Raw genomic sequence first — 128,703 nt, 5'->3', positions numbered from 1 at the left:
GGCCTGAAAGTCGGAGGATGCGCCCCAGCCAATCAGGCTGACATCTGATTTGATTATAAAATCTGGCGAGGAACCGAAAATGGCCCTGCCATTCAAGGCCTCCATATTGTGAAGCCACCAAGATATTTCTTGTTTGACCTCTAGGGACAGAGTTAACGGTTGGGCAAAGGAGGGATCCTTGTGAATATAAAAGTGTTTCAGTCTCTGCATGGCCCTGTAGTATAAGGGGCCTGGAAAAATTGCCTGAATGGAGGAGGATAGTAATCCTATAATCCTTGCAAGTTGTCGTAATGGCAATTGAGGTTTCCTCAGAGCTGATTTGAGTTCCTTCCGAATAGTGACCAGTTTGGACTGCGGAAGGGCCAGGGTAGCTTTCAGTAAATTCACAGTGAATCCTAGGAACTCTAGTGTTTGGGCAGGGCAGAGGAGAGTTTTGTCATGATTGATCATGAAACCTAGGCATTGGAGAAGGTTTGTTGTGCACTCTAAATGATTGAGCAACAGGTTCTTGTCCTGTGCTAGAATAAGAATATTGTCTAGATAAAGGATGAGTCTGATGCCCCTGGTTCAAAGGAAGGCTGCAACCGGTCTTATAATCTTGGTGAAGCACCAAGGAGCTGAGCTTAGGCCGAAGGCGAGACACGTGAATTGCCAAAGCTCTCCGCTCCAGAGGAACTGCAGATAATGGCGGAAAGCAGGGTCAAGTATGCATCCTTTAAATCTAGGCGAACCATCCAATCCTGCCCTTGGAGGGTGTCCCTGAGCAGGTGTATGCCTTCCATTTTGAAAATGACGATAGACGAGGAATAGGTTTAATGTTTTTAAGTTGATGACAGGGCGAAAGCCTCCGTCCTTCTTCTTGACTTAAAACATATTGCTTAGAAACCCTCGGACTGATGCCCATTCTATAGCCCTTTTTTGGAGAAGCTGTTGCATTTCCACATTTATAAGGTCCTACATAGCAGGAGCGAATGGAATAGGGTTGGGAGGTAGGGGTTGTGATGGGTGCTGAAAGAATTCTATCTGGAATCGTAAGACTGTTTGCAAAACCCACTGGTCTGAGGTTATGGTGTTCCACATTGGGAAATAGTGTGCAAGTCTGCCCGTTAACTCTATTGGAGAAGCATGATGGAGTGAAGGACTCACCTTGATTAGTGGGGGCTGGAGGTGCTTGAGGATGACCTCTGGCTTGGAAGGGCCGGCCTCTTGTGGGTAACAAGGGTCTAATTTGTGGAGCGTATTGTTGGCGGAAGGAGCCTCTGAACGTTGCTCGACTGGGTGAATGTCCCCTGAAACGCCCAGCCCTGGCAAAAACCCCTCTGTTATAGAGCACTCTGTGCATGTTGGACTGAGCTCTGTCCAAAGTAGTAAATGTGGAGACAAATCTATTCAAATCTCTAATGAAGGATTCTCCAAAGAGTAATCCTTTGGCTGAGGATCCGCCTTGTCTTTGCCATATCCACCAATTTAGGATCTAATCTGGCAATAGCTGCTACATTAGTGTTGTCCAGAAGGCAGATTGTACGTTGTGCCCATTCTCTGACCTGCTGAGGGTCTAAGGGTTGTGAGGTTATCATTGCCTGATCGGCGAGTTGTAGAATTTGGGTTATAGGGCCCAACATATATAGTAATTTATCTTGGGCCGATCTAAGTGATTTGTCTAGGCTCCTTCTAGGGTCTCTCCCACCCCGGGTGAGGAATGTCACCATAGTGGAGTCAAATTCAGGGGTGGAAGATTCCCTATCTTGGAGCACGGAACATGGGCATTCTGCCCTTAATTTATTCCTCGTGGGATTAGGAAGGGATTTTCTTAACCATGTTTGTAAGAATTGCATTATGTGTGGTTAAGGGGACCATTCAGATGACCGTGGGTGTCTTAGTTGGTCAGGGTCAAACATAGGCTGACCTAAGGAGTCTATAATATTTTGGCCGGGGTAGGTTTCCGTGTCCTCCTGGGGACAGGGGATTTTGTGAGGCTCCTCAGGCAATTCTTCCTCTGACTCATGATTAGATAGATACCCTTCTGGGTAGTACGTGGGGATATTTTCAGAGGTATCATTTTCATTGTCTTCCCTTATTATTACCCCAGGTGTAGGGATTATGGCATGCTTAATTTTCTTAGTAAGGGGGGGTTCCCCTTGGTGTTTGTATTTTGAGGTACGCTTTTTTGAGGTCTCTGGTTCAGAGGGGTTTGGTGTGGAGGCCGGAGGCTCAAGGGTCTCTTGTAAAATGTTTTTGACCATAGATGAAATATCTGCTAAAGCAGAGGGTAATGCTTGTGATACAGAGGTATTAACCAGTGACTGTATGTCAACAGGGGTTTGTTCATCATCATCAGACATGATATCTGATTAATAATTAAGGAAATAAATAATGCAAAACATATATAATATTATATTTATTAGAGACAATATATATATGTATTATGCCTGCTGCGGAGCTCAGGGAGTACAGCCAAATACCAGAAAGTCACTTCTGTTCATTTTATAAAAGGATACTTGTCTTTGCAATCGTTTTATTTTTTCACAGGAAAATTGTCATTTTAAATATTGGGTCCGTATCTGCAGATACAAATATATTAATTTAACTACCCCAAAAGTTTTTGTATTATACTTTATATGAAATGAGAATAATAATAAAAAATAATAATAAGCGTTTTGTTATATCTATATATTGCTTGCTAGAAGCGTTAATTGTTGGTGATATAGTGTAAAAATAAAAATCCAAGATGGCCGCGGTCACATGGTGTGATGTATGCAATCCTGATACAGAAAATAAAAAAATTTCCCAACCAAGATGGCCGCCGGGGCACCGCGAGGCGGTAAAAATTGCACCCGGAGGATGATCTAAGATTGAGTTACTTCTTTTTCACTATGCTACCAACGATATTTAGAATATAAGTAAGCGATATTTAAATAGTACAATTCAGCAAAGTTAACGATTACCGTTAAGGCTACATATTCAACAAACGTTATAATATAATAGAAATGTGGAAATTGCTAGAAATATATAGATAGATAAGAAAATAATCCACTCTCAATGAATGAGTGGTAAAGAAAAGATAGATATAGATCTCAAAAGAGAAAAGTTTTACAAATGCTGTAGAAAATATTCAGAACAAGTTTACAGCACCTTGCTGCTGGAGCAGTAAAGAAAGGAAGTGGATTGTCCAGAGCTTTATTACCGTGTACTGTGATCTGATTGGTTGTCCAGATATACTATGTTTCTTTTTTCTGTACTTGTATTACTGCTGGAGTTTAGAAAGTAAAGAAAGTAAAGCAAAATAGGAGCCTCCTGTCTTGTCATAAAATTGATTGCAGTTCCTCCTTTTTAATTCTTAAAGGGTTATTTTCATGTGCTTACAGTCTGCTAACCTTTGTAATGGAGCTTTAACCTGCTATGTTTTCTAATTTTAAGAATAGGAAGTTCACACTAAAAATTTCACAAGCCTTACCCTGCTAAATACTGTAGCTGTCCCTATTTGGCATCAGTAGTGATGTCGTGAATAGTTCGCCAGCAAATAGTTCCCGGGGAACATAGCATGTTCGCGTTCACGCAGATGGCGAACATATGCGATGTTCGGTCCGCCCCCTATTCGTCATCATTGAGTAAACTTTGACCCTGTACCTCACAGTCAGCAGGCACATTCCAGCCAATGAGCAGCAGACCCTCCCTCCCAGACCCTCCCACCTCCTGGACAGCATCCATTTTAGATTCATTCTGAAGCTGCATTCTTAGTGAGAGGAGGGACAGTGTAGCTGCTGCTGATTTAATAGGGAAATCAATAGCTAGGCTAGTGTATTCAGTGTCCACTACAGTCCTGAAGAACTCATCTGATCTCTGCTGTAAGGACAGCACCCCAAAAAGCCCTTTTTAGGGCTAGAACATCAGTCTGCTTTTTTTTTCCTGTGTAATCTAATTGCAGTTGCCTGCCTGCCTGCCTGCCAGAGTGTGTGTCAGGCTCACAGCGTATACTGTGCCCACTTGCCCAGTGCCACCACTCATATCTGGTGTAACAGTAGTGTACATTTAAAAAAAAAAACACTTTTTTGACTGTGAAATAATAGCAGACAGCTGCCAGTACCCAAGATGGCCGCCAATAAGGCAGATGGGGAGGGTTAGAGAGCTGTTTTGGGGGGGGATCAGGGAGGTTGGGGGCTAAGGGGGGATGCTACACCACAGCATATATAAATATGCTAAAAAATGTAAAAAAAAAAATTAAAACCTTTTATTTTAGTACTGGCAGACTTTCTGCCAGTACTTAAGATGGCGGGGACAATTGTGGGGTGGGGGAGGGAAGGGAGCTGTTTGGGAGGGGTCAGGGGGTCTGATGTGTCAGGTGGGAGGCTGATCTCTACACTAAAGCTAAAATTAACCCTGCAAGCTCCCTACAAACTACCTAATTAACCCCTTCACTGCTAGCCATAATACACGTGTGATGAGCAGCAGCATTTAGCGGCCTTCTAATTACCAGAATGCAACGCCAAAGTCATATATGTCTGCTATTTCTAAACAAAGGGGATCCCAGAGAAGCATTTACAACCATGTGTGCAATAATTGCACAAGCTGTTTGTAAATAATTTCAGTGAGAAACCTAAAGTTTGTGAAAAAGTGAACAATTTTTTTAAATTTGATCGCATTTGGCGGTGAAATGGTGGCATGAAATATACGAAAATGGGCCTAGATCAATACTTTGGGTTGTCTACTACACTACACTTAAGCTAAAATTAACTCTACAAGCTCCCTACATGCTCCCTAATTAACCCTTTTACTGCTGGGCATAAAACACGTGTGGTGCGCAGTGGCATTTAGCAGCCTTCTAATTACCAAAAAGCAATGTCAAAGCCATATAAGTCTGCTATTTCTGAACAAAGGGGATCCCAGATTTACAACCATTTATGCCATAATTGCATAAGTTGTTTGTAAATCATTTCTGTGAGAAACCTAAAGTTTGTGAAAAAGTGAACAATTTTTTTTTATTTGATCGCATTTGGCGGTGAAATGGTGGCATTAAATATACCAAAATGGGCCTAGATTAATACTTTGGGTTGTCTACTACACTACACTTAAGCTAAAATTAACTCTACAAGCTCCCTACATGCTACCTAATTAGCCCCTTCACTGCTGGGCATAAAACACGTGTGGTGCGCAGTGGCATTTAGCAGCCTTCTAATTACCAAAAAGCAACGCCAAAGCCATATAAGTCTGCTATAATGGCATGTCTGGCACACAGTGTTGGGGCAAGGGTCCATCTGACCACTGATACCTGGTCTGCAAAGCATGTTCAGGGCAGGTATATCACCTACACTGCGCACTGTGAAGCGGGCGTAACCCTTACACTACCTGATCGATACAACATCATACCTGATGTTTTAAAGCACGTTATTCCAAACAATTTAGGAATGTTAGGTGATTTATGCCCTTTATGGATTAAAATCAGACTCTGCATCAACTATGTAATTTTCCATGGGAGTTTTGCCATGGATCCCCCTCCGACATGCCACAGTCCAGGTGTTAGTCCCCTTGAAACAACTTTTCCATCACTATTATGGCCAGAAAGAGTCCCTGTGGGTTTTAAAATTCGCCTGCCTATTGAAGTCTATGGCGGTTCGCCCGGTTCGCCCGTTTGTGAACATTTGCGGAAGTTCGCGTTCGCCATTCGTGATCCCAAATTTTTAGGTTTGCGACATCACTATGCATCAGCAATTGCGACAAGATAAGGGTTGTGAACAAAATAACCATAAGAACCAAAACTAAGAGCTAACGTTGACTCTGAGGAATGTTTTTTCTAGCAGGACAATGCTCCATGCCACAAAGCAAGGTCAATCAAAGTGTGGAAGGAGGACCATCTGATCAATACCCTGTCATGGCCAGCTCAATCTCCAGACCTGAACCCCATTGAAAAACTCTGGAATGTGATCAAGAGGAAGATTGATGGTCACATCCAACAAAGCCGAGCTGTTGCAGTGAAAGACTGGTGCAGAGCATGCCAATATGCATGAAATCTGTGTTTGAAAATTAGAGTTATTCCACCAAATCTACTGCTAGATTACGAGTTTTGTGTTAGGCTTAAAAAGCAGCGTTGGACGGTCCCAACGCTGCTTTTTAACGCCCGCTGGTATTGCGAGTCTTGCAGGTACAGGCTCACCGCTCACTTTTTTGGCCAGACTTTGAAATACCGCAAATCCACTTACGTAAATTGCGTATCCTCTTTTTTCAATGGGACTTGCATAGCGCCGGTATTACGAGTCTGACAAAAAGTGAGTGGTAGACCCTCTCCTGTCAAGACTGATACCGCATTTTAAAGTCAGTTGTTAAGAGTTTTACACTACAACGCCGTTACATAAAACTCTTAACTAAAGTGCTAAAAAGTTCACTAACACCCATAAACTATCAGTCAATCAGAATTAAGGTAAAAAAAATCCTATTGGCTGATGCAATCAGCCAATAGGATTGAAGTTCATTCCTATTGGCTGATCCAATCAGCCAATAGGATTGAGCTGGTATTCTATTGGCTGATTGGAACAGCCAATAGAATGCCAGCTCAATCCTATTTGCTAATTGCATCAGCCAATAGGATTGAACTTCAATCCTATTGGCTTATTGCATCAGCCAATAGGATTTTTTCTACCTTAATTCTAATTGGCTGATAGAATTCTATCAGCCAATCAGAATTAAAGGGACGCCATCTTGGAGGAACCTTCATTCAGCAAGAAGCAGTCGGATGAAGAGGATGCTCCGCGTCGGATGTCTTGAAGATGGACCCGCTCCGTGCCGGATGAATGAAGATAGAAGATGCCGTCTGGATGAAGACTTCTGCCCGTCTGCCGGATTCGTTGAGGACTTCAGCCCGGTTGGGTGAAGACTTCTCCCGGTAAGCTGATCTTCAAGGGGTTAGTGTTAGGTTTTTTTAAGGGGGTATTGGGTGGGTTTTAGAGTAGGGTTGGTTGTGTGGGTTTTAATGTTGAAGGGGGATTTGTAATTTTTTTTACAGGTAAAAGAGCTGATTACTTTGGGGCAATGCCCCGCAAAAGACCCTTTTAAGGGCTATTTGTAATTTAGTGTAGGGTAGGGCTTTTTTTTATTTTTTTTGGGGGGGGGCTTTTTTATTTTGTTAGTGGGATTAGATTAGGTGTAATTAGTTTAAAATTCTTGTAATTTGTTTATTATTTTCTGTAATTTAGTGTTTTGGGTTTTTTTGTACTTTAGATCACTTTATTTATTTGTATTTAATTGTATTTAATTTGGGGAATTAATTTAACTGTATTGTAGTGTTAGGTGTAATTGTAACTTAGGTTAGGGTTTATTTTACAGGTAAATTTGTATTTATTTTAGCTAGGTGGTTATTAAATAGTTAATAACTATTTAATAACTATTCTACCTAGTTAAAATAAAAACAAACTTGCCTGTAAAATAAAAATAAACCCTAAGATAGATACAATGTAACTATTAGTTATATTGTAGCTATCTTAGGGTTTATTTTATAGGTAAGTATTTAGTTTTAAATAGGAATAATTTAGTTAATGATAGTTATTTTTATTTAGATGTATTTAAATTATATTTAAATTAGGGGGTGTTAGGGTTAGTCTTAGGTTTAGGGGTTAATAACTTCAATATAGTGGCGGCGACGTTGGGGGTGGCAGATTAGCGGTTAATAAGTGTAGGTAGGTGGCGGCGACATTGGGGGCGGCAGATTAGGGGTTAATAAATATAATGTAGGTGGCGGCGATGTTGGGGCAGCAGATTAGGGGTTAATAAGTATAATGTAGGTGGCGGCGGTGTCCGGAGTGGCAGATTAGGGGTTAATAATATAATGCAGGTGTCGGCGATGTCGGGGGCGGCGGATTAGGGGTTAATAAGTGTAAGATTAGGGGTGTTTAGACTCGGGGTTCATGTTAGGGTGTTAGGTGTAGACATAAATGTATTTTCCCCATAGGAATCAATGGGGCTGGTTAGGAGCTAAACGCTGCTTTTTTGCAGGTGTTAGGATTTTTTTCAGCCAGCTCTCCCCCATTAATTCCTATGGGGAAATCGTGCACGAGCACGTTACATCAGCTCACCGCTGACTTAAGCAGCGCTGGTATTGAGGTGAGATGTGGAGCAAAATTTTGCTCAACGCTCTCTTTTTTGCGGTTAACGCCGGGTTTGTAAAAACCCGTAATACCAGTGCTGTCTTTAAGTGAGCGGTGAGCATAAACTGCTCGTTAGCACCGCACCCCTGTTAACGCAAAACTCGTAATCTAGCCGATAGTTTTCTGAACTCTTGCTAAGGAAAAACATTAGTATTGTTTGTTTTTTGAAAATGAATATGAATTTGTTTTCTTTGAATTATCCGAGGTCTGAAAACACTGCAACTTTTTTGTTATTTTGATCAGTTTTAATTTTTTGCAAATTTGGGAGAAATGTCGTGAGTAGTTTTTTTTTGCAAAGCTGTATAAATATATATATAATTTATTTGAATAGAGCTTGGTACATCGATAAGGGTATACAATGAAAAAAAATTGTGATAAGATGTCAAATATATAACAGACTAAACAAATATAGTACATGAGGTGGTGGGCCCTGCTTACAGTCTACAAGTTGAAGCTACAGAGACATAAGTTTGGGGTAGTTTGTCACGTTAATTGTAGTTGCAGCAGTGAGGCAAGGCAGTTTTGAGTAGGATAAAAAATATACACACACGTATGTTCATTAGTCACATGCATAGCTATCATCAAAACAGTTATCATTTTAACCAGAGATATTCTTGCTAATATATGTGTGCTGGGAAAAAAATGCTTCTTTTAAAAGCTGGATGTGTATTTCAATTTTGAGCTGTATGTCCCTTTAATCAGTTACATATTTAAATGGACATTAAACTGCTGGGTACAACTACAGTAACACGATTACTACTAACCAGCTGTCTTTTAAGTAATTCTCTTATTTTAACTCATTACATAATCCAGCTGGTAATGCTCTTCATTTTATCTTCTTTATCTACAGCTGCAGAGATATCAACTTCACTCACAACACCAGCTGGAAATACAACAGCTGCAGATACAACAACTACAGCAACAACACCAGCTGGTTCCACAACAGCTTCAGATACAACAACTACAGCCACAACACCAGCTGGAACCACAACAGTTGCAGATACAACAACTACAGCCACAACACCAGCTGGAACCACAACAGTTGCAGATACAACAACTACAGCCACAACACCAGCAGTTGATACCACAACAGCTGCAGATACAACTACAGCCATAACACCAACTGTAACCACAACAGCTGCAGATACAAAAACTGCAGCCACAACACCAGCTGAAACCACAACAGCTGCAGATACAACTACAGCCACAACCCCAGCTGGAACCACAACATCTTCAGATACAACAACTACAGCTACAACACCAGCTGAAACCACAACAGTGGCAGATACAACAGTCACAGCCACAACACCAACTGGAACCACAACAGCTGCTGATACAACATCTACAGCCACAACACCAGCTGGAACCACAACAGCTGCAGATACAACAACTAGAGCCACAACACCAGCTGGAACCACAACAGCTTTGGATACAACAACTACAGCCACAACACCAGTTGGAACCACAACAGCTGCAGATACAACAACTACAGCCACAACACCAACTGGAACCACAACAGCTGCAGATACAACAACTACAGTCACAACACCAGCTGGAACCACAACAGCGGCAGATACAACAACTATAGCCACAACACCTGCTGGAACCACAACAGCTGCAGATACAACAACTACAGCCACAACACCAGCTGGAACCACAGCAGTTGCATATACAACAACTACAGCCACAACACCAGCTGGAACCACAACAGCTGCAGATACAACTACAGCCACAACCCCAGCTGGAACCACAACAGCTTCAGATAAAACAACTACATCTACAACACCAGCTGAAACCACAACAGCTGCAGATACAACAACTACAGCCACAACACCAACTGGAACCACAAAAGCTGTTGATACAACTACAGCCATAACACCAACTGTAACCACCACAGCTGCAGATACAATAACTGTAGCCACAACACCAGCTGAAACCACAACAGCTGCAGATACAACTACAGCCACAACCCCAGCTGGAACCACAACAGCTGCAGATACAACAACTACAGCTACAACACCAGCTGAAACCACAACAGCTGCAGATACAACAACTATAGCCACAACACCAACTGGAACCACAACAGTTGCTGATACAACAACTACAGCCACAACACCAGCTGGAACCACAACAGCTGCAGATACAACAACTAGAGCCACAACACCAGTTGGAACCACAACAGCTGCAGATACAACAACTACAGCCACAACACCAACTGGAACCACAACAGCTGCAGATACAACAACTACAGCTACAACACCAGCTGAAACCACAACAGCTGCAGATACAACAACTATAGCCACAACACCAACTGGAACCACAACAGCTGCAGATACAACAACTACAGCCACAACACCAACTGGAACCACAACAGTTCTATATACAACAACTACAGCCACAACACCAGCTGGAACCACAACAGCTGCAGATACAACTATAGCCATAACACCAACTGTAACCACAACAGCTGCAGATACAACTGCAGCCACAACACCAGCTGAAACCACAACAGCTGTAGATACAACTACAGCCACAACCCCAGCTGGAACCACAACAGCTTCAGATACAACAACTACAGCTACAACACCAGCTGAAACCACAACAGCTGCAGATACAACAACTACAGCCACAACACCGACTGGAACCACAACAGCTGCTGATACAACAACTACAGCCACAACACCAGCTGGAACCCCAACAGGTGCAGATACAACTACAGCCACAACACCAGCTGGAACCACAACAGCTGCAGATACAACAACTAGAGCCACAACACCAAGTGGAACCACAACAGCTTCAGATACAGCAACTACAGCCACAACACCAGCTGGAACCACAACAGCTGCAAATACAACAACTAGAGCAACAACACCAGTTGGAACCATAACAGCTGCAGATACAACATCTACAACCACAACACCAGCTGGAACTACAGCAGCTGTAGATACAACATCTTCACCCACAACACAAGCTGGAACCACAACAGCTGCAAATACAACAACTACAGCCACAACACCAGATGGAACCACAACAGCTGCAGATACAACAACTACAGCTACAACACCAGCTGGAACTACAGCAGCTGTAGATACAACATCTTCACCCACAACACAAGCTGGAACCACAACAGCTGCAGATACAACTACAGCCACAACACCAGCTGGAACCACGACATCTGTAGATTCAACAACTACAGCAACAACACCAGTTAGAACCACAACAGCTGCAGATACAACAACTACAGCCACAACACCAGCTGGAACCACAACAGCTGCAGTTACAACTACAGCCAAAACACCATCTGGAACCACAACAGCTGCAGATACAACTGCACTCACAACAACTGTTGCAGAGACAACTAATTCACCAACAAGACCAGCTGCAAAAACTAATTATATAGTAATCACTGAATTTAGAATAACAAACAGAGACTACCTTCCGGATCTTGCAAACCCAAATTCAGATGCTTTTAAAAAGTTGGCAAAGGATGTTCTTGATATTGTAAGTATATTTATTAATGTTTATAATCATTTCTACAGAACCGTTATGCTGTGACTAGTTATACAGAACGTATCACAGACAAATGATGATTAAGACATATATTATTGGTTTCTTCTTTCATTCGACTCATTAGACATATCAGCATTTCAAGGGTTTCAATATATAGGGATCGGTCGCAATCCTTTAGAAAATATATTTAATGATTTATCTGCAAAAATTCCCATAGACTTCAAGGGACAGTCAAGTCAAAATTAAACTTTCATGATTCAGATAGGGCATGCAATTTTAAACAATGTTCCAATTTACTTTGATGATCAAATTTGCTTTCTTCTTTTGGTATTCTTGGTTGAAAGCTAAATCTAGGTAGGTTTATATGCTAATTTCTAAGCCCTTGAAGGCCGCTTCTTATCTCAGTGTATTTTTACAGTTTTTTACAGTTAGACAGTGCTAGTTCATGTGTGTCATATTGATAATATTGTGCTTGCTCCAGTGGAGTTGTTTATGAGTCAGCAAAGATTGGCTAAAATGCATGTCTGTTAAAAGAACTGAGATAAGGGGGCAGTCTGCAGAGACTTAGATACAAGGTAATCACAGAGGTAAAAATTGTATTAATATAACAGTGTTGGTTATGCAAAATCACCACATAAAGTCCCACATAAATAGTCCAAAAAAACAAATGCTCCCTCTTTGGCTACCGTTGAGATTCGTAATGCACCAGGATCAGTTCTTCCTTAGGTCACTTGAAATACTGAAATACAAAGAACAAGAAGACGTTCAAATGGTACAGTATATCAGGAAGTCGTCTCACACACCAAGACCCAAGGGTTCTCCCACCGTAGAGATATACTCACAAGCGTAATGCAATAGTATTCAGTGCAATTCACAAAGGCTGGATATATAAGAGCCCCCAGCTGGCTCCTTCTGGTGTTCAGGATCACAGGTCCAGAGGGCGCAAACGATTGTGCTTCACTTATAATCGAGCCCTTAATGGGGAGAGGAGGTGGGATGGATTAAAAGCACTTGTGAGGGTCCTTGAAGCCCACGTTATGGACACCTATGGACTCTCATCATCTTACGAAAGAAAGTTTATTTGTGCATAGTTAAACAACTTTGCAGTATACTTTCATTACATATTTTGCACATTTTCCTGTAACTTTATTATGAGAATTGTGTTTTTTTCCAGTACTGAAAAGTGAAAGAACACATTGCAGCTTCACAGGCCTGACCTTGCTACATGTATCTCCCTAATTTGTGGTTTGTTATCTTACTATTTCTGCTGAAGCCAAACATTGGAGATTTGTTTAAGCAAATTACTTCAGCAAGCATTGTTATTTCCATTCTCAAGTCTAGACTGGCTTTTCCAAATAAGGAGAGTGGTTTTTGAACATTGAAAAACAATTGCAGAAAACAAGGTGTTAAATGGACCATCTACCCCAGAATTTTTATTGTTTAAAAAGATAGATTATCCCTTTATTACCTATTCCCCAGTTTTGCATAACCAGCACTGATATTAATACACTTTTTACCTCTGTGATTACTTTGTATCTAAGCCTCTGCATACTGCCCCCTTATCTCAGTTCTTTTGACAGACTTGCATTTTAGCCAATCAGTGCTGACTCCTAAGTAACTCCACATGTGTGAGCGCAATGTTATCTATATGGCACGCATGAACTAGCAGTGTCTAACTATGAAAAACTGTCAAAATGCAGTCAGATAAGAGGTGACCTTCAAGGACTTATAAATTAGCATATGATCCTACCTAGGTTTAGCTTTCAACAAAAGATAACCAACAGAACAAATACAATTTGATGATAAAAGTAAATTAGAAAGCTGTTTAAAATTGCATGACCTGTCTGAATCATGAAAGTTTAATTTTGACTAGACTGTCCTTTTAATCTGTTCTAATATAGTTTAGTCCAGCGGTCACCAACCAGTGGTCCACGAGAAGATGTTGGTGGTCCTTGACACCATCAAGCAGGAATTAATCTCCTTTGTTGGTGTCATCCCCATTGCACTGCAACTCCCTACAGTGACTGGCTGGACGTCAGTGAAAACTGATGGAGGAGGAGTTAAATTACAATCTCCCTATGCACGTTGCGTAGTACTGCGCAACTTGCGTAGCTAGATTGTGGCCTAGATTTGGAGTTTGGCGTTAGCCATGAAAACCAGCGTTAGAGGCTCCTAACGCTGGTTTTAGGCTACCGCCGGTATTTGGAGTCAGTGATTAAAGGGTCTAACGCTCACTTTTCAGCCGCGACTTTTCCATACCGCAGATCCCCTTACGTCAATTGCGTATCCTATCTTTTCAATGGGATCTTCCTAACGCCGGTATTTAGAGTCGTTTCTGAAGTGAGCGTTAGAGCTCTAACGACAAAACTCCAGCCGCCGAAAAAAAGTCAGTAGTTAAGAGCTTTCTGGGCTAACGCCGGTTCATAAAGCTCTTAACTACTGTACCCTAAAGTACACTAACACCCATAAACTACCTATGTACCCCTAAACCGAGGTCCCCCCACATCGCCGCCACTCGATTAAATTTTTTTAACCCCTAATCTGCCGACCGCCACCTACGTTATACTTATGTACCCCTAATCTGCTGCCCCTAACACCGCCGACCCCTGTATTATATTTATTAACCCCTAACCTGCCCCCCACAACGTCGCCGCCAGCTACCTACAATAATTAACCCCTAATCTGCGCGCCGCCACCTACGTTATCCTTATGTACCCCTAATCTGCTGCCCCTAACACCGCCGACCCCTATATTATATTTATTAACCCCTAACCTGCCCCCCACAACGTCGCCGACACCTGCCTACACTTATTAACCCCTAATCTGCCAAGCGGACCTGAGCGCTACTATAATAAAGTTATTAACCCCTAATCCGCCTCACTAACCCTATAATAAATAGTATTAACCCCTAATCTGCCCTCCCTAACATCGCCGACACCTAACTTCAATTATTAACCCCTAATCTGATGACCGGAGCTCACCGCTATTCTAATAAATGTATTAACCCCTAAAGCTAAGTCTAACCCTAACACTAACACCCCCCTAAATTAAATATAATTTTAATCTAACGAAATTAATTAACTCTTATTAAATAAATTATCCTATTTAAAGCTAAATACTTACCTGTAAAAAAAATCCTAATATAGCTACAATATAAATTATAATTACATTGTAGCTATTTTAGGATTAATATTTATTTTACAGGCAACTTGGTAATTATTTTAACTAGGTACAATAGCTATTAAATAGTTAAGAACTATTTAATAGTTACCTAGTTAAAATAATAACAAAATTACCTGTAAAATAAGTCCTAACCTAAGTTATAATTAAACCTAACACTACCCTATCAATAAATTAATTAAATAAAATACCTACAATTACCTACAATAAAACCTAACACTACACTATCAATAAATAAATTAAATACAATTTCTACAAATAACTACAATTACATAAACTAACTAAAGTACAAAAAATAAAAAAGAACTAAGTTACAAAAAATAAAAAAATATTTACAAACATAAGAAAAATATTACAACAATTTTAAACTAATTACACCTACTCTAAGCCCCCTAATAAAATAACAAAGACCCCCAAAATAAAAAAATGCCCTACCCTATTCTAAATTAATAAATTTAAAAGCTCTTTTACCTTACCAGCCCTGAACAGGGCCCTTTGCGGGGCATGCCCCAAGAAAATCAGCTCTTTTGCCTGTAAAAAAAAACATACAATACCCCCCCCAACATTACAACCCACCACCCACATACCCCTAATCTAACCCAAACCCCCCTTAAATAAACCTAACACTAAGCCCCTGAAGATCTTCCTACCTTGTCTTCACCTCACCGGGTATCACCGATCGGTCCTGGCTCCGATATCTTCATCCAACCCAAGCGGGGGCTAGACATCCACTGAAGAAGTCCAGAAGAGGGTCCAAAGTCTTCCTCCTATCCGGCAAGAAGAGGACATCCGGACCGGCAAACATCTTAATCCAAGCGGCATCTTCGATCTTCTTCCATCTGGTGCGGAGCGGGTCCATGTTGAAGCAGCCGACGCGGATCCATCCTCTTCTTCCGGCGTCTCCCGACGAATGACGGTTCCTTTAAGGGACGTCATCCAAGATGGCGTCCCTCGAATTCCGATTGGCTGATAGGATTCTATCAGCCAATCGGAATTAAGGTAGGAATATTCTGATTGGCTGATGGAATCAGCCAATCAGAATCAAGTTCAATCCGATTGGCTGATCCAATCAGCCAATCAGATTGAGCTTGCATTCTATTGGCTGTTCCGATCAGCCAATAGAATGCGAGCTCAATCTGATTGGCTGATTGGACCAGCCAATCGGATTGAACTTGATTCTGATTGGCTGATTCCATCAGCCAATCAGAATATTCCTACCTTAATTCCGATTGGCTGATAGAATCCTATCAGCCAATCGGAATTCGAGGGACGCCATCTTGGATGACGTCCCTTAAAGGAACCGTCATTTGTCGGGAGACGCCGGAAGAAGAGGATGGATCCGCGTCGGCTGCTTCAACATGGACCCGCTCCGCACCAGATGGAAGAAGATCGAAGATGCCGCTTGGATGAAGATGTTTGCCGGTCCGGATGTCCTCTTCTTGCCGGATAGGAGGAAGACTTTGGACCCTCTTCTGGACTTCTTCAGTGGATGTCTAGCCCCCGCTTGGGTTGGATGAAGATATCGGAGCCAGGACCGATCGGTGATACCCGGTGAGGTGAAGACAAGGTAGGAAGATCTTCAGGGGCTTAGTGTTAGGTTTATTTAAGGGGGGTTTGGGTTAGATTAGGGGTATGTGGGTGGTGGGTTGTAATGTTGGGGGGGGGTATTGTATGGTTTTTTTTACAGGCAAAAGAGCTGATTTTCTTGGGGCATACCCCGCAAAGGGCCCTGTTCAGGGCTGGTAAGGTAAAAGAGCTTTTAAATTTATTAATTTAGAATAGGGTAGGGCATTTTTTTATTTTGGGGGTCTTTGTTATTTTATTAGGGGGCTTAGAGTAGGTGTAATTAGTTTAAAATTGTTGTAATATTTTTCTTATGTTTGTAAATATTTTTTTATTTTTTGTAACTTAGTTCTTTTTTATTTTTGTACTTTAGTTAGTTTATGTAATTGTAGTTATTTGTAGAAATTGTATTTAATTTATTTATTGATAGTGTAGTGTTAGGTTTTATTGTAGGTAATTGTAGGTATTTTATTTAATTAATTTATTGATAGGGTAGTGTTAGGTTTAATTATAACTTAGGTTAGGACTTATTTTACAGGTAATTTTGTTATTATTTTAACTAGGTAACTATTAAATAGTTCTTAACTATTTAATAGCTATTGTACCTAGTTAAAATAATTACCAAGTTGACTGTAAAATAAATATTAATCCTAAAATAGCTACAATGTAATTATAATTTATATTGTAGCTATATTAGGATTTTTTTTTACAGGTAAGTATTTAGCTTTAAATAGGAATAATGTATTTAATAAGAGTTAATTAATTTCGTTAGATTAAAATTATATTTAACTTAAGGGGGTGTTAGTGTTAGGGTTAGACTTAGCTTTAGGGGTTAATACATTTATTAGAATAGCGGTGAGCTCCGGTCGTCAGATTAGGGGTTAATTATTGAAGTTAGGTGTCGGCGATGTTAGGGAGGGCAGATTAGGGGTTAATACTATTTATGATAGGGTTAGTGAGGCGGATTAGGGGTTAATAACTTTATTATAGTAGCGCTCAGGTCCGCTCGGCAGATTAGGGGTTAATAAGTGTAGGCAGGTGTCGGCGACGTTGAGGGGGGCAGATTAGGGGTTAATAAATATAATATAGGGGTCGGCGGTGTTAGGGGCAGCAGATTAGGGGTACATAAGGATAACGTAGGTGGCGGCGCTTTGCGGTCGGCAGATTAGGGGTTAATTATTGTAAGTAGCTGGCGGCGACGTTGTGGGGGGCAGGTTAGGGGTTAATAAATATAATATAGGGGTCAGCAGTGTTAGGGGCAGCAGATTAGGGGTACATAGGTATAATGTAGGTAGCGGCGGTTTACGGAGCGGAAGATTAGGGGTTAATAATATAATGCAGGGGTCAGCGATAGCGGGGGCGGCAGATTAGGGGTTAATAAGTGTAAGGTTAGGGGTGTTTAGACTCGGGGTACATGTTAGAGTGTTAGGTGCAGACGTAGGAAGTGTTTCCCCATAGGAAACAATGGGGCTGCGTTAGGAGCTGAACGCTGCTTTTTTGCAGGTGTTAGTTTTTTTTTCAGCTCAAACAGCCCCATTGTTTCCTATGGGAGAATCGTGCACGAGCACGTTTTTGAGGCTGGCCGCGTCCGTAAGCAACTCTGGTATCGAGAGTTGCATTTGCGGTAAAAATGCTCTACGCTCCTTTTTTGGAGCCTAACGCAGCATTTTTTTGAACTCTCGATACCAGAGTTAATTTTATGGTGCGGCCAGAAAAAAGCCCGCGTAGCGTTAACAGCCCATCTACCGCCAAACTCCAAATCTAGGCCTGTATTTTTAACTCCTCCCGCCCGGTGCGCAGCTCAGAGGAAGATGATTCCATTCTAAAGCCAGCAGAGGTTGGTATAGTCTTGGCTTGAAATAGTGGAATTAAAGTATATGAAAAAAGAAAATCTTAAAAAAAATGTCTCTCATATTTTATTTATTTTCTTCTCTTTACCTGTCTCTTTGTAAAAGTTTTCCTAATTCCTTCAGATGGACTTACATCACTATTAGTCTTCCTCCCCTCCATCTTCTTTTTTTTAAATTAAATATTAATTATTTTTCATACTAATAATATTCCCGCGCACAAAGACTGTACAATCATGTTGTAATTACACAGTGTTTATTTTGTCTTTAAATGACATTTACAGAATAAAGTTTATTAATATAGGCTCCTTTAGCATTTTGTATGAATGAGATCAACACCCTGATCTCATGCTTACCGTGCTCTATGCACTGTGCATGTGTTTACCTGTCAATCAAGCTCAGGCATAAATGTACCAGGAGGTCACATTTTTATGTAGGTTTAACAATGACCAAGTATGGGATTTAGTTATATTATCTCCAATTGTAAAAATAAACATATCCTCCTTTATACAGTAGATCAGTCAAAAGAGACTATACAATGACAATTAAAATTGAACTAAATAGAACATAGCTTATATGAGTTTATGAGACTGAATTGGCCTGTGTTTAATTTACAATGTAATTGACCGTGTAACAGCACATCACATTTGTAATTTATTTTTTGTAGTTTTCCGCTGTGATGAGGAAACTTTACACTGCATATATAAGATCCGTTGTGAAATCATTCAGGTGAGTTATATAAACTTTTCACTGATTACACAGTAACACAATTAAATGTAAGTGCATATGTTTCTGCTGAATCATAATTTCATATTTGATGTCACTGGTTAAAATAACATTTATAATGTGCCGATGTACTAAATCATGTTCATGAAAAACAATTTAAAAAGCAGTGACTTTGGTGAAGAGGAAAACCTATTTAAAATACAGTTTAGTATCTGTGAAATGGGAAAATGATCCCATAGAAATATCCCATTGTATGTACCTTAGAAGCAACATGAACACTGTTTAAATTACATTTGAGAGCACATACAACAAACAAAGTTACAGTATGCATACAGGGGGTGCTTGGTGAATAAGCACACACAGCACATCAGTAGTTAACTGATTTTATTCCTTTCTTGTAGGAGTGGTTCTGTTGTTGCTGAACTAGAAAATGAATTCCAGAATGACACGGTTAACCCTTCATCTGCTGAGATGGAAAGCAAAGTCTTGGAAGAGATACGAAGTAATAGTAGCAGGGCTGGAGATCTCGAAGTAGATACCATTAACACTACTACTGCTGGTGAGTTAGTGAATATATATATATTTATAATATGTAAAATATGTGTTTTATATATAGCCATATATATTATTGCCAAACATCTACTCTTAATTTTTCGAGACTCATTATCCTCAGGCATAGTACCCCAGGAATGGCGTAGAGCTGATTTGGTGCCACTTTTTATAAAGGGGAGCAAGGTTGATCAAGAAAGCTAAAGACCAGTTACATTTACATATATATATATATATATACAAAGGTGGAACTACCATAAGTGCAGCAGATGCGGTGGCACCAGGGCACAAGTGCTGCGGGGGCCCATAGCAGCCAGTCTATACATAATATTTGCAGAATATGACAATTCTAATGCAGGGGATACTTTTATTAGTGCAGGTTGCAGGTCCATCTATCTATCTATCTATCTATCTATCTATCTATCTATCTATCTATCTTTCTATCCTCATAATAATTTTACTGAGCAGCATGAATAGTGTTAGTATTTCTTACTACTGAAATATCTTTGGAGGGCCCAATACATTTTTTGCACCAGGGCCCTCTATTGAGTCTGTATATATATATATATATATATATATATCCATATTTAGACATGTATATGTGTGTATCTCTATGTTAAAACTCTTTGCCTACATTTTATTTCTAATACCTGAGACCTCATATCTTTGAGCCCTTGTAACTTTTTGTGCAATTTTATTTTGTAATAATTTTTATTATATGGTGTTATTATGAGTGTAAGTGTACTTTATAATGTATTTTTAATGTGTTTTGTGACATTTTTTTGTTTAGCAAAGTAGTTAACCAGAGCTCTGAGGATGCACTATATAGTATAAAGTTAACTTAAATTGCGCTCAAGCTATCGCGTTTACTTTCAATTTGTAATACAAGTGAAAAACCAGCTTGCGCGTAACTGTTAGCTCTCCACTCGTAATCTGCCGCAATGTGTTTAATTGTGTATGTAGAGTAAATATTTTACATTCCAATGTTCTTCACATAATAGAAAATGTTCTTTGTATTTTTAAATAGATATTCCTATATATATATATATATATATATATATATATATATATATATATCTGTATATCTATACCTATATATAATGATTATATATATATATATATATATATATATATATATATACTGTATATACAGTGTATATATATATATATATATATATATATATATATATATATATAAAGTTCCAGTATAGGATGTGCACTCCTTAGATCACCTTAAATGTCAGCCACCAGGGTGCTAGGTCAACCATTAGTTAAAGGGACAGTTTACTCAAAAAATGTATCTCCTTTAATTTGTTCCCAATGATCCACTGTATTAAATTATTTACAAGTATCTCCTTTACCCTTATATTGGCATTTAAAATAGTTGATTTAGCCTCTGATATCCCCACCTATTCTGAAAGTTGCTGGCCTTAGGTCCAGCTATAGATAAGCTGTGTAAACACAGACAGCAGAAGAAATTACACTCCCAGAGTGGTTTAGAGGAGATAAGGTAATACAATGTTAATTTTCCATTGTTTTCGCCAAGTTTTGGTCTTTGGTTAAGGACAGATATAAGATAATGAAGCAGGTATATGTACACAATGTGATAAAGTAATGAGATCTGATTATACCTACAGATATAAGATAAAGAAACAGGTATATGTACACAATTTGATAAAGTAATGAGATCTGATTATACCTACAAGCTCAACCCATTTTATTAGGTTGTGGCTTCAAAACACAAATGAACCTTAAAAAGGAAATTCTCATACATTTTATACTCTGCAGCTGGTAATAAATACATGGACTAACACCATTTGATAAAGATGCCAGTTAGGCATTGAAATGTCATGGACTCCTTTTAAAAAGAATTTTGACAATAAAAGTTACATTTTAGAAAAAACAATGAGTGCTGTCCTAATGGAATGCTATACATATAAAAAAATGTTTTTTGAAGTTTGACTATTTGCTGTATTATATTTCTTATCTACCTTCTTTTCTTATAACAAAACAGGATACAATGGCATCTATTTATCAAGCTGTCAACTGCAAATACGCTGGTATTCCGCAGCGTATTTGTGTCGAGCCTGATTCCCCTTAGTTATCAAACCCTACAGACCGGCAAAAGTAGAAATCTGTGACATAACATACGATCCGCCGGACTCAGTCCGACACAGATCGATGCTTACGTCACTCCAGATGTTCCGAATGCAAGTTCGGCACTATCTGACTACTTTTGCTAGCTATCAAATAACTAGCAGGTACACTCAGCACTATTCCGGCCCAGCGTACCTGGTTTTCAATCCGCCACCCTGGAGGCGGCGGATGCCAAAGGAATCAATGGGTGTCTGAAAGCAGCGAAAGCTTATGTTCGCTGCTGCCCGATATCCCATTGATTCCTATGGTAATGTTTACACCTAACACCCTAACATGTACCCCGAGTCTAAACACCCCTAATCTGCCACCCCTACACTGCCGCCACCTACATTATACTTATTAACCCCTAAACCGCCACTCCCGGAGCCCACCACCACTCTAATAAACTTATTAACCCCTAAAACGCCGCTCACGGACCCCACCGCAACGAAATAAAGTGTTTAACCCCTAAACCGCCGCTCCCGGAGCTCACCGCCACCTACATTATAGTTATTAACCCCTAATCTGCCCCCTACACCTCCGCCACTATATTACATTTATTAACCCCTAAACCTAATTCTAACCCTAACACCCCCTAACTTAAATATAATTTAAATAAATCTAAATAAATATTCCTATAATTAACTAAATTATTTCTATTTAAAACTAAATACTTATCTATAAAATAAACCCTAAAATAGCTACAATATAACTAATAGTTACATTGTATCTAGCTTAGGATTTATTTTCATTTTACAGGCAAGTTTGTATTTATTTTAACTAGGTACAATAGTTATTAAATAGTTATTAACTATTTAATAACTACCTAGTTAAAATAAATACAAAAGTACCTGTAAAATAAAACCTAACCTAAGTTACAATTACACCTAACACTATCATTAAATTAATTACCTACATTAACTACAGTTAAATAAAATTAAGTAAAATTATCTAAAGTACAAAAAACCCCCACTAAATTACAGAAAATAATAAAATAATTAGAAGATTTTTAAACTAATTACACCTAATCTAATCCCCCTAACAAAATAAAAAAGCCCCCCAAAATAAAAAAAGCCCTACCCTACACTAAATTACAAATAGCCCTTAAAAGGGCTTTTTGCGGGGCACTGCCCCAAAGTAATCAGCTCTTTTACCTGAAAAAATAAAGTACATTACCCCCCCAACATTAAAACCCACCACCCACACACCCAACCCTACTCTAAAACCCACCCAATCCCCCCTTAAAAAAAAACCTAACGCTAACCCCTTGAAGATCACCTTACCTTGAGAAGTCTTCACCTAACCGGGCCAAAGTCCTCAACGAAGCCGGGTGAAGTGGTCCTCCAGACGGGCAGAAGTCTTCATCCAAGCTGGGCAGAAGAGGTCCTCCAGACGGGCAGAAGTCTTCATACAGATGGCATCTTCTATCTTCATCCATCCGGAGCGGAGCGGCTCCATCTTCAAGACATCCGACGCAGAGCATCCTCTTCTTCCGATGCCTTCTTCAACAATGACGGGTCCTTTAAGTGATGTCATCCAAGATGGCGTCCCTTCAATTCCGATTAGCTGATAGAATTCTATCAGCCAATCGGAATTAAGGTAGGAAAAATCCTATTGGTTGATGATATCAGCCAATAGGATTGAAGTTCAATCCTATTGGCTGATCCAATCAGCCAATAGGATTGAGCTCACATTCTATTGGCTGTTCCAATCAGCCAATAGAATGCAAGCTCAATCCGTGTCATAATACAAGCGCAAAAATCCTCTGTCTACTAAATTGTGCTCCACTCGTAATATAGCCTGTAACGGTAAAGAGCTACTTAAAAAACATTTAGTACACTCCAGCAGGTAGAATGGATCATTGGGAATAAAATACAGGGGAGACAAATTTGGGGTAAACTCTTCCTTTAATAAAGTGACATTGCCAAGAGTAGATTGCTAGGATTTAAGCACGTACAACTATAATATTCATATTGTAGCCACATTCAGATGTAAAATGAGTGAAATAGACATTGCCAATATAAAAACTCCTTCATGCAGATTTTATACATTATAATTTGTTAGCAGGGGGTGTCAATCAACCCGATCTTATTCAATCGGGTTAATTTCCCTCCGCTGCCTCAGAGCAGGCGGACAAGTTATGGAGCAGCGGTGTTTAGACGGCTGCTTCATAACTCCTTCATAACTTCTGTTTCCGGCAAGCCTGAAGCAAGGGGCATCAAGCTCCGTACGGAGCTTGATAAATATGCCCCATAATGTCAAAATATTAAACTGACAGCAACATATTAGACATTGATATTTATTTAACTGTTTTATGTTGTAATATTTAACTTAAAACTGTATTTTTTGAATTAGCAACAACACTCCAAGTGACAACAACAGCTGCAATCACGACAATTGTAACAACAACTGCACCACTAATATCAGCAGGAACCACAACTGTACCTTCAACTGTTGCAGGGACACCAACTCTACCCACAACACCAGCTGGAACCACAACAGCTGCACTAACAACTGTTGCAGGGACAACAACTATACCCACAACACCAGCTGGAACCACAACAGCTGCACTAACAACTGTTGCAGTGACAACAACTCTACCCACAACACCAGCTGGAACCACAACTGTACCTACAACTGTTGCAGTGACAACAACTATACCCACAACACCAGCTGGAACCACAACTGTACCTACAACTGTTGCAGAGACAACAACTATACCCACAAAACCAGCTGGAACCACAACTGTACCTACAACTGTTGCAGTGACAACAACTATACCCACAACACCAGCTGGAACCACAACTGTACCTACAACTGTTGCAGTGACAACAACTATACCCACAACACCAGCTGGAACCACAACTGTACCTACAACTGTTGCAGAGACAACAACTATACCCACAACACCAGCTGGAACCACAACTGTACCTACAACTGTTGCAGTGACAACAACTATACCCACAACACCAGCTGGAACCACAACTGTACCTACAACTGTTGCAGTGACAACAACTATACCCACAACACCAGCTGGAACCACAACTGTACCTACAACTGTTGCAGAGACAACAACTATACCCACAACACCAGCTGGAACCACAACTGTACCTACAACTGTTGCAGAGACAACAACTATACCCACAACACCAGCTGGAACCACAACTGTACCTACAACTGTTGCAGTGACAACAACTATACCCACAACACCAGCTGGAACCACAACTGTACCTACAACTGTTGCAGAGACAACAACTATACCCACAACACCAGCTGGAACCACAACTGTACCTACAACTGTTGCAGAGACAACAACTATACCCACAACACCAGCTGGAACCACAACTGTACCTACAACTGTTGCAGAGACAACAACTATACCCTCAACACCAGCTGGAACCACAACTGTACCTACAACTGTTGCAGAGACAACAACTATACCCACAACACCAGCTGGACCCACAACTGTACCTACAACTGTTGCAGAGACAACAACTATACCCACAACACCAGCTGGAACCACAACTGTACCTACAATTGTTGCAGAGACAACAACTATACCCACAACACCAGCTGGAACCACAACAGCTGCACTAACAACTGTTGCAGGGACAACAACTATACCCACAACACCAGCTGGAACCACAACAGCTGCACTAACAACTGTTGCAGAGACAGCAACTATACCTACAACACCAGCTGGAACCACAACAGCTGCACCAACAACTGTTGCAGAGACAACAACTATACCCACAACACCAGTTGGAACCACAACTGTACCTACAACTGTTGCAGAGACAACAACTATACCCTCAACACCAGCTGGAACCACAACTGTACCTACAACTGTTGCAGAGACAACAACTATACCCATAACACCAGCTGGAACCACAACTGTACCTACAACTGTTGCAGAGACAACATCTATACCCACAACACCAGCTGGAACCACAACTGTACCTACAATTGTTGCAGAGACAACAACTTTACCCACAACACCAGCTGGAACCACAACAGCTGCACTAACAACTGTTGCAGAGACAACAACTATACCCACAACACCAGCTGGAACCACAACAGCTGCACTAACAACTGTTGCAGAGACAACAACTATACCCACAACACCAGCTGGAACCACAACAGCTGCACTAACAACTGTTGCAGAGACAACAACTACACCCACAACACCAGCTGGAACCACAACAGCTGCACTAACATCTGTTGCAGAGACAACAACTACACCCACAACACCAACTGGAACCACAACAGCTGCACCAACAACTGCTGTAGAGACAACAGCTACACTCACAACACCAGCTGGAACCACAACTGTACCCACAACTGTTGCAGACACAACAACTATACCTACAACTGCTGCAGAGACAACAACTACACCCGCAACACAAGCTGGAACCACAACAGCTGCACTCACAACAGTTGTAGAGACAACAACTACACCCACTACACTAGCTGGAACCACAACTGTACCCACAACAGTTGCAGAGACAACAACTGCACCACCAACAAATGCAGAAACCACAACTGTCCATACAACTCTTGCAGAGACAACTACAACACAAGCACCTGCAGTTGTGGAAACCACACCAGCTACTACAGCTGCAAAAACTAATTATAAAGTAATCACTAAATTTAGAATAACAAACAGAGACTACATTCCGGATCTTGCAGACCCAAACTCAGCTGCTTTTAAAAAGTCGGCAAAGGATGTTCTTGATACTGTAAGTATCTTTATTAATGCTTATTTTCATTTGTACTGAACCGTTATGCTGTGACTAGTTATAAAACAGAGCGTATCACACACAAATGATGAATAAGACAGATATTTACCGGTTTCTACTTTCATTCCACTCATTAGACACATCAGCATTTCAAAGGTTTAAACATATAGGGCTAGATTATAAGTGGAGCTCAAAATATCGCTTCCGCAAAAGCAATATTTGGGATCCGCTTAGTAATACCAGTGCATGCAAATTAGATAATAGAAGTAAATTGAAAAGTTTTTAATAAAATCACACGCTTTATCTATAATCATGAATGAAAAAATTTGGGCTTCATGTCCCTTTAACTAATAGGGACATAGTTTATGGGGTCGATTTATGAAGCAGTGAATGCTGCTTCCGACCCTCTCCGCTTCAGTTCCGCCTGAAGCGGAAGTTAAGAAGCAGCGGTCCTAAGACCGCTGCTCTTTAACTCGTCCGCCACCTCTGAGATGGTGGACAGCAATCAGCCCGATCGAATACGATCGGGTTGATTGACACCCCCTGCTAGCGGCCGATTGGCTGCGAATCTGCAGGGGGTGGTATTGCACCAGTAGTTCACAAGAACTGCTGGTGCAATGATAAATGCCGACAGCGTATGCTCTCAGCATTTATCAATGTGCAGCAGACATAATTCGCTATAGTGGATCATGTCTGTCCGCACAATGATAAATGTACCCCTATGTGTTTATGAGCCCAAACTTAATCTGTTTTACAACGTAAATGACCATGTAACAGCACAACTTTACATTTGTAATTTCTTTTTTGTAGTTTACTGTTGTGATAAGGAAACTTTATGCTGCCTATATAAGATCCGTTGTGAAATCATTCAGGTGAGTTATGTAAACTTTACACCGATTACACAGTAACACAATTAAATGTAAGTGCATATTTATCTGCTGAATCATAATTTCATATTTGTTGTCACTGGTTAAAATAACATTTATAATGTGCCGATGTACTAAATCATGTTCATGAAAAACAATTTAAAAAGCAGTGACTTTGGTGAAGAAGAAACTTATTTAAAATACAGTTTAGTATCTGTGAAATGGGAAAATGATCCCATAGAAATATCCCATTGTTTGTACCTTAGAAGCAACATGAACACTGTTTAAATTACATTTGAGAGCACATACAACAAATAAAGTTACAGTATGCATACAGGGGGTGCTTGGTGAATAAGCACACACAGCACATCAGTAGTTAACTGCTTTTATTCCTTTCTTGTAGGAGCGGTTCTGTTGTTGCTGAACTAGAAAATGAATTCCAGAATGACACGGTTACCCCTTCATCTGCTGAGATGGAAAGCAAAGTCTTGGAAGAGATACGAAGTAATAGTAGCAGGGTTGGAGATCTCGAAGTAGATACCATGAACACTACTACTGCTGGTAAGTTAATTAAGTGAATATATTATCTTCAGGCATAGTGCCCCAGGACTGGCGTAAAGCTGATGTGGTGTCACTTTTTAAAAAGTGAAGCATGGCTGATCTAGGAAGCTATTGACCAGTTAGTCTGACATTAATAGTGGGTAACATACTTGAAGGGATTATGAGGGATTATATTGATGAGTATATTTGGCAAACAAGATTATGAGTTTAAATCAGCATATTTTTTATACCCACAACACCAGCTGGAACCACAACTGTACCTACAACTGTTGTAGAGACAACAACTATACCCACAACACCAGCTGGAACCACAACTGTACCTACAACTGTTGCAGAGACAACAACTATACCCACAACACCAGCTGGAACCACAACTGTACCTACAACTGTTGCAGAGACAACAACTATACCCACAACACCAGCTGGAACCACAACTGTACCTACAACTGTTGCAGAGACAACAACTATACCCACAACACCAGCTGGAACCGCAACTGTACCTACAACTGTTGCAGAGACAACAACTATACCCTCAACACCAGCTGGAACCACAACTGTACCTACAACTGTTGCAGAGACAACAACTATACCCACAACACCAGCTGGAACCACAACTGTACCTACAACTGTTGCAGAGACAACAACTATACCCACAACACCAGCTGGAACCACAACTGTACCTACAACTGTTGCAGAGGCAACAACTATACCCACAACACCAGCTGGAACCACAACTGTACCTACAACTGTTGCAGAGACAACAACTATACCCACAACACCAGCTGGAACCACAACTGTACCTACAACTGTTGCAGAGACAACAACTATACCCTCAACACCAGCTGGAACCACAACTGTACCTACAACTGTTGCAGAGACAACAACTATACCCACAACACCAGCTGGAACCACAACTGTACCTACAACTGTTGCAGAGACAACAACTATACCCACAACACCAGCTGGAACCACAACAGCTGCACTAACAACTGTTGCAGGGACAACAACTATACCCACAACACCAGCTGGAACCACAACAGCTGCACTAACAACTGTTGCAGAGACAACAACTATACCCACAACACCAGCTGGAACCACAACAGCTGCACCAACAACTGTTGCAGAGACAACAACTACACCCACAACACCAGTTGGAACCACAACTGTACCTACAACTGTTGCAGAGACAACAACTATACCCTCAACACCAGCTGGAACCACAACTGTACCTACAACTGTTGCAGAGACAACAACTATTCCCACAACACCAGCTGGAACCACAACTGTACCTACAACTGTTGCAGAGACAACAACTATACCCACAACACCAGCTGGAACCACAACTGTACCTACAATTGTTGCAGAGACAACAACTATACGCACAACACCAGCTGGAACCACAACAGCTGCACTAACAACTGTTGCAGAGAAAACAACTATACCCACAACATCAGCTGGAACCACAACAGCTGCACTAACAACTGTTGCAGAGCCAACAACTACACCCACAACACCAGCTGGAACCACAACAGCTGCGCCAACAACTGTTGCAGAGACAACAACTACACCCACAACACCAGTTGGAACCACAACTGTACTCGCAACATCAGCTGGAACCACAACTACACTCACAGCATCAGCTGGAACTACAACTGTTGCAGAGACAACAACTACACCCAAAACACCAGCTGGAACCACAACAGCTGCACTAACAACTGTTGCAGTGACAACAACTACACCCACAACACCAACTGGAACCACAACAGCTGCACCAACAACTGTTGCAGAGACAACAACTACACCCACAACACCAGCTGGAACCACAACTGTACTTGCAACACCAGCTGGAACCACAACTACACTCACAGCATCAGCTGGAACTACAACTAAACCCACAACTCCAGCTGGAACCACAACTACACTCAAAACACCAGCTGGAACCACAACAGCTGCATCCACTACTGTTGCAGAGACAACAACTACACCCACAACACCAGCTGGAACCACAACAGCTGCACTAACAACTGTTGCAGAGACAACAACTACACCCACAACACCAACTGGAACCACAACAGCTGCACTAACAACTGTTGCAGAGACAACAACTACACCCACAACACCAGCTGGAACCACAACAGCTGCACCAACAACTGCTGCAGAGACAACAGCTACACTCACAACACCAGCTGGAACCACAACTGTACCCACAACTGTTGCAGACACAACAACTATACCTACAACTGTTGCAGAGACAACAACTACACCCACAACACCAGCTGGAACTGGAACCACAACAGCTGCATTAACAACTGTTGCAGAAACAACAACTCCACCCACAACAGCAGCAGAAACAACAACTCCACCCACAACAGCAGCAGAAACAACAACTTCGCCCACAACACCAGCAGAAACAACTCCACCCACAACACCAGCTGTAACAACAACTTCACCCACAACACCAGCAGAAGCAACAACTCCACCCACAACACCAGCTGTAACAACAACTTCACCCAGAACACCAGCAGAAACAACAACTTTACCCACAACAGCAGCTGAAACAACAACTTCACCCACAACACTAGCTGAAACAACAACTTCACCTACAACACCAGCTGAAACAACAACTTCACCCACAGCAGCAGCTGTAACAACAACTTCACCTACAACACCAGCTGTGACAACAACTTCACCCACAACACCAGCAGAAACAACTTCACCCACAGCAGCAGCAGAAACAACAACTTCACCCACAACACCAGCTGTAACAACAACTTCACCCACAACACCAGCTGTAACAACAACTTCACCCACAACACCAGCTGTAACAACAACTCCCACCACAACACCAGCAGTAAACACAACACCAGCGGTCACAACAGCTCCCCCCACAACACCAGCGGTAACAACAGCTTCACCCACAACACCAGCTGGAACGACAACATCTTCAACAACACCAGCAAGAACAACAACAACCACAGTACCAGTGGGACTGACATCTTCATCCACAACACCAACTGAATTTGTTAGAACCATTAGGATTAGAATAATAAATAGAGTATTTACAGGTGACCTTAACAATCCCAGATCCCAATACTATATGACGCTGAAAAGAGAAATTGAAGAATGGGTGAGTTTTCGGTTTAATGTTTTTTTATATTTTATGTTATTGCCTCAAAGCATTCAGCTATCAAGTTGAAATGAACAGGAAGACACCAATAAGACATTTAGCACAGGCACAGAGCATACTGTCAAACACGAGTTAAACTGAATATATTTTTCACACATCAAGCTCCTCACTGTACTAATAATACAATAATACAAATAAACACCCTTTTGTAGCTTCTAAATGAGATTGTTAAAATGCATTCAAAATAACATTACAGCTTTTTGTCAGAGCACAAGTGTCATATTCTACCAGTTTATGCCCAGCTCCTGAGCAAGTCACTATAACAGAAAACGAACAAGCGCAGACTTTTTAAAGCTACTGTATTTTTGTAATGTAATCAAACTCACACCACTATTCTTTAGTGATAATACACAAATAAGGACAGACTACGAGTGGCACTCTAACAGTTACGTGCTATCGAAAAGGCTTTATCACGGGCGTTTCACCTTTACAAGTTGAAAGTAAACGCGAACGCATGAGCGCAATTGCGATTTACGCTCTGGTTAACTGTTTCACAGATAAAAAAGTGTCACAAAACACATAAAAATACATTACAAAGTACAGTTACACTCATAGTAACACTATATGATAAAAATTATTTAAAAAAATATTGCACAACAAAGATATGATGTCTCAGGTGTTAGGAATAAAAGGCAAGCAAAGAGCTTTAACATAGATATACATACAAATACATATTTAAAGAGGATATGTATATCTATATATCTATATACTTGTGTACATACTGTATGTATTTATGTATTTATATGTGTATTTACAGACATATATACATATATATCTATATACTTGTGTACATACTGTATGTATTTATGTATTTATATGTGTATTTACAGACATATATACATATATATATATATACTTGTGTACATACTGTATGTATTTATGTATTTATATGTGTATTTACAGACATATATATATATACTTGTGTACATACTGTATGTATTTATGTATTTATTTGTGTATTTACAGACATATATACATATATATATATATACTTGTGTACATACTGTATGTATTTATGTATTTATATGTGTATTTACAGACATATATACATATATATATATATACTTGTTTACATACTGTATGTATTTATGTATTTATATGTGTATTTACAGACATATATATATATATATATATATATATATACTTGTGTACATACTGTATGTATTTATGTATTTATATGTGTATTTACAGACATATATATATATACATATATATATATATATATACTTGTGTACATACTGTATGTATTTATGTATTTATATGTGTATTTACAGACACACATATATATATATATATATATATATATATATACTTGTGTACATACTGTATGTATTTATATGTGTATTTACAGACATATATACATATATATATATATATATACTTGTGTACATACTGTATGTATTTATGTATTTATATGTGTATTTACAGACATATATATATATATATATATATATATATATATATATATATATAAATAAAACTAAAGAAGCAATTTCTCAAACATGTTATACTCTGCAGCTGGTTAAACAAGTGATTGAAAAAACATTATTGAAAACATTTTACAGTATACTGTCCCTAAAAGTATGAAACTGGAATTCAAATGCATTTCCTATGTAACAAAAGTTAACAAGCTTCTGTGTAGTGGCTCTTTTGATATGTACTGCATATAAACAAACATAAAGGGATATGTTCTCATGCTTCATTACCATCTAGCCATACCAACCCTACCGTTGCACTGCATATAAACAAACATAAGGGAATATGTTCTTATGCTTCCTTACCTTCTAGCCATACCAACCATACCGTTGCACTGCATATAAACAAACATAAGGGGATATGTTCTTATGCTTCCTTACCTTCTAGCCATACCAACCATACCGTTGCACTGCATATAAACAAACATAAGGGGATATGTTCTCATGCTTCCTTACCTTCTAACCATACCAACCCTACCGTTGCACTGCATATAAACAAACATAAGGGGATATGTTCTTATGCTTCCTTACCTTCTAGCCATACCAACCATTCCGTTGCACTGCATATAAACAAACATAAGGGGATATGTTCTCATGCTTCATAACCTTCTAGCCATACCAACCCAACCGTTGCACTGCATATAAACAAACATAAGGGGATATGTTCTCATGCTTCATTACCTTCTAGCCATACCAACCCTACCGTTGTACTGCATATAAACAAACATGAGGGAATACGTTCTCATGCTTCCTTACCTTCTAGCCATACCAACCCTATGGTTCCACTACATATTAACAAACATAAGGGAATACGTTCTCATGCTTCATTACCTTCTAGCCATACCAACCCTACCGTTGCACTGCATATAAACAAACATAAGGGAAAATGTTCTCATGCTTCCTTACCTTCTAGACATACCAACCCTACCGTTGCACTGCATATAAACAAACATAAGGGAATATATTCTCATGCTTCATTACCTTCTAGCCATACCAACCCAACTGTTGCACTGCATATAAACAAACATAAGGGGATATGTTCTCATGCTTCATTACCTTCTAGCCATACCAACCCTACTGTTGCACTGCATATAAACAAACATAAGGGGATATGTTCTCATGCTTCATTACCTTCTAGCCATACCAACCCTACTGTTGCACTGCATATAAACAAACATAAGGGGATATGTTCTAATGCTTCATTATCTTCTAGCAATACCAACAATACCGTTGCACTGCATATAAACAATCATAAGGGGATATGTTCTCATGCTTCATTACCTTCTAGCCATACCAACAATACCGTTGCACTGCATATAAACAAACATAAGGGAAAAACAGAATTTATGCTTACCTGATAAATTACTTTCTCCAACGGTGTGTCCTGTCCACGGCATCATCCATTACTTGTGGGAAATATTCTCCCCCACAGGGAAAGGCAAGGAGAGCACACAGCAAGAGCTGTCCATATAGCTCCCCCTCTGGCTCCGCCCCCCAGTCATTCGACCGACGGTTAGGAGAAAAAGGAGAAAGTATAGGGTGCCGTGGTGACTGTAGTGTATAAAGAAAAAGAAAAAAATTTCAAACCTGATTAAAAAACCAGGGCGGGCCGTGGACCGGACACACCGTTGGAGAAAGTCATTTATCAGGTAAGCATAAATTCTGTTTTCTCCAACATTGGTGTGTCCGGTCCACAGCGTCATCCATTACTTGTGGGAACCAATACCAAAGCTTTAGGACACGGATGAAGGGAGGGAGCAAATCAGGTTACCTAAATGGAAGGCACCACGGCTTGCAAAACCTCTCTCCCAAAAATAGCCTCCGAAGAAGCATAAGTATCAAATTTGTAGAATTTGGCAAAAGTGTGCAGAGAGGACCAAGTCGCTGCCTTACATATCTGATCAACAGAAGCCTCGTTCTTGTAGGCCCAAGTGGAAGCCACAGCCCTAGTAGAGTGAGCTGTGATTCGGTCAGGAGGTTGCCGTCCGGCAGTCTCATAAGCCAATCGGATAATGCTTTTCAGCCAGAAAGAGAGAGAGGTAGCAGTAGCTTTTTGACCTCTCCTCTTACCAGAGTAAACGACAAACAAAGATGAGGTTTGTCTAAAATCTTTTGTTGCTTCTAAGTAGAACTTTAAAGCACGAACAACATCTAAATTGTGTAATAAACGTTCCTTCTTTGAAACTGGATTCGGACACAGAGAAGGAACAACTATTTCCTGGTTAATATTCTTGTTGGAAACAACTTTTGGAAGAAAACCAGGCTTAGTACGCAAAACAATCTTATCTGAATGGAAAACCAGATAGGGTGGATTACATTGCAAAGCAGATAATTCAGAAACTCTTCTAGCAGAAGAAATAGCAACCAAAAACAGAACTTTCCAAGATAATAACTTAATATCTATGGAATGTAAAGGTTCAAACGGAACCCCTTGAAGAACTGAAAGAACTAAATTTAGACTCCAAGGAGGAGTCATGGGTCTGTAAACAGGCTTGATTCTAACCAAAGCCTGAACAAAAGCTTGTACATCTGTCACAGCTGCCAGTCGTTTGTGTAACAAGACAGATAAAGCAGAAATCTGTCCTTTTAGAGAACTAGCTGACAACCCTTTATCCAAACCTTCTTGGAGAAAGGAGAGAATCTTTGGAATTTTAATCTTACTCCAGGAGAATCCCTTGGATTCACACCAGCAGATATATTTTTTCCATATTTTATGGTAAATCTTTCTAGTCACAGGTTTTCTGGCTTGGACCAGAGTATCTATCACAGAATTCGAAAACCCACGCTTGGATAAAATCAAGCGTTCAATTTCCAAGCAGTCAGCTGCAGAGAAACTAGATTTGGATGTTCGAATGGACCTTGTACTAGAAGATCCTGTCTCAAAGGTAGCTTCCATGGTGGAGCCGATGGCATATTCACCAGGTCTGCATACCAAGTCCTGCGTGGCCACGCAGGAGCTATCAGAATCACCGAGGCCTTCTCCTGTTTGATCCTGGCTATGAGCCTGGGAAGGAGAGGAAACGGTGGAAACACATACGCTAGGTTGAACGACCAAGGCGCCACTAATGCATCCACTAGAGTCGCCTTGGGATCCCTGGATCTGGACCCGTAGCAAGGAATCTTGAAGTTCTGACGGGATGCCATTAGATCCATATCTGGAATGCCCCATAATTGGGTTAACTGAGCAAAGACCTCCGGGTGGAGTTCCCACTCCCCCGGATGGAAAGTCTGAGGACTCAAATTGTCCGCTTCCCAGTTGTCTACTCCTGGGATGTGAATAGCAGATAGATGGCAGGAGTGATTCTCTGCCCATTGGATAATCTTGGTTACTTCCTTCATCGCTAGGGAACTCTTTGTTCCCCCCTGATGATTGATGTACGCAACAGTCGTTATGTTGTCCAACTGAAATCTTATGAACCTGGCTTCTGCTAGCCGAGGCCAAGCCAGGAGCGCATAGAATATTGCTCTTAGTTCCAAAATGTTTATCGGGAGAAGCGACTCTTCCCGAGACCATAGCCCTGAGCTTTCAGGGAGTCCTAGACCGCGCCTCACCCCAAGAGGCTGGCGTCGGTCGTGACGATGACCCACTCCGGTCTGCGGAAACTCATTCCATGAGACAGGTGATCCTGGGTCAACCACCAGAGAAGTGAGTCCCTGGTTACCTGGTCTACTTGAATTTGGGGAGACAAGTCTGTATAGTCCCCATTCCACTGATTGAGCATGCACAGCTGTAATGGTCTTAGAAGAATTCGAGCAAAAGGAACCACGTCCATTGCTGCGACCATTAGTCCTATTACTTCCATGCACTGAGCTATGGAGGGTTGAGGAATAGAATGAAGCACTCGACAAACGTTTAGAAGCTTTAGCTTTCTGACTTCTGTCAGGAAGATCTTCATTTCCACAGAATCTATTATTGCTCCCAGAAAAGGAACCCTTGTGGACGGTGACAGTGAACTCTTTTCTATGTTCACCTTCCACCAGTGAGATCTGAGAAAAGCCAACACAATGTCTGTGTGGGCCCTTGCTTCGGAAAGGGACGACGCTTGGATTAGGATGTCGTCTAGATAAGGTGCTACAGCGATGCCCCTCGGCCTTAGGACCGCTAGAAGGGACCCTAGCACCTTTGTGAAAATTCTGGGAGCGGTGGCTAAACCGAATGGAAGAGCCACGAACTGGTAATGTTTGTCCAGAAAGGCGAACCTCAGGAACTGATGATGAGTTTTGTGGATTGGAATATGCAGATACGCATCCTTTAGATCCATGGTAGTCAAATATTGACCCTGCTGGATTGTTGGCAAGATTGTCCGAATGGTTTCCATTTTGAAGGATGGAACTCTGAGGAACTTGTTTAATATCTTTAAATACAGAATTGGCCTGAAAGTTCCCTCTTTTTTGGGAACCACAAACAGGTTTGAGTAAAAACCTAGACCTTGTTCCCCGGAGGGGACTGGGTTTATCACTCCCATCTTTGATAGGTCTCTTACACAATGTAAGAATGCCTGTTTCTTTATCTGGTCTGAAGATAAGCGAGACAGGTGGAACCTTCCCTTTGGAGGAAGTCCCTTGAATTCTAACAGGTATCCCTTGGAAACTATCTCTAGTGCCCAGGGATCCAGAACATCTCTTGCCCAAGCCTGAGCGAAGAGAGATAGTCTGCCCCCTACCAGATCCGGTCCCGGATCGGGGGCTACCCCTTCATACTGTCTTGGTAGCAGCAGCAGGTTTCTTGGTCTGTTTACCCTTGTTCCAGCCTTGCATGGGCTTCCAAGCGGGTTTGGGCTGGGCCGCGTTACCTTCTTGTCTAGCGGCAGTGGAGTTATTAGCCGGTCCGTTCCTGAAATTGCGAAAGGAACGAAAATTAGACTTGTTCTTAGCCTTAAAAGGCCTATCTCCTGTGGGAGGGCATGGCCCTTACCCCCAGTGATGTCTGAAATAATTTCCTTCAATTCCGGCCCAAAAAGGGTCTTACCCTTGAAAGGAATATTAAGTAACTTAGTCTTGGACGACACATCTGCCGACCAGGATTTTAGCCAAAGCGCCCTCCGCGCTACTATAGCAAAACCTGAGTTTTTCGCCGCCAATTTCGTTATTTGAAAGGCGGCATCCAATATAAAGGAATTAGCTAATTTTAATGCGTGAATTCTGTCCATGACTTCTTCATAGGAAGTCTCTTTCTGGAGCAACCTTTCTAGTTCCTCGAACCAAAAGGACGCCGCTGAAGTGACAGTAATAACACACGTAGCTGGTTGAAGGATGAACCCTTGCTGAACAAAAATCTTTTTAAGCAATCCTTCCAATTTTTTATCCATAGGATCTTTGAAAGCGCAGCTGTCCTCTATAGGAATAGTGGTGCGCTTCGCTAGTGTTGAAACAGCTCCCTCAACCTTCGGGACCGTCTGCCATGCGTCCCTTCTAGGGTCTACTATGGGAAACATTTCCTTAAAATATAGGAGGTGGGGCAAAGGGTACACCTGGCTTCTCCCACTCCTTTTCCACTATGTTCGCTACCCTTTCGGGTATTGGAAAAGCGTCGTCGTGCACTGGGACCTCTAAAAATTTGTCCAATTTGCACAACTTCTCTGGTACTACCATAGAATCACAGTCATCCAGAGTAGCTAATACCTCCTTTAGCAAAGCGCGGAGATGTTCTAGATTAAACTTAAATGCTACTATATCAGGTTCTGCCTGTTGAGAAATCTTTCCTGAGTCTGAAATTTCACCCTCAGACAGCCCTTCCCTCACAGCCAATTCCGATTGATGTGAGGTTAAAATAGATAAAGCATCGTCAGCGTCTGATTGTTCATCCCTTTTATCTGTATTTAAAGCTGAACAATCACGCTTTCTCTGAAATGCTGGCAGTTTGGATAAAAGATTTGCTATAGAATTATCCACTACTGCTGTTAATTGTTGCATAAAAATAAGCACTGGCGCGCTAGGTGTCGCCTGCGCGGGCAAAGCTGGTGTAGACACAGAAGGAGAGGATGTAGAACTATCCCCACTACCTTCATTAGATAAATCATCTTGGGCAACATTATGAAATGTAACAGAGCTGTCCTCATTTTGTTTGGACGCTATGGCACAATTATCACAAACACTCGAAGGGTGAACCACATTTGTCTCTACACACACAGAACATAGGTTATCTGATGGCACAGACATGTTAAACAGATTTAGGCAGGCAAACAATGCAATAAAAACGATTTTAAACAAAAACGTTACTGTCTCTTTAAATAATAAAATGACACTTTATTTCTGAATGTTCAAAAAACTATGAAAGCAATATCCGATTTTTCTGAAATTTGGACCCCAGTGTCTTAATGCTTAGAAAGTATTGCACAGCAAATATGGAGACTCTAGCTCTTAAAACAAGCAAACCGGAGCCAGATCAATAAAAAACGTCCCCAAGTATATATGAGCTTATAAAACATTTCAATTACCATCATATTGTAATAAAAAACAATCGATTTGGCCCCTGACAGTGTCTACCAGCATAAAAATCAAAAAGGGGAAGCCTGTTATCTTTTTTGCTGAGGTGAAAGAAAAATGGCTTACCGTTTTCCCTGAGGGGAAAAATGACTGTCATCTAGCATTAGCCTGTGTTGTTAGAAGGAGACTAGTCATACCTGAAGCAGATAAGTCTGCAAACTGTTACCCCCAACTGAAGTTCTCTGGTTTCAACAGTCCTGCGTGGTAACAGAAATGGATTTTAGTTACTTGTGCTAAAATCATAGCCCTCTTAAACAGAAATCTTCATCACTTTTCTGTTGTAGAGTAAATAGTACAAGCCAGCACTATTTTAAAATAACAAACTCTTGATAGAAGAATAAAAAACTACAACTAACACCACAAACTCCTCACCATCCCCGTGGAGATGCTACTTGTTCAGAGCGGCAAGGAGAATGACTGGGGGGCGGAGCCAGAGGGGGAGCTATATGGACAGCTCTTGCTGTGTGCTCTCCTTGCCTTTCCCTGTGGGGGAAAATATTTCCCACAAGTAATGGATGACGCCGTGGACCGGACACACCAATGTTGGAGAAATGTTCTCATGCTTCCTTACCTTCTAGCCATACCAACCCTACCATTACACTGCATATAAACAAACATAAGGGGATATGATCTCATGCTTCATTACCTTCTAGCCATACCAACCCTACTGTTGCACTGCATATAAACAAACATAAGGGGATATGTTCTCATGCTTCATTACCTTCAAGCAATACCAACCCAACCGTTGCACAGCATATAAACAAACATAAGGGGATATGTTCTCATGCTTCATTACCTTCAAGCCATACCAACCCTACCGTTGCACTGTATATAAACAAACATAAGGGGATATGTTCTTATGCTTCATTACCTTCAAGCCATACCAACCCTACCATTGCACTGCATATAAACAAACATAAGGGGATATGTTCTCATGCTTCATTACCTTCTAGCCATACCAACCCTACCGTTGCACTGCATATAAACAAACATAAGGGGATATGTTCTCATGCTTCATTACCTTCTAGCCATACCAACCCTACCGTTGCACTGCATATAAACAAACATAAGGGGATATGTTCTCATGCTTCATTACCTTCAAGCCATACCAACCCTACCGTTGCACTGCATATAAACAAACATAAGGGGATATGTTCTCATGCTTCATTACCTTCTAGCCATACCAACCCTACCGTTCCACTGCATATAAACAAACATAAGGGGATATGTTCTCATGCTTCCTTACCTTATAACCATACCAACCCAACCGTTGCACTGTATATAAACAAACATAAGGGGATATGTTCTCATGCTTCATTACCTTCTAGCCATACCAACCCTACCGTTGCACTACATATAAACAAACATAAGGGAATACGTTCTCATGCTTCATTACCTTCTAGCCATACCAACCCTACCATTGCACTGCATATAAACAAACATAAGGGAATACGTTCTCATGCTTCATTACCTTCTAGCCATACCAACCCTACCGTTGCACTGCATATAAACAAACATAAGGGAATACGTTCTCATGCTTCATTACCTTCTAGCTATACCAACCCTACCGTTGCACTGCATATAAACAAACATAAGGGAATACGTTCTCATGCTTCATTACCTTCTAGCCATACCAACCCTACCGTTGCACTGCATATAAACAAACATGAGGGGAAAATGTTCTCATGCTTTATTACCTTCTAGCCATACCAACCCTACTGTTGCACTGCATATAAACAAACATAAGGGAATATGTTCTCATGCTTCCTTACCTTCTAGCCATACCAACCCTACCGTTGCACTGCATATAAACAAACATAAGGGAATATGTTCTCATGCTTCCTTACCTTCTAGCCATACCAACCCTACCATTGCACTGCATATAAACAAACATAAGGGGATATGTTCTCATGCTTCCTTACCTTCTAGCCATTCCAACCCTACCGTTGCACTGCATATAAACAAACATAAGGGGATATGTTCTCATGCTTCCTTACCTTCTAGCCATACCAACCCTACCGTTGCACTGCATATAAACAAACATAAGGGAATATGTTCTCATGCTTCATTACCTTCTAGCCATTCCAACCCTACCGTTGCACTGCATATAAACAAACATAAGGGGATATGTTCTCATGCTTCATTACCTTCTAGCCATACCAACCCTACCGTTGCACTGCATATAAACAAACATAAGGGGATATGTTCTTATGCTTCCTTACCTTCTAGCCATACCAACCCTACCGTTGCACTGCATATAAACAAACATAAGGGAATATGTTCTCATGTTTCATTACCTTCTAGCCATAGCAACCCTACCGTTGCACTACATATAAACAAACATAAGGGGATATGTTCTCATGCTTCCTTACCTTCTAGCCATACCAACCCTACTGTTGCACTGCATATAAACAAACATAAGGGGAAAATGTTCTCATGCTTTATTACCTTCTAGCCATACCAACCCTATGGTTCCACTGCATATAAACAAACATAAGGGAATATGTTCTCATGCTTCCTTACCTTCTAGCCATACCAACCCTACCGTTGCACTGCATATAAACAAACATAAGGGGATATGTTCTCATGCTTCATTATCTTCTAGCCATACCAACCCTACCGTTGCACTGCATATAAACAAACATAAGGGGATATGTTCTCATGCTTCATTACCTTCTAGCCATACCAACCCTACCGTTGCACTGCATATAAACAAACATAAGGGGATATGTTCTCATGCTTCATTACCTTCTAGCCATACCAACCCTATCGTTGCACTACATATAAACAAACATAAGGGGATATGTTCTCATGCTTCCTTACCTTCTAGCCATACCAACCCTACCGTTGCACTGCATATAAACAAACATAAGGGGATATGTTCTCATGCTTCCTTACCTTCTAGCCATACCAACCCTACCGTTGCACTGCATATAAACAAACATAAGGGGATATGTTCTCATGCTTCATTACCTTCTAGCCATACCAACCCTACCGTTGCACTGCATATAAACAAACATAAGGGGATATGTGCTCATGCTTCCTTACCTTCTAGCCATACCAACCCTACCATTGCACTGCATATAAACAAACATAAGGGTATACGTTCTCATGCTTCCTTACCTTCTAGCCATACCAACCCTACCGTTGCACTACATATAAACAAACATAAGGGGATATGTTCTCATGCTTCCTTACCTTCTAGCCATACCAACCCTACCGTTGCACTGCATATAAACAAACATAAGGGGATATGTTCTCATGCTTCATTATCTTCTAGCCATACCAGCCCTACCGTTGCACTGCATATAAACAAACATAAGGGGATATGTTCTCATGCTTCATTACCTTCTAGCCATACCAACCCTACCGTTGCACTGCATATAAACAAACATAAGGGGATATGTTCTCATGCTTCATTACCTTCTAGCCATACCAACCCTATCGTTGCACTACATATAAACAAACATAAGGGGATATGTTCTCATGCTTCCTTACCTTCTAGCCATACCAACCCTACCGTTGCACTGCATATAAACAAACATAAGGGGATATGTTCTCATGCTTCCTTACCTTCTAGCCATACTAACCCAACCGTTGCACTGCATATAAAAAAACATAAAGGGATATATTCTCATGCTTCATTACCTTCTAGCCATACCAACCCTACTATTGAACAGTGCCCGGCTATGCAAGCTTAGACCTAACTGGTCACTTTATCACAAATCCATCCCAAAGTGTTGGTTCATGTGATCACTGCTGGATCCCAGAGTTCACAGCTGGTATCTTATCAACATTACTGCAGTTCCTCCGTTCAGATATTCCAGCTGACGCTCTCAGCAGCCTCATTGCTGTACTGTTGTCTTGGGTTAAAAAACTGCAGTGTGGTTATAAAATATTCAGCCCCTTCACCAGCTACTCTGCGATTATGTTGTCATGAATCTCTTTCCTTATAATGTGACCGCAGTGCTAATAAAAAGTTATTTCCTGCTGCATATTAGGGAACAATACCTTGTGTGCTTCAATTACACTGGACAGCAATTCCAAATAATCTAATACACTTAAATAAAAAATATAAAACATCACTTTTATTAAATAGTTTAAAACACTGGCAATCACAACAGCACAAAAACATCCTTACGCGTTTCACGAGCCATAGCCACGTTTGTGCATAACTCATCCCTTACGCCTAATAAGTACAGCTCCCTCATCTCTACTGGTGGACAGGGACACACTTCTATAAGCATAGAAGAAAGTTATTCAGGATAGGAACATCCATTAAAAAAGCTTTAACATCTTCTGGATACAACAAATGAATAAATTGTATTTAATGTCACTATATATATATATATATATATATATATATATATATATATATATATATATATATACTGCAAGCACAGACACTTACATGCGTCCTTTATCTCTTGCAGCTGCAAGTTATTATAATTCAGCTCTATCCTGCGTGTAGAAGGGTGTTTGTGATCATCTTCAGGTGAGTGTTAAAAATATCACGTTATATTATTACAATATTCTATCTACTGGAAAGTATCTCCTAGTTCTTGTCACATCTCATAAGGTACATTATCTGAAATGTGCATGAGAAAGAATATAAAAATGTTAGAAAGTGCATACAGTCAGTATGGTAGGGTTACTGGTTCCTCCACAAAAACACTGGACTACTTATGAGTAACTGGGAAGTGAGGTAGGTGAGGAAACGTAATAGCCCCCCAAAACTATACCTAAGAAACTATCCTAAAACCCACCCAAACACCATCTAAAGTTCTGTCATGTAGAGACAGAAGATAGGGAGACAGACATATGATAGATATAGATAGATAATAGATAGATAGATTGATAGATGATAGATAGAAATAGATAGATTGTGGAAACCCACAATTTTTGCCAGGTATTAAGCAATTAGTATTCAGAGAATGGGCAGAGAAAGACCTTAAATATGTCTGTCAGATCCTTTCACAAGAAGGGCAAATAATTTCTTTTGAAATGTTGTCCCAACATTTTCATCTAGCTAGATCCAATTTCTTTGCATATCTACAGCTGCGCCACCTTATTAATACCGAAAATGGGATAGGAGTGGATTTAGTGCATGGTCGGATCTCAATGTATGTAGGTAATTCCTCCATATCTCTTATGTATGATATTATGCTCTCCAAACAAACATTAATTCTTCTAGAGAAGTTGATCTCAATTTGGACTTCCTTTTTTCCTGCAATAGACTCTGGGAAAATTAAACAAAGTATGATTAACTTAAATAAGTGTGAAATTCCACGGAGTTGGAGAGAATCCAATTTAAAGCTTATTAATAATTATTATTTATCCTCTTTAAGAATGATGAAATTATATTCAACTAATGAGGGGGTCTGTACCCGCTGCAAGAAACCTAAGGTGGATACTTTACACATGTTTTGGTACTGTCCAAAGATTATTCAATTATGGCGGAAGTTAGAATATTGGTTTAATGTATTATATAAGACAACTATTACTTTTTCACCTAAGGAGATAATATGGTAAGAAGTCCCTAGTAACAAGGGCTTTCAAACAAACATTTTAAATACTATTATTCTAGCTGTTAGACAGCAGATTGTTAAACATTGGCAATCTAATGCAGCTCTGGGATTATCCCAGATGTTACAACAGATACAAAGTCAAATTATTTATGAATCATTCCATTTATAAACTGCTTCCGAAAAAAGAATAAAATCCTTCTTAGTCGGTTGGCTACCAATCATCCATTCGTATCCTGCAGTTATACAAAAAGCCATTCTGGCTCCATTTCTTTCTTCAAACTCTTTTATGGATTTAGTAGCCCTGGATCTCTTTCCACATTCATGGATAACTGGCTATAGAGAAGTTTAAGGAGGGATAAAGATAAATAGTGTTAAGAAATGGTGAGAGGAAAAGTAAAAGTATCGAGATAAGAAAGTCGAGGTAAGACAAGACTAGAGAGGGGAAGTGACCAAAAGAAAGAAGGAAAGAATCAGATATGGAGAGAATATCACAGGTGAGCTCCCCTCCCACCTCTTTTTTTTTTTTCTCCCCCCCCCCATTTATGTGTGTATGGTAGTTGGAATGGGTTTATTTTCTATCACGTGTGAAAATTCCAACAACGTGTACAAATGGATTATGTGAGAATATCGTGTTATTTCTTTTTTGTCCCGCAAAATGATGTATGTAAGAAGAAATCCTCTGTTTAAACCATATGTTATTTTTGTTTCTTTGCACCTGACCCTGCGTGGTTTACAAAGGTGAAAACTTATTCGTTGTGTTTGCTGTTGGATATATAAATAAAGGATTTAAAAAAAAAAGAAATAGATAGATTGATAGATAGATAGATAGAGATAGATAGATAGATAGATAGACAAACAGTGATCAAATCCCCTTCGCTGACAATAGCAATAAAAGCAGGATTCCCTTGTTACTAGTAATACAAACAAAGCAGTCCCTTTACCCCCTCACCATTAGCTGCCAGCAACACACACAAAATAATGAGTTTACCCCCTTGGCTGCTGGTAACACACAGAGTAGTAATCTGACCTTGACACACAGATCAGTAGTTTGGCACTTCTTGGTTACTAGTAACAGAGAGCAGTGATTTCAACCCTGGTGACTACCATTACTGTTAGGTGTTAGTTTCATGGGGGGAGTGTCAGGTCAGGCCTAAGCCTCGGGCCCACTGTATCACCTGGAGCAGATGTAGATTACCTGATAAGGATATCCTTAGAACAGACTCAGACCATGCAGCAATGATCTAAAACCATTCTGTTTATTGAAAGACACACAACATGTCTTATAGGCACCAATTACAGTGTACAGGGTTAACTTGATGACACGTTATGGCCGCGTCATTTTACACAGTTATACACAGTGTTATTCTGGAAAGTCACTAGCTCTAAACAATATTCTATAGTTATAATAAGCAGTGCATCTGGGAGAACAACAAGGTCGTTTGAACATCTTATAGAGATAGTACCCTCCGGGCCTAGTGCCAGGGACATTTACAAGGTTAGCTAGCTTTGCAGAGTAAAATGACAAACATATTTCTCACTGCAGAATAACCCATTATAATAAAGATTAATCATTACAAGATGGATGCAAAAGACAAAATGGCGCCCAAGAACAAGATGGCGCTACTTACGCTAACAATAATTCCTAACAATTACCACAAAAAGAAAAAAATTTGCCCATCTTGCATGGCAATAACCTACAGAGAAGTAGTAATTTAATACTTTATGAAACTAGCACAGACGGACAGATGTTAACTCTTTACCAGTTGTTCATGGGACCTAAACAAACTGGATATACTTAAGTGACCAGTTTTTTGTATGTGTTTTACAAGATAGTTAAAATACTGGACTGTCCAGTTTAACACTGGACAATGGAAAGGGAAAGATTTTAAAAAGTTACAATGCAATCTAAGTTGTATAGTTATTAAAGATATGTTTTTGCTATACAAATCTGAATTTGAGGAATATGAGGCAATGTGAGAGATATGTTTCCAAATTGTATATGAAAGAGTGCTAGTTAAATATGTAAACTATTTTCAGGGAGTTTTTTTCCCCTTTTTTTTAACAAGAATTGTATCTTGATGTTAAAACCAACAAAAAGTACATACACTACCGGTCTGTGGAATTAGACCTTACTTGCCGATACGGGAGACTCAGTAAAGAGTATTTCCGTGGCCACAATGTAATAAAGTAATAAAATATCTATCAGGCATCTTGGGAGTTGGTCACAGACAGGAAATGGGTGTTTGATTGGTTGTTATATTTCTTCCCCACAGGTCAGGTAGTGTTGTGTCTGATATCGGAGCTGCTTTCGCAAATGAAACCGTTGCCCCTACTCAAGAGGTGTTGCAGCAGACTGTCATAGATGAAATACGAAGTAATAGCAGCATGGCGGGTGATCTCCTGATAGATGAGCAGAATGCTACAACTGTGGGTGAGTCCATGATGTTAATATCACTAACCTAATAGAAACATAGATTTTCACTGTAGATAGGAACCATAGGCCCATCAAGTCTGCCAATATCTTTTATAAAGTATAAGGGTAATTAGTAGGTAGGATACAAAAATGCACACACAACAAAGCGCCCTATACAGCACTATTATACATATAATACATAAAAAACAAACATATGATAAAGGTTATGTGTGAGGGATTTCGGGTGTGGGTCTTCCCAATATAATGTCCCTTTAAGAATCCGTATAAGTAGAGTAGTTGCTGCCCCTTAGATACACGGTCCTGGAAAACCTGATAAAACTGGATAGAGACAAAAAAGGGGGAGGGGTACAGAGGCGCACACTCCTCTAAGTGTAGTAGGTGTAAAGCTCACAGGAATTTATTGTAAAAACAACAAATGCACACTCACACATCAAAACCTCAAACAGATATGAGGTATAATAAAAGCACATATGGGTACATAAAATAATCTCATGGCTCTACCGCAGTGTCCCAGGGCTGTCTCCAACGTACAGAAGTCTTGTAGTCCATGCTAGGCACATCCAATGCGTGGAGCTGATTCAAGAAAATCCCATAAACAAAAGTCAATAAAATAAAATAAAACAATTTACACAAAAATGCGCCACAAGCAACTCCCAGCTGCTCAAAACACTTCAGCCGGCAAAAACGAACAGCTGTGGGTTAGTGACGTGTAGACGGTGGGAGTGGCCTAGTAAGTAGGATAGCCTGATGTTTATCCCAGACATTATTTAAGTCTGCCACAGTGTTTGTCTTTACCAACCGCTAATGGAAGTGTATTTCATGAACCAATCACCCTTTCTATGAAGAAGGGCTACTGATAATTACTCCTGAACCTGCTACCCTTCAGCTTCACATCCCTTGTTCTGGTGTTGCTTTTTTACTAAAAAAAAAAATATACTTTATTAAGTATTAATATACTTGAATGTTTATATCATATTACATTTTTCCCCTCCCTCCTCTAAGCTATAAATATTTAGGTCATTGATCCTTTATTTGTTAGTTTTATTTTTAGACCATGTACCATTTAGTAACCGTCCTTCAAACAGATGAAGTTTATTAATATCCTTCTGTAGATACAGCTACAGAGCTACACTCAATACAATAAATGCACTAGATGAGGACTAACTAGTGATCTGTAAAGAACCTTACTATTCCTGCTGCAAATATCTCTACCTATACAACCAACCAAGCATTCTACCGGCCTTACTCACTGCAGTACTACATTGTTTACCAAATTTTAAATTATCTGAAATAATAATTCCCAAGTTCCAGTCCTCTTTTATAACAGTTAGTAAAGTCAGTTGTGCATTTAATTAATCTTTGGATTTATTTATTTGTTTAAATGCATCATTTTGCACTTTATGATGTTGAAATTTAGATCATTTGCCCAATTCTCCAATCTACTATACACTCATTAAAATATACACCTTTAAGCCTAGAAAATAGATATTAATACTTACTGCATTATTCTGTTATTTTGGCATTAGAATCACTAGACTAACACACGGCTAGATTACAAGTTTTGCATTATGAGCTGTGCGTTGCTAACTTGCACGTTATTCTCACCTAAAGCGCTGGTATTACGGGTTTTTATCAACCCGGCATTATCAGGCAAGAAGCGAGCGTAGAGCAAAATTGTGCTCCACACTGCACTCCAATACCAGCGCTGCTTAAGTGAGCGGTGAGCTGGTTATACGTGCTCATGCACGATTTTCCCATAGACATCAATGGGGAGAGCTGGCTGAGAAAATGTCTAAAACCTGCAAAAAAGCAGCATAAAGCTCAGTAACGCAGCCCCATTGATTCCTATGGGAAAACACATTTTATGTTTACACCTAACACCCTAATATGAACCCCGAGCCTAAACACCCCTAATCTTACACTTATTAACCCCTAATCTGCCGCCCCCGACATCGCCGCCACCTACATTATACTTATTAACCACTAATCTGCCGCTCCAGACATCGCCGCCACCTACATTATACTTATTAACTAACCCCTAATCTGCTGCCCCTAACATCGCCAACACCTACATTATATTTATTAACCCCTAATCTCCCGCCTAATGTCGCCGCAACCTACCTACACTTATTAACCCCTAATCTGCCGCCCCCAACGTCGCTGCCACTATATTATATGTAATAACCCCTAAATCTAAGTCTAACCCTAACACCCCCTAACTAAAATATAATTTAAATAAATCTAAATAAAATCCCTATCATTACCTAAATTATTCCTATTTAAAACTAAATACATACCTATAAAATAAACCCTAAACTAGCTACAATATAAATAATAATTACATTGTAGCTAGCTTAGGGTTTATTTTTAATTTACAGGCAAGTTTGTATTTAGTAACTATTCTACCTAGTTAATATAAATAGTTATTAACTATTTAATAACTGCCTAGCTAAAATAAATACAAATTTACCTGTAAAATAAAGCCTAACCTAAGTTACACTAACACCTAACACTACACTACAATTAAATAAATTCCCTACATTAAATACAATTAAATAAATTAAATAAAATTAGCTAAATTACCAAAAAAACAAACACTCAATTACAGAAAATAAAAAACAAATTACAAGATATTTAAACTAATTACACCTAATCTAATAGCCCTATCAAACTAAAAAAAGCCCACCCAAAATAAAAAAACCCTAGCCTAAACTAAACTAGCAATAGCCCTTAAAAGGGCCTTTTGCAGGGCATTGCCCCAAATAAATCAGCTCTTTTACCTGTAAAAAAAAATACAAACAACGCCCCCAACGCCCCCAACCACCCATACAACCAACCCCCCAAATAAAAGCCTAACTAAAAAAACCTAAGCTCCCCATTGCCCTGAAAAGGGCATTTGGATGGACATTGTCCTTAAAAGGGCATTTAGCTCTATTGCAGCCCAAAGCCCTAACCTAAAAAATAAACCCACCCAATACGCCCTTAAAATCCTAACACTAACCCCCGAAGATTCACATACCGGGAGAAGTCTTCATCCAAGCAGCAAGATGTCCTCAACGAAGCCGGAAGAAGTGGTCCTGCAGACGGGCAGAAGTGGTCCTCCAGACAGGCAGAAGTCTTCATCCAGATGGCATCTTCTATCAACATCCTTCCGACGCGGAGCAGCTCCATCTTCAAGACATCCAGCGCGGAGCATCCTCTTCTTTCGATGGCTAATGACGAATGAAGGTTTCTTTAAATGATGTCATCCAAGATGGCGTCCCTTGAATTCCGATTGGCTGATAGAATTCTATCAGCCAATCGGAATTAAGGTTGAAAAAATCCTAATGGCTGATCCAATCAGCCAATAGGATTAAACTTCAATCCTATTAGCTGATCCAATCAGCCAATATGATTGAGCTCGCATTCTATTGGAACAGCCAATAGAATGCGAGCTCAATCCTATTGGCTGATTGGATCAGCCAATAGCATTGAAGTTCAATCCTATTGAAAATCCAAAAGTAAATAAAAATACACGCCTTTCAAGTAAGGCTTACATTTCACCTCGCAGGGTGTAACATTCCTTATAGACCTTAATTGCATCTTATGTTTAACCTCGCATGGTGTTTACTGTGGAAGGATAATAAAATAAAACCATAACCTATAAACCGCCTCTCAATCAGGCTTACCTTTTACCTCGCAGGGTGTGTACCTGAAACAAAGTTTATGCATTTAACAATAAAGGGGCACTCTAGAAAGTAGAGACCATTTACTCATCTGGGAGCTTATCAAGTCCCTCCAAAACTGACCTTCTGTAATGCTTCGGCCCTAGAATATACTCTCGAGAGGGACTTGTCACAACAGGGGATCCTTGACCTCACTTTATCTTTTCAATAAGACCAAATTTGACACACTCAACCTCCCTGTATGTTCAGCCTTAAACTTTTGGATTCTTTTCTATTACTAAACCTAAACAAAACTCATAAGAAGCAAAAAACAAACACAAAACAAAACAAAAACAAACAAAAAAAAACAAAAAAAACACAAAAAAAAGAAGTTCAATCCTATTGGCTGATCCAATCAGCCAATTGGATTTTTTCAACCTTAATTCCGATTGGCTAATAGAATTCTATTAGCCAATCGGAATCTAAGGGACTCTATCTTGGATGACATCACTTAAAGGAACCTTCATTCGTCGGGTAGGCGTCGGATGTCTTGAAGATGGAGCCGCTCCGCGCCAGATGGATGAAGATAGAAGATGCCGTCTGGATGAAGACTTCTGCCCATCTGGAGGACCACTTCTGCCCGTCTGGAGGACCACTTCTGCCGGCTTCGTTGAGGACATCTTGCCGCTTAGATGAAGACTTCTCCCGGTAAGTGAATCTTCGGGGGTTAGTGTTAGAATTATTTAAGGGTGTATTGGGTGGGTTTTATTTTTAGGTTAGGGCTTTGGGCAGCAATAGAGCTAAATGCCCTTTTAAGGTCAATGCCCATCCAAATGCCCTTTTCAGGGCAATGGGGAGCTTAGGTTTTTTTAGTTACGCTTTTATTTGGGTGTTGGTTGTGTGGGTGGTGGGTTTTACTGTTGGGGGGTTGTTTGTATTTCTTTTTCAGGTAAAAGAGCTGATTTCTTTGGGGCAATGCCCCGCAAAAGGCCCTTTTAAGGGCTATTGATAGTTTAGTTTAGGCTAGGGTTTTTTTTTATTTTGGGGGGGGGGCTTTTTTATTTTGATAGGGCTCTTAGATTAGGTGTAATTAGTTTAAATATCTTGTAATTTGTTTTTTATTTTCTGTAATTTAGTGGGGGGGTTTGTAATTTAGCTAATTGTATTTAATTTATTTAATTGTATTTAATTTAGGTAAGTTATTTAATTGTAGTGTAGTGTTAGGTGTTAGTGTAACTTAGGTTAGGTTTTATTTTACAGGTAAATTTGTATTTATTTTAGCTAGGTAGTTAGTAAGTAGTTAATAACTATTTAGTAACTATTCTACCTAGTTAAAATAAATACAAACTTGCCTGAAAAATACACCCTAAGCTAGCTACAAAGTAACTGTTAGTTATATTGTAGCTAGCTTAAGGTTATTTTATAGGTGAGTATTTAGTTTTAAATAGGAATAATTTAGGTAATGATAGGAATTTTATTTAGATTTATTTAAATTATATTTAAGTTAGGGGGTGTTAGGGTTAGACTTAGGTTTAAAGGGTTAATAAATTTAGAATAGTGGCAGCGACGTTGAGGATGGCAGATTAGGGGTTAATAAATGTAGGTAGGTGGCGGCGATGTTGGGGCAGCAGATTAGGGGTTAATAGGTATAATGTAGGTGTCGGCGATGTCTGGAGCGGAAGATTAGGGGTTAATAAGTATAATGTAGTTGGCGACGATGTTGGGGGCAGCAGATTAGGGGTTAATAATATTTAGCTAAGGTTTACGAGGCGGGAATGCGGCGGTATAGTGCCGGTGATGTCCGGAGCGGCAGATTAGGGGTTAATAATTTTCTTTTAGTGTTTGCGATGTGGGAGGGCCTCAGTTTAGGGGTTAATAGGTAGTTTATGGGTGTTATGGGTGTATTTTTTAGCACTGTAGTTATGAGTTTTATGCTACAGCTTTGTAGCGTAAAACTCATAACTACTGACTTTAAAATGCGTTAGGAATCTTGGTGGTAGAGGCTGTACCGCTTACTTTTTGGCCTCCCAGGACAAACTCTTAATTCCGGCGCTATGGAAGTCCCATAGAAAAAAGCCTTTACGAAATTTACGTAAGTTGATTTGCGGTAAGGCCAAAAAAGTGTGCGGTACACCTATACCTGCAAGACTCATAATACCAGCGGGCGTAAAAAAGCAGGACCTGTTAACGCTGCTTTTTTACCTTAACGCAAAACTCGTAATCTAGCCGACAGTTATTTCAATCAATGTTACAGTGCCATAAAACAGGTTGAGGTCTGTGCATATCCTAAAAGGGCTAATTTATTTAACATAGTTTGCATAAAACAATTGTTTACAAATTGCTGGCAAGTATTTAAAAAAAAATAATCAAAAATAAGCAAAATGAATTACATAGCTAAGCTGTCTAACTAATGCCACCCCCCTTATCAGTGTTTAGACTCAGGCAATGTATTTCAACTGAGTTCACAGCTTCTAGGCTCCAGCAGATAATCCCTATGCATTTTTGCATTCTACCAAAACAACAATAGCTATAGATACAGCCATAGAAGGAAATGTGTGGGGGGAGTTAGAGCTGTACAATTCAGAAACTAAAAAGAAAGGGTTAATGGTGAGGCACTGCAATATAAATTTGCAGGTAAAGTAATTAAAGTACATATTATATTATTTTATCTCTATCCCAACTTGTTTTATGTCCCTTGAAACATATATAAACAACTAAGAGGTTCTTTAAAAAAAAAAGATGTTTTAAATTTAAAGGGACACTGAACCCAAATTTTTCTTTTGTGATTCAGAAAGAGCATGAAATTTTAAGCAACTTTCTAATTGACTCCTATTATCAAATGTTCTTCATTCTCTTGGTATCCTTATTTGAAATGCAAGAATGTAAGTTTAGATGCCGGCCCATTTCTGGTGAACAACCTGGGTTGTTCTTGCTGATTGGTGGATAAATTCATCCACCAATAAAAAAAAGTTCTGTTCAGAGGTCTGAACCAAAAAAAAGCTTAGATGCCTTCTTTTTCAAAAAAAGATAGCAAGAGAACGAAGAAAAAATAATAATAGGAGTAAATTAGAAAGTTGCCTAAAATTGCATGCTCTATCTGAATCACGAAAGAAAAAATTTCTGTTCAGTGTCCCTTTAACTGTATAAAAAGTTTTGGCTTTGAGCAAGCAGTTTTCCCTCACCGCTCACTTCCCTGCAGCGCTGGTAATACAGGTTTTTTTTTATTTTATTTTTTTTATCTTAAATGAATTTTTATTCAGTTTTAGAATGTAAGGTAACACTTGGGGACACACAGGACCCCTGTTCAAATATAAACAGACAAAAAGGAACGGACATGCAGGTCCGGTTGCAATAGCTGTCAAAACATTGATACATCATAAGTAAATTGCAGGGATTTGTAGTGAAAATAATTCACCAAGATTGAACCCTAGTGTGGGCTCAGAATATGGGGGGGCTGGGGAGGTGATGCTTATAAATTAAATTTAATGTTCCAAAGAGCAAGTCAGGAAAAAATTGCTGTACTATGTAGTAATGGCTATGTCCATATAGATTGAGAGCAGGTTCTGCCAACATCTAGAGATGTGGGTAACAAGAAAAAATTCCAGAGACAAGTGAGATGCAAATTGTACCCAGTACCCACTGTACCTAGCACTCATTGTCCCTAGCCCACACTGAACCTAATACTCATTGCACTCATTGTACCTTGCACACGCCATACCCAGCCCACACCGTACCCAGCCCATGCCGTACCCAGCACACACAGTACCTAGCACACACTGTAATTAACACTCATTGTACCCAACATACTTTGTACCCAGCACACACAATCCCCAGCACACACTGAAACCAGCACGTATTGTACCTAGCACTCATTGTACCTAGCACACACTGTACCTAGCACTCATTGTACCTAGCACACACTGTACCTAGCACACACTGTACCCGGCACACATTGCACCTAGCACACATTGTACCTAGCACACATTGTACCTAGCACACATTGTACCTAGCACACATTGTACCTAGCACACATTGCACCCAGCACACATTGCACCCAGCACACATTGTACCTAGCACACATTATGCCCAGCACACATTGTACCTAGCACACATTGTACCTAGCACACATTGTACCTAGCACATATTGTACCTAGCACACGCTGTACTTAACACACTCTGCACCTAGCCCACGCTGTACCTAGCTCTCACTGTACCTAGCACACGCTGTACTGTGGACGCGCTGTATCCAGCACATGCTGTGCCTAGCACACATTTTACCTAGCACACATTGTACCTAGCACACATGATACCTAGCACTCACTGTACCTAGCTCACACTGTACCTAGCACACGCCGTACCCAGCACCCGCCTTGCCTAGCACACGCGGTACCTAGCACACATTGAGCCTAGCACACATTGCACCTAGCACATATTGTACCTAGCACACATTGTACCTAACACACATTGTACCTAACACACATTGTACCTAACACACATTGTACCTAACACACATGGTACCTAGCACACATGGTACCTAGCACATATGGTACCTAGCACACATGGTACCTAGCACACACCGTACTTAGCAAACATTGTACCTAGCACATGCCGTACTTAACACACACTGTACCTAGCTCTCACTGTACCTAGCACACGCTGTACTGTGGACGTGCTGTATCCAGCACACGCTGTGCCTAGCACACATTATACCTAGCACACATTGTACCTAGCACACATGATGCCTAGCACTCATTGTACCTAGCTCACCCAGTACCTAGCACACGCCGTACCCAGCACCCGCCTTGCCTAGCACACATTATGCCCAGCAAACACTGCACCCAGCACACACTGTATCCAGCACACACTATACCCAGCACACACTGAACCTAGCACTCATTGAACCCGGCACTCATTGTACCTAGAACTCAATGTACCTAGCGCACGCTGTACTTAACACCCACTGAACCTAGCTTACGCTGTACCTAGCACACACTGTACCCGGCACCCACCTTGCCGAGCACACGCAGTACCTAGCACGCATTGAACCTAGCACACATTGTACAGCACACAAAGTACCTAGCAAACAAAGTGCCTAGCACACACAGTACCCAGCACACACAGTACCCAGCACACACATAACCTAGCACCCACAGCACCTAGCACACACAGCACCTAGCACACACAGTACCTAGCACACACAGTACCTAGCATACACAGTACCTAGCATACACAACACCAAGCAAAAACAATGCCCAGCATACGCAGTACCAAACAGACACAGTCCCCAGCTCAAACAGTAACTATCACACACAGTACAAAGCACATACAGTACCTAGCACACCTAGGAACCCACGCTGCATTAGAGTATACAAATAACAAAATATAATTGTGCTACACTTTAACCCTTTGGCAGATGGATGCCTTAAAGCTATGTACAGGAATAGGCACAGACAAAGGCTGTGGCAGACATTTTCCAAAGTACAGACCTTAGTGAAGGACACCAAGGTACATTTGAAATTAAAAACATTATTTTAGAGTGTTTGGTGTTATTATACTGATGCAGATACCACTGATCCTATAACCAGCCCTCCTCTGGCTATACCCATGTGCCAGTGTCACTACTGTGTCTTTGTATAGCACTGGGTGTTATTATACTGATGCAGATACCACTGACCCTATAACCAGCCCTCCTCTGGCTATACCCATGTGCCAGTGTCACTACTGTGTCATTTTATAGTGCTTGGTGTTATTATACTGATGCAGATACCACTGACCCTATAACCAGCCCTCCTCTGGCTATACCCATGTGCCAGTGTCACTACTGTGTCATTTTATAGTGCTTGGTGTTATTATACTGATGCAGATACCACTGATCCTATAACCAGCCCTCCTCTGGCTATACCCATGTGCCAGTGTCACTACTGTGTCATTAAATAGTGCTGGGTGTTATTATACTGATGCAGATACCACTGATTCTATAACCAGCCCTCCTCTGGCAATACACATGTGCCAGTGTCACTACTGTGTCTTTGTATAGCACTGGGTGTTATTATTCTGATGCAGATACCACTGATCCTATAACCAGCCCTCCTCTGGCTATACATATGTGTCAGTGTCACTACTGTGTCATTTTATAGTGCTGGGTGTTATTATTCTGATGCAGATACCACTGATCCTATAACCAGCCCTCCTCTGGCTATACACATGTGCCAGTGTCACTACTGTGTCATTATATAGTGCTGGGTGTTATTATTCTGATGCAGATACCACTGATCCTATAACCAGCCCTCCTCTGGCTATACACATGTGCCAGTGTCACTACTGTGTCATTATATAGTGCTGAGTGTTATTATACTGATGCAGACACCACTGACCCTATAACCAGCCCTCCTCTGGCTATACCCATGTGCCAGTGTCACTACTGTGTCATTAAATAGTGCTGGGTGTTATTATACTGATGCAGATACCACTGATTCTATAACCAGCCCTCCTCTGACTATACCCATGTGCCAGTGTCACTACTGTGTCATTATATAGCGCTGGGTGTTATTATACTGATGCAGATACCACTGATTCTATAACCAGCCCTCCTCTGGCTATACCAATGAGCCAGTGTCACTACTGTGTCATTATATAGTGCTGGGTGTTATTATACTGATGCAGATACCACTGATCCTATAACCAGCCCTCCTCTGGCTATACCCATGTGCCAGTGTCACTACTGTGTCATTATATAGTGCTGGGTATTATTATACTGATGCAGATACCACTGATCCTATAACCAGCCCTCCTCTGGCTATACCAATGAGCCAGTGTCACTACTGTGTCATTATATAGTGCTGGGTGTTATTATACTGATGCAGATACCACTGATCCTATAACCAGCCCTCCTCTGGCTATACCCATGTGCCAGTGTCACTACTGTGTCATTATATAGTGCTGGGTGTTATTATACTGATGCAGATACCACTGACCCTATAACCAGCCCTTGTCTGGCTATACCCATGTGCCAGTGTCACTAATGTGTAATTATATAATGCTGGGTGTTATTATACTGATGCAGATACCACTGACCCTATAACCAGCCCTTGTCTGGCTATACGCATGTGCCAGTGTCACTACTGTGTCATTTTATAGTGCTTGGTGTTATTATACTGATACAGATACCACTGACCCTATAACCAGCCCTCCTCTGGCTATACCTATGTGCCAGTGTCACTACTGTGTCATTATATAGCGCTGGGTGTTATTATACTGATGCAGATACCACTGACCCTATAACCAGCCCTCATCTGGCTATACCCATGTGCCAGTGTCACTACTGTGTCATTATATAGCGCTGGGTGTTATTATACTGATGCAGATACCACTGACCCTATAACCAGCCCTCATCTGGCTATACCTATGTGCCAGTGTCACTACTGTGTCATTATATAGCGCTGGGTGTTATTATACTGATGCAGATACCACTGACCCTATAACCAGCCCTCATCTGGCTATACCCATGTGCCAGTGTCACTATTGTGTCATTATACAGTGCTGGGTGTTATTATAGTGATGCAGATACCACTGATCCTATAACCAGCCCTCCTCTGGCTATACCTATGTGCCAGTGTCACTACTGTGTCATTATATAGTGTTGGCTGTTATTATACTGATGCAGATACCACTGACCCTATAACCAGCCCTCCTCTGGCTATACCCATGAGCCAGTGTCACTACTGAGTCATTATATAGTGCTGGGTGTTATTATACTGACAGATACCACTGACCCTATAACCAGCCCTCCTCTGGTTATACCCATGAGCCAGTGTCACTACTGTGTCTTTGTATAGAGCTGTAGGTTATTATACAGATGCAGATACCACTGATTCTATAATCAGCCCTCCTCTGGTTATACCCATGAGCCAGCGTCACTACTGTGTCATTATAAAGTGCTGGGTGTTATTATACTGATGCAGATACCACTGACCCTATTACCAGCCCTTGTCTGGCTATACCCATGTGCCAGTGTCACTACTGTGTCATTATATAGTGCTGGGTGTTATTATACTGATGCAGATACCACTGACCCTATTACCAGCCCTTGTCTGGCTATACGCATGTGCCAGTGTCACTACTGTGTCTTTGTATAGAGCTGGGTGTTATTATACAGATGCAGATACACATCCAGTATTTCACTCAGGCTTTATTTATTCCATAACTTGTCACCCAATATCGCTAGCAGTCTCTTGACAAGCCACTAACTTTATTAACTCCACATATTTTTTTCCTATTAGTTGTGGCGGACACTGCAAGGGCTAGTCACGGACACCAGTGTCCGTGTATGGACACCTTGCCTATCCCTGGCTATGTACAGTGACATACTGGGAGTAAACTTACAATGGAGGTTACATGAATGTTAAAGAGGGTAGTACCATAATCTACGGTAATATAGTAAACGTAAATGTTCATAGATAACTAGCATAACTAAACCTTAACTAGAGTATAGCAGTAAACTGAATGGAAGGATGCCCCTAAACATGATATCAAAGGTTGCTATAAGCATGCTTGAAACTGTATAATGAGCACATCAAGCCCTGATTTTTTTAAGTGAGGTCATAATCATAACCTGTGAGTGAAACAAGACTACAAAATGAACAAAAAATCCCACAATGTATATGCATATCAGTCTCCCTCTTGAAAACAGTCGGAGCGATAAATAAGATTTTGCGTGTCTCATTCTGATAGCTCAGATCATCCTGAACAACCTTTCCACAGCCTGTGATGTTTTAACGAACGCCGGCTTTTTGCGAGATATGGAGGTCATCTAGATCAGTTTCAGTGGCCCTTAGCACAACATGCACGGGTGAAGTCATCTCAGTATTTGTGAAAGGGCTTGTGTGTCACAGTATTTTTCCTCCATGGCAGGTTATAGGCTGTGCCCTCATGTGTGCCTAGGGTTGCCACCCGTCCCTTAAAATACAGAACACTTATAAGTTACACATGCTGCAGGGTGTGCAGGGAGGAATATGAATAGTGCTGTCCAGAAACACAATACATGTTCCTCCTTGCACACCCTGCAGCATGTGTAACTCATAAGTGTCCAGGAAAACATGGCTGAGGTGGCAACCCTATGTGTGCCTTAATAGCCTGGTTTACCCGTGTTTCAGGAGCACTGCATCTCAGTCTGGGGATATCCTGCTGCGTGGCTAAAATAGCGCTTCCAGAGCTCATGTATGCAATCTGTCACCCCCGACATCGCCGACACCTACATTATACTTATTAACCCCTAATCTGCCGTTCTGGACATCGCCGACACCTACATTATACTTATGAACCCCTAATCTGCTGCCCCCAACATCGCCGACACCTACATTATATTTATTAACCCCTAATCTGCCACCCCCAATGTCGCCGCAACCTACCTACACTTATTAACCACTAATCTGCCGCCCCCAACATCGCCGCCACTATAATAAACACATTAACCCCTAAACCGCCGCACTCCCGCCTCGCAAACATTAGTTAAATATTATTAACCCCTAATCTGCCATCCCTAACATCGACGCCACCTACCTACATTGATTAACCCCTAATCTCCTGTCCCCAACGTCGACGCCACTATACTAAATCTATTAACCCTTAAACCTAAATCTTACCCTAACCATAACACCCCCTAACTTAAATATAATTTGAATAAATCTAAAGAAAATTACTATCATTAACTACATTATTCCTATTTAAAACTAAATACTTACCTATAAAATAAACCCTAAGATAGCTACAATATAACTAATAGTTACATTGTAGCTAGCTTAGGGTTTATTTTTATTTTACAGGCAAGTTTGTATTTATTTTAACTAGGTAGAATAGTTACTAAATAGTTATTAACTATTTAATAACTACCTAGCTAAAATAAATACAAACTTACCTGTAAAATAAAACCTAACCTAAGTTACACTAACACCTAACACTACACTATAATTAAATAAATTATCTAAATTAACAACAATTAAATCAATTAAATTAAATTAAATAAACAAAAAACAAATAAGCAAATTACAAGATATTTAAACTAATTACACCTAATCTAATAGCCCTATCAAAATAAAAAAGCCCCCCCAAAATAAAAAAAAAAACCCTAGTCTAAACTAAACTATCAATAGCCCTTTAAAGGGCCTTTTGCGGGGCATTGCCCCAAAGTAATCAGCTCTTTTACCTGTAAAAAAAAGGGCATTGCCCTTAAAAGGGCATTTAGCTCTTTTGCAAGCCCAAACCCTAACCTAAAAATAAAACCCACCCAATACACCCTTAAAAAAACCTAACACTAACCCCCTGAAGATCGACTTACTGGGCGAAGTCTTCATCCAAGCCGGGCCGAAGTCCTCAACGTAGCCGGGAGAAGTCTTCATCCAAGCCGGGCGAAGTGGTCCTCCAGACGGGCAGAAGTCTTCATCCAGACGGCATCTTCTATCTTCATCCATCCAGCGCAGAGCGGATCCATCTTCAAGACATCCAACGCGTAGGTAGGTGTAGGTGTCGGTGATGTTGGGGGCAGCAGATTAGGGGTTCATAAATATAATGTAGGTGGCGGTGTTGTCCGGAGCGGCAGATTAGGGGTTAAAAAATTTATTATAGTGTTTGCGATGCGGGAGGGCCTCGGTTTAGGGGTTAATAGGTCGTTTATGGGTGTTAGTGTACTTTTTAGCACTTTAGTTATGATTTGTTTTTTTACAGCGTTGTACTTGTACCATAAAACTCTTAACTCTGACTTTTAAATGCATTAGGTCTCTTGACAGAGTAGGCTGTACCGCTCACTTTTTGGCCTCTCAGGACAAACTCGTAATATTAGCGCTATGGAAGTCCCATAGAAAAAAGACTTTACGAAGTTAACGTAAGTCGTTTTGCGGTAAGGCCAAAGAAGTGTGCGGTGACCCTAAACCTTCAAGACTCGTAATAGCAGCGGGCGTAAAAAAGCAGCGTTAGGACCTCTTAACGCTACTTTTTTACCCTAACACACAACTCGTAATCTAGCCATTTGTTTTTATAATTATTGATGTTATCTTATTTATGTGTTGTTAAATTGAAAACACTAACAATCTACAAAAGGATACCAATGAGAACTTAGCATGGATCTAGGCTGTTTCTTTAGACAACAAATACAGGGCTAAATTAGGTAGGCTCATATGCTAATTTCTAAGCCCCTAAAGGCCGCCTCTTTATCTCAATGCCTTTTGACAGTTTTCACAGCTAGACAGTGCTAGTTCATGTGTGCCATATATAAAACACTGTGCTCACTCCCATGGAGTTACTTATGAGTCAGCACTGATTGACTAAAATGCAAGTCTGTAAAAAGAACTCAAATAAGGAGGAAGTCTGCAGAGGCTTAGATACAAGGTAATCACAGAGGTAAAAAGTATATTTATATAACTGTGTTGGTTATGCAAAACTGGGGAATGGGTAATAAAGGGATTATCTATCTTTTTAAAAAATAAAAAATTCTGGAGTAGACTGTCCCATTAAGATACAGTTTATAACACATATATAAATTGGATATGATGGAATATTTTACATTAATTTATTAAAACAAATATTCTCATCAAATAAAAAATATATACTAAAATATGTGTCCCAGAAAGATCCTAATAAAGTTCTAATAAATCGAAGGCTTGTATGTAAATAAATACAAATGGACCCAGAGTCCAGAAAAAATATTGGCCTCTAGTTATCAAGCTGTCAACCGCAAATACGCTGGAATTCCGCAGCGTATTTGTGGCGAGGCTGATTCGCTGTAGTTATCAAGCCCTACAGCCCGGCAAAAGTAGAATTTTGTGACGTAACCTACGATCCGCCGGACTCAGTCCGACACAAATCGATGGTTACGTCAATATAGATGTTCCGAACGCAAGTTCGGCACAATCTGACTACTTTTGTTAGTTATCAAATACCTACCAGGTACGCTCGCCACTATTCTGGGCTAGCGTACCTGGTTTTCAATCCGCCGCCCTGGAGGCGGCGGATCCCATAGGAATCAATGGGAGTCTGACAACAGCGAGAGCTCATGTTCGCTGCTGCCCGATATCCCATTGATTCCTATGGGAAGTGTCTGCACCTAACACCCTAACATGTACCCCAAGTCTAAACACCCCTAATCTGCCCCCCCCCTACACCGCCGCCACCTACTTTTTACTTATTAACCCCTAAACCGCCACTCCCGGACCCCGCCGCAACTATAATAAATATATTAACCCCTAATCTGCCATCCCTATACCGCCGCCACCTATCTTAAATTTATTAACCCCTATCCTGCCCTCCCTATACCGCCGCCACTATATTAAACTTATTAACCCCTAAACATAAGTCTAACCCTAACCCTAACACCCCCCTAACGTAAATATTATTTAAATAAATCGAAATAAAAATTACTATCGTTAACTAAATTATTCCTATTTAAAAAAAAAAACTTACCTGTAAAATAATAAGATAGCTACAATATAACTAATAGTTACATTATAGCTATTTTAGGGTTTATTTTTATTTTACAGGCAAGTTTGTATTTATTTTAACCAGGTACAATAGTTATTAAATAGTTATTAACTATTTAATAACTACAGTACTTAGCTAAAATAAGTACAAAATTACCTGTAAAATAAATCCTAACCTAAGTTACAATTAAACCTAACACTACACTATCATTAAAATAATTAAATAAATTACCGTATTTTTCGCTCCATAAGACACACTTTTCCCCCCCTCAAAAGTAAGGGAAAATGTCTGTGCGTCTTATGGAGCGAATGCAGGCCCTGCGCTTGCAACATCAATATCTTTCTTCTGACCCTAACCGGATCCTTCTCAACTGCTCTGTCAGACTAACGCTATCACCGTTAACAGATACAGACAGTTTCTCCACCTGACCGCCTGTCTCCCTTTGCAACTTATTTCATTCCGGCACACAACTACACCACTCTCACCTTATCAGCTCCTTGGTGTACACCGGACATGGTGGGTAAACTAAAACAACCAAACGAGGATTAATTATAAGCTGTCCTTTGCCTTCCTTATTTGCTGCTCTGGCACAGACACACAGAACTTAGCCTGTCAGCATTTCCAGGCACCCGATTGGTTGTTATTTGCCGCTCTGGCACAGACACACAGAACTTAGCCTGTCAGCATTTCCAGGCACCCGAGTGGGTGAAATATACACACCCACTTCCAACTCCTCTCGGCAATACTCTCACACGCTGCGTTCAGCTATACCATACGTAGCTCAAAGTAGCCAACTCCTTTGAGAATACCAGCAGAGCGGATCTCTCCTCAGCAAGTGATTTAATTGCCGATATTGTACAGACAAATGAACATTGAAAGACTCTTTGAAGTAAAACAGGTTTCTGAGTTATAGTACAGACAAATGAACATTGATCGACACTCTGAAGTGATACAGGCAACTGTTTGTGTGGGCTGGAGAAGTAGGTGAATTTTTCATATACTGGTAAGAATTTAAATGTGGCCCTTAATGTTTTAAAAATTGGCATTGCGGGTTAGGGTTATTAGGGTTAGAGGTTTAGGGTTAGGGTTAAGGGTTAGGATTTAAGGTTATTAGGGTTAGGGGTTTAGGGTTTAGGGTTAGGGTTTAGGGGTTAGGGTTAGCCCCCTCCCCTTGGCACATCAGGCATGAGGAAATAGAAATTATTATATATATTTTTTTTCTTGTTTTCCTCCTCTAAAAACTAGGTGCGTCTTATGGTCAGGTGCGTCTTATGGAGCAAAAAATACAGTAACTACAATTACCTAAAATTAAATTCAATTAAATAAACTAAACTATAGTACAAAAAAAACAAAACACTAAATTACAGGGAAAAAATTACAAGATGTTTAAACTAATTACATAATAAAATGCCCTAACCTATTCTAAATTACAAAGTAATCAGCTTTTGCGGGGCATTGCCCCAAAGTAATCAGCTCTTTTACCTGTAAAAAAAAATACAAACCCCCCAACATTAAAACCCACTACCCACATACCCCTACTCTAACCCACCCAAACCCCCCTTAAAAAAACCTAACACTAACCCCCTGAAGATCTCCCTACTTTGAGTCGTCTTCACTCAGCCGAGACGAATTCTTCATCCAAGCGGGGCAAGAAGAGGTCCTCCATCCGGCCAAAGTCATCATCCAAGTGGGGCAGAAGAGGTCCTCCATCCAGCCAAAGTCATCATCCAAGTGGGGCAGAAGAGGTCCTCCATCCGGTAGAAGTCTTCATCCAAGCGGTGTCTTCTATCTTCATCCAACCGCGGCTCCATCTTCCAGACCTCCGACGTGGAACATCCTGCTGGCCCGACGGACTAACGACGAATGAAGGTTCCTTTAAGGGACGTCATCCAAGATGGCGTCCCTCAAATTCCGATTGGCTGATAGGATTCTATCAGCCAATCGGAATTAAGGTAGGAAAAATCTGATTGGCTGATTCAATCAGCCAATCGGATTTACCTTGCATTCTATTGGCTGATCGGAATCAGATTTTTCCTACCTTAATTCCGATTGGCTGATGTAATTAAACGTCTTGTATTTTTTTTTCCTGTAATTTAGTGTTTGTTTTTTTTTGTACTATAGTTTAGTTTATTTAATTTAATTTAATTTTAGGTAATTGTAGTTAATTTATTTAATTAATTTAATGATAGTGTAGTGTTAGGTTGAATTGTAACTTAGGTTAGGATTTATTTTACAGGTAATTTTGTAAGTATTTTAGCTAGGTAGTTATTAAATAGTTAATAACTATTTAATAACTATTGTACCTGGTTAAAATAAATACAAAGTTGCCTGTAAAATAAAAATAAATCCTAAAATAGCTACAATATAATTATTAATTATATTGTAGCTATGTTAGGGTTTATTTTACAGGTAAGTATTTATTTTTAAATAGGAATAATTTAGTTGATAATAGTAAGTTTTATTTACATTTATTAAAATAATATTAAAGTTAGGGGGGTGTTAGTGTTAGTGCTAGACTTAGGTTTAGGGGTTAATAAGTTTAATATAGGTGGCGGCGGTATAGGGGGCAGGATAGGGGTTAATAAGTTTAATATAGGTGGCGGCGGGGTCCGGGAGCGGCGGTTTAGGGGTTAATGAGTTTAATGTAGGTGGTGGCGGTGTAGTGGGGGGCTTAATAAATGTAATAGGGGTTAATAAATGTAATGTAGGTGGCGGTGGGCTCCGGGTGCGGCGGTTTAGGGGTTAAACAATTTATTTAGTTGCGGCGGGGTCCGGGATCCGCAGGATAGGGGTTAATAACTTTAATATAGGTGGCGGCGGTATAGGGGGCGGCAGATTAGGGGTTAATAGGTATAATGTAGGTGGCGGCGGGGTCCAGGAGCGGCGGTTTAGGGGTTAATACATTTGTTAGAGTTGCGGCGGGGTCCAGGAGCGGCGGTTTAGGGGGTAATAACTTTATTTAGTTGCGGGGGGGCTCCGGGAGCAGCGGTTTAGGGGGTAAAAAAGTGTAGTTTAGTGTGGGTGCTTAGTGACAGACTAGCAAGAAAGCTGCGAAGAAGCCGATGAGCAGCAAGATCGATGACTGTCAGTTAACAACAGTCCACTGCTCATCGCTCCGTACTTGGTGTGCGGCTTCTTGACAGCTTTCTTGATAACTTTGGCGAACGTATTCAGGTCCGCGGCAGCGATGGTAGGCGAGCGTATTGGGCCGGCGAATGCAGGAAAGTAGACGGCTTCATAACTATAGGCCATTGTCTCTTCTTAAAACTCTTCTCTGACGGGATCTGTAAAGGGACAAACAGTACAAGAACAGGTGCTGTATATCAATAAAACAGAACACTCAACCGGCCTCTATCTATCTCCTCACTGGATATAGTTAATTGAATGTAGCATTTCACCCACTAGAAACAAAAGCAGCAAATCTGGACCTTATGCATTTGTTGCTTTAAAACTCCAGAACATCTGAACTTTCAGTCAATAAATCTTCAAAACAGAGTAACTCACAAAAGAGGAATAATAAAAAACACTGATAAGGTGTATAGAATGCAGAGGAATGTGTGTTTAACTCCCACAAAGACTCTGGACCAGTTGAGTATTGCCGATCTAGAGCCTTTGTAGGGGTTAAAGAACAGCTGCTTTGCCAAACAGTGGAGGTTTATGTTTGTAACTGCCAATCACTGACTGTGTTCAGATCAGGCTCAATTCACAGCTGACTAAACTATGCATAGAGAAACCAATATGCAATATGTAGGTTCTTCATGCGTTATAATACATAAATATACCTCTTTATAGTATTTAAATGTGCCCCTAAACCCGGATATGGAGTCATTATTAAATGGACACCAAATCAGGGCTTGTCAAATTTGTTCACAATCTAGAAGCCAAGCAACAAACCTTGGAGCCAGAAATGTTTTCATTAAGTATAAACTTAAACTATACCACCTCACTTAGCTCTGGGAATTGGAAACAAAATGCTATATTTCAAATTTTAGGATTACATAATTATCTTTGGAGTCCCAAATTGTTATTCTACTGTACATGGGCACCCAGAGCTAAATGTATTAAAAAATCTGAGGGATCAGGAAGAAATTTGTTGTGTTGCCCTCCCTGTTGCAGTAGCTGTGTGCCCTTCCATTGCCCACACATCTAGAAGCCACTCTTATTGATCTAGTTTAATGAATGCTTGGAGGTGTGGTTCCTAATATCAATTTAGAGAGAATGCAGGAAAATGTCTGTATCCCTGGTATTCCAAACTTTACCCTATTTCTAAAGCTCCAAGGGCACCCTGGAGAGTGGGCTATTTGAACCCTGCACTAAACATATAAAGATCAAGACACATGCATATTTATTGTGGAATGTAGCTAAATTTCAACAAAGCCAACCAAGAGAAAGTCGTTAATTTCATAATAATACAAATCTAAAGCCTCCACCATACACTTTTGATACATTATAACTTGTTTTGATGTGAAAAAAAGAATTTATCTATGTAAATATATCTTAACTTCTTAACACATTGAATGTATTGCATCATATTAGACATGATCAATTATGTAACTGCTATTTGTAACTTACAACTATTTGTGATATCTTTAATTTTATTTTAGCAACTACAGTGCAAGTGACAACAACTGCAATGCCAACAACAACAAATTCACCCACAACGTCAGCTGTAACAACTTCATTCACAACACCAGCTGGAACAACAACTTCACCAACAACACCAGCAGTAACAACAACTTCCCCTACAACACCAGCTGGAACAACAACTCCACCCACAACACCAGCTGGAACAACAACTTCGCCCACAACACCAGCAGGGACAACAACTTTACCTACAACACCAGTAGGAACAACAACAACTTTACCTACAACACCAGCAGGGACAACAACTATTTCACCCACAACACCAACAGGGATACCAACTACTTCACCCACAACACCAGCAGGAACAGCTACTTCACCAACAACACCAGTGGTAACAACTTCATCCACCTCACCAGCAGTAACAACAACAACGTTGCCCACAACACCAGCAGGAACAACAACTATTTCACCCACAACACCAACAGGGACAACAACAACTTTATCCACAACACCAACAGGAACAACAATTATTTCACTCACAACAGCAACAGGAACAACAACAACTTCACCCACAACACCAGCAGGAACAACAACTATTTTCCCCACAACACCAACAGGGACAACAACAATTTCACCCACAACACCAGCAGGAACAACAACTATTTCACCCACAACACCAATAGAGACAACAACAACTTCACTGACAACACCAACAGGGACAACAACAATTCCACCCACAACACCAGCAGGAACAACAACTTCACCCACAGCAACAGTAGGAACAACCACTTCTTCGCCCACAACACCAACAGGGACAACAACAACTCCACCCACAACACCAGCAGGAACACCAACTATTTCACCCACAACACCAACAGGGACAACAACAACTTCACCCACAACACCAGCAGTAACAACAACTATTTCACCCACAACACCAACAGAGACAACAACAACTTCAGCCACAACACCAGCAGGAACAACAATTTCACCCACAGCAACAGTAAGAACAACCACTTCTTCGCCTAAAACACCAACAGGGACAACAACAACTCCACCCACAACACCAGCAGGAACAACAACTATTTCACCCACAACACAAACAGGGACAACAACAACTTCACCCACAACACCAGCAGGAACAACAACTTTTTCACCCACAACACCAACAGAGACAACAACAACTTCAGCCACAACACCAGCAGGAACAACATCTCTTTTACCCACAACACCAACAGGTACAACAAATACTTCAACGACAACACCAGCAGGAACAACTATTTCACCCACAACAGCAACAGGAACAACAACTTCACCCACAACACCAGCAAGAACAACAACTATTTCATCCACAACACCAGCAGGAACAATTACTTCAACCACAACACCAGCAAGATCAACAACAACTTCGCCTACAGGGACAACAACAACTCCACCCACAACACCAGCAGGAACAACATCTATTTCACCCACAACACCAACAGAGACAACAACAACTTCAGCCACAACACCAGCAGGAACAACATCTCTTTTACCCACAACACCAACAGGTACAACAACTACTTCACCCACAACACCAACAGGTACAACAACTACTTCACCCATAACACCAACAGGAACAACAACTACTTCCCCGACAACACCAGCAGGAACAACTATTTCACCCACAACAGCAACAGGAACAACAACAACTTCACCCACAACACCAGCAAGAACAACAACTATTTCACCCACAACACCAGCAGGAACAATTACTTCAACCACAACACCAGCAAGAACAACAACAACTTTGCCCACAACACCCGCAGGAACAACAACTTCAACCACAAATCCAGTGGGAACCACAACTTTAACTACAACACCAGCAAGAAACACAACTTCAACCACAATATCAACAGCTTCACCAGATGGTGGATTTACAACTACACAGAGCTTTTACTTTGTAAACATTACACTAAAAATATTGAACAGAAATTACACCTCTGACCTTGAAAATCCATCTACTGCCTACTATAAATCACTGAAAACAGAAATCGAAGAACCGGTGAGTCTTCTTTTAAATGTTTTGTTATGTTTCAAACCTTTGTAAATCATGTACACTGAGTAGGAAAATACTAATATCAAAAATCTCAGATGGCAGACACAAGGGATAGCATAAAATGATTTTGTTTCTGGGCATTTAACACATTGACATTTCCATTCTTAGCTAATAAACCAATTAGAGACTTGGGGGGCAATTTATTAAGGCCCGAATTGCCCTGAATATAGCTGTTTCCACACTAGCCTTCAGGCTCGCCAGAAACAGGAGTTAAGAAGCAGCAGTCTTTAGACCTCTGCTCCTTAACTCGTTTGCCACCTCTGAGGCAGCAGACAGCAATCAGCCCGATTGGATACGATCAGGTTGAATGACACCCCCTGCTAGCGGTCGACTGGCCGCGGATCTGCAGGGGGCGGCATTGCACAAGCATTTCACAAGGAATGCTTGTGCAATGATAAATGCTGACAGCATATGCTGTCTGCATTTATCGATGTGCGGCGGACATGATTCGCTACAGCGGACCATGTCCGTCCGCACAATGGTAAATCTACCCCCTGATCCTTTACGCACTTATGAAATCTGTAGTTCAGAATTTTCAATGAAAAATGTTTTAGTCTTACAAAGAAATTGCATTTCCCATTACATCTTTAAATTACAGGAGCAAGAATGTCAAAATTAAGCTTTCATGAGTCAGACAGAGCATGTCATTAAAAAAATACAATTTACTTCCATGAACAAATATATGGATCAATCACAAGCCTTTAGAAAAGTCTACAATATTCAACATTCAACAAGTCTGTAGTAATTTTTACACCTAAATCATTTGATTATGTTTTCTAATGGGCACGTTCACACTCTTTAACCTACCTATGTATGCTCTTCAACAAAGGATACCAAGAGAATGTCAAGATGAAGCTTTCAAGATTTAAAAAAAATCCAATTTACTGCCATTTTTAAATAGGTTATCCGCTCAGATATGTCAGATAATGCTCAAGTTCAAAGCCAAAACCAAAATTCTTCTCAAGTGGTGGAGTTTTTCATTTATTCCTTTGCTATTCACCCTCAATGTTAAAGGGATATAAAACCCCAAAACCTTATTTTGCGATTCAGACAGAGCATACAATTTAAAAAAATGTTCACAATTAACTTCTATTATCAAACTTACACATACACCCTTAGTCCATTCTCTTCCTCTTGCCATCTACATTATCTTATTTACCCTTACCCAAAATCTTATTTCCCCTCCTGTCATTTATTTCTATAGCATTGTAAGGGGCTTTTGAATACACTGCAGCAAGTGTTAATATTTGATATCAGATTCTTTAAAGGTGAAAGAATGCTGTTATGTTAAAGGGATACTGTAGTCAGAAAATAAAATACATTATTTGAAAAAAAAGAGCTTAAATAATATTTTGCAATATATGTGTATTACATTTTTTGCAGCTAAAGTTGACTGTGATGTAATTTCCTGTTTTGAGCTGTATAATACTATAGTATTGTTTCTTCTCCCCACTAGCTTACTATTTTGTACGCTCCCTAGTCAGTACATGTATAGAGTCGCATACTCAGCTACCAGAAACCACTGGCTATGGCAGTACTAGATGTGCACAGTATTTTGTTGGGGCTGCCAGCTGTTCATCACAAAAATACTGGACAATTTCTAGGTGGGGGGCACACAATGCTTTCTACCAAAAGCCTCCACTCTTGATCTAACCATGTATATTTTTAACAATTGAGCAGTCATTTTACCCCACGGCTGCCAGTAATATGTAAAACAATGATTTTACCTCCTAAGCTTCTGCACTACATACTGTATGTAAAGCAGTGATATGACATCCTTGACTGTCACTTATTTCTTCCTGCCTCTATATTTGTAATGCATGGGGCAAAGGAGACATTTTGCATTTAAAGGGACAGTAAAGTCATAATTAGACATTCATGATTCAGACAGAGCACACAATTTTAAACACTTTAATGTGCTTCCTTATCTTGCTATCCTTTGCTGAAAGGTTTATCTAGGAATGCTCAGGAGCAGCAAAGGACCTAGGTTTTAGCTGCTGATTGGTGGCTGCATATATATATATATATATATATATATATACCGATTGTCATTGGCTCAGTCATGTGTTCAGTTAGAAACCAGTGGTGCATTGCTGCTCCTTCAACAAATGATACCAAGAGAATGAAACAAATTTGATAATAGAAGTAAACTGGAAAGTTGTTTAAAATCATAAAGGAAGAATTTTGGGTTTCATGTCCCTTTAACTAAAACCCATGGACATTAAAAAACTGGACATTTAAGTGTCCAGTATCTTTGTGAATATTTTACTGGACAGCCTGCTAAAATACTGGACTGTCCAGTTGTATATTTAACACCTGGAAACCCTATAAATATTATGTGCCCCATAGACGCTTTCTGTCTTATTTTAGCAGAAATGAGGCAACTTGAAAGGGGAAATGTAACCAAAAATGTTTCTTTCGTGATTCAGATAGAGCAGGAATTTTAAGCAACTTTCTAATTTACTCCTATTATCAATTTTTCTTTGTTCTCTAGTTGCTATCTTTATTTGAAAAAGAAGGCATCTAAGCTAAGAAGCCAGACAGTTATTGGTTCAGACCCTGGACAGCATTTGTTTATTGGTGGGGGAATTTATCCACCAATCAGCAAGAACAACCCAGGTTGTTCACCAAAAATGGGCCGGCATCGAAACTTACATTCTTGCTTTCAAATAAAGATACAAAGAGAATAAAGAAAATGTGATAATAGGAGTAAAAGAAAAAAAAAAAGAAAAAATTTGGGTTCAGTGTCCCTTTAAAGGGACAGGAAACTTCAACATTTTCTGGATAGAACATACAACTTTCCAATTTACATCCATTATTAAATTTGATTCTTTATCTTGTTATCCTTTGCTGGAGGAACAGCATTACACTACTGGCAGCTAGCTGAACACATCTAGTCAGCCTATCACAAGAGGCAAATGTCTGCAGGCACCAATCAGCAGCTAGCACCCACTAGTGTAGGATATGTTTTTCAACAAGGGATACACAGAAAGCAAAGCACATTTGAAAATAGAAGTAAATTTAAAAGTATCTTACAATTATTGCTCTATCTGAATCATGCAAGTTTTATTTTGACTTTCCTATCCCTTTAAGTTCCAGCTGCCCTCACTGCAAAACAAATGTGTCGCCAAGGTAACCCAGGCTGTACAGGAATTGTAATCAACTACAGAGTACATCTATCAGGGTGTCCCTACACTTTATTTCTGCTAATGTAAACAGAAAACTCTTTACGTCACTGCTGTGTGCAGTATACTCAGCACAGCAAGTACAGCCAGTGGCGCCTGATAGCTGGACAAGTGGCGCTATACAAGTAATACAGATGTTTAGGGAGCGTAGCAAAAAAGTGAGCTGTGTGAGGAAGGAACTGTGATGATCTTTATAATGTATTAGCAAACAGCAAGGAGAGAGAACAGGAATACAGACTTTATTCAGCAGCATCCATCTTAACAATAACTGCCCGCCCCCTCCAATCACATGACTAAAATGTTAACTGTTTGTAGTGCACAGAGTGAACTAAGCATAACTATTGAACTTAAACTATAACATAAAGCATACACATCATTACATCTTCCCCTTCAAATATGAAACACTTAATATGAGACAAAGTCTTCCCATATTTTTGGTTTAATAGCTCGACCATAACGAGAGAAAGTAACTGCTGGCTCACTAGCAGTACAATCAGTGTCAGGTTGAGAGTCATTCCCAGCATTATCGCAAGCTGATACACTTATGTTGTCCTCAAAGTCCTCAGTAGACTTTACATCCATGTTAGGGAATTCTGTGCATTCATTGCTTTGCTCTTTATTGTCATTGCTGCTTGGTTCCTCGAGTAGAGTATCAGCTGCAGTGTCTGGTCGAAGATGACGCCTGTTGCGTCTCAGTTTCTGTCCACACTTGGTTTTGATTATATATGACCTTGGTGAATTAGCTTCACTGACAATTCGAGCAGGTTCCCATGTATCCCCAGTGACTCTGTGTCTCACAGCTTGCCCAGCCCTGAGTGGACCAAGTAACTTGGTAGATTTGTCAAAATACAGCTTTTGCTTTTTCATGTTTATGTTCCTCTGACCTGTTACCTGATCCTGTGGGATAGTCTGAGGCTGCAATTTCTGTGGTGCAATAGGCACTGTGGTCCTCAGTGCTCTACCCATGAGCAGCTGTGCAGGTGAACATAAACCCTCCATGGGTGTTGCACGATAGTTTAACAGGCCTAGGTACACATCCTGCCCTGATGATTGTGCTTTTCTGATAATGGATTTGGCTATGCCAACATACTTCTCAGCTAAACCATTGGCCTGTGAGTGATACGGACTTACTGGTTTGTGCCTGACTCCCCATTCACGCAGAAAGCACTGGAATTCAGCACTTGAGAATTGCGGGCCATTATCAGACACAAGTTCTTCACACACTCCATGTCTCGAGAGTATTGTTTTGAAAGCCCATATGATTGCTGATGCTTTTAGATTTCTCAGCTGTACTAACTCAAAGAATTTGCTGTAGTAATCTACTACTATCAGGTAGTGGTTGTCCTCAAAATGAAAAATATCTGTGGCCAGTCTCTGCCATGCCCGTGAAGGAGTGTTCCATGGTGTGAGAGGTTCTTTTGCATTGTTTTTTTGAAATGTCTGGCAGGTTTCACATGTCTTCACAAGTGTCTCAATATCAAGGTCCAAATTAGGCCAGTAAACCACATCCCGTGCTCTGCGCTTACAAAGAGTAATGCCCAAATGTCCCTGGTGAATTTGCTCCAATATTTCTGCCTGCTGTGATTTAGGAATAACAATACGGTCACCCATGAATATGATATCCGTATGAAAGGATAGTTCATTTCTCACAGGCCAGAATCCCTGCAACTCAGGAGAAAGCTTCTTTCGTTTTTCTGGCCAGCCATTGCACATGACACGAATTAGTTTTTCTAGTACTTTATCTTGTTTGGTATCTTGTCTAATTTTTTCCAGCCGTACATCAGCTATTGGAATATTTACTAGTACTGTATGTACCTGTTCTTCCAATTCAGGTTCATCCCGTGCTTCATGTCCTTCTGGAAACACCCTAGACAGCGTATCTGCCATCGGAATTTCCTTTCCTGGTTTATATTTCACTGTGAGATCATACTGTTGTAGTTTCATAACCATCCTCTGCAGGCGTGGAGGTATAGCAGATAGTGGTTTTTGCATGATGTACTCCAATGGTTTGTGATCAGTTTCCACAACCACTGGGCGACCATAGATATACTGGTGAAATTTCTCACATCCATTTACAATGGCCAACATCTCCTTCTCAATTTGAGCATAATTGGCTTGTGTTGTTGTCAGAGCTCGTGAAGCATATGCAACAGGATGTCCTTGTTGCATTAGCACAGCACCTAACCCAAACTGGGATGCATCCACTTGAAGCACAGTGTTGCAGTTTACGTCAAAATATTTCAGTATTGGCCCTGGATGTTTAGTGATCAGTTTTTTTACTTTCTCAAATGTCTTTTCCATGTTTGTGTCCCAAGACCAAATAGCATCCCTTTGTAGCAATGCACGTAGTGGGGCTGTCAGCTGAGCGAGGCCCTGAGAAAACTTGGATAGATAATTAAAAATGCCTAATGATGTCTCTAGTTCCTTCCTGGAGGATGGGGCCTTCATGCTAATAACTGCTGTTATCTTCTTTGGATCAGGCTTTAAACCCTCTTTGGTTAGAAGGTGTCCAAAATATGTAACCTCTTCTACCCCAATTTGCATTTTGTTTGGATTGAGTTTAAGATTTTTCTCCCGACACCGCTTGAGTAAGGCAATAAGGTTTTTGTCATGTTCTGTACGATCCTTTCCATAAACCAGCAAATCATCAATTATTACTTCAACACCATGTAGACCAGCAATCAACTCATGTGATTTCTTTTGAAATATCTCCTGAGCAGAAGCAATGCCGAAAGGTACCCTTGTGAAACGCCATCGTCCAAAGGGGGAGTTGAAAGTGGTCAGGTGACTGCTGGGTTCATCAAGACGCAATTGCCAGTAACCAGATTGTGCATCTAGTACACTAAACACTGTTGCTCCTACTAGCTTGTGAGCTATATCATCTATGGTGGGGAGTTTGTAGTGTTCTCTCATTATTACTTTGTTCAAATCACGTGGGTCAATGCAAATACGAATTGCGCCTGTGTTTTTCTTCTCTACCACAACCATAGAACTGACCCATTCTGATGGTTCTGTGACCTTTTTTACTACCCCCAACTTCTCCATCCTAGTTAGTTCTTGTTTGACTTTAGCCTCAAGGGATAGAGGTATTTTCCTTGGGGCATGAATGACAGGCTGTGCACCCTCTTTTATACGTATGCGGCTAATCCCCGGGAGGCACCCTAGGCCTTTGAATAGATCACTGTACTCATGCTTAATGTTGTCCTTTGACAGTTCGCTGCACCCACCATCCACAGCCATAATGATCTTTACAAGTCCAATATCTTTACTTGTTTTTAGACCTAATACTGCTGGGGCTTTTGTTTCTATCACAAACAATTGTAAGACCTTTTCAGATCCCTTGTAAAAACATTTTGCATGGCAGCGACCCATCACTTTCAGCTTTTCACCACCATATCCCAACAGTTTTGGTAGGTCTTGAGTCTCTAAGGGGAATTCATTTCTAAGGAGTTCCAGGTATGTGTGGCTTGGCACACAGTTTACTTGTGCCCCTGTATCTATTTTGAATGTGACTGGAGTTTTGTGAGCCCCTATCTGTAGGGTTACATTTGCTTCATCTGCAGACTTGTGTGATTTCTGTACTGCTGCAAGATATATTGGGGTGCAATCTGAGTCTAACCCTGCATTGTCATCATTGTCCTCTATGGCGTGTACAGCCTGTGTTTGTGTCCTTGCAATATGTGAAAACAGTTTACACACCCTGGCAAAATGTCCTCTTTTCTTGCATTTATTACATATCTGCCACCTTGCAGGACAGGCAGCATTTTTGTTGTGCATGTTTCCACAGTAGCCACAGGTTGCTTGTGTGTTACTTGTCCCAGTGTCCCACTTGCCTTTTATCCCCTTGTGTCCTCTTTCTTGCCAGTATCTGCTGCTTTGATTTTCTATAGCACTGATCTGGTGTTGTGTTCCTTCCAGTACCTGCATGTCCTTTCTTGACATTTCATATGCTCTAGCAATCCTGATGGCTTTCTCAAGATTTAAATCTTCTTCCTGCAGCAGCTTTTCCTGAACTTCTTTAAACTTACTGCCCATCAGAATACGGTCTTTTATCATATCACCTGCATCATAAAAAGCACAGTCTTTGGCAAGCAAGCGCAGCTGTGTCACCCATTCATCCACAGATTCACCTCCACACTGATTCCTCTCATAAAATATTTTCCTCTGCACTGTGATGTTTTTCCTTGGATTGCAGTATGCTTCAAACTTTGCAAACAATACCTCTGTTTTTTTTTTGTCATCTGCAGTGATATCCCCACTTGCCTGCCAGGCTCTGCATACATCACGTCCCTTTTGTCCCACACATATCAGAAAGTGTGCTGCCTTCTGTTGATCAGTCCATCTGTCTGCATCTGGGCCTGCAAACACAAGTTCAATCAGCTCCCTCCATTTTGACCAATTGTCAGAAATGTTCCCTGACTCTAAATCCAGAGAAGGAATGTTCTTTGTGCTGCTGTTTGCTGCCATGTCACTTTTCACCCCACTTCTGGTACCATGTGATGATCTTTATAATGTATTAGCAAACAGCAAGGAGAGAGAACAGGAATACAGACTTTATTCAGCAGCATCCATCTTAACAATAACTGCCCGCCCCCTCCAATCACATGACTAAAATGTTAACTGTTTGTAGTGCACAGAGTGAACTAAGCATAACTATTGAACTTAAACTATAACATAAAGCATACACATCATTACAGGAACAATACTATAGTATCATACAGTTCATAACAGGAAGTGACAACACAGGAAAATTCACACTCAATTTTAACAACTTTAGCAGCAATATTTGTAATGCATATATATATTATATAAATGCTAAGTAAGAAATTCATTTTACGGAAATTGTGCTTTGTGCTTCAATTTCCCTTTAAAGGGATAGGAAACCCACATGTTTTCTTTCATGATTCAGATAGAGCAGAAATTTTAAGCAACTTTCTTTAGACCGCTGCTTCATAACTGCTGTTTCCGGCGGAGCTTGATAAATATGCCCCTCAATCTGAATCATGACATAAAAAATTTGGGTTCCATATCCCTTGAAGTCCTAAATTTAAACAGAGGATACTAAAAAAAAAATCAAAAAAATTTGATGATAGAAGTTAGTTGGAAGTTTATTGTTTGCTTGTTTTGTTTTTTGTACACTTTATTGGAATTATGAGCCTTGTGGGATACATTACAAGTGGAGTACATTACCTAGGTAAAATGTTGCGCTTTTTAAGATTTAAAGTAAACAATTATAATTAACTAATCTTAAAGCCTATGTACACGGGCCAAAATGTGTAAGGCCGGGTATGTTCCACTCTCCATTATCCCCTTTCCCGATCCCCTCTCCCGATCTCTCTACCTCATCCCCCCCCCTCCCTGCCGCTGTGAACATTTCTTTTCTGTAGCATAGTGGTCCTACCCACTCCTGCCCCCTCCTGCCCCTCTCCAACGATTGGCCGTCTACCCACCTACCTCGTAACCCTCCCATGCCACCAACGATCGGTACCTCTGCAAGACTATTTCTGCACTGCCCCACTTGTGAGTCATGCAGAAATAGCGTGATCTCGCTACTTTTAGTGAGATTGCGGCAGAGAGAGGCAGTCTCTACTGCGCATGCGCATTGTCTAGTACACAGTCCGCAGTCACTGATCCTTATGACCAGGTATGTTTGTCCTGAGCTGCAGTCTCTACTGCGCATGCACATTGTCTTGTGCACAGTCCGTAGTCACTGATCCTTATGACCAGGTATGTTTGTCCTGAGCTGCAGTCTCTACTGCGCATGCACATTGTCTTGTGCACAGTCCGCAGTCACTGATCCTTATGACCAGGTATGTTTGTCCTGAGCTGCAGTCTCTACTGTGCATGACTGCATCGAACAAACATACCTGGCCTTTTATAATAGGATAGTATAATACAGAAGTACATGAAGAATCCAATACTTGCTCCCCATCGGTTTAGCGCATCCTTGTCTCATTGAGTTTCTCTCTTCATAAGTGTCCTGCAGAGTAAGTCTGACCAGGAGCCAGACTCACTATCACGCATAATATTACAATGTAGGTGTCTCTCCTTTACATACAAAATCCTGCATAGCAATTTAAATAGCTATTTCATGATTCAGATAGAGAATGCGATTTTAAACAACTTTCTAATTTATCTCTATTATCATTTATTTTTGTTCTCTTGGTATCTTCTGTTGAAAAGCAGGGATGTATGCTTAGTAGGGATGGGCGAATGTGTTTATATCCAAATTCGAATGTTAGAACGAATGTTATTGTAGAAATTCGATTTACATAATAGAATGTTGATAAGAACGAATATTCTTTTATTTTATTTACAGTTTTCAAATGTCACATTCGAATTCGAATGTCACATTCGAATTTGAATGTCACATTCGAATTCGAATATTACATTTATAAAACACAGTATTAGACTAGAAATACTATTTCGAATTCGAATGTCACATTCAAATCGAATATCACATTCAAATCGAATATCACATTTAAAAACAGTATTAGACTAGAAATACTATTTCAAATTCGAATGTGACATTCGAATTCTAATGTAGCATTCGAATTTGAATATTACATTTATTAAACACAGTTGTAGACTAGAAATACTATTTCAAATTTGAATGTGACATTAGAATTCGAATATTACATTTCGAAATTGAATGAATACATAGCTAAACATTCTATTATTCAAACAAATATTTTCGAATTTTATTGAAAAATTAGAAAACGAATTTTCGAAAATAGAATGTTAAAATGTTATATAAACATTCGAAATTCGATTCGAACGAATGAATGTATCAAAATTCATTTTAAATTTTGCATTTTTAGAAACATTCGCCCATCCCTAATGCTGGCCCATTTCTGGAGCACTATATGGCAGTAGTTTTGCAAGAATATTATCCATTTGCAAGAGCATTAGAGGGCAGCACTATTTCCTGCCATTTAGTGCTCCAGATGCTACCTGGGTATCTCCCACACAGAATATCAGGGGAATGAAGCAAATTTGATAACAGAAGTAAACTGTAAAGTTTTTTTAAATGTTATGCTCTGTCTGAGTCACAAAAGAAGATTTTTGGGTTTCTTATCCCTTTAAAATGTTTGAGGGACCTCTAAGTACCAACAAGGCGTCTTAGATAATCGCACAAGAGCAGAGAACCTTAGACCATTGGGCCCTGGAGAATTATTAGCGAACAGCCATTCTATCCAGGCCATAGCATTCAACTGAAATGTGTGTAACGGATATTGCTAGCAACTTGTTTAACCCTATAAAATCACCTTTATTTTTTCTTACAGCTACTAATTGTAATAAAAGAGAATCTGAAGCGGTCCGACTGTAGAGGAGTGTTTGTGATTCGCTACAGGTAAATATGTTTATTGTCATGTAAGCTATCTTAGGTGTCGTAATATGACAGAAGAAATCAGAAGGTGCCAGCTAAATAGATACTTTATTGCTGAATATAAAAATAAAATGTCACCTTATAATGTCACAATAAAAACACAGGCTTTAGATAATATTGGTCATATATAGATAATATATAGATATGTTTTGTCTAAAAATAATAACTGGTGCATATATATCAGACTTAGAATAACTTCAGATTGTGTGCAGAGTATATATATATAGCTTACAATGCTAGTAAGCGTGGAGTCAAAATGAAACATGCAGTCTTGCAATAAACTAGCATACTATGTGAATTTTAAAATATTTGGAATGCATTTTCACCTTGTTTGCTTCCATTGTTTTTCAATATACAAATTTGCCCATATACAACTGAAGCAGGGAGAGGGAGGTGACACTTAAATAATATCCAAGAGTGCAAAGAATACAATTATTGTAAAGATCATGATGAGAGTATGATTTTTCAAGGGCTTTGTTAGAATCTTAGTACATCTTCGGCTAACAAAAGAGTAGTTACTTCCCATTTAATGCACTTACTGGCACAAATGTATCAGTAAATGTACATATTATTTACTGGCAAAGAACTACAAGTATATATGTATATACTGTGTATGTATATATATATATATGTATATATATATATACTATATATATATATATATATATATATATATACACTGTACAGTATATATATATGTATGTATGTATACTGTATATGTATGTATGTATGTATATATGTATATATGTATATATATATATATATATATATATATATATATATATATATATATATATTCACACACACAAACAATAAAACAATATTCACCAATACCTAGATATGTTAGTTAGATTTTAACACGGGCAAAAGCGCACTTCCTCATAAGAAACTCATGGTTATAAAAAAAAAGTTCAGAAAAAACAATTCTTTTTGGAAATAAATTCTAGTCCATACGGGCATCCTGGTCGCTCCTCACCACGCAAGCTTTGGATACAAGCTTCAAAAAAAGGATAATAAAAAAGTTGAGGCGGCATATAGGGTATCCTGTGTTGACCAGTATTATTCTTATGCAAAGAGCATAAAATCACTTTCATAAAAACATTTAAAGCTAATTTACAACACGTTTCTTGCCATTTCTGCACAAAAATATGACTGTTTTATCAGGGAAATGTCAATGACATTTTGCACTTTGCATGAAATAATTGTAATTTTTTTAAATAAAACAGTTGTGGATATTGAAGTTTCAATTGCTGCTAAACCAGATGAAGTTAATTGTACAGCTCTGAAGTTCCAGTGCGCGCATAGACGCCATTTAATTGGTGTAGACTACAAGAGAGTCTGGAGCAATACTGGCCAACAAATACGCTATGTGGCCCCTAGACATTTGTCTTGCAGAACTACAAGCATGTACCTTTCTCATTCCCCTCAAACATAGGCACAGTCAGCATTATCTGCCTGAACTCAACAGATAAATAAAAATCTGGGTACTGAACGCACCACAATTACAGATTTTAACGCCCATAGGCCCCAAAAAACTCCCTGCCATGGACAGTAAATGGGTGTGTAATTGATTTTTTATTTTCCTTTCCAGGAATGATTCTGTGATTTCTGAAATAGCAGTTGCATTCCCGAGTGAAACAGATGCCCCTACCGCTGATGAATTACAAAATCAGATCTTAGAGGCCATAAGAAATAACGGAAGCTGGTTGGGAAATCTTCAAATTTATACTGGGATCCTTACAACCACAGGTGAGTTAAGTTACAATACAAAGCATTATGTAAATATTAAATATAAAATATTGAATAAAATATTAAAGGGACACTAAACCCATTTTTTTTCTTTTGTGATTCAGATAGAGCAGCAATTTTAAGCAACTTTCTAATTTACTCCTATTATCAATTTTTCTTTGTTCTCTTGCTATCTTTATTTGAAAAGGAAGGCATCTAAGCTTCTTTTTTTGGTATCCACCAATCAGCAAGAATAACCCAGGTTATTCACCAAAAATGGGCCGGCATCTAAACTTACATTCTTGCACGTCAAAGAAAGATACCAAGAGAATGAAGAAAATTTGATAATAGGAGTAAATTAGAAAGTTGCTTAAAATTGCATGCTCTATCTGAATCACGAAAGAAAAAATTTGGGTTCAGTGTCCCTTTAATTATTAATAATGATTATAGATACTGTAAAATATACATATATATTCTATGGATATTTTTTAGAATATTTTAGTACATCCATAAAAATTATTTATATTTATTGTTAATATTTTTCAATATTTTATATTTATTCTATATGCTATATCTGTAAACTAATCTAATTCTTTTTTAAAAACAATACAGCCCCAATGCTATCTGGGACAACGACAACAAACACATCTACACTTGGATCAACCATGAAAATGACTACACAACCTACCACAACAAGCAGATCTACACTTGGGTCAACCATAAAAATGACTACACAACCTTTTGAAGATGTTACTGGTGTACCGCTGCAAATGAGAATTCTAAATAGGAGTCTATCAGATTATAATGACATCTTAAAAAAGCACATAGAGGATGAGGTAAATGATAATACATAAAAGTGTGTTCACTTTTGTAATATAATATATAAAGTATAATACAAAAAGATGGTAAATAGATTTTTAGGGGTTTTTTTTTATATTTTTTTTTCTTAAATCTGGTTTTAAACAAGCTGATAGTTTTGAGACATATATATAAAAATAATTAAACAGAAACAAATGCATTTGATATTAATGTTACTAAATACTTTGTGCACAGACAAAACGTTTTTTGGATTGTTCATTTGAAATTAATTCACGGGGTTATTCGTAATAAACTCTTTCCTGCGGGGGGGGGGGGGGGGGGGTATATTCAGGACAAAAAGGGAGCAGCTAGAACACAGATTAATCTTAAATAAAATTTAATGTAGTAGATAGTGCTACTGCTACAAGCCAGCATATATATATATATATATATATATATATATATATATATATATATATATATATATATATATATATACATATACAGTATATATACACACACACATAATTTTTCTTTTATTTTTTTTATTTTAAATGGAGTCAGTATTATCAAGAACAAAATAAACATATTGGCAGACACAGGAATCAATCAGTTGACATAAACATTGATAAATTGTTACTGAATAGTGTACATTTTTTCACACTGTTATAATAATGGTTATATCCATGTCAACAAAAATAAAACATTTTTGTCACATGCATTTGTTTAGGTTTTTGTTGTTGTTAGTTTTTTGTTTTCTCTGGGGGTTTTTTTTGGCATAAATGCAATAAATATAGTAACTTGCTGATAATTATCAAACCCCCATATACACTCACATACTTGATACAAGTTCTTTGTATGTAAATAAAATAGATAAGTTGGGAAAATGTCAAACAGCTGCTTGAGATCTGGAAGTAAATTAGCTATGGAAATAAAAATGCAACTTCCCTGATTCATATAAAGTGCACAAATAAAATTTACATCTTTATCTTGGCATTGTTTGCTTAGACGTAGCTCCTTTGCCTTAGCGCATACTGTGGTAAACTCAGGAGTGTGCATGTGTCTTAGCACTACATGTATAATATTGCAAAGACTGCTGCTATATAATGCTCAAGATACATGCACTCTCCTAAGCTTACTGCAGTATGCTTCAAGGAAATGGGAAAACATTAAACAAAGAATACCAAGAGAGAGATGAAATTTGGAAATTTAACACTATTGCCCCCATTTTTTAAGCTGTGTGATCAGCTTCAGAACTGTTTTGGTGCAAGTTCTCTCATGCAAGCCTGCAACCAATGGTTAAAGGGACATGAAACCCACATTTTTTCTTTTATGATTCAGATAGAGAATACAATTTTAATCAACTTTCAAATTTACTTCTATTATTTAATTCACTTCCTTCTCTTGTTATCCTTTGCTGAAAAGTTTATCTAGGAAAGCTCAAAAGCAGCAAAGAACCTAGGTTCTAGCTTCTGATTGGTGGCTGCATATCTATACCGATTGTCATTGGCTCACCCATGTGTTCAGTTAGAAACCAGTAGTGCATTGCTGCTCTTTCAAAAAATGATACCAAGAGAATTAAACACATTAGATAATAGAAGTAAATTGGAAAGTTGTTTAAAATTGTATTCTCTATCTGAACCATGAAAGAAAAATTTTGGGTTTCATGTCCCACTGCCTCTTTACATGTCCGCAACGAGAATGTCAGATATCCAGGACTCATTCATCACATATGAGTGACAGGCTCTGCTCTCACACAATTGGCTGCAGGAGAGCAGGGGGGCGGGGTTACATAAGTGATTGCTAATGCAGTAATAGATTCTGGCAGCTAATGCTGCTATATCTGAAAGGGACATTCTACTTCAGAACTTTTATTGTTTAAAAAGATAGACAATCCCTTTTATTACCCATTGCCCAGTTTTACAAAACTAACACGTTTATATTAATATACTTTTTACCTCTGTGATTACCTTGTATCTAAGCCTCTGCAGACTGCCCCCTTATTTAAGTTCTTTTGACAGACTTGCATTTTAGCCAATCAGTGCTGATTCATAAATAACTCCACAGGAGTGAACACAGTGTTATCTACATGGCCCACGAGAACTTGCACTGTCTAGCTATGTAAAACTGTTAAAATGCACTAAGATAAGAGGTGGCCTTCAAGGGCTTAGAAATTAGCATATGAGCCTACCTAGGTTTAGCTTTCAACAAAGAATACCAAGACAAGAAAGCAAATTCAACTATAAAAGTTAATTGGAAGGATGTTTAAAATGGCATGCCCTATCTGAATTATGAAAGTTTCATTTTGACTAGACTGTCCCTTTAATCATAAAACTTTTTGACATCTGTCTCTTACTATTTTACTGAATTGTTATTCTAATCTATCTGTGTTTGGACTGTGCTTGAAGATTTCCTGCCACATTGAAGGGTTTAATGCGTGAAGGAAGAGACAATTATATATTTAATCTTATTTAAAACTATACCTTTAAGTTTTACTTCTTTAAAGTTGTCAGCAAAGTTGAACTTTTTTGTTGTTGTATCTTTACAGGTTACAAAAGTATTTGTTAAGGTAAAAAAAAACATGCGGTATTGCAGACTGGCTGACTACAGGTAATTACATTTTAGTTTGTGGTAGATAAAAATAAGTCATGTTGCTATGTTTACATTTAATTCACTGATTTGTATATTGTGTGTATGTTGAAACAACTATTAACTGCTACTGCTAAACAAAGACAAACCATATTTGTTTAAAGGGACAAGATACACAAAATGTATTACATTTGTTATGGATGTTCCTGTACTGAATAAACCCTTTTTTCTTTGGGTGGTTTCTCTGTTATACAAACATGTGTGTGTGTATATGTGTGTGTATGTGTGTGTGTATGTGTGTGTGTATGTGTGTGTGTATGTGTGTATATACATTTGTTTATATGTGTATATACATTTGTTTATATGTGTGTGTATACATTTGTTTATATGTGTGTGTATGTGTATGTGTGTGTGTGTGTGTATACGTGTATGTGTGTGTGTATGTGTGTGTGTATGTGTGTGTGTATACATTTGTTTATATGTGTGTGTATACATTTGTTTATATGTGTGTGTGTATGTGTATGTGTGTGTGTGTGTGTGTATACATTTGTTTATATGTGTGTGTATACATTTGTTTATATGTGTGAAGTGTTTTTAATTTAAATTTCAATGAAACATCATAGTATTTATACTGTATATACACCCACACTCCGACGCTAACCCAACCAAGTTTATTCAAGACCGCTAAACCCAACATGAAATATTAATATTTCACATTCCAATGTTCTTCACATAGGATATGTTCTATTTAACCTTAAATACATTTTTCTATATACGTATATCTGCATTAATTTTTTTTATAAAATACTGTAAAATATTCCAAACAATCCATATAATATATCTTTATATTTTACAGTATGTTTAATTATTATTTTTTGTAAATTTTATATGTAATATTCCAACAATGTGCTTTTAGATTACTACATTTTCATATGAGCTAACCCGACCGTGTTAAAATTGAAATCGCAAAACACCATCCGTAAAACACATATTTTATATTCCTATGTTCTTCATATGGAAAATAATGTACTTTTTATTATTAAATATATATTTCTATATATATCTGATAATGTTCATGTAAAAACATATCTATACCTATATATCTATAGGAATAGATGTACAGGTATATATATAGAGATATATATAGAGATATATAGAGATATGTATTTACAATAAAAATTATATTTTCCTGTAAGTGAAGAACATTGAAATGTGAAATATGCACAGTAAATACATAGTAAAACACATAAATACATCTGCACACATATCTATACATATATATATATATATACATAGACATATTTTGACGTGTATGTATGTTTCTCTATGTTATGCCCTTTGCAGCCCTTTTTTTCTAACCCCTTAGACCTCAAATCTTTGAGCCCTTATAACTTTTAATGCATTTTTTTTAAATTATTTTTTAGACAGTGTTATTACTTGTGTAAGCTTATTAATGTATTTTTGATGTGTGGTGTCTGGTGTGCAACTTTTTTGACTCGCGTAACAGTTAACCAGAGCTCTCATGTCGTGCTAACCTGATGCGCATTAATTTAATCTGACTGCGCTCAAGAGAAAGCATTTACTTTCAACTCGTAAGAGCCGCGAAATACCCCTTATCGCTCACACACAACAGCTAGCGTGCCACCCGTAATCTAGCCCCATATGAGGGATTTAGTGCACCTGTGCCTTGGGCAGCAGGTTTAGGGAGGCTGCATTTTTTCAGGGGTAGTTAGATCGCATGATACCTTTTTTAAATGAGATAGAGCATAGAATAAAATAATCCAATTTACTTCTATTAGCAAATTTAATTTGCTCATTTGGTATCCTTTGTTTAAAAGCAACAAGTTAGACTCAGGAATGTGTATGTGTTTTGCAAGCACTCTTAAAAAGGGACACTAAATAAAGCCCTCTTATCACGGGTGCTGCCATTATGGACTCTAGGTTAAGCCGTGACACACTGCAAGCGATGCGGCGCGGGGCGATGCAGCTGCTTTGCTTCGCGTCACATCGCTTCTGAAGTTCAAATATTTCATCTCTGAGCACTTAGCTACGCGACCTGACACAGCAGAGTGCTCAGAGATGAAAAGGGAAGACACACTGAGCGCGCACAGCTGCATCTACACGCTGCGCGTCGCTCTGCTTGCAGTGTGTCACAGCCTTTACACTGCAGGTATCTGAAGGAGAGTAACTGCTCCTGTGAAAGACAGATATCAACATGGCGGCACCCCTAACTGGAGGGAGGCAGGGAATAACCTCAAAACTATCTGTATAAAATGTATTTAGTGTTTAATGTCCCTTTAAAGGGACAGTAAACACCTTGCAATTATAAGACAGCAATGATAAAAGATGTCGGCATTTATCATTGCACAAGCATTTCGTGTGAAATGCTTGTGCAATACTACCCCCTGCACATTCACAGCCAATCGGCTGCTAGCAGAGGGTGTCAATCATCCCAATCATATCCGATCGGGATGATTGCTGTCCGCCACCTATTAAGACCGCTGCTTCTTAACAGAAACAGCTGCATTCACAGCTTAATAAAGATTACAAGTGACGCGTGCAATTTAGCACTTTTGCTCGTGTGCAAACAACAGAAAAATTAAACTTTTTACATGTGCAAATTACAAGTTGAAAGGTGGGGAGGATGAGGGGGACTGCTGCACTACAGAAAATTTTATATTTAATAAAAAAAAATTAAAAAGAGATATAAATATATTAAAATTGGGTACTGGCAGGACGGGGTTGAGGGAGGTAAGAAAGCTGTTTGAGAGGGATCAGGTAGGGATTAGGGGTGGGAGGTGTCAGCTGGGAGGGTAATCTCTACTCTACAGCTAAACTTAATCTTACAAACTACCTGATTAACCCCTTCACTGGCAGGAATTTCAGAAGTGTGGTGTGCAGCTGCAATTAGCGGTGTTCTAATTACCAAAAAGAAAGGGCAAAGTCATATACTGTATGTCTGCTATTTCTGAACAAATTGGATCCCAGAGAAGCTTTTACAATAATTTGTGTTATGACTGCATACGCGGTATGTCAATAATTTCATTGAGAACCCAAAAGTTTGTGAAAAAGTTAATATATTTTTTTTTATGATCGCATTATGCGGCGAATTGGCGGCATAAAATATACCAAAATAAGTGATAGCAAGAAATGATAAAAATGCTCTGGTTTTACGCAAGTTTTTCTATGAAATCCCCGGTCCTTAAGGGTTTAATGTATTTATCTTGTATTTATTGCAATTTGTTTTTTAGCCCTAGCACTTTACACAAGGTCTTCAGTCGTGCTAACCCGTTAAGCTTGTGCGGTCGCATTTACTTTCAAATTAACACGGGTGTGATATTTTAATAGTTAGCGCCCAACTTGTAATCTAGCCCTTAATGTTTTTCCAAAAAATAAATATCCCTTTTACTGCAGTTATTTTTCAATAGCCAAGAAACACATTGCATTGTTCAAGGGAGTTGTGTGCACTTACACTTTCCCTTTTTATAGCATTTTATAGCCCAACTCTACCCACCATGAGCCTTATTTGGAGGAACCCATCTGAGCTTTAGTCTACCATAAAGTTAGTATAAAGTGAATGGTTCTGCAGTTGATATCTGATAAAGCCAGTTAGGGACATATGTGTAGCAGGGTCAGCCTTAAGAAGTCAGCAGGTGCATTCCAAGTTCTTAAAATTAGAAATTGCTCTGTTTTCAGAGCTAAAGTACATGAAAAGGGAGCAAAATAAATAATAAAATCTATTTCAACATTGTAAACATTATATATAAAAATCTCAAGATATTTACTGTCCCTTTAAAAGGACATGCTACCCAAATGTTGAAGCACATGAAAATGATGCAGCATAGCTGTAAAAATCTGACCAGAAAATATCATATCACCCGAACATCATATGTAAAACAATAAGCTATCTTACCTCAAAATTTCCTCATTAACTGCATCCCATTGTAAAGGGACTTTAAGCAGCCAATCGGGATGCTAGTCCCAGGACTTGCAAAGGAGCGTGCATCTGGCATGTGCAGGCACATAAGTGTTATTTACCTCCTCAGTTTAAGGAAGTTTAGTATGAAATCTAACAAGAATTCAGTGAAATCTCATGAGATCAAAGTAAAGCAAAGTGTTACTGCAGCACTAATGAAGCTGATTGGCTGTTGTGTTTTTTTTTCCTTTTTAACATACAGCTGACAGTAGATGGAGCATAACTGTTCCTAGAGCACTTTCTATTGTGAGGTAAAATAAATTTGAGGTAAAATATCATCTTTTTTTACATATAGATGCTCAGGTGATATTTTCTTGTCAGCTTTTTACAGTTATGCTGCATTACTTTCAGGTGATTTAGAATATGAGTATTATGTCCCTTTAACAATGTTATACAGTGTGCAAACACTGCTGATATCTAGTACTCACAAGCATTCTTGTAAAACTGCTGCCAAATAGTGCTTCAGACAAGTTGAACTCTACCTACCTAGGTATGTTCTTCAACAAACAATACCATGAGAACAAAGGAAATCTAATGATAGAAATAAATTGGAAACTTTTTTTAAATCATATTTTCTGTCACAATCATGAAAGAAAAATGTATGGTTTTATGTCCCTTTTAACATAAAAGATTATTATACCTTGCATAAAAATTGTACATTATCAGTGTAATGATGTATTTTGTTTCTTCTGACAGGGCCGGGTCGTTATTTGTTTACCTACTCTTGTTCTTCGCTGATTCACCCCCTACTAACCAAGAAGTTTTGGACATATTTTATCAAGCTGTGCGTCCAACAGGCTTTATTCTGACAGACCTGCAGCTTGAACCTGCGAGTATACGAGCAGGAGGTAAGTAATGTGACGGAAGATTACTGTTTTCAGTTAAACACCTTGTAATTACAACAATTTTATATATTCTTTCAACAGATGAACCTATCAGCAGAGCATAATGTTTAATTATACTCTTTATAAGAGTGATATAAAGTTTTGGAGTTTAATGTGCCTTTAATTTTACACATGGCTGACACTACAAGCTATTAATGACCTTCCCATGGGCCAAACGCACATTTCCCTTATATATAGCCCAATCTACTTGCTTTTGCTTAGAAAAAAAATAACATAAACAAGAAATGTACTAAATTAGTTTTCTTACCAATTTTTTTCTTCAGCTGCAATTGAAGCTACTAATTCTTCCACAACCACCACAAGTGGCACAAGTACGACTATAAGTGGCACCACACCTGGAACAAGTACAATGACTACAAGTGGCACCACACCTGGAACAAGTACAATGACTACAAGTGGCACCACACCTGGAACAAGTACAATGACTACAAGTGGCACCACACCTGGAGCAAGTACAACTACTACAAGTGGCACAACGCCTGGCACAAGTACAATGACTACAAGTGGCACAACGCCTGGAGCAAGTACAATGACTACAAGTGGCACCACACCTGGAGCAAGTACAATGACTACAAGTGGCACCAAACCTGGAACAAGTACAATGACTACAAGTGGCACCACACCTGGAACAAGTACAATGACTACAAGTGGCACAACACCTGGAGCAAGTACAATGACTACGAGTGGAACCACACCTGGAGCAAGTACAACTACAAGTGGCACCACATCTGGAGCAAGTACAATGACTCCAAGTGGCACCACACCTGGAGCAAGTACAACTACAAGTGGCACCACATCTGGAACAAGTACAATGACTACAAGTGGTACCACATCTGGAACAAGTACAATGACTACAAGTGGCACCACACCTGGAGCAAGTACAATGACTACAAGTGGCACCACACCTGGAACAAGTACAACAACTACAAGTGGCACCACACCTGGAGCAAGTACAATGACTACAAGTGGCACCACACCTGGAACAAGTACAATGACTACAAGTGGCACCACACCTGGAGCAAGTACAACGACTACAAGTGGCACCACACCTGGAGCAAGTACAATGACTACAAGTAGCACCACACCTGGAGCAAGTACAACAACTACAAGTAGCACAACACCTGGAGCAAGTACAATGACTACAAGTGGCACCACACCTGGAGCAAGTACAATGACTACAAGTAGCACAACACCTGGAGCAAGTACAATGACTACAAGTGGCACAACACCTGGAGCAAGTACAATAACTACAAGTGGTACCACACCTGGAGCAAGTACAATGACTACAAGTGGCACCACACCTGGAGCAAGTACAATGACTACAAGTGGCACCACACCTGGAGCAAGTACAATGACTACAAGTGGCACCACACCTGGAGCAAGTACAATGACTACAAGTGGCACAACACCTGGAGCAATAATAATGACTACAAGTGGCACCACACCTGCAGCAAGTAAAATGACTACAAGTGGTACCACACCTGGAGCAAGTACAACAACTACAAGTGGCACCACACCTGGAGCAAGTACAATGACTACAAGTGGTACCACACCTGGAGCAAGTACAATGACTACAAGTGGCACAGCACCTGGAGCAAGTACAATGACTACAAGTGGCACCACACCTGGAGCAAGTACAATGACTACAAGTGGTACCACACCTGGAGCAAGTACAATGACTACAAGTGGCACCACACCTGGAACAAGTACAATGACTACAAGTGGTACCATGCCAGGAGCAAGTAAAATGACTACAAGTGGCACAACACCTGGAGCAAGTACAATGACTACAAGTGGCACCACACCTGGAGCAAGTACAATGACTACAAGTGGTACCACACCTGGAGCAAGTACAATGACTACAAGTGGCACCACACCTGGAGCAAGTACAATGACTACAAGTGGTACCACACCTGGAGCAAGTACAATGACTACAAGTGGTACCACACCTGGAGTAAGTACAACGACTACAAGTGGCACCACATCTGGAGCAAGTACAATGACTACAAGTGGCACCACTTCTAGAACAAGTACGACCACAAGTGCCACCACATCTAGAACAAGTACGACCACAAGTGCCACCACATCTAGAACAAGTACCACCACACCTTTAAAGATTACAACACCCATAAATATCAGTACTACAAGAAGAACGACAGCCACAACATCTGAGCAACAAATTGTATCATCAAGTCAGGCAGCTGTCGGTAAGTATTAATTATAAATACCAAGTTGAAAAAAACACTGTACCAGTTGTTTAAAGTGACATTAATGGGCTACACAAACAGGGTTGGGTTTTTACAATGGAGCTGAGAGTTGCAGTAATTTGTTCTGACCTCTACAATGCAAACTTAGGGCTAAATCCCATGCAACTCTCTAAAACTGAGCCACTATGAAATGCTATTTAAAAGGATATAATGCCCATATGCTAAATGACTTGAAAGTGATGCAGAATAACAGTAAAAAAATGACAAGAAAACATCACCTCTATCTATGTAAAAAGGTAGATATTTTATCCTAACATTTCTTCAGCTCAAAATAGTGAGTGCACGGTGAACAGTTATCATTCAGCTTCACCAGTGTGCTGATGTCACACTTTGCTTTACTGTGATTTTATAAGATGTCACTGAAATCTTTCGAGATCTCATAGTAAACTTTCTTAAAGGGACAGGAAACCCTAAAAATGTCATTCATGATTCAGGTAGAACATACAATTTTAAACAACTTCCAAATTTACTTGTATAATCAAATATGCTTCATTCTCTTGTTATCCTTTGCTGAAGGAACATCATTGCACTACTTGCAGCTAGCTGAACACTTCTAGTTAGCCAATCACGAGCCACATATGTGTGCAGGCGCCAATCAGCAGCTAGGTTTCACTAGTGTAGGATATGTGCGTATTCATTTTCAACAGTGGTTACCAAGAGAACAAAGTACATTTGAAAATAGAAGTGATTGTAAAAGTGTTTTAAAATGGCCTGCTCTATCTGAATCATGCTAGTTTAATTTTTACTTTCCTATCCCTTTAAACTGAGGCGGGAAAGAAAGTGAATGTGCCTACACATGTTTGCATCCTTGCAAGTCCCTGGACTAGCATCCTAATTGGTTGCTTTAAGTCCTTTTATAAAGACATGTGACTACTGAGGAAATGTTGAGGTAAAATATCTTTCCTTTTTTACACAGAGATGTTCAGATGATATTTTGCAGTCAGCTTTTTACAGCTGTGCTGCATTACTTTCAAATGCTTCAACATTTGGGTATCATGTCCCTTTAATTTCGGACATAGGTGCAGCTGGGGCTGTTAATGTCACATGTTTTAGCCTAATCCAAGGAGGTAGGGAACAGTAACCAGCCAGGAATCAGGCACATGAGTATAGGGTCACCTGGCCCCTCATATCAACATAAACTTGAAAGAAAGTTACTCCAGCCTTGATATATGGATTAAAGTAGACCTTTATTGTTCCATGGTCCAAAGTAAAGCAACAACGTTTCAGACCTACATCAGGACCTTAGACATGTCATGACCTGATGTAGGTCTGAATCATTGTTGCTGTACTTTGAACCATGGAACAATAAAGATCTACTTTAATCCATATATCAAGCTGGAGTAACTTTCTTTCTAGCCTAATCCAAGACAGCATTTGGCCATGCACTATATTAGAGCAAAAGGGCATGTGTATTCCTAGACTAAGGCAGCTTTTACATAATTAGCAATAATGAGTTTTTGAGAGACATTAACCATTAAATTGTTATTTTACTTGTGAACAGCTATAAGCAATTTATGTAGTAACGATTTTATTGCTTAGTACTTAGTACATATTAGCAGCAGGTTAGTGTTATTACCTCCCATCAATGGGAACAGATAAATGGTAATGTGAACCATGTTTATACTGCACAAATTATCATTTAATGGTTGCAGAACTTTGACCAAAAACTTGGGGCACAATTGTGTGCAAAAATGTTAGCAAAAAAAATGATTTCTGAATGAAAAGACATCTTTTGTTATTATTATTGTTATCAATTATTTGTAGAGCTCCAAAAGATTCTGCAGAGCTAATATTTTACTCTTTAATGTAAACTATAAAAAAAACTCCAAACTACAGCTATTCAACAAAGGTTTCAAAACCATGTTCCTAATCTTTGTCTGTTTCAGTGAGTTGATCACAGTTGACGGCCACATGCACAAAACAGTGTTTATATACAATTTTTGCGTTAAAGGGACATGAAACCTATTTTTCCTTTTATGATTCAGATAGTGCATGCAATTTTAAACAACTTTCTAATTTCTATTATAAAATGTTCTTCTTTTCTTCGTTCTCTTGGTATCTTTTGTTGAAAAGCAGGACTCTAAGATCAGAAGTGTGCACTATATGGCAGCAGTTTTACAAGAATGTTATCAATTTGCAAGAGCACTAGATGGCAGCAGTTTTACAAGAATGTTATCCATTTGCAAGAGCACTATATGGCAGCAGAGTTACAAGAATATTATCCATTTGCAAGAGCACTAGATGGCAGCAGAGTTACAAGAATGTTATCCATTTGCAAGAGCACTATATGGCAGCAGAGTTACAAGAATATTATCCATTTGCAAGAGCACTAGATGGCAGCAGTTTTACAAGAATGTTATCCATTTGCAAGAGCACTATATGGCAGCAGAGTTACAAGAATGTTATCCATTTGCAAGAGCACTAGATGGCAGCAGAGTTACAAGAATGTTATCCATTTGCAAGAGCACTAGATGGCAGCAGAGTTACAAGAATGTTATCCATTTGCAAGAGCACTAGATGGCAGCAGAGTTACAAGAATATTATCTATTTGCAAGAGCACTAGATGGCAGCAGAGTTACAAGAATGTTATCCATTTGCAAGAGCACTAGATGGCAGCAGAGTTACAATAATATTATACATTTGCAAGAGCACTAGATGGCAGCAGAGTTACAAGAATATTATCCATTTGCAAGAGCACTAGATGGCAGCAGAGTTACAAGAATATTATCAATTTGCAAGAGCACTAGATGGCAGCAGAGTTACAAGAATGTTATCCATTTGCAAGAGCACTAGAGGGCAGCAGAGTTACAAGAATATTATCCATTTGCAAGAGCACTAGATGGCAGCAGAGTTACAAGAATGTTATCCATTTGCAAGAGCACTAGATGGCAGCAGAGTTACAAGAATATTATCCATTTGCAAGAGCACTAGAGGGCAGCAGAGTTACAAGAATGTTATCCATTTGCAAGAGCACTAGATGGCAGCAGAGTTACAAGAATATTATCCATTTGCAAGAGCACTAGAGGGCAGCAGAGTTACAAGAATATTATCCATTTGCAAGAGCACTAGAGGGCAGCAGAGTTACAAGAATATTATCCATTTGCAAGAGCACTAGAGGGCAGCAGAGTTACAAGAATATTATCCATTTGCAAGAGCACTAGATGGCAGCAGAGTTACAAGAATATTATCCATTTGCAAGAGCACTAGAGGGCAGCAGAGTTACAAGAATATTATCCATTTGCAAGAGCACTAGATGGCAGCAGAGTTACAAGAATATTATCCATTTGCAAGAGCACTAGATGGCAGCAGAGTTACAAGAATGTTATCCATTTGCAAGAGCACTAGATGGCAGCAGAGTTACAAGAATGTTATCCATTTGCAAGAGCACTAGATGGCAGCAGAGTTACAAGAATGGTATCCATTTGCAAGAGCACTAGATGGCAGCAGAGTTACAAGAATATTATCCATTTGCAAGAGCACTAGATGGCAGCAGAGTTACAAGAATATTATCCATTTGCAAGAGCACTAGATGGCAGCAGAGTTACAAGAATGTTATCCATTTGCAATAGCACTAGATGGCAGCAGAGTTACAAGAATATTATCCATTTGCAAGAGCACTAGATGGCAGCAGAGTTACAAGAATGTTATCCATTTGCAAGAGCACTAGATGGCAGCAGATTTACAAGAATGTTATCCATTTGCAAGAGCACTAGAGGGCAGCAGAGTTACAAGAATATTATCCATTTGCAAGAGCACTAGAGGGCAGCAGAGTTACAAGAATATTATCCATTTGCAAGAGCACTAGAGGGCAGCAGAGTTACAAGAATATTATCCATTTGCAAGAGCACTAGAGGGCAGCAGAGTTACAAGAATATTATCCATTTGCAAGAGCACTAGAGGGCAGCAGAGTTACAAGAATGTTATCCATTTGCAAGAGCACTAGAGGGCAGCAGAGTTACAAGAATGTTATCCATTTGCAAGAGCACTAGATGGCAGCAGAGTTACAAGAATATTATCCATTTGCAAGAGCACTAGATGGCAGCAGAGTTACAAGAATGTTATCCATTTGCAAGAGCACTAGATGGCAGCAGATTTACAAGAATGTTATCCATTTGCAAGAGCACTAGAGGGCAGCAGAGTTACAAGAATGTTATCCATTTGCAAGAGCACTAGATGGCAGCAGATTTACAAGAATGTTATCCATTTGCAAGAGCACTAGATGGCAGCAGAGTTACAAGAATGTTATCCATTTGCAAGAGCACTAGATGGCAGCAGAGTTACAAGAATGTTATCCATTTGCAAGAGCACTAGATGGCAGCAGATTTACAAGAATGTTATCCATTTGCAAGAGCACTAGATGGCAGCAGATTTACAAGAATGTTATCCATTTGCAAGAGCACTAGAGGGCAGCAGAGTTACAAGAATGTTATCCATTTGCAAGAGCACTAGAGGGCAGCAGAGTCACAAGAATATTATTCATTTGCAAGAGCACTAGAGGGCAGCAGATTTACAAGAATGTTATCCATTTGCAAGAGCACTAGAGGGCAGCAGAGTTACAAGAATATTATCCATTTGCAAGAGCACTAGAGGGCAGCAGAGTCACAAGAATGTTATCCATTTGCAAGAGCACTAGATGGCAGCAGATTTACAAGAATATTATCCATTTGCAAGAGCACTAGAGGGCAGCAGATTTACAAGAATGTTATCCATTTGCAAGAGCACTAGATGGCAGCAGATTTACAAGAATGTTATCCATTTGCAAGAGCACTAGAGGGCAGCAGATTTACAAGAATGTTATACATTAGCAAGAGCACTAGAGGGCAGCAGAGTTACAAGAATGTTATCCATTTGCAAGAGCACTAGAGGGCAGCACTACTTCTTGCCATGTAGTTCTACAGACATCTACCTAGGTATCTCTGCAAGCAGCAAAGAATACCATGGGAAGGAAGCAAATTTGATAGAAATAATTTGGAAACCTTTTTTAAAATTGTATGCTCTGTCTGATTAACACAAGAACATATTGGGTTTCATTTACCTTTACCAGAAGTAGCATTTTTTTTTAAATTGACAAACATGAAATGCAATGGCTTACAGTAACTATCTGCCAAGGTCTGTAAAAATGTAAATTAAATGAAAGCTAATTAGGGATTTAGTGGAGAGCCTGGGTTGCGCTTACTGATTGGTGGCTAAATGTAGCCACCAATAAGCAAGTGCTATGCAGAGTGCTGAACCTATAATGGGCCGGCTCCTAAGCGTTAAATTCCTGCTTTTCAAATAAAGATAGCAAGAGAATGAAGACAATTTGATAATAGGAGTAAATTAGAAAGTTTCTTAAAATTGCTGCTTTATCTGAATCATTAAAGAAAACATGTGGGTTTAGTATCCATTTACCCCTTACTGAAACCCTGTCCCAGCACAACCTGCCCATGATCCTGTCTAAACCTATAATGGTATGGAACAAAAATAGCACAAATAAAAAGGTTACGTTTGTATTACTTTCTTATACATATTACCTACTTGAGGAATACAATGTGTTATTCTGTGTCACATATGGATTATATGACAATAACTAAGGTCATCACCAAAGAAAGAAATGGATTGTTATCTCTATTTTTCTGTAGGAGCGGGTAACAACAATGAATCGTTTCCTGGGTACGCCATCGTCCTGATCGTCATATTTGCTGTGTGTCTGTGCGCATTCCCAATATTGTTTGCCATAGTAAGTCATTGATTAAAGCTTTTGTTATACACCAAATAAAGGAATAATATAAATTGTAAGGGTATGCGGTTTTGAGATGCGAAAATAGTTTATATTTAAAGGGTCAGTCTAAACTTAAGATTTAAAATTCCTGATTCAGACAGAGCCTGTAGTTTTTGTTTTTTAATACAATTTAACTGTATTATTAACTTGTGCACAATCTTTTATTGCACTACATTTCTGAAGCAACAGCTCCTACTCAGCATGTGCAAGATACATATATAAGTCTGTGATTCGCTGAAGACTGTCACATGATACAGGGGGCAGGGAAATTGAAGGAAATGTAATTTGTCAGAAAAAAACAGTTTGCTGCGTATTTAAATGCTTTTGCCTTACATTTTTACTATGCATGTGTTGATTATGCAACTACTGTATGTAATAGTCCTTTCAATTGAAACTATACAGCAGTGTCAGTTGCATATTTCCTTCCAGTGCTAATGTTTATTGGCTGTTAGGTAGTTCCTGTAATTTTCAGCATCTGATAGGTATAAATGCTTACTACATGGGCACAGGCAGTAACTACACAACTGACACTGCAGTATTAGCTATCATTTAAATTTAAACATCTTTTACTTTATTTTTTTTCAGCCCAAAAAATATCAACGTTTAAAGGGACAGTAAAGTCAAAATTAAACTTTCACAATTCAGATAGAGCGTGGAAATTGAAACAACTTTCCTATTTTCTTCTCTTATCTAATTAGCTTCATTCTCTTGTTATTCTCTGTTGAGGCTCAGGAGCAGCAATGTAGTACTAGAAGCTAGCTGCTGATTGGTGGCTGTACATATATGCCTCCTGTCATTGGCTCACCTGATGTTCAGCTAGCTCCCAGTAGTGCATTATAACTCCTTCAACAAAGGCTACCAAGAGACTGAAGCAAAATTGCTAATAGAAGTAAATTGGAAAGTTATTTAAAACTATATGTTTTAAATACTGAAAGAAAAGTTTTGTGTCCCTTTAAATTCTGCTCTTTTATATGTAAACTACTGAAAATGACATATATACTACAGGAGGTAGAAGAGTCCTCACAACAGGGTATATATAATATAGTTCTACATCATTACATCCTATATGACTAGTTGTCACTAAAATACATTATCCTGAAACTTCCAGGACAAAGAGGTCATGGGACATTTGACTGCATCCAGTGACGTGCAGTGACGTCAGAGGCTGATGAGGCAGTGGCTAGGATACGCCTTCATTCTTTAGATATCCTTTGTTGAAGAAATAGCAATGCACATGGGTGAGTCAATCACATGAGGTATCTATGTGCAGCCACCAATCAGCAGCTACTGAGCATATTTAGATATGATTTTCAACAAAGGACATCAAAAGAATGAAGAAAATTAGATATTAGATGTAAATTGGAAAGTTATTTAAATTTGCATATGGGTTTCATATGGGTTTCATATGGGTTTCATGTCCCTTTAAATGGTGTCTTGGAAAACTGGTCAACTTAGTAAACATCTGATTTTAGTTTAAAGGATTGTAACAGAAACTCTTGCCAGATAACACAATGCTTGCTCTGATTATGAGATCTAGAAATCCATGCCCATTAAAATATGTTTAAAACATACTTTTTACTTTAATGCTGCAAATTATGCTTATAGATTCCTTCATTACATAAGGGATGAGAGTCAGAGGGGGAGAAAGAGAGTCAGAGGGGGAGAAAGAGAGACAGAGAGAGAAAGAGACCATGGGGGAGAACAACACATAAGGAGAGAGATGGATAGATAGAGACACACACACACAAGGGGGGGGGGGGGCCACTGCATTTTAAAGTAATAAAACAGCAGAGCTACAGAGAGTTCAGAAAATTAGTCTATAATTTAGTGTGAAGTACAGAGGCAAGCTGCTAAGTTAGTGGGTGTAAAGTTTGAGTAAACAAAATACAAAAACGACCCTGCTGTAAAAGAGTAAAAAAAACACTAAACCACATTCATTAAATGATCATTTTCACTAACAGAATCCTTTTCAGTAAAATCTTACTTTAATAAGATGTGGGTGAAACACTGCTCTCTGTGCCTCTCTCCTGCTCTGTAAGGATTCAGGAAGTGACAGTGGCACATTCCACTGCACTTAGAGGGGAAGAACAGAACTCTCTTTTTCACTTTAGCAAAGCTAGCAGGTTCACAGGACAGCAACAAAATATATGAAAGTTGTTTTTTTCCGTTTTTGTTTTGTTTTATATGATTTAACATCCAGCCCCAACCCTATGTTCCACTTACTAATGCCTCTCGCTGGATTGGTTCAGCCCAAATAGGACTGCCTCAAATAAGCAGTTAATGAGCCATGCAATGATCTTAACCACTTGCATCCAGTAGATGGCGCAGCATGTTGTGTAATGGTGGGCAGACCTTCTTGTGCCTCTCCATTGCACAACATATAGCTGTGAGAGAAAAAAATGCTGGGGGAAAAAAATTACAATTTTTTTTTTAAAGCCAATAAAAAAATATATATTTTTGCCCATATGAGAGGTGAAGCACTGCCTCACCTGCCTCTAGTGACTGCACATCACTGACTGCATCCCACCACTGTGTTGAGGGTGGGGCTATGATGGGGGAGCTGGGACCCCCAGGGGTCATGGGCAGAGGCATAACAGATAATTTGCCCTGAACTGGGAAGCAGCGGGTGGAAAAGCAACCTGTGGCTCGTCCGCAAAATATGGGGCAGTTGTGAGGCCTGGGCTAAGAATCCGACCCTCCCACAGGCTGCACATTGATTTTTTGATCAGATCTTTTGCAATTTAGTGATTCATTTCTGACGAATGTATAAACATTATTTTAACTTAAAGTACACGGGAATGCCATGTCTGTACGAAAGTATGCACACTGTACATTTGTTAGTATGCACACTATACATTTGTTAGTATGCACACTATACATTTGTTAGTATGCACACTATACATTTGTTAGTATGCACACTATACATTTGTTAGTATGCACACTATACATTTGTTAGTATGCACACTATACATTTGTTAGTATGCACACTATACATTTGTTAGTATGCACACTATACATTTGTTAGTATGCACACTATACATTTGTTAGTATGCATATGCACAAAGGGACCAGAATGCCACATAAAGGCGGTCGATTTATCAGGGGCTGATTGGCCCCTGATGCCCCTGTTTCTGCGTGAGCCTTCAGGATCACCAGAAACAGCCGTTATGAAGCAGCGGTCTTAAGACCGCTGCTCCTTAACTGGTCCCCTGCCTCTGAGGCTGCGGATATCAATCTGCCCAATCCTATATGACCGGGTTGATTGACACCCCCTGCTAGTGGCAGGAACTGATTGTGCAATATTAAATGCCGACAGCGTATGCTGTTGGCATTCAGTGATGTCTGCAGCTACAGTGTATCATGTCCGCCAGACTTTGGTAAATCAACCCCATAGTGTCACTAGCCCTTTTAGATTACCTCTGTGCTTACTACGGTCCAAGCATGACAGAAAATTAGGTTTTCTGGATCCCCTAAACAATAATCGCAGTGTAGGTATAACACAGTATGCTACTTTCTATTGTTATTGTGTAATGTTCTTTTAAGGAATACAGAATTCCAGGATTATACAATTAGACCATGTATAACGTACATTAAAACAGAAATATTTCATTTATTTTATAGGGTCTTAGAATTGGCTTCTTTCGAAGGCTTGTGGATGCCTGGGCAGGAATCTATGTATGAGATGGCGACTGATATATTCGGAAAGAAGGTAAGTAAAATATGTAAATAATAAAAACTCCTATAAAAAAAATCTTTATTTCCATCAGCTTCCTATCTCCTTCATAAGCTGTCTCTTACTGATTGTCTCTCTATTTCTTAAAGGGATATTTTTAAAAAAAAGTTTGGTTTTTTTTAAATTAAAAACTATAATGCCCTCTATTCTGAGGGCATTTGGGGCACTTTTAGAATATTAACCAGAGATCGGATCTCTGGTTAATTTTCTGAGCTCTAATTGCTACCACAAACTTGCGGTAGCAATAACCAGCCACTTGTAATAATTTAGCGCTCCACTTGTAGTCTGGCCCTAAATGTTTTAAATTACTGTCTCAAAGACTCTGATGATCTAAAGCTCTCTGCTCTGGCGAGATTATCTAAGATGTCTCTTCAGTACTGTGAGGTCCTTAAAACTATAAGATAGGGGGCGCCCTAGATAAAATATATATTAAATATAATGGGAGTGAAATGAGAGAATTATCACTCAATAAGCAGTGTAATATATATGATGATATATATAGTGTATATCTAAGGATGATAAACCAAAAAGGAACAATATAATAGATATAAATTGTTGTCACATAAAATATACTATTTATCCAATATTGAAAACATTAAAAACTGTAATATTGAGTATAGTCAAGAGTCTTTGGATGGTAGAATGAAGAGATACGAGGCAGCAATCTGTAAAGGACCCGGCCTGGATCCTAAAGGATAATCTATAAACGAGAGAAGAGACAGATGCGCCACATGGCCCAATATTGTTTGATCCAAACAGAATATACGATCAGGTTGTGTTATATTAGACTCACAATCTTAGGAGCACTCCGGTTAGTGCAATGGGAGCAGTCTGGGATCTATGACAGTCACCCAGCAGACCGACCTCTTGGAGTAAAGATGGATAGTCTGTGATGAAAATACAAGAAGACACAAAGGTGCCTATATGGCCTAGTACAGTCTTATACCAAGGAGCAGTAGTGTGTATAATAAGAAATATACTCACAATAAGTGATGCATCTCCATTGATGCTATTCAGACAGGAAGGGATCAATACAGTCACCCAACAGACTATGGCAAGGCTTCCACAGGAGGCAATCAGCAGAGGTCCAGTGGACCAAAAAAAGATCTTGATTAAAATATATATATCGATATCTAAGTTGTCTGAGTAATGGCGCCATTACTCAGACAACTTAGATATCGATATATATATTTTAATCAAGATCTTTTTTTGGTCCACTGGACCTCTGCTGATTGCCTCCTGTGGAAGCCTTGCCATAGTCTGTTGGGTGACTGTATTGATCCCTTCCTGTCTGAATAGCATCAATGGAGATGCATCACTTATTGTGAGTATATTTCTTATTATACACACTACTGCTCCTTGGTATAAGACTGTACTAGGCCATATAGGCACCTTTGTGTCTTCTTGTATTTTCATCACAGACTATCCATCTTTACTCCAAGAGGTCGGTCTGCTGGGTGACTGTCATAGATCCCAGACTGCTCCCATTGCACTAACCGGAGTGCTCCTAAGATTGTGAGTCTAATATAACACAACCTGATTGTATATTCTGTTTGGATCAAACAATATTGGGCCATGTGGCGCATCTGTCTCTTCTCTCGTCCTTAAAACTATTTTAGAAAGACAAGATTTAGCTTGAGATCTGTTTATCTCACTATACAGGGATGTAAAGATAAATACATAATATAATATAATATCATGCTCAAAAACAACCCAAAAGATTTTGTGTGATTCCTCATGCCAGCGACCTTCTAATTATCATATCAGGCCCAAAGTGTTTAATGTCCCTTTAATAGCATTTCAGTATCATAAGCTTTGTTGCTTCACCATTATTCTCTCTTGAACAGGCACTCGTGGCGATCTCGTGCTGAACGCGAGCTAAGAAAAAGAAATCAGAAGAGAATCTGAATGTGAAAATACCCAGTATTCTTGAATGCGATTAAGCTGTACATATTATTGATAAACAGTAAATGAGCTCTATTTTTTTAAGGAAAATGACTATTTTGGGAGATGAAGTTTCTTGGTTTATTTATCTGCCAATACTGAGCAAAAACACTATTAATTTGAGATGTGGATTTGCCAAAATTCAACACGCTCAAATATAGAAATATTTACATTGTATCAGTCTAGTATTATTATTATTATCGGTTATTTGTAGAGCGCCAACAGATTCCGCACTGTATGGAAACAGTACAGAGTAGTTCTGTTATTTGTTACCTTGTGTGTATCCCCAAATCTGTCCCATTTTATTGTATCACTCCACTTGTGACTTGCTACCTCGTAATCATTATTGTCAGATTGCTGGGCTACTACAGCACATATGGCTCATTTTATAGTATTTATGGAATAAAGCTTTTTTTATTATCCAATTTATCATAAATTAAGTTTCAATAGCACACGTAGTATTAACTTTTCTTGTTATCAGTGTAGTAGGATTTAAACTCTGTTAAAGTGTTCTTGCAGAGATTAAACTTTGTTAATGATGTATGAAAATGTAAGAATGTGTCTAGACAGAGAGGGACACAATACTCTGTTGCACCAAATAAAACGATGCAGTCGCTATCTTCTGATTTGATACATTATGTACACAAGTGTGAACTGATGAACTTAACAAGACAGTGGCAATGCATTGTGAGAATTCATTGCAGTAACTTATTAGTGATCAAGCATTCAGCAGTGTGAATGTAGTATGTTGCAGTTGCGTCTGGTGATTTTCAATGTTGGTGGGTCAAAAAACAAACCCTCTGTGCAAGTATTTATATATATGTATGTGTGTGCACGTATAGAAAAATATACATATATATGTGTGTAGATAGATAGACAGACAGACTGATAGATAGATAGATAGATAGATAGATAGATAGATAGATAGATAGATAGATAGATAGATAGATAGATAGATGACAGATATATAGATAGAGAGAGAGAGAGAGAGATAGGTAGGTAGATAGATGATAGATAGCGAGATAGATAGCAAGATAGATAGATAGATAGATAGATAGATAGATAGATAGATAGATGGTAGATAGATAGATAGATAGATAGATAGATAGGTAGATAGGTAGCTAGATAGATAGATAGATATATAGATAGATAGAAGATAGATAGGTAGCTAGATAGATAGATAGATAGATAGATAGATAGAAGATAGATAGATAGGTCGATAGGTAGCTAGATAGATAGATAGATAGATAGATAGATATATAGATAGATAGAAGATAGATAGGTAGCTAGATAGATAGATAGATAGATAGATAGATATCCCATATCTAAGCAAGCAGCTCTTATAGACTAAGCTAAACTATAAAGGTCACACAGTAGAGCAAGTAGCATATTATAACATATGGTTTATATAAGATTCAAATCTAGCAGCTTGTGAAGTACCAAATTCCTTAAAGGGATACTGAACCCAATTTTTTTTTTTTTTTTTCATGATTCAGATAGAGCATGATATTTTAAGCAACTTTCTAATTTACTTCTACTTTCAATTTTTCTTCATTCTCTTGCTATCTTTATTTGAAAAAGAAGGCATCTAAGCTTTTTTTTTTGTTTAGAACTCTGGACAGCACTTTTTTTTATTGGTGGTTGAATTTATCCACCAATCAGCAGGAACAACCCAGGTTTTTCACCAAAAATGGGCCGGCATCTAAACTTACATTCTTGCATTTCAAATAAAGATACCAAGAGAATAAAGAACATTTGATAATAGGAGTAAATTAGAAAGTTGCTTAAAATTTCATGCTCTATCTGAATCATGAAAGAAAAAAATTGGGTTCAGTGTCCCTTTAAGAAGAGGTGCAAGTTTACTAGCCTTTGGTTACCTATGCCATAAGTTATTATTCATATAAGCTAAACATAGTGAAACAGCAGTCTAGTCTTCCATTTGTAAGTATGCCATATACATCCCTAACGGATATCTCTTCATACTAGTGAATGCCTGCCCTGCACTGTCAGACAGCACTGTGTCTTATTGTAGATGGACATATTATTAATGCATGTACTCTAGTTCTATAACTGATCTCTGGAGGTGCATAACTTTGTATCTGAAGAGATATATAGGCAGTGTGAAAGATTCCATGTTTGAAAGACTACAATTCCCAGCAAACCCCAGAAAAGTGGTATTTCCTAAAGTCTGATAAAATGTTGAATTGAGATTATTACACTGAATAATATAACAAGAGTTAAAATTGGCAAAATAAAACATTGTCTTGGCTGGGCAGAATAAATGCCACCAAAATGTCCATTCTCCCCAAAATTCTATATATTTTTAAACAGTCCCGATTTCAATACCGGATACTTTCCGCAATAAACTACAAGGTATTTTAAACACTTGCATTTGTCCCTGGATAGCAAAAATAATTATCTATAGGCCTAAGAACAGAGGAGGTCTTAGGCGTGCCAAATCTGAGATACTATCAGCTAGCAGTAGCACTATTCCTCATTATAGATTGGTGTAAAAATGTTTTCACACAAAGAATGGGTACATATACAACATATCCTGGCAGATAAGGGACAACTTGGGGCTGCTGCTGGTTGTCCCCTGTGCAAAGGAGGCTAGAACCTCTAACAGCCAAACTGAATGCCGAGACTTATAGTCTTTGGGATAAATATCTACTCAAATCCCTGACTATATTGACAATACCTTCACCATTAACTTCACTATATGGTAATCCAGGCCTCCCAATAGATCTTATGAGTTTAACTTCAAAACCCATTACTTTGCAGAAAGCTATTCCAAGTTATTTCATAGCAGAGAATGGTAAACAAGAAAAAAATAGACCTGATGGATATCTATGCTGATACCTTCAATCACTGATATAAATATTTACAACTAAACCATTTTATCACTACCCATATAGACATCTTTGTAGATCGCTTACACCTTTTGAAACTCTGTGTAACACTAGTTCTTATACAAGAGGCATATATTCACTTACATATAAAACCCTTATAGCTTATCATTCCAGAAACCTTAATCATACACAGAGAAATGGGAAGAACTCCAGCCCCAAATACCTATAAAGTATTAGGCTAAGGTCTTTAATAATATGAGCACATCTTCCTTCTCAGTAAATTGTATGGAGATGAACATGAAACTATTATGTAGGTGGTACCTTACACCCTACTAGATTATCTACAGCAGAGCTTTCCAAACTTTTCATGTTAGGGACACACTTTTTAGACCTACATCATTTCGCGACACAGTAATTCAGTTGTACTAGCAAAAAGGAGGTTAAACTAACTTGTTTTAAGAGATACGGACACATACATAAATTATATAATAATGAAATGTATTTACAAGTAACAGTATGTATGTGCAAGAATTAAAAAAAGTTGAATAACACCAATAGCTACTTACTATTTTAATGGGCTGTATAAGGTTGATGGGATGAACACAGTTTCTGAATATTTGGTGTAATATTAGATAAAGATACTCACATTTCATCATCAAGCATTTTTAAGCGTCCACTTCCTATCCATATATCAAGAGCAGGAGCAGCAATTCACTACTGGGAGCTAGTTGCAAAAAAACCCCACTGACTTCAGCTCAACATTTAAGCTGCCGCCCTCAGAGCTCGGTGAGTCCGATTGACTACTGCCCGCACTGCAAACACACTGCTGTCCCACTCACTGACTACACGTGCAGTCACGAGCCAATTAAGGAGACTACACGTGCAGTCAGGAGCCAATGTGCCGCCAATGGGAATAGTTTCAGTTCCCACTGAGCTGTGCCAATAGGTTAAGATGATCTGTGTCCCCCTAGTTATCAATAACGTGTCAACCATGTGATATGCGTAGCAGGCAGGCGGAAAGTCAGAAACCAAAAAAATAAATTAAAAAAAATTTGTGCTGAAGCAGGGACACACCTACACACTGCTGCCGACACAGTAGTGTGTCCCGACACACAGTTTGGAAAGCACTGATCTACAGTATAAAGAGACGCATCTAATAATTGCTGGAGAGTTTGTGGTGGCAAGGACAGATTTTTACATATCTGGTGGCTATGCCCTAAAATCACTTTATACTGGCAGGGGATAAAGAAAGATATAGAAAAGGTATTGGTGATTAAGCAAAATTTAGATCCTTTATTATTCCTTTTCAACAATTTCCCAAGTATTCGGTGTAAGTTCAGATCCCAACTGCTATTCATTATGATAAACTATGCTAAACAGCTAATTCTAAGAAAGTGGAAAACATCAGAGGCTCCCTCTTTATCAGAATGGAGAACTTTTGTTACATCCAACTTACTCTTAGAAAAACATTGCTATGTACTAACCAAGCACTTTAAGGACTTCCTCTCCATGAACTTCCACCCACTAGCTAGTACTAAGGGAGTACATCTCCATGGCCAAACAGGTGAAGGCTAAAGGACCTTCCCAGCGACACCCGTGGTTGGCTTGTGACCATAACTCCAGATTTACATTGCACTGCCAGTACTCTCCTAAATCCCTCTCTTCCAGGAACTATCAATTGAGAGAAAATTTGGGATTAATATCCCTGTAATTTGTTTTCATGAAATCTTGAACACTTCTATCCTTACCATCCTTGACGAGGCAAAGAACTACTGGGAGAGAGATGGAAGTAGGAGGGATACTTAAAGCTTTGTTGTGGTGTGTCTTTGCCTCCTCCTGGTGGCCAGGAGAGGAATTCCCACTAGTAAAGATGTTTGTGGACTATCACCACCTTAGAAAGAAACCATCTATATGTAAATGAAAATCATAAAGATTAAGATAAAAAATTCTATTGTGGCAAACGTTATTTTTATTTTTGGGGATTATTTTAAATGGTGGGGCAGGGTCCATGCAGCCCATATAGATGAGCCTCCATTGGTATGTTGTTCTTGTAACAAAACAATCATTATCTCTTACAACAGTATATAAACACAAATACAAATAAAATATACTGAAAACCAAAATCGTGTAAAATATAACACTGCACTATCATAGCAAATTTCAAATAAGGATATAGTACTTGGTATATACACATTGCTCCAGATCTTCCAATGTCCAAATTCAGGTGATAACAAATATATGTGACATATATTTAGGACCGTATTCACACACTAGAGAGTTAATGACAGCTCTCAGCAATTTGCGCCTATGTGAATCCACTCCACCACTGGCAAGGAAAATACAGGATCCAAGAAATTTACATTTATTAAAACATAAATATATATATATATATATATATAGAGAGAGAGAGAGAGAGAGAAAGCGATAGATAGATAGATAGATAGATAGATGATAGATAGATAGATAGATAGATAGATAGATAGATAGATAGATAAAAAGGACAACCTTAAGCACACAGGCAATATTCAAGGACCAGTAGCAGTACAGATGTGAAAAGAACTGAAAAACACTGTGTGGTATTCTGTGTTCTCAGCTGATTATGGATCAGTTGAATTCCGTCACTTGCTCTTGTGTCAAATTATAAACATGGTCAAATGTCCTTCTGAAATGTGGTAATGATATTAAAGGAACCTTACATTTAAAACATACTTCACCACAAAGGGAACATAAATACGATGCACCATATGATATAATGCAAACATATAAAAATGTGCTCGTGCCCTAGGGTTACCATTTACAGACCACTTGTTTTCAAGAGGGAACACACTTATCTCACTTCTTTCAGGTCCATTTGTAATTCACTGAGGTATAAGAGGCTTAATATATTTAGCTAACACTCAGGTACTTAAAAAAAATCTGGACATTCTTGTGTCCAATATCTTTGTGAATATTTTACTGGATAGCCTCATATAAAACTGGACGGTACAGTTGAATACTGGGCACCTGGCAACATGCCTTTTGCTTATAGTTCACCCCAAAACACTGTATGCATTTCACCTATATGAACAGTGTCACTCAATCACTGAAACAGGTTTTCAAACGGCTCTTGTTAAAATTGATGCCATCTTTTGGGTGACATTTCATTCTAGGTAAGAGGGGTATATAATAAAAAAAACAGCTCTGAAGTAGATTTTGGCTTAAAAACTATTTTATGTGAACACACCACACAATTAATTACGAGTGGAGTGCAAAATTGCACTTTCGAAATTACAATATTTGCACTCCACTTGTAATACCAGCACATGCAATTGTGCGCTGATATTAGTGGTGAGGCACAATGCGAATGAGACCTCACATTCGCATTGCAGGGAAGCTTTAAGCTCACGAGAGCACGCTTCCATAGACTCCAATCAGATCCTCGTTCTCATACTGTGAGACATGGCAGAGAACTTTAGTGCAACAAAGGGGGTAGGTCATGCAGCGATAAGCAGCAAAGATGAAATATATGAATCTATACATATATATATACAGTATGTGTTTATATGTGTATGTACACATATTAACACATACATACTGTATATATGTATATAAGCATATACATATATATTTATAGTAATAACACAGTCCCCATAGACCGCTATGCAAAGGCACATTTTAGTTTTTTGTCTAACAACCCACACCCGATCACTTTAAGGCCTTAAAACTGTTTTGTGCAGTTATACTGAAAAAATAAAGATGGTCATAGTTTTTAATCATAACATTGGACAAAACTCTTTATTTTGGGGGAAATTGAGGGACATTTTTAAAAATAACCAAAGGTCTGACCAGCCATTTGCCCGTTTACAGGTGCGTGCTAAATTAGCGCTCCACTTGTTATCTAACCCTAACTAACAGCCAGATTACGAGTTTTGCGTTATGGCTGGCTCGCTACTAACTTACAAGTTATTTCCACCGCTCACCTTTAATAGCGCTGCTATTACAGGTTTTCCAAAAACCGGCGTTTGTGGGCAATATGGCAGCTTTGAGCTTCATACCGCACACAAATACCAGCGCTGCTATGAGCTGCTTTGACGTGCTCGTGCATGATTTCCCCATAGATGGGGAGAGCCGGCTAAAAAAAAGCCTAAAACCTGCAATAACGGAGCATAAAGCTCCGTAACGCAGCCCCATTGATTCCTAAAGGGAAAGAAAATTTATATTTAAACCTAACACCCTAACATAAACCCCGAGTCTAAACACCCCTAATCTGCCGCCCGACATCGCCAACAGCTACATTACACTTATTAACCCCTAATCTGCCACCCCCGACATTGCCGACACCTACCTACACTTATTAACCCCTAATCTGCCACCCCCAATGTCGCCGCCACCCACCTACACTTATTAACCCCTAATCTGCCACCCCCAATGTCGCCGCCACCTACCTACACTTATTAACCCCTAATCTGCCGCCCCCAACGTCGCCGCCGCAACTATACTAAAGTTATTAACCCTTAAACCTCTGGCCTCCCACATCACTAACACTAAATAAATATATTAACCCCTAAACCTAACCCTAACCCTAACACCCCTAACTTTAATATAATTAAAATAAATCTAAATAAAAATTACTATTATTACGTAACTAATTCCAATTTAAAACTAAATAGTTACCTGTAAAATAAACCCTAAGCTAGCTACAATATAACTAATAGTTACATTGTAACTATCTTAGGTTTTATTTTTATTTTACAGGTAATTTTGTATTTATTTTAACTAGGTAGAGTAGTTATTTACAAGTTACCTGTAAAATAAAACCTAACCTGAATTACACTAACACGTAACATTACACTAAAATTAAATAAATTAAATAAAAAAAAAACATTTATAGGCCCCTAGAACCGCTACTCATATCCTGCAACAGCCAATATTGGCGGGGGGGTGGAGGCCCCTGGTATACTGAGATACCATGAATCTGCAAGGTTATCCCAAGTGATCCAATGGGGCTCAACTCTAGAAAGTAAATGGGCTGCTATTGAGCAGGCATCGATTCCAGAGGGATACGTATTGAGAGATCTAATATGGATCCCCAAGCATGCCAGGCCACCCGCTCTTTCTCTTAACCTTATTATAAAGTCGAACCTGAAATTTTGGGACAAGATCCATAATCTGCCTGGTGTCGCCCCGCACCCTTCGCCAATCCATTCCCTTAGAGGGTTATTGTTGTCACTATCTGATACTCACCCGAATATCTGGTCCAATATGGGTCTGGTCAAGATTGCAGACCTCTATGTTGGTGATAAACTGTTCACTCTCCAAGTCTTCCTTCGGAAGTTTAACCCACCCTCAATCCTACATTTTGAATTTTGGAGACTACGTAGCTTCCTCAGATCATGGGGTTTTGATGGTGACTCATTGAGACCCAGAACTAGATGGGAGACGAGATGGGATTCAGAACTTCCCCCTAAGAGACTGCTGTCTCTATCATATTTAGACATCTTAAACCCCCCCGGTTTTTTATAAATCTCCCCCAATAAGGCAATGGGAATCTTCTATGGCTCTCACTCATGAACCTCAATTATGGAGAACTGCAACCCAGTTAACTAGGAAAGCTATACATTGTACAACTCTGTACGAGTTGTTCCTCAAAGTCCTCCTGCAATGGCACATGACACCTATCCGCCTGTTCAAAATCTCATCTGTCAACTCTCCTAAGTGTTGGAGAGGCTGCGAGGCATTGGGGACCCCACAACACATTTGGTGGTCTGCCCGCAAGTCCAACCCCTTTGGCAGCAAGCCGCCCAGTACTGTTCCACGAAAGGTGTTCAGGTACTGCTATCACCGAGCATTGGTTTATTCCACATACTACCCACGCATCTGACCTTGCCGCAGAAACTGTTTTGTATTTACCTATTACTAGCCATAAAATTGGATATAGCCCAAATGTGGGATCAGGTGGTAGACATCTTACGGTATGTAAAGACAATGGAATCATATGTCTCTCACATACACGGATCAGAAGACCTTCAGATCATGATCTGGACATATGGTCCCGGAATAATCCCTGACTGCGAACCTCACCCCCTTTCTGCACGGATACTCAGGTATCCCCCGTATCTCCCCCCCCCCTTTTCCCTCCCCCTACTCCTACCCCCTCCCTTAATATGAAACCCTCTATCCCATCCCTTCCCCTTTTCTTTTTTTTTTCTCCCCATTTTACTTTTATCTTAAAGCTCAGCACAAGCTTGAAAAGATCAGTTTAGCATTCTATACTTATACACACAATGGATACATTATGGTGTTGGTAATGACAGCTCTCTCATGGTCTCACGTAAAATGTGTATAATGCTATCTCATTCAGACTAATGGACAGTAAATTGTCTTTTTATATAAGATAGATCTGTAATGATTCCTCCCAGATGGTTCTGAAGGGACTAAATCATTCATGGACATTGGATTACACTGTTTTGCACATCCCTCTTGAATGTACCTATTGTGCAAAATGTGATACATAGAAATTGTGGCATTATTCACCGATGTTATTTGTAAAATTTGCTCTTGTTGTTATTATTGAAATTTCTCTGAATAAAAACTATTTAAAAAAAAAAAAAAACATTTATCTAGATTACAAAAAATAAATAAACACTAAATTACACAAAATAAAAACGAAATTATCAAATATTTAAACTAATTACACCTAATCTAATAGCCCTATCAAAATAAAAAAGCCCCCCCAAAGCTTTAATTGAGCCAATATATCAGCCAATATATCAGCCAATAGGATTGAGCTTGCAGTCTATTGGCTGTTCCAATCAACTTCTTGCCGCTTGGATGAAGACTTCTCCCGGCTTCATTGAGGACTTCTTGCCGCTTGGTTGAAGACTTCTCCCGGCTGGATGAGGATGAATGTCTGGTCTTCAAAAACTGTAAGTGGATCTTTGGGGTTAGTGTTAGGTTTTTTTAAGAGTTTATTGGGTGGGTTTTATTTTTAGATTAGGGTCTTTGGGCACCGTAAAAGAGCTAAATGCCCTTTTAAGGGCAATGCCCATCCAAATGCCCTATTCAGGGCAATGGAGAGCTTAGGTTTTTTAGGTAGGTTTTTATTTGGGGGGTTGGTTGTGTGGGTGGTGGGTTTTACTGTTGGGGGGTTGTTTGTATTTTTTTTTTTACAGGTAAAAGAGATGATTTCTTTGGGGCAATGCCCCACAAAAGGCCCTTTTAAGGGCCATTGGCAGTTTAGTGTAGGCTAGGGTTTTTTTTATTTTGGGGGGGCTTTTTTATTTTGATAGGTCTATTAGATTAGGGGTAATTAGTTTAAATATTTGATCATTTCTTTTTTATTTTGTGTAATTTAGATAATTGTTTTTTTTTATTTAATTTAATTAATTTTAGTGTAATGTTAGGTTTTAGTGTAAGACAAGTTAGGTTTTATTTTACAGGTAACTTTGTATTTATTTTAGCTAAGTAGTTAGTAAATAGTTAATAACTATTTACTAACTAATCAACCTAGTTAAAATAAATACAAACTTACCTGTGAAATACAAATAAAACATAAGCTAGATACAATATAACTATTAGTTATATTGTAGCTAGCTTAGGTTTTATTTTACAGGTAAGTATTTATTTAGTTTTAAATAGGAATAATTTAGGTAGTAATTGTAATTTTTAATTGGAATTATTTTAATTATGTTAAAGTTAGTGGGTGTTAGGGTTAGGGTTAGACTTAGGGTTAGGAATTAGGGGTTAATAACTTTAGTATAGTGGCGGCGACATTGGGGGCAGCAGATTAGGGGTTAATAAGTGTAGTTAGCTGGCGGCGATTTGGAGGGCAGCAGATTAGGGGTTAATAATATTTAACTAGTGTTTGCGATGCGGGAGTGCGGTGGTTTGGGGATTAATATGGTTATTATAGTGGCGGCAATGTCCGGAGCGGCAGATTAGAGGTTAATAAAATTATTTTAGTGTTTGCGATGCGGAAGGGCCTCGGTTTAGGGGATAATAGGTAGTTTATGGGTGTTAGTGTACTTTGTAACACTTCAGTTATGAGTTTTATGCTACAGCTTTGTAACGTAAAACTCATAACTACTGTCTTTCAGATGATGGTACGGATCTTGTAGTTATGGGCTGTACCGCTCACTTTTTGGCCGGACAGGCAAACTCGTAATACCGGCGCTGTGGAAGTCCCATTGAAAAAGGACTTTTTGAAAGGTGCAGTAGTTATGTTGCGTGATGCCCAAAAAAATGTGTGGTACAGCTGTACCTGAAAGACTCGTAATAGCAGCGGTAGTGAAAAAGCAGCGTTATACTCATAACGCAAAACTCGTAATCTAGCCGTAAGAAACTTAAAGGGACATGTTACCTGTATGCTAAATTACTTTAAAGTGAGGCAGAATAACTGTAAAATGCTGACAAGAAAATATCACTTGAACATCATTATGTAAAAAAGGGACATTTCGGGGCAATGGTACCCTTAGTTAGGCTGATATAAATAATGCAATTTCTACAAATAACCACTGACAAATCTTCTTACATTTAAAATCTTTGCTGAAGGAACAGCATTGCACTACTGGCAGGTAGCTGAACATATCTAGTTAGCCAATCACAGGAGACAAATGTGTGCAGGCACCAATCAGCAGCTAGTTTAGGATATGTGCATGTTTTTTTTTTTCAACAAGGGATACCAAGAGAATGAAGCACATTTGAAAATAGACGTGAAATTAAAAGTGTCTTAAAATTACATACATCTATCTTAATCATGCAAGTTTAATTTTGACTTTCTTATCCCTTAAATTGACTGTATGCCCTGCATTTATAAAAATGAGCAGGTACAAGTAAGATCCGTCCTTATTTCTAATAGAAGATTTATGTGTTGTTTCTCCTAAATAACAAAACCCACATGGGAATTTTAGCATATAAATTGTGTAATTTGTCTGGCAAGTATAATAACCTTTTATTTTCAGATGTCTCCTTCTACATGATTGTTCCAGATAGTCACCTTTTACCAAGGAGTTACATTGTGAACACCCCAAACATGAATATGATCCTTTGTTGTTATATTATTAACTTCATTTTTTTCCATATTCCAAACATCTACACATACCAACAAGCCACGTGTGTTTCTAAGCCTTATTAACTGGTACATTTTTACAAATCTGTATTTCAGGGTTCAAATCAAAAAATATGCCCATGCTTTCTTAAAACCCCCAGAATTCTATCACTGTTTTCACTGAATTTGTTGTTTTTCTTTTCTGTCTACAAAAATAAAATAAATTTGTCTTGAGTTTTCCTACAGCTTTATAAACTCTTGTATCGAAAAAGTTAACTACAAATTCTGAATTGAATTAGTCAAAGTAAACCTTAAGGTGTAGATTTATCAAGCAGCTCATGGTGCTTGCTCCGACCAAGGTTTTAGGTCCACCTGAAACATAAATTTGTCCTTAACTTGTCCGCCACCTTTTACGATCGGGATGATTGACACCCCCTGCTAGTGGCCATTTGGCCACGAATGTGCAGGGGATGGCATTGCACAAGCATTTCTTGTGAAATGCTTGTGCAATATTAAATGCTGACAGCATATGCTGTCGGCATTTAGCGATGCTGGGCGGACATGATTTGCTACAGCGAATCATGTCCTCCCGGTCTTTAATAAATTGACCCCTAAATCTGTAATTACTGTATTGAGCATCTCAACATAGGTTAATAAAGACTCCAATGTGCCTCTCCACACATGAAAAATGTCATCAATGTAACATAATGCACTAGATTAATCTCAAAAATACATTTGAGTATGAAAGGGCTACATTAGAGCCCATAGCCATTCCTTCCTTTGTAAGTAAAAAGTGTATTGAAATATTTATATATAAATTCACCAAATAATATTTAGAGTGCTGCAGCCTTTTCTTCTCTTAATATATATATATATATATATATATATATATATATATATATATATATATATATATATATATATATATATATATATATATCTATCTATATATATATATATATATATATATATATATATATATATAGTATTAGTCTCAACAAATCATTAGAAAATCATTGTGTACAGTAGTGTATAGCTCATGCTGTTTAATATACTCATTTGCCACCTGTATACCTGCCATATGAGGAATTGAAGCATGAATCAGTTGCCTCCAACATAGAGAATCTCTACTCACAATAATTTTTATCTTTTCAATATGATTTCTGTTTTACCACTATAAGATTTAAGATTTTTATTAAGTCCTACACAGCTGCCAGACCAATTTCCTGGCCGGTGGTCTTCTTATCCTAGCATCAGGTGGAAAGGCGTTTGGAAGGATAATACTAGAATACTGGGACTGCAGGCAAAGAAAAAAATAACATGAACAAATCAGATTCCAAAAATCAGAGACAGGCACAATTGTTTGAAGAATAGCCCCAGAACCCCCCAGCCCTGACTCTACCCCCAGCCCCCGCCGGCCCCACCTTCAAACCCCCCCACCTTTCCTACAGCATTTTATTTTGCCGCTACAGGACCCCACACCCTTATCAGTAGCAGAGGGGCCTTGAAGTAATGTGATACACGTGCGCATAAGGCTCTCTCTGTGACCTCCCTGATGAAGGAAGTGGCAACGGTGGGCCAATCTGTCACTTCAGAGGGTCAGTTCCTGTCAGGCTGTAAACAATTGTCAGACAAGTGAATAGTCAGCAATTAAGGTAATGCCCAGGAACAAATACCCAGAGACAAGCTCTATTCAAGGGCTCAAACTGTTTATAGGCTGATGAGATTAGCAATTATCAACACCTAAAAAGAAGGTGGAGCCAAAGAGTAAAAATGACAAACGTAACTTGACAAGAAAACAGCCAGTAAACAAAACTCCCCAGTAGTGATCTTACAGCTCAGAGGGCTGGGAACAAAGGGGTCTAAAGATCAAATACAGGTGCCTGAAAGTGCATCCATACCGCTAGACTACTTTTAAATCGCCTGAACAATTGGTAGAGGCATAACAGTACCCCCTCCTCAAGAAACCCCTCCTGCGAACCCTCAATGACAGCCAGGATGAGAACGATGAAATGCTTTAAAGGGACAGGAAATCCCAAAATTTTCTTTCATGATTCAGATAGAACATACAATTTGAAACAACTTTATAATTTACTTCTTTTTTTTTTTTTTTTTTTCCCAAGTTGTTTTTTATTGGTATATTTCAAGAATACAAAATCCGTTCAGAGATACAGATCACAAATGACAATAACAAAATAAAACAGTCAAAATATCAAGTTAGAGTAACATTTTCTGAAAACATGAAAATTAGAAGTTAAGATAACCAAAGCATAGACAAGTAGAAAACAACTGTCTATCATGCCATATCATAGTTTCAAACCAGTATAACACAACATGTCTGAAAAATGTACCGTTAATCATTGAAAATTCTCTATCTGAGTGGGTAAGTATGTGAAGGTAAGTGGAAACTCCGTAGTGGGTGAGTGACTAAAGAGAGCTTTCTGAAGCTATATATTGTGTCCACATATTTTGTGCATTAATATAATGATCCCTAGTGTCCAATCTAAAAGCTTTATATTCCTCTAGTTCTATAAGATCGCTAACTTTGTTTCTCCACATTGTGATATTAGGGGGGGCTTGGGATTTCCAGTTCTTTGCAATAAGTGCTTTAGCACTATTTGTGAATATGCGAAGCAAAATGATATGGGACTTGGAGGGGAGTTTGATGTGTTTATTTAGAAGAAATACTAAGGGGTCAAAGGGGAGTATGAGTTGGAAAATTTTCTCAATTTCACCAAGAAGAGTTCTCCAGAACCAAGTGATGCTGTTACACCACCACCACATGTGGCCCATTCCACTCCCCGAGTGCCCGCAGCGCCAGCATCTATTCCCGGTTGTAGGGTATAGTTTATATAGTCGTCTAGGTGTAAGATACCAGTTATGAAGGATTTTATAATTCATCTCTAGAAGGGCTGCCGATGAAGAGGATGACATAGTGTTTATAAATATAGATGATGCTACTTGGGGAAGAATTATAACTCCTAACTCCCTTTCCCATGATTCGATCGCACCAGGTAAGTACCCCGGAGGAGGTTGGGTTAAAATAGAATAAATTTTAGATAAGGTATGTCTTAGAGGGGTAGGTGATGTTATCAACGTCTCCAGTCTAGTCATAGGTCTGAGCATGTTATTACTGGATTTATGAGTTGTAATATAATTGTGAAGTCTTCTATAGTTGAACCAGTTGTTGGCCCAAGTGAAGTTCCGCTCCTGGAGTGTGGTGTGTGGGAGTAAGTGTTCATTCTCTGAAAGGTGGTGTATCGCAATGTCGGAGTGAAGGTGTGGGTCGGAGGGGACAGTCCCCAAGTCAGCCAGAGAAAACTCAATATTATGTGTCAGGGAAGTGAGTGGGGAGGGGTTGGATGAAAGGTAAGGGTTAATTTTATTTGTTTTCCCCCACTGTAATAAGGTCTCTTTAGTTATTGGATTGTCTATGTTGTGGATTATGTTTTCAAATCGGGGGGACCAGCATACAGAACGGAGATTCAGGTCTTTATATGGATATTCTTCCAGGTGAACCCAACGTTTTTGAGATCCATGTATCCTCCAATCGAGGATCCTTTGGATATAGATGGCAGATCTATATAATTCTAAATTGGGGACTCCTAGGCCACCATGTAATCGGGGGGATATCATTATCTTATTATTAATTCTAGAGTGTCTGCCTCCCCAAATAAAGGAGTTGAACAGTCTTTGAATATTCGTGAGGTATCGTGGTGGGAGAGGGATCGGAAGAGCTTGCAGTACATAAAGGAGTCTGGGGAAAGCCGTCATTTTTATCGAGTTGATTCTACCCATCCATGATAGGTGTCTAGAGTGCCATGAGGAGAGTTCACGTTCTAAGGATGTCTTAAGAGGGATATAATTATAGCGAAATGTTGAATCTAAGTCTGCAGTGAGATTAATGCCTAGGTATCTCAATGATGTTTTGCACCGTCGGAAGGGACATGTGAGTTCGATTTGTTGGGCAAGGGTGTCTGGTAGTGAAATCCCTATATACTCAGACTTAGACTGGTTAATGGTAAAGTTGGTTAGTTCATGAAACAGTGACAATTCATCTAGGAGTATGGGTATTGACTTATCTGGAGATGTGAGGGAAAACAGCACGTCGTCTGCGAAGAGGGATAATTTATAAGTTTCACCCCCAACTGATATACCCTTAATGTTTGGGTTTTGTCTGACTCTAGCAGCAAAAGTCTCCAAGAGACATATAAATAGTAAAGGGGACAAGGGGCACCCCTGCCTAGTGCCGTTAGTTATTGGGAAGGGACGGGACAGGATGCCATTCAGGGAGATTCGAGCACTGGGGTTGTTATATAAAGCAAAAATTCTATGGAGCATAAGTTCGCCGAGTCCCATGGATTTCAATGTGGCCCTAAGGAAGGACCATCGAACTCGGTCAAAGGCCTTCTCCGCATCGGTTGACAACCAGACTGCGGGAAGGCCCTGTCTTTTGGAATGGATAAGTAGGTGGAGATTTCGGACTGTGTTGTCCTTAGCCTCCCTGTGTGGGACGAAGCCAACTTGGTCTTGGTGGATGAGCTGGGGGAGGTATTGGTTTAGTCTAATAGCTAACATTTTAGCGAATATTTTTATATCTGCGTTCAGCAGAGAGATAGGCCTATAGTTAGGGATATGATCTAGGGGCTTATTTGGTTTCGGTATTATTGAAATATGAGCTTGGAGGGATTGAGGGTGGAAGAAATTGTCATTATCAATGTCAGAGAAATGTGATAGGAGGTGGGGACCAAGGATGTCTATAAATTTAGAGTAATATGAGTGACCGAAGCCATCTGGGCCTGGGGCTTTGCCAGGTGGGAAGGAGAGGATAGCTTTTCGGAGTTCCTTTAAGGTGAAGGGGGATTCGAGGTTTAATTTTTGGTCTTCTGTCAAGGAGGGGAGATTAAGTGAGGTAAGGTAGTTGGTTATGTCTGAGGGTGAAGGTGGGGTATTTTTCCTGTCTAGATTATAAAGGTCCTCGTAATAGGATTTGAAATTATCTGCTATGTCGGAAGAGGTGGACCAAGTTTTGCCTTTATTATCTTTTATAGTCATAATATATCCCTTAGAGGATTTATTTCGTAATAAACGTGCCAGAAGCTTGCCCTGTCTATTTCCCCCTTCGTAAAATCGTCTCCTAAGGAAGAGAGCTCTACGTTTGGCCTCCAGGCCTAAAAGGAGGGCCAACTGCCTCTGTTTATGAGTGATATGTTCAAGTAGCGAATGGGCCTTTGGGTGTCTCTTATGAGTGTCTTGGAGTTTGTCTAGTTCTTCTAATAGATTACTGAGTGCCAAGGAGTTTTGTTTGGTTATTCTCGCTTTGAGCGCGATTAATTCTCCCCTAATAACGCACTTATGTGCTTCCCAAATTTGAAGGGGGGTGACATCAGGTGTGACATTTAACTGAAAATAGGATTCAATTTTCTCTTGGATGTGAAGTTTGGAAATTGGGTCGGTCAGTAGTGTTTCGTCAAGTCTCCAAGTGCGTTCTGGTCTCTGTGAAGTGGGCCAAGTTAAAGAGCAACTAACCATTGCGTGATCTGACCAGGTTATGGGGAGGATATTAGAGGATTGGACTAAGGCTAAGCTAGTGACGTCAATCATGAAGTAATCAATGCGGGAATAAGTTTGATGGGGATGGGAGAAAAACGTATAGTCTTTAATGTTTGGGTGGTGAATTCGCCAGGCATCATGGACATTTAATTTTGAAATATGGGATTTAATTAATTTTAACGTCTTTTGGGGTATGGATGACGTTCCAGAGGAGCAGTCTAAATCCGGGTTTAAAGCTAAATTAAAATCTCCTCCTACAATCAGACAACCCCTAGACATTTCTACTTCTATTACCAAATTTGCTTTATTATCTTGTTATCCATTGCTGAAGGAACAGCACTGCACTACTGGCAGTTAGCTGAACTCATCTAGCTAGCCAATCACAAGAGACAAAAGTGTGCAGGCACCAATCAGCAACTAGCTCTCACTAGTGTAGGATATGTGTGTATTCTTTTTCAACAAGGTATACCAAGAGAGCAAAGCACATTTAAAAATAGAAGTGAATTTAAAAGTCTCTTAAAATAACACACTCAGGGGCTGATTTTTTAAGGGACAAATGGCTCTGAATGCCCCTGTTTCCGCGCGAGCCTTCAGGCTCGCCGGAAACAGAAGATAAGAAGCAGGGGTCTTAAGACCGCTGCTCCTTAACTCGTACGCTTCCTCTGAGGCTGCGGACATCAATCCCCCACGATCTCATACGATCGGGTTGATTGACACAAGCAGTTCACCAGAAAAGGTTGAATCTTGGAAATGTTGCGTAGATGGTTGCGGCAGGATGTAGAAAGCAATTGGATATGGGGGGGTGAAGGATAGATTTGAGTCAAGTGTAACTCCGAGGCAGCGGACTTGGGGCGATGGGGAAATGGTGATGCCGTCAACAGGGATAGAGAAGTCACAGGTCGGTGGAGAGCTTGAGGGGGGGATAAGAAGGAGCTCAGTCTTGGACATGTTTATCTTTAGGTGGTCAGAGGCCATCCAGGAAGAAATACCAGATAAGCAGTTGCTGACATGAGAAAGGACAGAGGGAGAGAGAGCAGGGGTGGAGAGGTAGATCTGGGTGTCATCAGCATAGAGGTGATATTTGAAGCCATAACTGTTGATAAGTTTACCCAGAGAAGAAGTATAAATGGAGAAGAGTAGAGGACCCAGAACAGATCCTTGAGGTACTCCAACAGGCAAATGACACAGAAAAAGACCTGTGAGAAATATAAGAGTGAAACCAGGAAAGAGCAGTGCCACAGAGACCAAAAGAGCTAAGGGTCTGTAGGAGGAGGGGGTGGTCAACTGTGTCGAAGGCAGCTGAGAGGTCAAGTAGGATGAGTATGGAGTAGTGGCCAATATTTTTAGCAGAGAGAAGATCGTTCATAACCTTGGTGGACAGGAAGTGGGTTAGGCAATTGTAAACTAATTTTTCACGGAGTTTTGATGTTAGTGGGAGCAGTGATATCGGGCGGTAGCTTTTAGGAGAATTAGGGTCAAGGGAGGGTTTTTTGAGTATGGGAGTGACTTTTGCATGTTTGAAAGAAGATGGGAATGAGCCGGTAGAAAGAGATAGGTTGAAGATGTGTGTAAGAGCAGGAGTAGAAGATAGGGAGGGTATTAGATGGGAAGGTATAGGGTCGAGTGGGCAGGTAGTGAGGCGTGAGGAAGATAGCAAGGAGGAAACTTCATTCTCAGTGGCTGGATGGAGGATGCAGAGGGTGGCAGAGGCAGTAGCAGGGCCTGTTGATGGAGTATTGCAGGTTGGTGTTGGGATGTTGCTCTGGATAGAATGTGTTTTGTTTAAAAAGTAGTCTGCCAAGTCTTGAGCACTAAAGACAGATGAGGGGGGTGGAGCAGGAGCAGGAGGGTAGAGGAGAGAGTTAAAGGTGGAGAAGAGTTGTTTAGGGTTTGAGGAAAGAGTAGATATAAGGGAGGAGAAGTAGGTTTGCTTGGTTAAGTGAAGGGCACAAGTGTATGAATGAAGCATAAACTTATAGTGTATGAAGTCAGGTTCAGAGTGAGTTTTCCTCCAGACACGCTCAGCAGTACGGGAGCATTTTTGCAAATAGCGTGTGTGCTGAGAGTGCCAGGGCTGCAACTGACGGCGTGATGTTTTATGTTGATTACATGCAACAATAGGCTTAGCAGGTGGGAGGAACACATTTTTGTGGATTTTTGGCAGTGTATAAAATACCAGTGTAATAAGTTTATCAATTAGTAAATAATTCTGGAGATCTTCTGTAATAAGATTTAATATAACTGCCTTATCAACCACAGATCTTACTTCTTTGAAATTTCTGGTAGTGGGTCACCATCAAATATTTGGTAAGCTCCACCATCAGATATTTGCATACCTCCCAACATTTATGGCTGGGTATCAGGGACTAAGGGGGTTGATGGGGCCTGCCACCATTTTGTGGGTGGAGCTGTGTTGGGAGGGGTGGGATCATGGGTGATTAGTGTGTGGGTGTGTCTGGGTGGTCAGTGTTTGTGGGCGTGTCTGCATGCAACATGGGTGGGGCTGAAGGACATTTTGCAAATTGGGACATATGACTGTCTCAGAGGGACAGAGCTCAGAATCAGGGACTGTCCCTCTCAAATAGGGACTGTTGGGAGGTTTGCCTGAGTTGTACTAAAATGTTTTTAATATAATAATCTCTGTCAAGTACAACTATCATCTCTCCCCTGTCCTTATTTTTGAGCATGGTCTGATAAAAAAAATTCTTCTTTAGAAAGATTACATGTACTTTTGTTGAATAAATGCTTCTTAGACTTCTGTTCTAACTTGTTAATACATTTTTGAACAAGCTTTATAAAAGTTTCAACACCCAAATTAACATTTGTAGGCATTAACCCATTGTTTTAGGTCAATAGGTTGCATATTTATATTAATTTATTTATCACCCTTATTAACACCTCTGCTTTGTGTGTATATCATTCTATTTTCTTGTGCAAAAAAATGTTTTCAACCTAAGCAATCTAAAAAATTGAAACAAATCAGTGCAAATTGAAAACAAAAAGGCAAGGATTTCTGGGAGCTTAAAAGTCTTCTATTGAAAATACGGACATATCTTCATCTGTACCTTCTCATTTTGTAAATGCAGGGAGCACAGCAAACTATGACCTAGATTTGGAGTTTGGCGGTAGCCGTGAAAACCAGCGTTAGAGGCTCCTAACGCTGGTTTTAGGCTACCGCCGGTATTTGGAGTCACTCAAAATAGGGTCTAACGCTCACTTTTCAGCCGCGACTTTTCCATACCGCAGATCCCCTTACGTAAATTGCATATCCTATCTTTTCAATGGGATTTTTCTAACTCCGGTATTTAGAGTCGTGGCTGAAGTGAGCGTTAGACATCTAATGACAAAACTCCAGCCGCAGGAAAAAAGTCAGTAGTTAAGAGCTTTCTGGGCTAACGCCGGTTTCTAAAGCTCTTAACTACTGTACTCTAAAGTACACTAACACCCATAAACTACCTATGTACCCCTAAACCGAGGTCCCCCCACATCGCCGACACTCTAATAAATTTTTTTAACCCCTAATCTGCCGACCGCCACCTACGTTATCCTTATGTACCCCTAATCTGCTCCCCCTAACACCGCCGACCCCTATATTATATTTATTAACCCCTAATCTGCCCCCCACAACGTCGCCTCCACCTGCCTACACTTATTAACCCCTAATCTGCCGAGCGGACCTGAGCGCTACTATAATAAAGTTATTAACCCCTAATCCGCATCACTAACCCTATAATAAATAGTATTAACCCCTAATCTGCCCTCCCTAACATCGCCGACACCTAACTTCAATTATTAACCCCTAATCTGCCGACCGGAGCTCACCGCTACTCTAATAAATGTATTAACCCCTAAAGCTAAGTCTAACCCTAACACTAACACCCCCCTAAATTAAATATAATTTACATCTAACGAAATTAATTAACTCTTATTAAATAAATTATTCCTATTTAAAGATAAATACTTACCTGTAAAATAAATCCTAATATAGCTACACTATAAATTATAATTATATTATAGCTATTTTAGGATTTATATTTATTTTACAGGTAACTTTGTATTTATTTTAACCAGGTACAATAGCTATTAAATAGTTAAGAACTATTTAATAGCTAAAATAGTTAAAATAATTACAAAATTACCTGTAAAATAAATACTAACCTAAGTTACAATTAAACCTAACACTACACTATCAATAAATGAATTAAATAAACTACCTACAATTACCTACAATTAACCTAACACTACACTATCAATAAATTAATTAAATACAATTCCTACAAATAAATACAATTAAATAAACTAGCTAAAGTACAAAAAATAAAAAAGAACTAAGTTACAAAAAATAAAAAATTTTTTACAAACGTAAGAAAAATATTACAACAATTTTAAACTAATTACACCTACTCTAAGCCCCCTAATAAAACAACAAAGCCCCCCACAATAAAAAATGCCCTACCCTATTCTAAATTACTAAAGTTAAAAGCTCTTTTACCTTACCAGCCCTGAACAGGGCCCTTTGCGGGGCATGCCCCAAGAAGTTCAGCTCTTTTGCCTGTAAAAAAAAACATACAATACCCCCCCCAACATTACAACCCACCACCCACATACCCCTAATCTAACCCAAACCCCCCTTAAATAAACCTAACACTAAGCCCCTGAAGATCTTCCTACCTTGTCTTCACCTCACCGGGTATCACCGATCGGTCCTGGCTCCGATATCTTCATCCAACCCAAGCGGGGGCTAGACATCCACTGAAGAAGTCCAGAAGAGGGTACAAAGTCTTCATCCTATCCGGGAAGAAGAGGCGATCCGGACCGGCAACCATCTTGATCCAAGCGGCATCTTCTATCTTCATCCGATGACGACCGGCTCCATCCTGAAGACCTCCACCGCGGACCCATCTTCTTCCGGCGACGTCCAACTGAAGAATGACGGTTCCTTTAAGGGACGTCATCCAAGATGGCGTCCCTCGAATTCCGATTGGCTGATAGGATTCTATCAGCCAATCGGAATTAAGGTAGGAATATTCTGATTGGCTGATGGAATCAGCCAATCAGAATCAAGTTCAATCCAATTGGCTGATCCAATCAGCCAATCAGATTGAGCTTGCATTCTATTGGCTGATCGGAACAGCCAATAGAATGCGAGCTCAATCTGATTGGCTGATTGGATCAGCCAATCGGATTGAACTTGATTCTGATTGGCTGATTCCATCAGCCAATCAGAATATTCCTACCTTAATTCCGATTGGCTGATAGGATTCTATCAGCCAATCGGAATTCGAGGGACGCCATCTTGGATGACGTCCCTTAAAGGAACCGTCATTCTTCAGTTGGACGTCGCCGGAAGAAGATGGGTCCGCGGTGGAGGTCTTCAGTATGGAGCCGGTCGTCATCGGATGAAGATAGAAGATGCCGCTTGGATCAAGATGGTTGCCGGTCCGGATCGCCTCTTCTTCCCGGATAGGATGAAGACTTTGGACCCTCTTCTGGACTTCTTCAGTGGATGTCTAGCCCCCGCTTGGGTTGGATGAAGATATCGGAGCCAGGACCGATCGGTGATACCCGGTGAGGTGAAGACAAGGTAGGAAGATCTTCAGGGGCTTAGTGTTAGGTTTATTTAAGGGGGGTTTGGGTTAGATTAGGGGTATGTGGGTGGTGGGTTGTAATGTTGGGGGGGGTATTGTATGGTTTTTTTTACAGGCAAAAGAGCTGAACTTCTTGGGGCATGCCCCGCAAAGGGCCCTGTTCAGGGCTGGTAAGGTAAAAGAGCTTTTAACTTTAGTAATTTAGAATAGGGTAGGGCATTTTTTATTTTGGGGGGCTTTGTTGTTTTATTAGGGGGCTTAGAGTAGGTGTAATTAGTTTAAAATTGTTGTAATATTTTTCTTATGTTTGTAAATATTTTTTTATTTTTTGTAACTTAGTTCTTTTTTATTTTTTGTACTTTAGCTAGTTTATTTAATTGTATTTATTTGTAGGAATTGTATTTAATTAATGTATTGATAGTGTAGTGTTAGGTTAATTGTAGGTAATTGTAGGTAGTTTATTTAATTCATTTATTGATAGTGTAGTGTTAGGTTTAATTGTAACTTAGGTTAGTATTTATTTTACAGGTAATTTTGTAATTATTTTAACTATTTTAGCTATTAAATAGTTCTTAACTATTTAATAGCTATTGTACCTGGTTAAAATAAATACAAAGTTACCTGTAAAATAAATATAAATCCTAAAATAGCTATAATATAATTATAATTTATAGTGTAGCTATATTAGGATTTATTTTACAGGTAAGTATTTATCTTTAAATAGGAATAATTTATTTAATAAGAGTTAATTAATTTCGTTAGATGTAAATTATATTTAACTTAGGGGGGTGTTAGTGTTAGGGTTAGACTTAGCTTTAGGGGTTAATACATTTATTAGAATAGCGGTGAGCTCCGGTCGGCAGATTAGGGGTTAATAAGTGTAGGCAGGTGGAGGCGACGTTGTGGGGGGCAGATTAGGGGTTAATAAATATAATATAGGGGTCGGCAGTGTTAGGGGCAGCAGATTAGGGGTACATAGGGATAATGTAAGTAGCGGCGGTTTACGGAGCGGCAGATTAGGGGTTAAAAATAAAATGCAGGTGTCAGCGTGTAATGATTAATCCCCTAATTTGAGAAAAAAAGAAGATAATGGTAGATAAGGACCACAGCTGCAGGTTAAATTTTTATGTGTTGGATGGGTGATGGAGAGCACTTCCACATAGGTGAATAGGAATGTGGTAATTGTGGTGTCTCTACAATCCCCTTTCAGATAATATGCGGTAATGCTCTTTTACTTCTGAGATGGTAGAATATTACTTCTTTGCACAGGGTAAAAGCAGCGTAACCAATAATTGAGTGAATGTTGAGGATAACATAAAGCCCTAGTTCTTGCAAGAAAAATAGTTAATATGCCAGCTTTGTAGAATTCCTTACTAAGCTATGAGAGGTTGCTTTGTGTATAAGTATTTAACTAATAAATAACAACAGTAGGTAATTTGTCTCATCTAGTATCCAGTAACAACAGATTGAAAAACATATGTTTGAATGATTCTCATAATTACAGTTATTATTTCAGATGAGGTCCGGTATGACTCCTAAGTATCAGTTTGTATGGTCGCTTACCGGTAAGGATGAAGTTTGCTTAGTGGAGTAAAGTCCAGTTCAAAGTAGCAAAGTTGTCTGCAGTTAGATGCGGCTAACAGTTAAGCAGAGAGACGATGTCGAGTGCACTTCCGGTGGCGTGTGACGTCACACGATA

General features: G+C 39.3%; 1 protein-coding gene across 1 annotated transcript; it reads left to right on the top strand.

The window, feature by feature from the left end:
• The first annotated feature begins 12,342 nt into the window (after positions 1-12,342).
• LOC128640791 (mucin-2-like) lies at positions 12,343-109,903 on the top strand. The gene is made up of 18 exons (XM_053693211.1): positions 12,343-12,414; positions 18,900-18,961; positions 19,360-19,517; positions 23,999-26,382; positions 27,193-27,254; positions 27,652-27,809; positions 28,052-30,936; positions 43,391-43,452; positions 46,759-46,916; positions 67,636-69,659; positions 80,185-80,252; positions 81,880-82,037; positions 82,629-82,852; positions 85,363-85,424; positions 90,076-90,227; positions 90,548-92,491; positions 98,173-98,270; positions 109,802-109,903. Exons 1-18 carry the CDS (start codon positions 12,343-12,345, stop codon positions 109,901-109,903), a joined length of 10,833 nt encoding a protein of 3,610 aa, XP_053549186.1.
• The last annotated feature ends 18,800 nt before the right edge of the window (positions 109,904-128,703 follow it).

The sequence above is a fragment of the Bombina bombina genome, chromosome 10, assembly GCF_027579735.1.
Source record: "Bombina bombina isolate aBomBom1 chromosome 10, aBomBom1.pri, whole genome shotgun sequence".
Classification (NCBI taxonomy): domain Eukaryota; kingdom Metazoa; phylum Chordata; class Amphibia; order Anura; family Bombinatoridae; genus Bombina; species Bombina bombina.
This window is presented reverse-complemented; position numbering and strand designations above follow the sequence as displayed.

Bases quoted from the DNA above. Each gene is read 5' to 3' on its own strand.
- LOC128640791 (XM_053693211.1), top strand. From the start codon at position 12,343: ATGCACCAGGATCAGTTCTTCCTTAGGTCACTTGAAATACTGAAATAC. The intron at 27,255-27,651 runs GTGAGTTATGTA...CCTTTCTTGTAG, and splicing joins TCCGTTGTGAAATCATTCAG to GAGCGGTTCTGTTGTTGCTG. The intron at 80,253-81,879 runs GTAAATATGTTT...TTTCCTTTCCAG, and splicing joins GTGTTTGTGATTCGCTACAG to GAATGATTCTGTGATTTCTG.